This window comes from Pyrgilauda ruficollis, unplaced genomic scaffold (genome assembly GCF_017590135.1).
Source record: "Pyrgilauda ruficollis isolate IOZ18807 unplaced genomic scaffold, ASM1759013v1 scaffold336, whole genome shotgun sequence".
Lineage (NCBI taxonomy): Eukaryota > Metazoa > Chordata > Aves > Passeriformes > Passeridae > Pyrgilauda > Pyrgilauda ruficollis.
The window spans coordinates 1-107,469 of NW_024524778.1; the positions used below are offsets into that span (position 1 = coordinate 1).

The 107,469-nt window shown below is 36.7% G+C and overlaps 1 protein-coding gene across 4 annotated transcripts; it reads right to left on the reverse strand.

Moving 5' to 3' along the window:
- Positions 1 to 837: 837 nt before the first annotated feature.
- FER (FER tyrosine kinase) lies at positions 838 to 88,097 on the reverse strand. Of its 4 annotated transcripts, XM_041474727.1 has the most exons (13): positions 87,640 to 88,097; positions 75,357 to 75,465; positions 69,867 to 70,125; positions 65,932 to 66,105; positions 62,369 to 62,468; positions 47,418 to 47,601; positions 44,347 to 44,484; positions 43,387 to 43,506; positions 37,562 to 37,684; positions 34,034 to 34,223; positions 11,643 to 11,735; positions 5,058 to 5,196; positions 838 to 928 (listed from the first exon to the last, which is right to left on the reverse strand). In XM_041474727.1, the coding sequence occupies exons 3-13, from the start codon at positions 70,071 to 70,073 to the stop codon at positions 912 to 914; spliced, it is 1,485 nt and encodes a 494-aa protein (XP_041330661.1). In that variant the 5' UTR covers positions 70,074 to 70,125; positions 75,357 to 75,465; positions 87,640 to 88,097; the 3' UTR covers positions 838 to 911. The 4 variants fall into 4 exon arrangements, with proteins under 4 accessions (XP_041330661.1, XP_041330662.1, XP_041330665.1 ...); XM_041474728.1 differs by lacking the exons at positions 838 to 928; positions 5,058 to 5,196; positions 11,643 to 11,735 and adding an exon at positions 31,555 to 31,687 and having other exon boundaries at positions 87,640 to 88,096; XM_041474731.1 differs by lacking the exons at positions 838 to 928; positions 5,058 to 5,196; positions 11,643 to 11,735; ... (3 more) ...; positions 44,347 to 44,484; positions 47,418 to 47,601 and adding an exon at positions 56,907 to 57,002 and having other exon boundaries at positions 87,640 to 88,090.
- Positions 88,098 to 107,469: the final 19,372 nt, after the last annotated feature.

Below are 107,469 nucleotides of genomic sequence, written 5' to 3' on the forward strand. Positions count from 1 at the left end.
CACTCGCAATTTTTCATTTATAACATAACTAATGGTGAAATACAAATTGTCATACTTCCTAAAATTTTGTTGAACACAGGCTTGAAACAGTCTTGAAAAAACAAATATATCAAGAACAAAAGGCTTACCCATAGTTAAGATGCAAAGATACAAGTGGAGTTGGCTTATGAGTGAAATACCAACTAGATAGATACTAAGTGCGAAACTGCTGGAAGTAGTCAAGGAGACTCCTAAAACACTGATAGAGTTTAATACTTAGCCCTTTTTATTTCTATCCTGAAAGACTTTCTGCAGTAGCTTCCTGATGAAAAAGCGAATTTTTGCTTTATATTTTCATTGATGCTAGAATATCACTATCTTTTCTTGTGTCTAACTTATTTTTGCGATATAAAATAGGGACAAAATGCAGTTGTCATAAGTATTCCAAATTTCCCCAGACCTTCTCCATTATATAAAACAATTTTTTTACTTTATAGAAGGAACGGCAATGAACTACTACTTTGAATTACTTAGTAGGGAAATCCAAATGCGAAACCAAAAATAAAAGTATGGTGATACTTGGTAAGAAGTTGAATGCCATTCTTTCAAAATAGCAAAAATTCATGGTAAGAATCAGGATGGAGAGTTGTTTTAAGTGAATGTATTGCATAGAGGTGAGAAGTTTGAAACAGATCAGGAACAGAGTTCCAAAATTAACAAAAATGAAAAATCTTCTGAGAAGTTCCATAGAAGCTTATTTAAATTACAACAGAAACCCCCCAAAGTTATTGTCTGTTAAATAAAGGTTCTGGAACATATGCATTACCTTAACAACGGGATTGAGCAGAACAACACCGGACTTCTTTGTAATAACTTGCTTTGTTGTGTAATGATGTTCTATGAGCTGAGGAATAGTTGGAAACCCAGTTCCCTCAAAACGATATTGATTCTGTATGGAGGCAAAAGGAAAAACTTATTTCTCTATAAGCAATAGTTTGAACAAGAAACTGCCAAAGTGCTTGACCAAACTTTCTTCATTAGTAACAACTCAGAAAAAAATGCACACTTTCCTAGAGTTATTTTAGATTCCTTTTCTAACCTACTGAATAGCATTTCTACTAACTTAACTGGAATGATAGTTATGAAAATGATAAATTAATAAATGCAAAATTACTGCATCAGTCATTTAAGGCAATATGATAAAATAACTATTTAAACTCTTAATTTAAATATATAGGCCAGTTAAAATCAAAACTATTACAGAGTGAAATAAAAATACTGTAAACCAGAAAAAACAACACCAACTTCTTCTTTATTTCTAAAAATTATAGCAAGCAAACTAAAAAATCCAAATGATAAAATACCAAAAGTGGTAAAATAAACAGGAGGTACACAATACTATCCTAATCTCATCTCCTTTCATTTATTTTCTCCTAAAATTAGTAAATTCCTGGCATAGAGTATAGAATGCATGATTGGTCTTTAAAAGGAGTATCTATCAGGCATGTCTACACGAACTAGAGACAAAGGCAGGTGATAAACAGGCTTGAAAGAGAAGTTGGGCAGGACCGTGCAGGTGATTGTGAAACAGGAAAAAGTCTCCTGCTTTCATAAGTCTCAGCGTCTACAGACAGAGCTTTTCCCGCAAGGCAGTAGCTGCGATAAGCCGGCCTGACAACGCAACAATGAACAAGTACTGCAATTTTAAAAACTCAGAGCACAGATAGTGATTAAAGTTCATTTACACAAATGAGCAATGAACACCTCTACCACTGGCATGCCTTCTTTCTAGCTCGAAGGGCTGAATTCCTTGCACAGTGCAGTCTAAGTTCATTGTTTCCTAAAGGGTTAAAGCATTAACTTCCTGAAATGTGTCACTGCTGCTGGTAAAGACAGCAGGCTCTTGTCAACTGTTTTTAACATTCACAGATGTCTATCATAAAAATGTTACCATAGTCTGAACGTCTTGTTGTTTCTTAAATAGTGACTCAGCTTTGATTGACCACTAACACTAGTTCCCATCCCTGTCAAATAAGCTCCTTCATACTTCTGTCCTGATGATGCAAAAAACCTGCTGTACTAACAGTCTCCTCAGCACAACCACCACTACTGCTTATTATTTCCCCATTCCAGATCCAGCCACTGCCCATCTGCTGCTAGTGGAGACCTTTAGAGCAGCCAGTGTCCTTTTACTCTGTGTTTACACCCAATCTTGACCCTTACTAAGATCACTAGCAAACAAAAATTTTTAAATGGCACAGCCTCGAATAAGCAGAAGTGAAAACAATGGTAGCCTTGAATGACAGCAATGAATTTTGATGCTTAATTATTAATGAATTAATTTATTAATTTATCACACACATACTTGCATCAAGATTAGCCTTTAAATAATGGTAAAACCAGAGACAGAACACTTATATAACTAAAGGATTGTTGTTAAAATAGATGTCCTACTCTAACCTTCAGTACTTGATTCATAAGAAAGTATGGAAACCTGTCAATGATCCAAGAGTGTGGTTTGACCAATCAGAAACCCAATTCCACATTGTTCATACCAATGTAAACAAACAAACAAATCCTTTGTACTAAACTCTCCTTAAACTTGCCTACAGAAACGTCCATGAATGTTATGAATAAAAAGTTATCTATTTTTGTTTAAGGTTACAGAGCTAAAACCGGTTAGACCAATTGCTGTTAAATTAGCTTCATTGTTAAGAGTTCTTCTTTAATTGCCCGTCAATGGTTGGTGATTTAGCCATTGTCCTCCTGATGCTTGCCCGGGAGCAACACCTGGACATGGCAGCACCAGGAAAATAGGAGTGGCCTGAGACCACGTATGCAGATGAGAAATGCACTGCTCCAAACCTTCCCGTTTTCCAGGAAAACCCCTAAAAACAACGAACCAATATAGAATTAGGGGACCCTAGGTGATGTCTAAGGATGGGCACGTAGTCCAGTGCCTGCTTGGATCCTTTTTGCTTCTCACCCTGACCTCAAAGGATGTTCACTAAGGAGGGGACCCGAAGTAGTGGACCGAAAATCAGGAATCTGCGAATCTCCCGTGAGGACGCAGTCCCCAGCTCTGCCTGCAGACCAGCGGACAGAGCTGCATCACCCTCCTCCTCCATGCCACTCTTGGGGACAGCGGCGGCGTGGGCACAACCCGTCGATTTCTCCCCACCTGAGCTGAATCTCTTTAATAAAGGCATTAAAAAGGAGAAAGATCTCCTGCCCATTTATTTCAATGAATATATCCTTCACTACATGACCCTAACACTCTCAACACCTATTTTCTAGAGTTTAATAAGCTTTTTCCTCATTCTCAGAAAATTCATCCCATAGGAATGCATAGAGCAGATTAAACATCTTTAAGGAAAAAAAAAGGTGTTAGCTTTCATAATTGACAAGAAAATCTACTACAAATTAATCCCAAGAGCAGATGAACATAATGCTCTATTAGTAAATGTACAAGCAGGTAAATATCTCGACCTGACAATGCTGGGACTGTCCAGGCCATGCAACAGTATCAGTCTTACATTTCAAATTTAACTGCTAAATACAAAACTATGGAGAGAAAGATAGCTTCTTTTGTTTTGTTTTGCTTTGGAGGAAATTCTCCCCCCCACACACACAAAAGAAGAGTCAGCCTACAGGTAGGCCCTAAGCTAATAGTTGGAACTTGGACTTGAAAGTCAAACTTATCTTTTTCAAGATCTACTTGCACATATAATGATTTGCACAAAGTTATTTCAGCTAGACCACGTATACAATGTGCTTTTATTTCTTCAGGGTCAGATCAGAGTGCACCAAGAATATTGTAAGACTCTGGGTATGGGTAATTTTACTGCTTTTATTTTTTCATTTAGCAGTCTGACATATCAAAATAAAATAAACACTGACTGTGTGTTCACCTCTATGAAGAAAATTCTAGATGAGAACTAATAAACACTCTCCAGCGTGACAAGTGTCTATAATCATTAATCCTGGAAAAGCATGGCAACCTCTGTGAAGTCTGAAAAATATTACTTCTTCTCAAAAGAAAATAAACCAGGTACACAATATTGAGTTACCCCAGGCATGCTGCATCATCTGGGGATTCAGACAATGAAATTCCCTCAGTGTAATATCATATGCAATTAAATGTGTGAATTTTTCTGTACATGGGAAACTTTATTACAGGAGACTGAAAAGACAGCACTACTGAATCAAAACGGAGAATTATTTGCTGCAATTTCATGCTTTAAGAAAAATTTCTAGCAATGTTATGGGAACTGTCACATTCTGAATAAGTTTCAAATTCTGCAAGGTAAAAAGAAAATTTATTCAAGGTAAAAAGAAAATACATTAAAAAAAATCAAGCAAATCACTAAGAAGAGTAAAAAACCCCACACTGTATAAAGGTAGATAATAATTAATATATTATTCATTAAGTCATCAATTTTTCCTCAGAGCAAAAAGTGGGGGGGTCAATTCTGGTCCTTAGAAGCATACACACTGTGCAACATCCAAAAGTGTTTGTATTATACTGAACAAAACAATTACCACAGGACTAAAAAGAAAACAGGCATCGTCAGTGCAACAGGGACTTCAATTCCCATGTGTATAAAAACCAACACAGATTATTTTCTTCTGCATGGCTGTTTCAATTTTTCAGGAAGATGCAGTGGGATCTTTACAGTCTGAACTAGAAGTAGCCTAATTTGCACCAGCTATGAAAATGGGTAACCAAGTAATCAATAACCAAATGCAAATGCATAAATAAAGAGTAACAATTTCCAGATTTCAAAACATTTACAGAAATATTTTGGCTTTTCAGTATAAGACAAAAGATACTGAATAACCTGATACTTCATCCTTTTCCTTTGTTTCACAGAATGACCTTTACCCCTGATTCCAGAACTGATGGAAATATTTCTAACAGCTTTCATATTTGCACATAAAGGCTAAATCCATTTGATATAGTAAACTATGTAGATCCTAAATTGAATATTCAGTACTATATCAGAGACGTACATCAGCATATTGTATGATAAAGTGTCTCCGTTGTCCATCTGAAAACACAGAAAGGACATATTCACCAGGTTTCCCGTGGCTCTCTCGCACCAAGAAGTCTCCTTGCTGTTTTAACAGCTCCTGGGCTTCTATTCTTGGAATTGCACCATGATACCAGTCTTGCTCAGCCAACGGTTTCTCAGTGGTTGAGATTACATCAAAGAACTTGGGAAAAATATTGAAGAAAAATGTTACTATAATAGCACACTTTTAGAGTTCACTTGTACATTAAAACTATCACAAACAACAATAATTTCTGTTTTATGTATCAAAATTAGATATATACAAAGATACATACAAACAAGATCAAGGCTCTTACACTTCCACAAAAGCATACTGATCACTTTATTTTCTGTTTACCTGAAAAATCAATATATCAAAAGCAGAAGTTTAAGGAATCATCCATAAACCATGCAATATTTTTTATCTGGCTTGTTATTTTTTTGTAAGCCATAATGACCAACTCTTTCTCACACATTCTGACACGCTATTAACAACTGAAAATTAATCATTTCTCTATCCAGACAGAAACTTCTTAGACACAAAACCATAATACATTGACTCATACAAAGCACTTGAACTGGATAAACTGTTTTCACAGAATTTATCAATTGCATCCCAAATCAATTCATAATTATGAGCCTTTTTTCCTAGCATGTACCCTGTAGTGCAGAGTACACACCTGGGTGTAGTGCTCTCATGAACTCTATGATAAGGCACAAAGATTGCAAGGAATTGTTTTCACTACAGGGAATTGGCTGCAAATGAAAGCTACTAGCTGTAAGTGGAAGCTAATGAGTTTTAATCTATGATTTCACACATTAATTTTAACATGCCTCCATTATTTAAAAAAAACACTGAAGGAAACTTTATATTTTGTCAATGATCGCTTCAGATTTATTTGTTATGGGTAGGAAGGCAAGCCCTCATTTAAGCTGTATGTAATTCAAAAGCAATGCCGGAGCTCATAGAAATTCTAACAGGCAGAGTGGTAAAGCTCTGAACAACATGACACAGAGCACACCGTGAGTAGAACAGGCATGTGAATGTTCCCCAACCTCCGGAATTGCACCTAGGTAACAGCACAGAGATCTATGTCTCAGTGAAGGACAATCAAACAGATGCAAGCAAAGCGATACCATTCTGAATTAACGCTCTGCTATTGCTCTGCCCTGATAACAACCCAGGCTGAAGGCCGTCTGTACATTTAAGGTTCTTCTCAGAAGATACTTAGATTACAGTACCTCACCTAGTCCAAAAAACACTAGGAATGGTCTCAGACTCTGAGAGTGGAAATGAGCAGACTCACGAATGGGAATCTACACAGGAATTCTTGTTTCGAAATATCTGCAATTCTTTAGTGCTTGCATACATTTTTAGACGTTAAAAATATCATTGTTGGCTTCTGGTTGCCTAAGTTATACCTCAAAGGACCAGTTCAGTCCTTTGTCATGATCTTTAGTCAGGATCTTGATGGAAAACCGGGGAACATATTTAAGAACCTGACATACCCTTGCGTTCTCAGATATTAACAGACAAAGAGAGAATCATCATGGATGAAGCTCTCATCAAGGAGAATTTCAGACCTGAGATTTGAAACAAGCACTATAACAAATAAGCTGATCACTAGAAAGAGTGTGCTCTGTTACAGAGTCAGAGATAGGAAGTACTATGTAAGAAATAACTACAGCTTGAACAGAAATTGCGCAGAGATTTTAGAGGCAAAAGCTGTACTCCAAGGTTATGAGTTTAATAGCACAATGAGCTGCTAAAAAGCAGAAATAATGATTGGCCAAGAAGGTAGTCATAACTTTCAATTTCATCAACAGTTAAAAACATCCCAGGTGAAAACTGCTCACCACTGTTAAATGACATTACGACATTTTCTTTCACAAATTTCTAAAAGAAAGAGAAAAGCTTTCAAAATGTTAGACAATGTTATTTACTTAAACACTTATTTTAAGTAAATATTTTATGTATTTATTTATTTATTCAAAGATTCTGAGCTTGACTTGAAAGAAAACCTAGACCTCCGTTATGTTCAGAGCAGCAAACCCTTTGACAGGAGCCAATTCCTACTTGAGAGGGAATGCTTCTAAGGATAAAAGGACAGTACAGGATTACTAATCTACTTCATGGCCTTCATGAAAGAAAGTTTTAAAAAAACCAACCTGACATGCAATTTATTTTATAGCTTAAAAATGAAGCCACCAGATTATAACATCTGCTTATGTATAAACCGGGTGCAGGCTGAGGCATCATTCAGACAATCAGTATCAAATCCCAAAACAAAGCATCTTAAGAGCCTTTATGACAGAAAAAGAGTTTATGGAAGGAAAACAGAGCATTTTAGACATAGATAACAATGGTGTTGTCTATAACACTATAATAAATTTTCCCTCTCTTTGAAATTTGATCAAAGTATTACTTATTAATTCAGAAAGAAACAGTGGAAATTCCATGGAGTTTTCTCTGTTGATTGTCCTTCACTTTACCTTACCTTTACTTTTTATCATATCAAGATGGTTTTTCTGATGAAGCAATTGTTCTTGTCTTGAGTGTTACTAAAATCACATTATTTTTATGAACAAGTCTTCTGATTCCTACATATTTTCTCTGTGATATAATATCGACCCAAACTGGCTATAGAATAAAACATGGCTGAAAGCCCAGAAAAAAGAATACCAATGCAGGATACATGTATCTACTTTAATATTGATTTCAAGTCAGTTTACCACTATTAGTACTAATATTTCTACTACATTTTATAGTTAGAATTAGATGACAGATTAGTCTTTGAGGAAAACAGAGGAGGAAAAAAAAAAGCTACCTGCACAAAATGAAATGCCCACCTATTTTCTTTAAACTCTACTTAAATATCAGCCAGCAAGTTAATATGACAAGTTTATATTCTAGGCCTTAAGGTTTTACAATCTCATTTGGAGAAAGGATCTCTTGCTCACTTGTATGTACACTTACAGAAGCACCCAATGATTCAATAGTCTAAAGGAAGAAATATTGCTTCTAGGAGTTTTGTTAATTTTGCTGGAAGGTAACAATAATTAACCAAACTGTGCAGAAAGAAAGGAACTCACACTGCAAATTTCAACTCTCTCTCTCCCCAACTTTTCGGGTTTTTTTCCTACCTTTAAGATTTCCATTGCCCTTTAAGATTTCCATTTATTGTCATATTTCACTCAGATTATTGGGTTGTGCCGGGGGGGTTGGGGGGCGGTGTGTCCTTATATATTTTTTAAAAGTGTGAACTTTTTCTTCTACAAGGAGATGGCCTCATGTATTTCATCATGCTCCTCATGGATCTAGTACTGACCTCTTTACGTATATTGAGCCCCCTTCTATCTCCCTTTTTAACAATCTATTAAAACATATGTTCTCCTCCAAGAGTAAAAAGAAGCAGTCCTCAGCTGCTTCCCTTATTTCAAGAAAAAAACTGATCAAACAGCAGTGTGTTATTTCTAACTCAAAAAAATGTATAGTATTCCTGCACATGCACTAACAATTAAATAAAAATAATAATGGGGATTATATTTTATTACACTAATAGCATGTTCAATATTGTATTATTGTATATAATCTGAATTCAAATGTTCAGTAATGCCTTATTTTCCATCTTTAAGCAAAGAAAACATTTTTTCAAGGTATTTTTTCTCTCATAGTGTAAAAGAGTAGCACTGACACAAACGAGAATGTAAAGCAATAAATTTAAAGTTGATAATTTGAGACAATACCCTATGGAATATTCCATCTCTGTGTACCCAGCTCATTCCCACATGCTAATAGTACACCATCTGAAACGTCCATTAATTATCCTATAAATATCCTATTATCCTATAAAAAGTAAACAATAACATCCTATATCCTATTATCCTATAAACAGTAAAAAAAAAACCCTATAAACAATAGCAGATGTTTGTGTCAAGCTCAAATGTCTAATACCAAAAAAAATATGCAGCAGGGCAGAAGCTTGCATTCATGATGCAATTTGTTGCTCAGACTCTTCATTCAGATTATTCACAGCATTTCATGACTGGTACATGAAAGTTACCCCCACGGGTTTGTTTCCTCTCTTCATTTGATTAAACTTACATCTCTTGCTGTTATAGAAAACTGACTTGCATTTTGTCCCAAAAAACCTACCTGAATCCTTAGCCCTGTTTCTTTCTCTTCAAACTACACTTTTTTCCCTGTATTAGCTTCTCATTCTGAGAGCATATATAGAATTTCAGTGTCAACACACAAAAACTCCTGCCTATTTTTAGAATGGCACTGTTTCCCTATGACTTTTTCCAGATGACGTATAAAAAATTAGTCCTCTCAAATTTGTACAAACAAAATTCAATTTATCCCACCAATTAAAAATTTCTAAAGTTTTAATACATTCAAAAATTAAATACTTAGAAATACTTTAAAAACTTTAAATGCTTAAAACAAATAATGTGAAAACAGGTAGGTAAGATCACATTTTAGACTAGAATATATGAGAAGATCAGTACCGATCCTTTTCCAAATCTGCTTTGACATCCTTTTTGTACTGGTCTATTTAAAGAAATAGATATTTTTAAATGTATGTTAATATTACTTTATAACACACATTCAAGAACAATTTTTAATATTTTGTTGATGGATAATATGTTTTAAGTACCAATTTATATATTTAGCAATTAAACACGCTTATGTAGTTGTCAGCAGAAACAGCTGACCACATTTAATAGCTAAGTACTAATTTGTGAAGCAAATTTGAGCTGTATACATATGGTCAGCTTTTCTAACACAAACAAAATCACTAAATCAAAATACAAAGCAAAACTGAATATTGGCTAGAAATTTATATATTCTAATGCAGAAGTAATTTAGGTGTACTTCAAGCAACAGGTAATCAAGATTGCACTTGTTACTCAGATTTTACTTTCTGACTCAAATGAACCAATGCCTATCTTACTTCTTCCAAATATATTCCAAGGTTTCACCAATCATATCTACCACATATCTACAGCCAGATTTACATCAGCTTCCATGGAATGAAATCAGAGTGTGGCACACACTTTAATGGCACACACTTTAATTTTAAAATGACACTTTAAGCCAACTGAGATTTTGACATTGACTTTCCCTGATTTAATCTAAGCATTTTATTTCAATCTTCCTCTTGAGATTTTTTTTCTCTTCCAAATTTTCTCTGAAGCAGTTTCAGGTAGGTTTTTTCTGGGGTTTGTAGAAGCTTTTTGATTTATTTTGAAGTCATAAGTTTTATAATACATAGAAACAGATGAATGCTGTGTCTCACCTACATAAAGAACAGAGGTCACAGAAATACACATTTTAATCGGTTTTTAATATGAGATGCTGTCTTTTTACCACAACTAGAACTTTAATAAAATGAAGATCACAACAATGTGGAGATTTTGTTTAACGTTAAAGACATTTTAATATTTTAGCAAGGTTTTTCCGGTTACTTTTCAAATGCCATGCAACTTTCATGTTTTTCAGAGGAAAAGCCTTTCTACTCTAATTTTATCTCATTATCATATTTATTTTTCCATTCCATCATCACTATGTACAGTTGTCCTCTGTATACACATGTATCTTTACACATATGTAATTGTTATCACTTCCACCCATTCTGAATACTATCTAGCTTAAATATGGTGTGTCTATTAATGGGTCCTTGGATGCAATCCTGCAGCATAAAATAAAAGACCCATTGCTTCTGAAGTTTTCTCAAGAATCCTACTTTGAGCTTGTATTTTAGGTGACAAGATCACAATTAAAAGGCAATTTTAAACAATTTTTAAAACTTCACCCAACTTTCTCCCAGGGTTTTTTTTCTTTTGTTTGGTTTTTGAGTTGTTGTTTTGGTTTGATTTTAAGTTGGGAGGGTTATGGTGATCACATGTTCCACTTCAAGAAAAAGGCAGAAGGTTTTTAAATACAATCTGATGCATCCACAAGTAGATGCTCAAGGATTCTAACTAATCTTGCAAGCTTCCACATGAAACAAACAGAAGGAAATACAAAAGTAAAACAAGCAAGGACATTTGTCCAGCAATTACAAAATTTTAACAAAAGCTAACTATATCTCAGAGATACTCAACAACCATTTTTAGTGGGGTTTTAAGCAAGATTACTTAAAGTAAATTAAATAGTACCAGCAGTAGTAGCAATAGTAACAATACGCTTATACATTGAAGCTTTTTACAAAAAAAATATGGTAATACAATTATTGCAACAATTGCACAAATTTGTAAAACATGTGTGCACATCTAACCTAATACAGATTATTATCATATAGTGCATTTCAAGAAAATCAGCCTCGTTGGGAAGAATATTCTGAACAATACAGCACCACTCTGGGAGCAGCAAAGAACATACAAACTGAGTCTCCTAAGTGTGGCAAGTTGTTCTAACATAGCATTATATCATGATATTATTTTGCATGCTGATCAGTCAGAACAGTGTTTATATAGCATTATTTTAATGTAATTTTTGTCCATTCAGATGGAAATGCATGATGTTTCAAGGAAAAAGAAATCTTATTTAAGCTGAAAAAATCACAGAATATATAATAACATTACAGTATTGGTACTACTTACCGATGATGAACCCAACATGGATTTTGGAGACCTTATAATTCCAGCTATGGAATGACGTATAGTGTCAAATCTTGACACTTTATCCTTCTTGTCCTAGGAGAAAGGCCAGAATCTTTAGTGAAAAAAAGCAAATCAATAGGAACACTGATTTATTGGAGAATGTACAATATAGAATACTGAATTTCACGCAAATAAAAGATAGGGGTTGAACTGCTACTTATACAAGCCAGGAAGTGTCAAAATCAGCAGGATTAAACACAATTTAACCACTTACAAATTCTGTATTTCCTAAAATACTTTGTGCAAGTATTTGAACTATAAAGAAAACTGAAATTCTTTTATACTCCAAAAACAAGAGACAAAACTGCCAGTTCTCCTGAAATACCTGAAATTTTAAAGGGACAGTGATTTGAAAATATGTAATAAAACCCCCCACATAGCAAAAAACTCGATATATGTGCATTATCCTTACTTAAAATATTTTTAGGGTTTTTTCCCTTCATTAACAAGTCTTTCTCTAACAACAGACTACCTGAAAATATTAGGACCCATTGGTGCAAGTAATAAAAGTCATTTCTCTTCTGGCATTACTGTAAAACGTAAGTGCCACTGTCACTTCTGAGAAGCCACTGTCTGAATTTAAAATTCTGCAAGAATAGGGCTGTGACTGGAACACTGAAACAGCCTTTAAGCATCTCTAATTCAGCAGAAGCCAATATAAATTCCAAGGTCTCAAAAGCTGACTTAGTCCAAAGACTATATTTTTCTTCATCTCTTACTATCAGCTCTCAAATTAACAACAACCTTTTAAAAAAACCTATTTCCATATGGACAAACTGAGTTTATTCCTTGTAAATTACCTTCAGAAATAGCAAAGGTACCTTGAAGCAGAAAAATCTCACATAAACAACCTCATTCTAATTTGCTTTAGGTTAACTAAACTGTAAAAAAGTGATAATGAAGAGAGACTACAACTGTTTGCCAGTGTTACAAAGAAAAATTGCTTCCAAGTTCCCACCTTTGACAGAAGAAATCAAAGACCTCATAATGTAAGAAACGCAGCTTCAGTTTATTCCAGGACTTCCAAACAAGCAATAAATCAAATTTAGCAGTCTCTGAAAATTATTTCCAAATAGAGTTTATTTTGCAAGATACAGGTTAAATGCTCTCTTAGTAAAATAATGCTATTTATTTGGTAGCAGAAGTCTGCAATTTGCCTTAATTTGTACACTATTGAATAAAAGAGTGCAATAACCAGCCAAATTGTGAGAACTCTGACAGGGAGTGCATCTGTCACAGAAATACTCATTAACTATGTGCCCACTTACCCATCAATAACATTTTTATACATTTTATCAGACTTGAATATTGTCATATACTAAATAATTTTAGTAAAATAATTCTGTGCTGAAACCTGATTTTTATTCTTATGATGCTGCTGAATTAAGCTGCTTACACAAAAAAACCCCAAAAAAACCCTAACAAAAAATCAACCAACGAACAAAAAAAAAAAAAAAAAAAAAACCAAAAAAAAACCCAACAAGAAAAAAACAAACAAACCCAAACAAAAAACCTCATTAACAACTAAGACACAAAGTCTGCATTAGCTTGCATGATGGTTGTAGAACGAGCCACTCCACACATCTCTTCAGAAGCAAGCCATGAGATTTAATACCAATTAAATGTATACTTCTTAAGTGACAGGAGAAAACAAGTTACCAAAAGATGCACAAACTCCACTTCCCACAACCAAAACTCAAGAGCTCTCCTGCTAGTGGACACTAACAGCATGCTTATCTAGCAACAACATCAAACTACAAGTAAGGTTCTACATTCACCAATTTCTCATTAACAAAAAATATTAACAAGAAGGAGCTTTTTTGACTCAAAATATCAGACTCAACTTTGATAAGCACCACTGAATGACATACAGAGGCAAACTGTTGCATTAAATAGAGCAAGTATTCAAATGTGCATTAACTTTGGCTTTGTTCAAAATGTAGCACGTCCTGTTCCAACTGCAGCTCATTTATAAACATTATTTAGCACTTCCAAAGTTCTTTCCCCTGACATATTGAAACCAGTCTATATCTTACAGCAATGAAGATTCAGAATTTGCACAGCAGGCATAATCAAACATATGACAAAACACAACTGTAGCCAGTAGTGAGTTTATTTATTCCATTCAAGTATTTTTAGGGCAACGTAGATAAAACTAAAGAGCTGTAACAGCAGTCTTCTTCTGCCTTTTTTTGCCATTGCCCAGCAGTGTGCCTTAGAAGGAACTACTTCATCTTGCAGGAAACCTGTTTTTCACTCAGAGTATTATATAAATCAGTATAAAGGGATTTTTTAATGCACATTAAGTATATATTTTTTTCAAAACTAGTGTAAAACTGCAACACAGAACACCCCATCTACTTCTTTTTAAATGTATGTGTTTATGTACATATGTGAGTATTATCTTACTAGTTAAATCAGGGTGTTATTTTAAGCCTGATTTACAAAATAAAAGCAAATACACATCACAGCTATCTTTCAGTGATCTCTCCCCAGCCACATCAAATTTTGAACCTCTCAGTCAAGACACTCCCAATTCAACAAAGGACTTAGTAGCTGAAAGAATTATTTCAGAATATTAGGTAATTTAAAATTTCTGAAGGAACCTATCAGAGAGCAGAGGCACTATTGACTCAGAAAGTTCATTACAATTCTACACAGTGCTCATTCCAACAGACATCATGTCATCAAACAGAACAAACATGCCAAATACGTAGTCATGACAAAAGTTTCAAAGTTTTAAGACATGTGACTATCAGACTAACCTGAGCTAGACACTGCAAAGGTATTACGAATCTGCTTCAGGGAAGCTACAGAGAGCATTATGGAGTATTACACTTACTAACACACACAGTGCAGCTACTAAAGCATATTAGCTAATTCCGTTTTACTTCCACTCAAATTAATTAGTTTCAGAGACATCAAGAAAATGGTAACATGATACCTCACTTCTTATTTTATACAACACCAATTTCACTAGAAAGCAAACTAACCTGTAGATCACAGTATTTTATGCAGTAACTGAATTACTACAGAAAAAATTGTATTCTACAATTAAGAAGCTAGGTATGTATGCAAATACAAGCTGTCATTAGAAAACATTTTAACCTATTTCTTTTAAGTGTGTTTAAACACACCTGTGTCATGAGAACACATAATAAAAAAATTATGAAAACCGCATGTCTGTTATTTCCCTTTTTAGGACTAGCCATGCTTCTAACGACTTCTCAGAATGAATTTAAATTACCTATATCACAAACTAGATATAACAGGCAGAGGATATCATCAGGTTTAATAATGATAGGCTGTGGGAGCCATCCCACTCACACCACTGAGATGCCCAGAGCCTGGGGTAGGCAGGCAGGTCAGCAGGAGAACACCTGAAAGAACACCAGGGAATTTCAGCCACTCCAGACACAAGATCAGCTTCGTTGTGAGCCCACAGAAATGCCTCTACGCTGACAGCAGACAGCAGGAGAGTCCACAGGAAGAACTGGAGGTGTGCTCACACTTTCAGGGCTGTAACCTTACTGGTATCACTGAAGCATGGTGGGGCAGCTCCTATGGAGTGTCGGAACAAAAGGATGCAAGGCTGCTCAGTTTTCCTTCCTTCTTAAGTGGGGAAAAAATTACTTCAGCTTTTTTCAAGAGATGTCACAACAGAAGACAACCATTCTGACACTCTTAATTTCCCTTTCCATTCTTTCTCTTCTCACAAGTGACAGAAAGAAGAAATTAAGCATCAGAACCAAAAAACAAGCACAGGAGTCAGGTCAGCTGAAAACCATGAGTGAAGCGCCTGCTATTTTACTTGAGGATTTCCTCAATTGCATCTTTATATATATATATGGGCTTCTGTGTTTCCTATGTTCTCCTTGGAGGATCTTGTGCAGCGTGAGATCCTGTGTGTTTTAGTGGATTTTTCACTACAATTTATCTTCCATGGTCATGCCCTTTAACTCATGCATTCCCATGGACAGCAAGTCTCTCATTTGCCAAGCACACAGTCCTGTCACCAAGCACAATCACTGTAAATCTTAACAGTGTATGAGAAATAAAACAATATACCCAGCAGAGTGACACAATCAAAAAGACAGACCAGATGAGCCATAGTCACAACAGCATTTTCAAGGAACATAGGCAAGAAAAAGCAACAGGAAAAAAAGATTTTGCTTAAATTGAACTGTGTGATGTAAAACCCCAGAAAAGTTTTTTAGCTGTATAAATCCAGGACTAGGGCTGTATTTAGATGTTACTATAAAAGAAAAATAGTCTATACTCTTTTTAGAAAAGTAATGAAGTAAAGGGCTGGAGAGAGATCTAAGATAAAGATAAAATAGAATTAATGCTTCTGAGGGACAGGCAAATATTAACACTACCAATGAAAGGTGGAAGATTATCAGCAAGAGACAAAGGACAATGCAGCATATATTGAATATTCCTAAAACACTAGTCAGCCATGTATGTCCAGTGATATAAATAAGCTCATACTCTAATATTACTCCATTCAAAGAAAAAAATGCCTCATGAGTCAGATGTGAACTGTCCACATGGATACAGAAGTTGAATGTGGGCTTGTAAATTAAATCACAGAACCTTCACAGAAAACTTAGAGGAAATGTGATGATGACTCTACAAGTCAAAGAGAAAATGCTCTCAAAAAGAAAAAGGATTTCAATGAGAAGAACATAATCAGCGGTATCTAAAAGATGATAGTGATATCACTGCTTCTGTAATTTGGCTAGGGAACTGGTGCTCAGATATTTTGATGAAAACTCAGTAGGATACAAGGGCTCTAAGATAAATTTAGACAGGGAAATTCCAGCAGCTACTGCAAACGATATATTCAATGAACATACAGATGAAACAGGCATACAGACAGCATCTGCCAGAGTAATCAATACAGTTTTTGTAAAGTGAATGCTAGCTTCCTTTCTTGTTTGAAGATACACATTCCTTTATGAAAAAGGTGCTGAACAACATTAATCTCAGAGCTTTAAATTTAGACAATGGGCAGAACAAGGAATATTTCTGAAGTCTATCTAAGTATAGAGTGAGAATGAAGTTTTGTGATTTACAAGCAAAAACTCTTCAAAATAGAGAAAATAACTTTCTGAAAATGATCACTTCAGTAGTGGAGATTAGAAGTTATAGAGGAGTGGCCCCAAAAGCATGTCATAAACTTATACGGTGACATTAACTATGGCCTACCAATTCACGAGTGAATATACTAACCACAAAAATTTTCATACGTCTGTTTTACAGCTGTTAGCATTTACTGAAAGACACATAAATGCTGACATATTAAAACTTGAGCATACAGCAAAACATGGCCAATACCCCTAAAGCCTATCACTTGGTTTCAGAAATAAGACTAGTCTTGTTCCTCAAAACACTGTTCTCTGTTTTTTAATTTTTTCTTTTGGTCCCACTCATGACAGAACTAAGAATCTCAGAAAGACCACATGTAGAAAACCAGATAAAGAATTATGCCATCTTTACAAAAAAAACACAGAGTATTTTAAATTATTAACATGGCACTCACACACGGAAACAGCTGCTGGTTGGATATGAGATGATTACTTGAGTTGAGTAGATCATCTCTTTGAAGTCCCTTTCCAGGAATTATAATATGCATTTTCTTAGTTTACTATTGCAGATATCTAGAACTGTATAGAACCATGTAGATATAATACAGTTATTAAAAATTTAAATATTCAAAGCTAATTAAAAATATCTCAAGTACACAGTGAAACCAATTAAACAACATAGGTATTCAAAAAATCACTTTATGATAAGGCAGTATTTTCTGTTTTAAACACCTTCTAAAGCAGCAGAAATTATGCATAATTGATGTACACATATTATAAAACACTGCACTGGATGCAAATTAATGTTCCCTATCCTGAATTGCAGGGGGTAGCCTGAAAAACAAAACTTACTAGTGTGAAATTTGATAACTGTTATAATTTTTCAGACCAAAAGCATATCCTAGACTATGCCAGTGGAGTAATAACCTGTAAGAAAAAGAGAATGGCAATTCTTCAGAGCATGTCTTTGTCCTCTGAGGATCTGTAGCATAAGATCAGCCTTACTAGTTAAAATCTGATGTTTCTACATGCAACAGTCATGGAAGGATTTTCCTTCCATATTTTTTAACTGTTTTCTGAATCTACATAAGTTATTACAATGCCCCACTGTAGCAATCAGTTGCACAAATTAATTACACATTTTTGAAGAACATGTTTCTGTGCTTTTTTGATCATTTGCCGACTGTGATTATTTGATGAGCCCTACTTGCTTCTGCAAAGACAGAGAACAGTCATTCCTTATTCACTTCCCCCATGTATCCCCACACACCTTTATCACATTCCCTTCGTTGCACTTCTCAAGTCTGTAAATCCCAATCTACTTATTCACTAATTCTACAGAAGCTCCTCCACATATCTGAGCATTATTATTTCATTTTTCTGAATTCTCCTACATCAGTTTTCTAATTAAGGGAGCTGAAAATACAATTGGTTACATGAAGCCAAACTCTTCTGTGGTACATAGCAAAAGGACAGCTTGCATTAAGAAAAACCAGTTAGATACTGAAAAAAACCAAAAACCTCACAATGAGGACGACAGTGATTAAATACTGAAACAGGTTTCCCGGAGGGACTTCCATCATTGGAGCTGCTAGAACCTCAACATGCATAAGGCATCTTGCAGCTTGGTATAACATTAAAGATGGCTCTGCTCTGAGCAAGAAGCAGGACCAGATGGACCCCCTGATATCTTTTCCAATTTAAATTATTCTGCAGTTCTATGGCATTTGGGAAGCAGGTGCACATCAATTAATATAGTGATGTAATGTTTTTCTGATCTCTTCCTTCTTCTTTCCCTGAAAATTTCTGGCACGCTTTTTGGTTTTGATCACTTCTAATGACTTGATATCTTCAAGAACATTTAGACGTTATTTTGAGTGTTAACTCAGAAGTCATTAATGGTATATGTGAAATCAAGCAGTGCTACTACAAGCTGGTCTACAGGAATGCAGTAACACAATACTATGTTAATATCAGAAGTTTTAAAAAGTATGTTAGAAATAATATATACAATTTGTAAAAAGTTCAGGAATTTATTTAACTTACAATCAAAAACATTTGTTTTCTTTCAAAATAAAGTTTTTTTGTCTTACGATTACTTTTATGTATTTCATTCCTTATATTTCAGATTTTGAAGTTACAACAGAGGCTAGAAAGCAATTTTTTTTTTCCAGGAAAACAGCAGCAGGAAAATGTATTAAGCAAGAGACTGTGAAATATTTGGAAACAAAAACCTGAAAAATCTTTGACAGATTTTACCTAGGAAAGGTTTGGCTATCAGCAAACACTCTGTGTAAATAGATTAATTTTAAAAAAAGAATTATGAATACTACAATATGATTGATCCTTCGCTTTCTTGTTTGAATCCCTATCTATCACAACAGAATGTACAGTTAAGTTGTCTGCTCTGTTTTCTGTCTTAATTAAGACTTTCAGAAGGCTAATTTTTCAAGCTACATATGAAATGTCAGGGAAATGTCACCTTCATCTTTAAAATAATTAGTAAGTCTTCCAAACACACGAACATGTACTAAATGTCTTAACGAAACTTGAGCACCTCTTAATGGGGGTTAGCCATAATGTTTCCAGAAACACAGTACATTTTAGCTCTTATATACGCCTAACAGCACTTTTATTTTTAAAAAGATGACACTTGGATTTCACCAAATTATCATCAAGAATGTCAACAGTTCTCTAGAGAAAATTACTAAATGTACCTCAACACCTAAGCTGAGGCTCTGAGATCTTGTATAAAAACTGGTTTTGTGGAAGGAAAAAGTAGCCAGACAAGGTCTTTTGCAGTTCAGATAGGCCCCTGAAATTAAGTATTCATTCTCTGTTTAATGACTGTATCTCTACACCACTAAATCCCAAGACACTTCCATTCATTGATCACATAATGATGCCAAGTAAATGACACCTAATTTAAATAAAGACAATTCAACAAACCAATTAAGACTTATGAAAGTTTACGGACAAATTCAGAACAAATAAATACTTTTTAAAAATAAGTTTAAATGCTATTAGCTTATTTAACTTTGGAAATATATAACAGGGAAAATTAAGACCTCCATCCTTTAAAAAACTCAGGCTTGTCTGTATATTTTCAGATATTAACTGTTTCACTGATTTCAAGAGCAGCATTATTGATCAAGAATGCCATTATTAACTGAATGTATAAAAAATTATTAATTCTCAAAAAATCATTTTACTTGTTTCAAGTAATAAAAAAATATCAAATTTCAGTCTGTATGGCACTTGCTATATATGAAAGGGAACTACCTTTTCATGGCATGGTCCTTCTCTTCCTTGGTTGCCATTGCCATATTACAGTAACACATCTCCAAACATACTCACAAGTTCTTTCTTGATATAATTCTGTGTAAACTCATTAAGTTGCAATGGGAGAACATAAAACAGACTGCATTGAGTCCTCATAGTTGTACTGCAGTACCTAATGTCCACAAAAGCAAGAAAGCCAACACCTTAGATCCAGTGGCAGCTAATAATTCAAAAAAACCAATGGCATGAAAAAAAAAAAATGGTTGATGAACTGGCTGCTGGTGAAGGTCAGCATCTGCTAGGACAACATGCTCAACATTCAGGCTGTGCTGCTGCTGCTGCTTCAAGAAAACCTGGCCTCACAAGTCCAAAAGCAGTGAATAAATGTGCATCCACAAACCATTTCAATGTTCAAATTCTTAGGAGAATTTTTGAATCAAAGAGGCTAATTTTATTCTTTACTTTAATAATTTATTGCATACATCAGTTGAAATAGTTTCAGGTTTTTATGACCAGAATTCTCAGAAAAACAGAGAAATGTAGTAGTGCTTGATGCTGTCCCAGAGTTTTAATCAAGATCAACACTACAGTTGCCATTTGAAATGGTAAAGTCTTCAACTTGAAATATATTTCTGAACTGGTAATATGCATCTACGCATAAGAGGGGGTCTTGCCATCCCTCTTTCAAGTTAAAATAGAAAACACAAAACAAAACAAAACCAAACCTGAACTAGAATGAAAATTCTTGCTAAGGTAAAGAAAGGAAGAATGGAAGAAAGGAAGAAATTTATTTTTTCTACATAAACACCTGTTTTGCAGCATTTCTCCCATTTGGAAAACTGCATCTCTATTTACCTAGACTGTGATAAAACAGCAACCAAAAAATCAGTATCCCTCCACTAGAGATAGGAATTAGTGTAGGAAATAAATTTTATGTCCTGATGTTTTCAAATAGTCATTTACTCACAAAAAAGTATAAAGGTAGAGAGTGGTTTTTGGCACTTGTTAAAAAATTACAGTATTCTGCAATGACACTTCCTCAATGGAATGGTGAAGTTTTAGGTGTACAGTAGTTAGCTTCAGTTTTAATAAAGTTAACATCAAACTTTTCAAACTGGTAAATATTACTCAAGGACCAACAGAACCTTATTACAACTACTGGCCTAATAAAAAGAATTGGAGTCACCACTCTGTGGGCTGATAACAAAAAGCCACAAAGGAAGAAGATCTAAGCTACATTTCACAAGAGGCATGCAAAATTTTCCAGTGAAAGTGCCTGAAGAACTAAACTATGCATACAATTTTCAACACAATGAACTCAGCAGACCAAGCACAATGTCCAGGACATTTTTACACAAGGATCCAGACTGGTAAACATAAAGTCTTGCAAAAAAATATCAAAAATATCTCAACTCCTAATGCTCTCTGTAACAGTCTGCAGCTGAAGTGAGGAAGTGATGAAGATCACCCACAGCTACCAGAAGCATGTTGACAAATTCCTGAAGAGCAGTACATGCCAAAGAATGCCATCTGGAACTGGAAATTATCTTTACTATCCACAAACTTAAAATAACAGTAACAGGCTTGCCAGAAATCCATACAGACTTACACATTCTGCAGACTGAGAAGCACAAACCATTCTCCTTTTCTCATTACAATCTGTGTTAGTTATTTTAAAACTCTAAAACCCCCCAACAGAAAGCCAAGCCACATTTCAGCAGAGGACAAAACAAAAACAGTTCTCATTCTTTTATTCCAGATCTTCACAGGCAAAGCTTCTCTGGACTCACTGAGTAAAATGTCATCAGTATCTTGACAAAACGTCATCTCATACAGTAAATCTGTATAGCAGCTTGTAGGTGGGGGATTACAAATCAGCACAGAAGAAAATTACAGCTATGAGCTACAAGCAGGCAATTAATTTCTGCCATGGAGGTTAGCTAAAAGACACTCGAGTGAAGTACAGGGAATATAGAACTAAGGCAACATGTCAGTGAGAAGGACAGTTTGGGGAGTTTCTTCATAGAGATTCTGGGAAAAAAAACCAATCTGACCTCAACTCAAGCAAAGGTTACATGCAAAACATGGCTTTCTAAGGAGGACTGCATCTCTTTAGAGTTCAGCATTTTGTGTCCAAAGACATGGGAAGACAACTGAATCAACTACCTGGATGCTGTACCAACTGCATAAAGGGCAAACTAAATCTATGGTAGTAAGTACTCTGTGCATTACCAAATGAAGCAGCTGATGCTGCTTCCAACTGTGCCAACTGGAGGTTAGTCAGCCCAAAATATATCTAAATGCAGTATTTACAAACATAGCATGAACTGACTATGGCATTTGTTAGTGACTGCACTAACTACATTGGTCAGTTATTTTCATTAGAATGCACTACACTAACAGGAGGAATGAGAGTCTTTCCAGATCTCATTACATAGATTCAAACACTGATGGATTTGGCTGGTTTTCAGCCACATTTACACTCAGTAATACCTGCTAAAGATAAGTGCCTTATAAAGCTAGTGGTGGAGTCCAGATCTCAGGCATTAAGTCAAGAAAGTCTGGTTCCTGGAAGGGATTAGATGTATTGGAGTAGCTGAAACCTGAACAGCTGTTGCAGAAGCAGTGGATAAAAGTCAACGCGTAAAGAACAGAGAATAAGAACAGCATCCCTATACTGCATGACCTTGAAATCCATAAATCCTCCTGTGGTTCACAGGACAGCAAAAACTAAATATCCAATAGCTGCGGGATCCCAGGCTGCAGGTGGGGACCTGCAGCCCAACTTCAAGAGAAGTCCATGCCAACCGACAGAAAACACTATTCTCAACAAGGATGAGGTGGGGAAACCACCAAATTTTTCCCTAACTTTAAAGGAAGTTCTTACAGGTAGCAGAAAAATCCTGTCTCCCCAGCCAACCACCATGTCATTGTACCAGAGGGGCATTGTCTTTATGTTTGTCATCACATTGTTCTGACTGGTACAAAGTAATGTTTCTTCACTTCTGCCCTCTACACACTGGCATTTACTAATCAATATTCCTCTTATAATTCATTAACTGGCTCAAGCTGACTCACTGACTGGCTTTAATGAAACCACCCGGCAAATGAAACCACCTGGCAAATGCTGTGTCAAACACCAAAAAATAGCATTACGCGTGAAGTGATCAGGCAGGATATGAAGCCTTTTTCTTTTCCCAATAAACACTGTTACTAAATATGGACTGGTGATTGTAACCTGTTTGGAAAATCATACTGTGAGAGGATGCATTTGTTCTATCACAATACAACAAAGTTTCATGGAGTTAACCCTGAAGAGCTTCAGTCAAATGGGACATGACAGGTTCTTAGCCAGATCCACATTTACATTAAATGTGTTAAACAATAAAACCGAAAATTTCATAACTGGAAAGAGCTTGCAGTATGCCTAGATTCAAATCTGAAGTGATGAAGGTAAGAAATATCAGGTATTTCTGTCTGACAGCTGTTTGGAAGGGTAGTCAGAATGCAATGTTTACTTTTGGTTTTGACTGATACTGATTTGATGCACAAATCAGCCTGCATGTTAATAGATAAAATGACACACTAACTTTGTGACAGCTTGAACACAACTTGAGCACCATAACTGAGGTAGGCTTAATGAGTAATCTTTGCAGGGTGCCAAAACAACAAGTATCTGCCAATTTAAACAACAGAACAACAAAAATGCAAACCCTAAAAATTGGCAGTGTTCAAATTCAACTCCGAGTAAAGCCTATGGTCCACTGAACTCATGCACAGATCACAGCTACAAATCACAGACACAAGCAGACTATTTTGAAAATATAAATATCATCAATATAAACATGGAGGACAGAGTCAGTGTGTAAATCTCAGTAATTGTACCAACTAAAAGATTTCAACCCTATTCAAGCCAAGGTTCATAAATTTTATCTAGCATGATGAACCAAAATAAATAAGTCAGCACTTTTTCTACAGAAATGCAAAGACTTTGAGTTACTAGTTCAGTCAATAGAGTTTCTTTTTTAATTTCAATCATTACTTATTAAAAAGAGTCTGAACAACCAAGCAGTGTTCCCTCAAAGTTCGTAACCTATATTTATATGGCATGCTCAAGCTGTTTGTTGAATCAAAGACCAGTCTCCTCTGTTACAGAAGAAACTCTTTTTGTGCCACACCCCCTTCCCATAAAAAAAATCAATAATGCCTAGTTTATGCGTATAGCAATACATGATTCAATGCATCAACTTCTTAAAAGGTATGTTGAAGAAAATAACTGATTAAATACTTCAGTCATGTTGGTTGAAAACCCTGTTTTCCTCACTATTTTTATTATATCTTATAAAGCTACAAATTTCATTGTCACAGAGTTCCTGAAACACCAAGATCAAATTGTACATACAACTATCCACAAAACCAGTGTTAATTTACATGTTATATAAAAAAATCCCTATGTAGTGAACAGATCAAATGGACAAAAGCAGCAGCAGTCTGAAGCAGACCAAAACACAGGCATAGCTTTGCATATTACTACAGAACAGCCTAAGAAGAAAACAGCTGCATTTTTGTCAAAAAGCTACCTCATTTGCCCTTATAAAAATTACTCAAAAACAAATCATTCCTTCATTAGTGGTCCTTATGTAGTTGTCACATATTACTGTGGCCTGGAACTTGAATCATCACTAAATGAGCACAACCACATTATAACAGGATCCTATTAGGAAGGAAATGTTCACAATCCCCACTTACAGGTTTGTCTTTCCCCCACCCCCTAAAAAGAAAACATCATCTCCCCTTTGTGCTATAAGAGCCAACAAATTAACACAAGAAAACTGAATTTATATCAGCTGCACTGAACTTTGATTTTCCTTGAGGATGTGTGCTTCTCTTTCAGACTATCAAAATACAAACCTAGAAGGTTTTTAGTTTTTTTAAACGCAGAGTTACTTTTTCAACTTTTCTGGTTTTATAAACCAGAAGTTACCTTTTTTTTTTGTTTGTTTCATTGTTTTTAGCTCAGAAGTTACTTTTAAACTTTTTCATTTTTAAAACTCTCCAAATACATCTCCCCTCACTTAAAAGCCATACAAAAATCTGCACCGCCTTTCATTACAATCGCCTATGGCCAGCCCAGTCACATCAGCTCCCTCTGTATTGCAACATTCACTGTATTACACTGAATTCAGTACAATCACCATGTTCAACTGCCCTAAACAACAACTAGCACAGAGGACAAAAATTTCAGGTTAACATGATACAGAATTGTCAAGACTGTCAAGCATCTCGTTTTAGCCCTCCACACGCCAAACCAATATACTTGTGCTTCCATTTTATTTTCATTTTTATAACAGTCGCTAATTAAATGATACAGGTTTCCAGAGTGAGATAATTTCAGGTAGATATTGTGAAAGTCCTCATTGTTACAAAGTTCTAGCAAAACTAAGTAAATTTAATCTAAAGGGGGATGACAGAAGTTTGTATCACATATAAAGCTAAACATTAAGTGATTTTATTTCATCTTAGTATTCATAGCCAAGGTCTAGAAATAAAAACAAGTCATTCTGAGGCACATCAGAAACAAAAAATTGCAGATATAGCTCAGGATATATTACTTCTATATTGTATTTTTCTTATCATACCGTTTAGGCTTTGATTTAGCACTCAATTTACCACAGTGGCAACATGTGTTGATGAAGTCAGTCTCATGACAATGAGTCACAGTCTCACAGAAATACTGTCTCATGAAATTATACTAACAGCTGCTCTGTTTCCAGCCCTTCATTCTGGATGAGTCCTATACTTGTATGCTGTGGGTTTCTTCAATCCTATGTTTGGTCCTGTGTCCTGGACAGACTTTGGACCCACATGACAGTCTTGTTCTCAGCACTGTCCCTGACCTCTTTTCATTTTCTTCCTCATAGGACTCCTAGGCACACTCTGACCCTGACTAAATGCTCTGCTGCCTCTGGAGCTGCCAGTGTCTGGCTCTCCCACTCCATCCTGTATTTGGTTTCTTTCTTTTTTTCTCCCTAACTTTTACTATTTATACTCTTATGATTAATACTTATAATAATTACTTTTACTAATCTATACTCTAGCTTTTAGACACCATCAACTCTTGCTTTTCTCAGAAACCTGACAAAAAAAATCAGATTTAAAAAATCATTTTGCTTGCAGAAATATTTTGCAGTAACTTCCAGAAAACAACCTGCTTTTGGTCTATGAAATCCTATACTGCCCTAAAAGTAAAGACTTTAAATCATTTTCCAAGAATGACAAATTTCCATGCATCTTGGCTGTGACACTCCAAGCTTTCTCTATCATCCTCTAGGATGAGGACATCAGTTTCAGAAACTCTTGGATATCTGCTATTATCTTCATGCAAATGTCATTGACTTTCTCACATTACCCTAACACCAGCCAAACAGAAATTAGGTTTCTGATGACCTGTTTCTGTACCTCCCTGTAAAGCAATTGAGATAAGTATCATGGAATTTTTTTACAAGGTTGCAGTAACTACCACTATCTCACACGGAACTTTAATTTTCCCTACCATTAAAGACTATTTTGAACAAAGAACCTCAATGTCTGCTGGAAAGAGGGCTTCACCTGTTTGAATATTAATATCCACTGCTCTTTATGGCCTAGGAGTCACAGCTTCATGTCACAGGCAGATACATTAAGAAATCTAAAATCAGGCATTAGTGCTGATGTTCGGGCACTTGGATCCCAAACTGACCAGAAATGTTTTGCATCTATTTGACTGCTAGATGATAAAAGGTTTCTCAAGTCTGTAGCAGGCAAGAACTTCACCACATGGCAGAAAAAAAACCCAGAAGCTAAGCATAAAATCATACACTTCTATCTGCCAGAAAACTACCAGTGACACTACAGTAAAAACATAAATCCTAATTCCAATAATTACTTTACAGCAGATTTTAGGAGTTTTAGAAGCGTAATAATTTGCCTTTAAGGACTATGGTATTTTTAATCAGCCATTTAAAAAGGAAGAGAGAAAAGCAGAGACGTGATTTAAAGCAGCCAAATTCTATCACATTACTTCCTGTGCATTGCCTAGAGACTACGAGAAGTTAGCAATCACACTAATTCGGTCCCATCACTATGAAAAAGATGCAAGAAGGCAATGACGATGATTCTGGCAAAGAATGACTACTTTTCTCCCAGCAGAGAGAGAAACATACATATGCTGGATACTAGCACGTGATTTCTGTTTGAAAGGAAACTTCTGTGTGAAGCTTTCTTAATCCACAGAGAAGATTCACACTGCAATAACAAATCCCCAGTGAGTATGCAGTTCTGAACACCACTATTACGGTGAAGTCTACTTCCTCAAGGAAGAAATTAAAGCTCTTGAAATATTTTTGGCAGTTCAAGAGAGGTCTAGGTATCTCAAGTGCTTATAATTCTCCTTCATACAGAGAGGGTAAACTAATTCTGCCCTTCAAATATTCTAAAGAGTTCTGTTTCTGTGAATGATGCACCTCCTTCAATTCCTCAAAAATTTTGCTTATACTTCTAATTTCACTCTTCCCCAAGACCAACTTATTTCTCAACGCATTTTTGATAGATAATATGCTAACCTTAAGAAGTACTTAAGTTCTGAGCCTTAGTGTGTGAACTCAGTCCAGCCTTTTACTTCAGAAGTTTCTAGGCATGTTCAGTGGCAAGAGTCTTGACAGCTCCACTGACCTCTTATCCTGTAAATTCTGGACCAGAGTGTGGGACAAAGAATGACTGATTTTATCTGCCTACTATCTTACTATCTCCTTTTGTATTGTTCTTCCTCTGATATATGTCCATCAGGCAGTTGGGATTTACAGAAAGAAGAAACAGAAGCTAGAACATATTCACTAAGAGAGAAAGATGAATTGAAATCATCCTCTCCACACTTCTTAAAAGCATCTGGTATTTGGGGCACTTTTGATCCATATCAAATTCTGGTTGTAAGCCAGAAACACAGGCCCAAGCCAGCAAGCTTGGAAAGTGGCCATAAACAAAACTGAACTTCAGCTGTCCACCAAATAAAACTTTATTTCCAGGTCTTTAAAGAATAAATAGGCAAAAATTTCTACAGCAGGACTGCACTGGCAGCACTTCCTCAGCAGAGACTAAAATAAAAGAAAGGATAAGGATACCAATGCTGCACAGACTAACTCTGGCCCAGGGTCTATTGACAAGAAAGTTAAGATCTTGCAATAACATGGTGGAAGTGTACAAGATTCATAAATATATAAACTAAATTACTGTGAAGGGCTCTCCTACCATGCTTTAATACAATTTTAGTTTTATATATATGTAATGAGCCACAAATCAGTAGAGAATTACTTACATGGACAGATAAGGGAGATATTTGGTGATGCATTACACAGCATAAGAATGTGTCTATTCTTTTGAATCAGTAGGAAAAATGACAAATTTATCCCTACTGTTATGTGTTCTGCAGTTGCTGCAATGGCCTGTCACAGAAGGCAATCACTTCCTTGCATCTATTTCAAAATAAAGAACCTGCACAGTCTGACACAGCAGGGGAAAAGGAACCCCTAAGAGTGTGGTAGTTCTCTCAACAGATTATGTTGCAGGACTTTGTGATCCAACATCTAAAATGCATGCAATGAAGCATCTTTAATGAAATCGCAAACTCCTGCAAAGCCTTTCATATCTGTGTAACTGACAGTGAAAAAACCAAAACATACAAATTGATCAAATTTGTCAATTACTATTTTAGTGAGAGTTCTGAATACATTTTCTTCAAATCCAAACCTGCAGAACAAGACTCTGGCTATTGGTTTATTGATCATACTAATTAAAGCACCAGGTCTTGGATTCTAGAAAGCAAGGATGGAAAGATAAAACATTCACATTAGGTAAAATAATTTACAAACAAATAAAGTAGCACTTCAGCTACTTTATGTATTAGTATTTCATGTATTTAGTATTTTTTTCATGTATTTAGCATATTTTTCCTTCCGTAATGACTGAGATCTAATATTTTAATTACCACAACCTTCACTAAAAGCTGGATTATCTTATTTTTAAAGCAATCACTAAGGACAACATCTCTGAAGCCTTTTAAAAAGGAATAACAAACCACAGGAGTGATTAGATATGAGGTGAACTTCAGTATTTTTTTTCAAGTAATTATGCTAGAACAGATAAACCCATTTTCTGCTGTGTACAGTTTTAAGCCTGGAACTCTACTGGCACAAGGCATTACACCATCCCAATGCCTGTACCAGGGTGCTTCAGCTTGCTTCTGCCCTGGGTATCTCTCCCAAGTTCATGCTAACAGTTTTGGCGTATTCTGTCATAACTAGTCTTCTGGCACTGAGCTTCACCTGCTGACAAGTCTCTCAAGTGTTGCAGAGCTTGCACACCAAGTCTCAGTTTTGTCAACCAGCTCAAGGAAAATGCTGCAGTATGCAAAATAAATCTACATTAAACACTTCTACTGTGAGAACAGTATGTCATTTCAAACACATACTCTTAAAAGTCATGAGTTTATGCCTTCATAATTTTTTTTACCATGTATGGAAAAATGAAAAGACATACTAAAGTGACACAGAGATTTTACTATATGATTGTTAAACAAAATTAATTACTATTTTATATTAACTGAATCTATTGCCTGGTTTAAGAACTCCCTGAAGACTCCTTGTTCTGTAACAGTTTCCAAGGCAATACTGATGCTGCAAGTTTTAAGCTTTACTATGAAATGCCAATTATCATAACTGTATGTAATTACCTGAGTAAATGTTTAGCTAGTATGCAATATCCAGAAATTAATGATGTTTTTATTTCTAATCTAATCATCAGACACATAAAAATTTGTTGCTGTTGTTTTCTTCATTTGAATTACCATGGACTACTGCCATGCTTTGTTGATCATATTAACAGCAAAAATATACCTTATGTAACTCAAGACAAATGACAGGCCATACATCCACTGACTGAACACTTAAATGTGGAAAAGTTAGCTCAAGTAGCTTCGAGTTAAATTCTATGAAGAGATTTAATACATAACACTTTGGATACTGCTGCATTTTTGTCAAAATACATCTGTTTACAAGGAACAACCAGCTTGTTTTTTAGTACCTCCACAGTTTAAGTACAGAAGAAAATGTGAACTATAAATCTCCCATTAACAGAGTAAATGGCATAAAAACATAATTCTAAGTGGCTCAAAAACAAGACTTTAAACTTCTAGTACCATCAGCATTATAATTATCGGTCTTGCATGGATAAGTCAGTAGAAAAATATAACTGCTAGTAACAATAAAATGTTTCATTTTTCCATACACAATGACAAAACTGTTAAATGTAGTGTTCTGAAATTTTTGTTTCACTCCCTGTTATATCTTGATTGAAAAGAAGACAGTTGTTTGGCAATTTCCCTTTTTCCTTAAATGAGTCCATGACTACCAATACACAGCAAATATACTTCAAAAAAATATATTGACTAAAGCAAACCATATGGAAGACACAAACAAAATACGAAACTTCCTCCACTTAAGAGAGGCAAAAAAGAACAAGGAAACTAAGTAAAAACACTCACATAACATTACACTGTCTATAAAAACATATCTAACAGCATTTCAGAATTTCACTCCTTGTTAGTATTCTATTATACAGTTACCTAATGTAAGAGAAGACTGGGAGAAAGAAGAACATATCAAGAGCAGCCCTGCAGAGGAGGACTCCGGGCTGCTGGTAGACAAAAAGCTGAACATGAGCTGACACCGTGCACTTGCAGCCCAGACTGTCAACTACATCCCAGACTATACTCAAAGTACCAGAGCAGCAGGATGATGGAAGCAACTTGTTCCCTCTACTCTGCCCCATGAGATTCCATCTTGAAACTGCACCCAGGTCTAGGTGCAGTAGGGTCTTCAAGACAAGAAAGAGAATGGAACAAGCTCAGAGGAAAGCCACTAAACTGATCACAGAACTGGAGCACCTCTCCTATGACAACAGGCTGAGAGAGTTCAGCCTGGAGAAGGAAAGGAAGATCTCCAGGAAGATCTCACTGAAGCCCTTAAGTACTTAAAGGAAGCTCATAAGAAAGATGGAGGCTGACTCTTCACGCTGGCAGACAGTGATATAAGGGGAACCAGTCTTAGTCTAAAAGAGGAGAGGTTCCAGCATCTGAGCAGAGTCATACTCTGTTGGGAACACAGCTCTGGCACAAGCTGTAAGAGAGGAGACACCCCCAGTACTGGTCACCCCCAGTGACCACCCAACACCACCTTAATCCTCTCTCACTGCAGGGTGACAGCAGTGGTCCTTTCATGTGCAGAGACAACAGGCCTAACTGCTTCTGGCTCACTGGAGCAACCAGCTGAAGAAGAAGCTGTGTGAAAGAAAAATGCCCCAGAGTCTGCACTACCTCTCAGCACTTCTACTGTGCAGCCCAGGTGTAAGGGCTTATCCAACATCACAGGCATCAAACCATTTAATGATCACCTCAAATCCCTTCTCAGAAAGCAAGGACAATATCAGGACAATATCGTGCCATCAGGCACATTTAGCTCCGGTCTTTTTTCAAGTCCAAATCTGGTAGAATTCCTCACTGAAGTACAGGAGCTCCTTCAGGTCCTAAGAGAAAAAATAGCATGAGCAGCAGAATGAACAGGATCCAGTGCAGGCTACAGTAGATCATGACCATTTCCTTCTGGGGCAACTGATCCCAAGGTAGCCTCAGTACCAATGGCCTACATGTAAATGCTGTATCCTGTACATGTAAATGCTGAACTTGACTTAGATGTGGAAATAAGCACGCCTGCTTTCACAGTTAACCCTGTTTTCAGTCCCATTCAGTCTCCTGTACAAGACAAAGAGTGCATGTCCAAGAGTGGCTTAGTCCTTCTGGCAAGCTTTGCCTTGAAGAAGCAAGGAAAGTGATACTTCTGCACAATTTATTCTTCAAATGGAACTTAACACATCACATTTCATGACAGGTCTTCTCTGCAAGGTAACTTGAATAATCTGCGTTATTTTCATAAAAAGTGAAGGCACTCCGAACTCTCAGGTAACATAAACTAGAGCAAGTTACTTAAAGTACACAATCCATGTTAAAATTAATGTTAACATTATCTCTGGAATACAAATGCATATTTGATTTATTTTCTCAAGTTGCCTTAACAGTAAATTTTACTTACTGGTTTAAAAAATAAAACAACAAAACATTATCCTCTATTTCAGCTTGCACAACACCAACTTAGTGTGTTAAATATTTCTGCCTCCTTTTGTACCAACTTCCTGCTTCTGTTTTACCTCCTCCCTGAGAAGCTGATCAGACTGCCTCTCATCATTAGGCCCCTTTCTAATTGCTCTCGTGGTTTTTCTCTGCAACCTTGCATTGAGTTAAAGCAGCAAGATTTTGTAAAGTGGTGCATCCTGCTGTAGTGGAAGGTATTGAAAGAGATTGGAACTAGGCAGTCTTGGAAGTCCCTTCCAACCCAAACCATCTTATTGGGTCTATGTTCACCCTTCCCCTGCCCTCCTGCAGAGGCCACCATGCCCTGAGCACAGTACCAGCCACCCTGTGCCATCTGTCCTGGGGCACTGCAGGCCCATCAGAGGCTGCACTGGAAGTGATGAGCCCTCTCACCTTGAAGGTGAGACTGGAGGTGACACAGTGCTGGCAGTGATGGGGCTCTTGTGTCTCTGTCCTGCTGGCCCTGTGTAGGCCTGTGCTCAGCACACAGGCTTATTTTCTCCCACTCACTGAAACAGAGGTTTAGACACCAGAAAGCAGACTTCAGTAATCTTGAGCTGAAGGGGGAGAGTACCACTCGTATGATTAGACTCATCATCCCAACTAATATTAGCAGACACTAATCACTAGCACTACTGCAGGATATGGTATTAAATAACTAACAAGATAGCCTGCCCCAAAAAGATTCAAAGCCTCCTAATCTTTTGCAATCATTATCCTGATCCTTCTTTTCTCTTTCTTCATCTTTTTGTACTTTTTAAACTCCTTCTAGGTCACGACAAGCATACAAGCTTTGTAAAATAACTTTCTGTACCAAAGTAAATGACAACCATCTCATACTGCCTTGTAAATATTAAATAGCAGTGGAAGCAAGAGAATGCTGACAATCAAGTATAATTGTAGAATGGGAATCAAATGGCTCCACAAATAGAGAGAGGAAGAAAAACAGCTCCCCTCTCAGAAACAACTATTTAATTATCATTTCACAGAGCTACTGCCTCATGGGCCAAAAAGAATGTCAGGCTAAACCTCAACGAAAAGAAGTCGCAAATATCTCCTGCATGTCAAAACTAATCCACAAAGGCAAAAACTGTTTGTCCCTTTAGTAAATAGGCACTGTTTGTTTTCTTTTTTGTGGCCTACAAACTCTGCACATAGCTGCACACAACTGAGAAAACAAAGTCACACAAAATATTAGCAAAAGTACTTGTTTAAACTACATGAGGTCTCATCAGACCAAAAAAATTTCCTTTTAATTATTAAGATCACGTAAACATATAAAAATAAGTTGTAAAGAAACCAGTGTTCATTTCTGTTGGAGAAAAGAGTAATTACAGTACATAAAATTAGTTTCTCAATTACATAACACATGCAGCAATTCCAAGAGTTTTTGTTGTTAATTTTGTACCTACAACTGCTCAGTCACATTTACTAAATCTATGTAAGGGTTAAGGCTTTTCTTTATTAAACAGTGTAATGAAAATCTAAGCATCAAGTGTAGAGAAGACTAATCCAAGTCCCCACAGACAGATTGTTATGAGTTACTGCCACTTAAAAAGAAAAAATACCATGCAACTGAACTTCTTGTCCAAACAAGTGTCCAAAAATGCAAAGTGAAGTCCATTCACTTTAAATCACCTCAGTGAGTAGCTTGATACTCTGATCCCAGGTCTGAAGTACAATGGCAGGGCTACACAATTCAGTAAAACAGATGTAAAACTTACCATAGAAGTCACTGATCTGGCATCTTCTTCATAATTCACTACAGGTGGTGGCTCTTTCCCATCATTCTCTTGAACCTTTTGTTCCAGTAGTTCTTTCTGGGCTGCAAATTTTGCCTCAGAGCATCTTAATTGCTGAACTGTTTGCTTAAGCTCTTCAAGCGCTTGCTTTTGGCTCAGCAACAGTACAATACTGCAAAGAAAAATAAAAATTTAACAATGCACATGATTCAAAATAATCTATTTGCTTCATAAAATCTGAGGAGAAGAAAGCATGACAACTCCTCAACATAATAATTTATTCCAAGGTGAAGCAATTCTAGAAAATTTTCAAAGCAACAAGATAACAAAAGCAAGCACTCATTCTCTTCTCTCTATCACAAAAATAATGTATAATAAATATAGGTGGAACTCCTGTTTTCATCCGCATTTGACTGAATTTATAAACACCGGGATTTCCCCTCCCTTAGAGAATAAGTAAATTTTAGATAATGATTTGAAGTGATGAGAAATTCACTCCAATCCATGTAGTTGTTGCAGTAATAATCTGCAATATCAAACTCCCCTCACATCCAGTATAAATTCATATGGCATCACATAAGAGATATCTGTTTTTTCCTCTGCACTGTAAGTATTTCTGGACTGGGTTACAACTGTCTTATGAAGCTAAAACATTTATCTTTATGAGGAGCTAAAAGCAACTTTTCATCTTCTGCTTATTTTTATAGTTCTTCTCTGAATACCACTTATACTCATGAATACTTGAGACAGTCGTGATTAAATCATATTGAAAGACTCGTGTGTAGAGTATCTGCAGGTACCCACATGACTCTATCATCCCAAAGAACTATCAAAACCAGACTGGCAGAGGCTGAGTGAGAGACAGTATCACCCACAGTATAATATGGACACCCTTAAAAGCACTCAATCAGTGCTCAGTGACATGTGGTCTGCAGGAGATGCAGAGTTCTCACAGTCTACAAGCATAGATGGAGGAGGTAAATGGACCAGAACTAGAAGAATGAGGACAATATGAAGAAAAATCACAGTATTGGGTTACTCTGTATCTTCAGGATAATCCCTTGAAGACAAGCCCTCCTGCAAGCTCTACCCTTGAAGAAAAAAAGAAAGGCAAAAGTTGTTCATACAGGGATTGATCCTTCACAAACTGATGCTCAGTCAAATGAGTATTCAAACGGGTTTCAAATTAACAGGGGAACCACCTGTCATAAAATCCTCTTTGTCAGGAAAAAATACAAATTGTATTCATATAGGTGAGTATTATATCAAGTCAGTAATCAGCAAAACTCCTCACCATCAGCAAAATGATCATTAACTCAAAAAGGGTAAGTGTGAGGTATGCAGACACAATTCTCAAATCCGAAACTGAGATTTGGCATGAACTTGCACATATTTAAAAGCATCAGAGAAGCAAATGAACAACTACTGTGAAGTTATCCTGAAGACACTGGTTTTCTTCTGGTCTCCTTTATGAGAGAAAAAGGACATCACCATGTGAAAATAAGGAGTGAATACACACTGGTGAATACACACTGACTGGAGCAACATCCCCAAACACAGAATGGTTTCAACTGATCAGTACACAGCAATAACACGAGACATCCTGAAAAGTCACTCACAAGCTAGTCTCTTTCTGAACTGTGGCAAAATGGATTACAATCTGATTTGGTTTCCCAAATCCAATTTTCAGTGCTTGCCACTCCAGTCATGCATGAGGAATTAGAATCTATAAAATTATTTGCCTGTGGCTTGCATGAGTGCAAACTGCAAAGTTCTTGTTGCTAGTAATAGCTACAAACAATTTCACAGAGTGAGATCTTCTATGAAGGATCCCTGCAGATCAGAGCAACATATCACAAAGTGGTAAAAAGCTGAACTAAATCAAAACCCAAATATTCAATATGCTATCATGTTGTAAGGGCAGATGGTACACTTGACATATACATATATAAATAAAATACAATTAAAACATTTTCTGTGTTGAAGGTGCTATCATCATTTGAAGATGGAAAGGGACATTAATGTGGGGATAATAGTACCAAGACATTGCCATAAGGTATTACCTTATGCAGTCATTATTAAACCAAATGCAACAATTGGACAAGATATTCTGGGGACAGTAAACATCCTGAAACATCCTGATCACTCTACACTGCAGCTAAAAGGTGAAAAGGGAATTTATTGGAGGCAGGCCTGATCAATGACAAATCAGAACAAGGATGATTTCAGGGAAGCCTTCACTGTATAGCTAGACATCTAACCCAGATTCCCTGCTTTTAATAAGATACGCAGGTATTGGTGCAATTTGAATCGAAAACATCTCCTCAACACCACAAACATCTGCTAAAGGATCAGTCAGAGAAGCCTTCACACAGTAAGAAATACAGTGATGGTCTAAACTATTTTCAGGGAGTGAAACAATACTGAGAGGAAAAAAACAACACCCCATCAAACTCAGCTAATTCAAATATAGTTTATCCTTTAAGTATACAGCAAAGAAGACAGGTCAAGAAGCAAAAATTGGAAAATACACTGCGAGTGCATGTGAACTTCACCACAGAAAGGACACAAAATATCTATTTGAAACACTGACAACAGATACATAAAGTTTTGGATGAGAAATAAATACTATACAATGTTTCATGTGACAATGTTCCATCAACAAAGAGCATCAACACTTTTTCAGTAAATGAAGGATTACCTAAAGGACTTGCATTCCAATTCACTACTGGTACTGTAAACAAATATTTATGGCCATATTAATAAGATTAGGACTGACTGCAACAAGAATCAGAAAAATATTACTACAGACAAAAAGTTTCTTTATCTGTTGTACTTGTACTGACATCAGTTTAGAAGACTATGTGAATATTTTTTCTAATCAAAGGTAGAAGAAAAACCTAAAGATGTTGCTCAAGAATGATTCTTTATAATAATATTTTATTTATGGTGCACTAAAACATTCATTAATCTCTCACCTTTGGCATTTACTATGCAGTACTACAGGGTATGAGATTTACATACTTTACATTTACACTTCTGTAGACAAAATGCAAAGAATGAATGAATTAATTTAACCTGACAAGTTGCAAACATATTACTGTATAAGAAAGTCTTGCACATGACTCTGAAAGCCTTTCACAGAATTACACCTCCACAAGGAATTCTGCCAAACAGAGAGGCAACTGAACTCACTCATCTTCTTTGAGCAAGTTGAATTGAATTAATGAAAGGTCCAGCTCTTGAGCCAAAAGCTCTTGCCAAACCATAACAAGTGTATTAAACTTATGGAGCTGCTCAGTTCTTCAGTGAGTTGGGGTCTGCAGTGGGCAAGGTTTATTTTAGAGACAAGAAACTAACTTACCACTGTTTTTCACAGTAATTGCTAAACACAAAAGCAGAACAAGATTAGTGAAGGGTATTTCTTACTTAAGTTTTAGGAATTGCATTACAGACATTATATTTTTCCCCTGCAAACTACTGTATTTTTGAATTTAAGTTTCAACTTACTCAGATTTCTTTTCACATGTCTTAGATGACTCTTCTATTTTTTTCTCTAGTTCCAAAACAAGTTCCTCTTTGCTCAGAAGGGTTTGCTGTGTCTGCATCAGTTCTTCTATTACTGTTTTCAACCTGTAAACAGATTTCAGTAACCCAACCTGTGAATGCATAAACTGTATATATCTGGGAACACTGTCATCTTTTTCCTGAAGATGTAAAAGAGCATTATTTCTTAGATTATGTTACTCAGTGCTAAGTGTTAGTTCTTTTTTCGTGTGGCTGGACCTTTACATTGCTAATCTGAGTTGTTAGAGATTCTATGTGAGTCTCTGTATACGCACAAGGTTACAGAACGATCTCCTGCCTGCAGGTTCTCCTACAAGAAAATATTTTTCCAGAATATGCGATGAGCTCCATGAATTAATGCCTTCCTAATATATTGCTAATATATGAGATGCCTTAAGAAAGACAAAAGCCTTCTGACTCATAAAGCATGTGTTAAATAAATACACAGAATCAGTAGTTGGGTTGTATTTACTTATAGAAATAGCAAAAGTACAAATTATCACTTTCTGTTGTAACAGTGATTGGATCTTTCTTTACAATTATCCTTTTCAGGTTACAATCTTTGGTAATGGTTAATTCAAAGTAAAGTACAAAACCACTCAATACTAACAGAGAAGGGGTATTACACTTTAAAACCATTACTAACACTTCATAATTATCCTGGTAAATACTCTAATAACAAAAAAAAAAAATTCCATGAATGCACAAAACATTTGCATTCTAAACAATGCATGTAAATGGCTTACATAATGACAACTTCTAAAATATGTATCAATCAAGAAACTGTTACATCAGAACAATCTGCTAAAAAAAATAAGCATGTATATCTTGTTTCCTTTTTGTCATTTATCTACACATCTTTAACTATCTCACTTTATTTCCCCTGTATTTTCAAGACAAATTTCGATAAAATTACTGAAGTAAAAAGTGAAACACAAGAAAAACATATGTAGCAATACCACTGCACAGATCTACAGCCCAAAACCATTCCAGACCAGGGAGTGGTACACTCAACTCTCTAAATATCTAGGAGGCACATTCCACACATCCATATATACCAAACTGAGTTACTTGGTTCTAAACACTGAATCAGTCCTCTCCTCCCAATATATTTTATACAATGTTGATTATATATGATCTGTATTCAGTCATGCACTTTATTCTAGAAGACTAAAATCACTAAAAAAAGCCATAGAGTGAATGATGAAAATTTATTTCCCAAAAGACAGACCTTCTACATGTGTTTATTTGAGATAAGATAAATACTTAAAACATTTCTCTCAAAGTAACATCATCACAGCTCTGCTTTCCATATACATTTTTATTAGTTTTAGGCTGTCAAAATCTCTATGCTGAACTTCTCTATGTTTTCTTATACTGGGTCTCCAACTTACTACCAACTAACTTTTTTATTTTAATACCTTGCTAAAGAAAGTAATTTTTAAAAAATTAACTGCTTTTTGAACAGCTTTCTAAACAAAATTTTAATCAACATTGTATTTACTTAACAACTGATTTACAGGAAGCAGATGTTTTATATAATAATCCAGCATCAACAGTCAGGAAATTAAAACCAAACTGATAGGACTTCATCAGTTAAAGGAATGAGTATATACATGCAGATACAACATCTTTATTATTTCACGACTTCAAAAACATTAGATTTTATATTTTATATTGCAGCATCAGATTAAAATGTTAAGTTGATGTAGTTCTTCCTGAAACTTCTGAGATATTTCAGAGAGATTTTTATTTATCTTGGAAAAGAAAAAGAAGCTACCAGGTACACCAAAACCACTTGCCTCCTTGCACTCCACATTTATTCTTTGTTTAAACAATAACCTTCATTCAGATTGGCTATAGCTGGCAACTCTGCATCTGTCTTGTATCATCTTGGCCCTTTGTTTGTCAAAGGAATTTTCTTATGTTGTCATATTTGCCTTCTGGATACAATCACTTTACAAAAGGGTTTCTATGACTTAACAGTTAATCACTGTAACACTTTAAAAATCACACAATACCCCTACCTGGAAAGCTTCCTTTCATATTTCTTTAGTTTTAAGCTCTGTTCTGCTGCAACTATCAATTAAAATAAATGCTTCATCTTAGAAAACTTGTGTTTCAGAAGAATTGGATATTACTATGCTCACTGATCAACCTTTAGCTTACTCTGGTTGCCTCCTCTCAGCTTTTAATGCATGTCTCTTCAAAGCATAAACTCTTATTCTGACACACTTTTCAGAATTTCTCAGTATTATGCAGGGACCTCTATGAATATTTATCAGGAGACACTATAACTCATTCCTTAGAAAGGCTAGCTAGTCAACACTGACTTGTAACTACTTCCCTTTGTCAAAATTTTGTTCATAAGTTCATCTTAAAATGTAAAAAACAGTTTTCTCATCATGCTCCCTTAAAATATATGTTGTTAAAACCATTAAACAGTTATGTGTGCAAAGCTCGTTTTGCCATTGCACAGTCAATAAAACAGCTGATTCAACCAAATATTATTGATTATAAATCAATATAAGTCTTTGAATGTTTTAAATGCTTGCAAAATAAATCCACCATGTGCACTTATTCTGTTTGGTAGATATTGAAGGTAGTTCTCCTCTGCCAAAACATAATGCAGCATTTTAAAGCTCCAAGGCCATGATTTTAATACTGAAGATCAAAACTCAAATGTCTATTGTTTCATCAAGTACAGATCTGACTTTTTAGAAGTCATCAACTATGGATAAATGATGTAGTACACTTCTCTTGCTTGCAAATTTCTCATCATACACAGTTGACAGAAATACAGGCGGGGATTTTTTTTGGCTGCAGGGGCTTTAAGGCAAGACTGTAACAAGATAGCTGAAACACAGTTAACAAGAGATATGAGCAAAGACAGTTACCAGGAACTTTAACAAAAAATAAAGGGTTCTGACCTGCATTAGAAAGCAAGAGGACAAACAGGATAATAATAAACAGTTTTTACAGTACCAGGGGACAGTGGAGCTTCATAAACAATCTGCACTGCCTAATATGTTCATAATTATCCAAATAAAAGGACAGTTTGACAAGTGACACAGAATGCTGATCATATAATGTTATTTGAGGTAGGGGGAAGGCTGAATGTGAAGAACAAAAAAGGATTATTCTGGACCTTATGACATTCTATACCTGGGCTGTCATTTCAATACATATGGAAACAGGCAAACATGTAGTGGGAAAAATATAATCCAAAGCTTTATTTATGTAGAGAATAGAGCATAGGTCTAAAATGACCACTACCACTCAGAAATGAAATCTTGGAAATACAGTTGATGATTCCCTGAAAACACTTGCTTGATGACCTGCTCAGGTCAGAAAATCAAACTGAATGCTAAAACTAAAACAGAGTAAGAACACAGGAAACCTCGCAAGACCTCCCTCTAAACTGTGTATCTGGATTACCTGTGAAATTCTAGTCATTCATCTCAAAACCAATATAGCGAACTTGAAGGCATTCAAATATAGACAACCAGACGGATAAAGGATGACTAAGCTTTGTAAAAGGACAGATTAAAGCTAAAAGATCACTTTGAAAAAAGAGATGACAGAAGTTGAACAGAAATTTACATTATCATAGGCATAAAGGAATCGATTGCTCCTCTTCTCTTCTAAAACAAAAGCTTAAGAGCCATAAAATGAAAAAAGCACAGGTTCATGAAATACTAAGTTAATTTCTGGAATTCCTTGACCAAAAATTCTACAGACAACAGATACTTTTACACACTGAACCTGACTGAAAAAGATCACAGAAAAAAAGTACCTCCAAGGATATTATAAACTACCTCCACAGCCAGTAAAGACATTTATCTCAAAATATTTCAGAGGTAAAAATTATGGCAGGCTGAGGAAATAGCACTATATGATCATCCCAGTTTTGTTCTCCTCTCACGACTTCTTCTGTTGTCAAACATCGGAATGAATAAAGTTGAGTGTCTATCTTTGGTCTGACCTAATATGGTTTAACTGTTTTTCTCAGAACCCTAAATCTATACCAGAAAGTGAACACCTTAAAGACAGCAACACTTAAAAGGGCAACCTGACTTGTGTTCCAGAAATAATGCCACACCACAAAATTTCTCCAATCTGCAAAACCATTTCAAGTGGATGAATGGTTGGCAACAGAACAGTACGAAAACTGCACTGAAAATGTATATATGTAGGTAAATATACAGACACATATTTATAACAAAATTATATATTTCATCAGAAATATTTATTAGAAGAGCAAGATTTCATCTATTTTATTTAGATATGCTGCTGCCTTATTTCTAAACAGTTGGATACAAAAGGCAAGCCAAAGGCAGTATCTTTGAAAAATTTTAATATTCTATTGAAACGGGAGGCTCAGTATCTATATATTTCTTGCTACTGTGCTAAAGTATATCAAGATGCACAACATCTCAGGGTTTAGGCAGGAATAATCTCAATATAGCAATGATGCAGAATATACTAAAAAGAGAAGCATGTTTAAAGGAATTGGGGGGGCTTAATTATCATGGGATCCTTCTAAAGGTAAAGATGCTTCATGACTAAGTAGGAAGCTAATTCATATTAAAAAAATATTTCAATACTTATCAATGGAATACATTTACAAAAAGTAATCAAATTATACAGAAGAGAGGATGATTAAGAGCCTTAAAAAGGAATTAATAAAATCCAGAGTTTCTGTCATGTTGAGAAAACACAAGGATGAGAGTAACCTGCAGAAGACACTGCAATATGTTTACATTTGAAAATACTTCACACTGATTTTGGTTTTCAGAAAAACCTACACAAAATAAGGATCATAGTTTGATTAAGGAAGTGAAATTAAAGAAAACTAAATGCAAAAATTCCCACAATATGTCATTGATGTCTTAGTTGCATCAGTAACACTTTCTAAGGGGAAAATATTTCAAATAAGTCTCACATGAACTGAAATACAGTAGACACAGCAAAAACATCAACTAATGAAATTCTGAATTTCCCATTTTTAATGCATGATTAACAGCTGCAATCGCACAGGTGACCACTCGGACCATTTTATGTCGGAAGTTGAGGCCAGTAATACACAAAAAGAATACCCTCAGCAGTCAATTTGTTCCCCATAACAAACTATTAAAGGCGAACTTGGTAAAAGTAATGGAAATATTTAATTAGGCAATATATTAACAAAACACAGAGAGGTAGTTCATCACCCTGAATAGCTAAAAGCTCCGTGAAACACTACACAACAGCTACATCTGTGTTACTAAGTTAATGTACTCTAAAGGTTACAACAGTGAATAACAATCTCCTTTAGAAAACAGAAGCAAACACTTAAAAAACAAGATAAATAAATTTATTCATGAAAATTTTCTACACGGTGATTTAAATCACTGACCACATAACTCTACTCAGTAGTTTCATCAAAATATTTTGCTGTTTTTAATAGGTTAGTGAATGTGGAAACACTTTTGGGAAAATGAACCAGCACCTTCCCAAGGAGGACTCATCGTAGTTTTGGGGCATTTTATTAACTGGCAAGGGGAATTACATACTTTGAAAATAAGGGCAAGTTTTTGAGGAGACTAAGGAGAAGAATTTTGTGCAAAGAACAGTACAACCAGCATGGGAAAGAGTCTGTAGCCGGAAAATACTACACTTAGAAACTGGACCTTAAAAATGGAGACACAGCCATGCAAGGATCTAAGTGAGCATAGATATAATACAGAATAGCATTTCCAAAGGATGAAAGATTTATAGAGACTTACATGACTTGCAAACTTTCTGCTGTTAAATTATTCCACATGATCTCATTAGCTTGAAGGTTTTCATTTTCTTCTAGCAAAGACGTATCAAACTCTATTTCTTGTTCAACAACTTCTGAGGACCTAATTTAGTAAATAATTGTTATAATTTCAAAATCAACATGTATCTTTGAGTAGATCATAGAGCAAATCATTAGGTTTTGAAGTATTTCATTAACTAGATTACAGTTAAAATTATATATTAAATATAAGGATAGATAGCAATTGTATACATATTCTTTTTCCTGTTAAAAAAACATTCTAAAATCTCATGAGATAATAAAATGCACTATAGTTCTTTGAATCAAGTTCACAGAAAAATCAAGGTTCTCAAAGACCACCACTGTGAATGGGTGACTCTTACCTGCTTCCATCACAAACCAGCACATGACAACCACCAATTCACACATAACAATAATAAAAAGATAATGAAAGAAGTCTTACAGCTATTTCTTCATACAGTAAAACAGAGTAATAGTTCAACAAATGGGAAATACTCCTTTTAAGTAAGAACTTTCTTGCATTATCTGCATGCTCTGAAGTCTCAACCTGCAATAACTGCAGAGTACAAAGGTATCTAGAGTTGACTTTAAACTAGAACAAATTTAGCCCAGAATACAAATTGCATCCAAATAAACAGTAAACTGGCTCACATTGAGTCTAGTCTGTAATGTGTAGTTTACTGTCAGTATCAAAGTCCTGGCTCTTCTCAAGTGACTGGAAATTTTTTTTCTAGAATCAGCCAAACAGACTGTTCAGCCAGCTTTCTGTATGTGCAAAGTAAAACAGTTTTCAAATTAGGATGAAGTTGTACAAGAAACAAGGTAAAAGGAACCAAACAGAAACAAATTCCTCTGAGCACTTAAGCAGTTTCAGTTGAATGCAGGGTTTCCTCAAGAAGAAACATGAGATGAAAATGTTTACCTGTGAGTATCTATGAAGTCATTATACTCAGAGTTAGGGTCTATCTGTTCCACCGAAGTCTGGATCTCTTTATGGACATTCACAATCTCTTCTGTTACAAGACTGGTGATCTCACTATACTCATCCAAGATCCCTTTTCTAGAGAGGAAAAAAAAAATCTAGTGTATAATATGGCACTGAAGGCATAGATGGCATTGAAGATGCTTCAAATTTTCAGTCTGTTGCTTCTACAAAGTCTTGTTCCAACCAGCTAAAAAGGGAAAAATATGACAATATATTATCCAAAGAAGCAATGCATCACCTGAGGACTTTCCTCTACAGACTTAGGGTGGCTAGAGTCTCTCAAGACCATGCTCCTTCTGTTGATTTCAGTGCACCAACACACAGCATAGCTAAACTAAAAACAAGAGATTACAAGGAAAGGGAATGAATAGAGTTCAGTGATGATGCTCTTCTTCACACAGGACTTACACGCTTGTTATAACCTACACTGAAGCTGAGAAACAACCGCTCATGTTAAAATTTCAAAGGTTTTTTAAACCTCAACAAACCGAATCAGTAAAGGACTGAATCAGGAAAAAGGGCAGGATTGCTGGGAGCCTCATCAACTGCCAGACGCCCATCCTAAACATGGCTCCGCCTTTTATACCTCCCGGAGGTCGCATCAGCCAATCCTGGCCCCTCCCCAAGTCTGTCCATCAACTCCTATTCAACATCTATTGGTGGAGACTGCTTTCTTGTAACCTGACTGGAGGTCAGGTGTTGCCATGCTGCACCCCCTAGCAACAAGCTTTGCTCATTCCCGAAGGCCCCATACAAGGGGCACAAATACATGCCCTCCCTCCACCCGACCCTGAAAACCAAGGCTGTCCAATGGCAACAATAGAGGGAGGAAAAGGGGACTATAGGCAGAACAGAGGGTGTTGAAACAAACTACAATAACATAATGATACATCAACAAAACTTCTCTTAACATACACACAATGTTAATCTCTTAATTGTGAGAGCAAATCATCACATTACCCATTTATAACACTGAAGATTTTCATGATTCATGACAAAATATATTCTGGCATAAAGCAAAATTATTTATAGAAATGTGTGCATTTCCTTTCAACACTGGTCTTCCATTTTGTTCTAGCATTTTTTATGTATATTATTTGTCATTCAGACAAAAATAGGCATAAATCACAAGCAAGCATATATTTACAAGTGGAGAGAAAATTAACCAAGAAGTTGCTGTGAGAAAGCACAAGCCACCCAACCTTGTCTTTACCTGCTTCCAAGAGTGGGAAAAACCAAATGAAAAATGAATTGCAGAGGAAGAGGTGGTATTGTGACACTACTCTTATAATGGTATACAGTGACACATACTCGGAACACCCTTCTATTCTTCTTAACTTTTAGTTTTCCTTCATAATGTACCTTCATAATTATTTCTTATTTCATTTTTATCTCTGATGAATTTGCTAGTTTGCCAGGATCCAAAGCATGGTGGACATTCAAAAAAAACACTGATGAATTTTGGCTAGCCAAATATGCAGAGGAAAAAGTGCAAATCTATTTTTCCTGGATAAGATCTCAAGTTATGTGTGCTCTATAAAAAAGAATGGTGTGATAGGATTTTTTCAGTGCACTAGTTCTGAGCAGAAAACAGGCAAGAGAAGGCATTAAATCTTGTCTTTTCTGAGAATATCATGAGTGAAAAAGTTCCAAAAAAGTACTTCATGGAGTGTGATGAAAAGATAGCTAAACATCAAATATAGCAATGCGATACCTTAGAGAATCTATAACAATTACAATGACAAAAAAGAAGAAAAAAAATAATCAGCAATATTAATCTATACTTTATCAGGTTTAAAAAACTAATTCACCTGCAAAATTAGGATTATTGAGGAAGTTTTGCTTCACAGTGGTTGTCACACTAAGCTCTACACCTGAAATCAGTATCTCTGTATATTAGTTAGTATAAATTATTAGAATAGAATAATTTTCCAATACACATGGAACTCACAAAAAAGTCTATGTAGAGACAAAAGTATTTTTTACAGGTTTTTACTACAGGAAGAGCAAAGATAAGTTTCAATAAGCTCTTGTTCCATCATAAATTTCCTCAGTTAATTATTATAGCTCGTGATTCTAAATTCACCTGAATTAGAGCACACACATTTAGCTGTAGCCTTTTACTGTGATCTTACAAACAAAATTAAAAGGACCATACAGGGAGTACTACAAAGCTTTACTTTAATACCATTACCTGAACCAAAAAAATTAAAATGTTACTGCATAGAGAAGCTAATGAGGCCTGCACCATATAAAGTGTGGAATCCCCAACTCCCGCTCACTTCCTGTGCACTGAAATCAAGATGAATTCTGACTTCAGAATAGGCAAGAAAATGAACTAAAGAAGAGTGTTTCACATCTAAATTAAGAATACTTACAAAAAAAGGTAACCACCCCTTTTTCTAAACTAAGACAAAGAGAGGCAACATGGTGGTTACAAACCAGAAAGGAGGGCTGAAAGTCCTCAATACCCCTTCTCAGATGTCATCACTTTGACATACTCTGTAATGATGTAAGAATGATCTTTTAGGAAAGAGGTCATAGTATTTTTAAGGGAGACTCCTTAGAGTGAGATCAAGTTTACATAATCCTGTTAATCCTCCCACCCATACCATTAACTATGCATCTGATTGTGGCTCCTCCACAATCACTTTCAAGAGAGTTGGGCAGCTTAAACAAAATTTTTTGCTGGTGGAATTCATAATAATGACTACCAGAGAGGCAACAAACTTGCCTCTTATCTATAAGCTGAAGGAAAAATCATGAGCTCAAATATAAACACCGCAGTCAATCTGTAAGAATTTATAAGAAGATGGTGTCTTGTTTGTAGGCTGAAGTGAGCACTCACAACTACCATCTGCATCATTTGGATAGACTTTTTTCAACTGTTATCCTCTGATATATAAGTAATTAATCACAGTTTCTTATTTTCAACTATTCTTATAAATTAATTAGAATAGTACACATAGAAATTTCACAAGTTAGAAATATTTAAGAATATATCTTACAGGGCTTTAATCATTTCTTCTTGCATCTTCTGTAGTGAATCAAGTAACAGAGGAAGTGTAGTATCATAGTATTGGTGCTGATGTAATTGTGCTCCTTTCAGTGCCAATACATACTGGTTATGCAACATATGAAGTTTCATAGTGGCTTTTTCACAACGATCTTTGGCTTTCTCTGTCTCCTTTCCTGAGAGAAAACAAAACAAAAATGCACATGGTGATTTAAAAAGTACACAGGCCTATAGACGACACACCTGGTAAATTTATGTCAGCTTTGCCCCTTTTTCTACTGTAATTTTTAAGGTACTTCTCTGAGGAAGGTAAAATCCAACCACTTCCAGATAATGAGTATGATCAAATGTCTAGATTTTATAATTAATAAACTTTGTAAGAAAAATTTGTTTTCTTTGAGCAGAAACTTACGAATTCCTTATCTACAAGTATATAAAAACCACAAGTATAAAAATAATACAACTATCAACAAGAAAGAAATCTCAGATGCATTACTATCTAAAAGCTTTTCTTTTATTTGCAAAATCATATTTTTAGAAGAGAAAGAGATGTCCTCCTACATTAGATGCACTAAAAATAAATTATTATTTTGTATTTAAGCATTCCTGTTGCTACCTATAATCCTAATAAAGCAATGATGCAGTCAGTCTACATATGAGCAGCTGAACCCTCACACTGTTACTCCCACTCAGAACGGGCAGCTTCCCTCCTACACCTTAACATTTCCCTATCACATTGATATCCTGATCAGGATTGGCTCTACAGCCTCAGCTTTGCACCACTGAGACTGGAAATCCTCAAGTACAAGCTGACAGGACCAGCTGAGGGTTGAATTGAGAGCTACAAGGCACTTCATGAGGTCACCTATTCCATTCTTTGCCACAGTAACTGCACAGCTATGTGGGGTATGCTATCAACACTTTTTCCACCACAAATCCAAAACACAGCCCCACAACAGCTACTGTGAAGAAAATCAACTCTATTTCAGCCATAACTAGAACAGACATATAAGTCTTTAATGACATCCTAGCTGTCTTCATGTTATTTACCAAGTACCTCATTACTTTTTCAGGAACTAAAACCATTTAAAATTAATCTCATATCTGCAAATACCAAGTGTAGAGTCACAAGTACACAAGCACAAGTCACAAGTCACTACCTAAAGCAACTTCATTCAGACCACTGCATTTCTTATAAACTTGAAATAATTTATGCAAGTAAAAACACATCTACTACCCATCAAAAAGCAGTTGAGAAAAAATAAAATGTAAGCATTCACAGCTAAGTGGCAAAACAGTTGCTTGAAAGCAGACCTGGAAGAGCTGTGTCATATAAGGTATACATAAGGGACTGTGAACTGAAATCAATCAAAACAGAGCAACATTAAAGGCACACTAAAAAAAGTTGAGGGAAAACCAGTAACAAATCCTATTTCATATATATTGGAGTCAGCAACCTTGTCAGAAAAAGTAAACGACAGTCACCATATAAAAGGAGCTGGTACAAGAAAAGATTTTTTTTTTCCTTCTGCGATCACTACCTCAGACCTTCAGAGATTTCCAGGACAAAATATTACTTCATGAAAGAGTCAATGAATCTCTTTTTTCTAAGCTGTCAGAAAAAGAGGTTGTTGAGAACAAATGAAATGAGAACAAATTATGAGGACTGGATGGTGCTTAGCTTTGAAACTTCAGAGGTACTGGAGAAAGTTTTAGCTAAAATATTATGATTAGTTTATACAGGAGGAAGTAGGCACTCAATGGAGAGTCCCAGGAATATCAGCTGGACTCTGACAGATGACGTGATGTAGATGATGATGATGAAGACGGTGTCTGAAAGTAGCAATCAGGGAAACCAAATGCAAAGAACTGGAAAAAAAGCTGTTGTAGTTTGACACCAGCCAAATGCCAGGCACATACGAAAGCTGCTCGCCCACCCTCCCCTGCCACAGCTGGGCAGAGAGAAAATAATTTAATGAAGGGTTCATGAGTTGAGATAAGGAAGGGGAGAAAACACTCCAAGGGCAAAACAGACTCAACTTAAAAGTACAAGGTGAACTTATTACTAACAAAATCAGGGGAGGATAATGAGAAATCAAATAAACCCTTAAATACACCTTTTTACCTCCAACCCTACCATCCTTCCCACTGACAGCACAGAGAGAGAGGGCACGGGGGTTTGGTCAGTCCATCATCCAAGGATTTCTTCCGCTGCTCCAGGAGAGGAGCTGCTCCTTCCCCTGTGAGGCCGTGGGGTCCCTCCCACAGGAGACATGAATTTCTCCAGTGTGGGTCCACTCTCACAAACAGCAGCCATACCACACCTACTGCAGCATGAACTGCCCCCACGGGCAGACAGTCCTCCCAAAACTGCTGTGACTGTGACGTGGGTCACTCTTTCCACAGGGTGCATTCCTCCAAGGACAGGCTGCTCCAGCCTGGAAGCAAGGGCCCTCTCTCCACCTGGTCTCCCACTGGATCACAGCCTCCTCCAGGCATCCACCCGCTCCAGCATGGGCACCTCCCCCACGGCTGTGGGTGGATCTCTGCATTCCCTGTGCACCCATGGGCTGCAGGGGCACAGCTGCTTCACCATGGTCTTCACCACAGCCTGCAGAGGAATCTTGGCTCCAGTGCCTGGAGCACTTTCTCCCCCTCCTCTTCCACAGACCTTGGTGTCTCCATGCTGTTTTCCCTCCTCCTTTTCTCTGGGTAGAAAAAACTGTGTCCCCTTTGTTTTGATTTTCCTCTTAAATACGTTACCACAGAGGTGTCACCAACCTCTCTCACTGGCCCAGCTTTGTCCAGCAGCATATCCATCTTCAGAGCCATCAGGGATTGCCTCTGCTGGACATGGTGAAAGCTTCTGGCAGCTTCTCACAGAAGCCGCCTCTGTGGTCCCCCCACTGCCAAAAAACAGGCCATGCAAAACCAACACAGAAACATTGAGAGGTACTGATTATAACAACAGTAAATTATAGAGTGAATATTTAGAGAGGTATGCATGGGTAAAGAACTATTTCAGTTTAGTAATGCAATGCACACAGAAATGAGATCTTGGGGTCAGTACAGCAAGATTGATGGAAACATAAACTCAGTGTTCAGCAGCTGCTGAACACAATGTTATTTAGCGAAGGAGCAGACTGGGTTGTTGTGCTACTGATTAAATCCACTTAAAAGTAAGCAATTTGTTGACCTCAAGGAGAATAGATCTGGCATGCAAAAGGTTTAGAAAAGGGCATTACCATCAGAAAGGTAGGAAACAAGACAAACACAGAAAGAATTACTACACTGAAAGATCCTGAAGCACTAGGAGTCTAAGAAGGAACATGTAAGAAGAGACACAGTTAACAGATCTGCACAACCTCTTTCAATGTAAAAACTGTACATTATATGGCATTATATGGAAAGAGTAAAAACAAAGACCTTCTTCAATGAGCATGCAGCTAACCTATGTATTCTTTTGGTAAAAGTTATCATAAGCAAAAAAAAAAAGCTTACGTGGTTTAACAGTGAAGGGACAAGTGTATGAAAAAAAAAAAAGGAAAAAAAAATCCTGAACAGCTACTAAAAACTAGGACTGCACTTCTGACTCAGGAACTCCCTAGGTAACAAATTACCAGGAAGCCAAAGCACGTTTGTATCAGTTTGTACTCTCCTATGGCTCTCTAGACACTTGCTACTTCACACCACTGTCAGCTACATTTCAAGCACAGATTAATAAAAATCACTTTAAAAGGACATTGTGTCTTTCATTTAATTGAAAACAATCCAACTGCTGACCTAATTTTGTACATGGAAGGTACAGATTTCTTACACTACCTGAGTTACTCTGTACAACAAAGACAAAGCATGTCTCCAGAACTGTCACCAGAGAAGAATTTTCACGTAGGTATGAATGAAACAATCCACTTTAAACATTTCTGCAGAACTGTTTTGGAGAGATAACATTCACAAGTCTATCTTAAACTTTAGCCAGATATAGCAGGTTTTGTCTTTGGCAAACCATCTCACCTCATGTTTCATGAGGAGACCAATTTTTTTTATTTTCCCCCCAAAAAAAGCCCACACTATTTATTTCTAAATGAAATGTACACAATTTATAAGGGGACAAATAATCCAACACATCAGAATAATATCCCAGAAGTTAAATACCCCAATATGCATGTCTGACATGAGCACAACAGCATAACAGGATGGTGTAAAATCCTATATTCCCATCTACCTTAGGAACTGAATTCCTCCTTATATACATTATTCCTGACCAGAAAAGCTCAACTAATTTCAGAGTATCATACAGAGTATTATACAGACTTTTTTCTAAATGCAGTAGGCTACAGAGTCAATCTGGTCATCTTCGGAATAAAACTTATATATATTACTTATATATATTATGGTATTTGTAAAACTTATAAATACCGTAAGATCTTTCTGGAGAAGGAAAGGTATGCGGAGCATGAGTAAATACTGGAAGGGGACTGAAGAGAGTTTGGAAGGGAAGGGAAAGGTCATGTACAGTTACAGGATGAAGACTGGATGAAAAAGGAGAGGCCAAAGCTGTTGGAAGCCAAGGCGGAAATGTTTTGCTTGCCAGTCCATAGTGAGACACAGTGTTGAAGAGTCAGGCAAGGTGGCAGTAGAGGCAAAAATGCTGCATTATTTCTTGGGTTATTCTGTGTTTGGCTATTCCTACTCAAGCATGCCCTAGATCAAATAATCTAAAATTATCTCCATATGTCATATAGTTTAAGAGCTACAAGTTGTCTACACATGTGTTTAAAATACAATCCTTATCAGTTTTCAGCTTATGAAATATTAGCACATCTGAAGTCATACCATGTACCATCAGTACGGGCTTGTGACCTGTGAACTGCAACAAACCACCTTCAACAGCTAAACTAAACTGAAAATTTACACTAAAATTATCAAATCCCCATAACTCGCAATTTAGTAATACTGTATCTCTTTCAGAAACCTCATTAGCATCTAAACTAACTGATTTTCCCATCTGTTTTAAGGACTACACATTATTCCTCAGCTGAACACCTCAACTAATTGTGACATAAATCAAATTATCATATTCACTCAACTTTAAAATAGAGCCTTGGATCTATATTTAATTCAGGGAACAAAGTTACAGTATTATTTTCATATTGTAATTTATTTTTTATAGTAGCAAAATGCAGTGAAGCAGCATACACAGTTGTTCTACATGTCAATTAGCACAGAGGAAAACATCCAATTTTCTTTATCTCTACAATGAATTTCATAAATAAATATAATTATAATTCTACTGCCATCAGCTGTTGACAAAACTGTTTAATGTTAATAGAAACTGATGGGTATACAATATGTCGCACCATAAACTGTACTGTGAAGCTTGCAAAATTCAATTATGAAAGTTTTATATTTACAAAGAAAAGGCTGGCATTCTTTTTCACTCATTCTGGAGTCTAATGTTTCAATTTCTAATAGAAACTCATTTAAGATTTTACTGCCTACAGTACAACACAGCCATCTAGGAAAAGAATGTTTTGGTCTATTTTCAATTAAAAGGCAGATTTGCTAATACAAAGTTCTTGCAATCATAATTATTAGATTCTTGTGGCCTAATAATCACCTAGAATAGGAGAAAAAATACTGGATGGGACAATAAACTGAGAAAAACTTCAGCTCATAATGTTCACTTCATCTTCAATGTACAGTGCAAATGCCTCAGGGAAGCTGACCTTAAGGAAATAAACACTGCAGATAGAGGAAGTTTTCACACATATTTTGGCTTTAAAAGAAATAATTATGCCAGTGGGCTTAGGTTCTTCCCCTCTTTCCCAGCTTTTCCAACTCCTTCCAGCCAGACCTTCAGCCATTCCAAAGTGGTGATGACAGAATATTCATAAAAGACACAACAGAGATCATTATAAAGGCTTAGCTCACAACAGACAAATTAAATTTCTAGATTTATAGCTCCTGGTATTGAAACGTGACCTTTGGCTTCAGCACACAATGAATGCCATCCCATGTAGATACACCAATGACACAACATTACACAAGGCTAGTTTTTGACAATTTATTTTTAAAAGGAGCCAATGACACATGTGATGTCACAATATATGGTTACATTCCTCCAACAGAAACACAGTGAGAAACCTTAAATATGCTAAAACTGTAGAAACAGGCAAACAAAATTAAAAACAGAAGGACAAGGTGAGTATATACACGAATAACAAGAAGGAAGAAAGTCTTTATACATAAATAAAACTGTAGCTAACAATCCACAGAAACTGAGGACTAACACATATGCCAGGAACATAACAGTCTCTTGTAGTACAGGGACTAAAAAAAGCAAATCCATCCAAATTTCTGGGTATAGGTAAGTACAGGGAAGAGCAGCAGAGGCAATGTAGTAAGAAATGAGAGCAGCAATGACACTGCCAAGGGAAACCTTGGACAGTACCAGAAGTGACTACAGAGCTCTAGGGGCAGACATGAAAAGCACAAGGGACCAGGCTGTGTCCTCTTTAATCCTGCCAGTGAAGGGAAAGGGTGCAAGGAGAGTACTGACAATACAGGCTGGTAAGTAGCTGCAGAACCAGTGTCAGCCACACAGGTCTGGATTCTACAACCATGGGACCCTTTTTGCAGACCACCATCTGCTTGAAAGACAGGAAGCCCCTTCCTAAGCAAGATAAAAGTATTTTTGTCAGTAAGATTACTGACCTCCTTAGGAGGGCTTTAAACTAGGAACTACACAGGACGGACAGGGTGACCCACAGTCCTGAGGAAGGAGACTGCTAAGGAAAGGGCATGGTAAGATGGGAAGAGATCAATCACAAAGAAAACAAAACAGGAGGTGCAGATGGGCAAGAAGGTTCTTGCAAAGCACCAATGTGAGAAGTCCCACAAATCCTTTCCAGGACCTCGACATGCTGGGACGATATGCCTGTGTCTACCTGCATGCAGTGCGGGTGATAAATGCAGTGAGTTGGGTGTCTGTGTGCAGCTGTAGGGCCAGGATGTTGTCAGGATCACAGAGGCAGGACTGGAGCTATGCAATGAAGAGTTCAGACTCCTGGGGAAAAGCAATCCAGGAAGTCAAGGAGAGAGTTGCCCTTTACATGAGAGAGCAGCTGGAGTCCATAGAGCACTGCCTCAGGATGTACGAGGAGTGACAGAGGAGTGACCTTGTGGGTTAGGATTGAGGAGGGAACAGGTGAGGTCCCACAGAACACTAAGCAGCTTGGCTCCAGAGTTGCTGCAATTTTCTGGATTAAAATCTCACTAAGTATCACAGTATTTGATTTCAGAAAAATTTTTAAACGGAAAAAGAGGGAAGAATCAGAGCTTTTGCTATTTTTATTTTGTATTTTTTTTTTAAGGAAGTAACAATTCTCCCCTGAATAATGGGAATTCTCCCCCAGATGAATGGAAATCTTGAGCATGTAATAATTTTTAAGACAGAAAAAACTTTTCTTCTTAAGTTTGATTTAGAAACTTTTATTTTTGTAAACATCGGCATTAAACTATAAAGCTGTCAATGCATATAGTGATCTACAATGCATTTCCCATTGTTTATGACTGCAGTTTTTCAATAATTTTCCAGAACTGCATTTCTTTCCATCTACACATTTTTTTCAGCATTTTCAACAACATAGATAATTTCTGAGTATTTTGCTGTCTTTACAGCAAAGTGATTTTATCAATATCAAAACTCCAATACAGTCACTTCCTTATTTATTTCAACTTTGGAGATACACCTTTTCACAGAGCATTATTTAATTGTGCCTGGAAAAGAACACTCCATTACGTCATTTGCTTACACTATGGCAGTGAACACACTGTAAAGAATGTGAACACACATTCTTTACACTCATGAATGAGATGGCCATGGCTTTCAAATAGCTCTTTTTCTAGAAATATATATATTTTTAATACAATAAGGTATTTTTACATTAGAATCATAAAACTTGACTCAGCTGCTCCACAGACTGAAACTGGAACAAATACTAGTGAGACATGGTCTTGATCTCAATTGAATTTTAGTATGGACTAAGCACTTAAATTACAGTAAGTAATTAAAAAGCCTAGATATGATGGGGAGAAAAAAAAGACTACTTTTATACATCAAACCAATGTAACCATGTATATTTATGCTAATTGATTCCCAATACTGTACAGTACACAATTTACAGTTAGTTCTTGAGAAAAAAATCATTGCACCCTGCTTTTGGAGGCAACCTTCTAACTTCGCCAGTCCTATTTCCTCATAGTTTGTTCAACTTCCTAGATTTTCATGGTGCAATAGGAAAGACACAGGTTGTAGAACTTGCTCTGTAACTGATTACTCCTATATTACCCACTTAACTGATTTCAGGTCCTTCCTGACCCAAATTATCTCCTTAAATTCCGTATTTCATACTATAAAGCTAGAAACATCTAAATACCATAGGTGATTATGAAAATTACCTCTTCATACAACAGTTCTTACTGATCCAAAACAACCCACCAGTGACATGACTTTTGAATCATTTGGACTCCCATACTGAGCATGGCTTCACTCCCTAAGGCTAGGCTAGGATATTCCAGTTGGAAGGGATGTACAAGAATCATGATGTTAAACTGCCTAATCAATTCAGGGCTAGCAAAAAACTAAAGCATGTTTTGGAGGGCATTGTCCAAATGTCTGCTAAACAATGACAGCCTTGGGGCATCATCCACCTCTCTGGGAAGCCTGTTCCAATGTTCAAACACTCTCTCAATGAGCAAGTATTTCCTAATGTCAAGTCTTAACATCCCCTGGCATGGCTGTGAGCCCTTCCCATGTATCCTGTCACTGGATCCCAGGGAGAAGAGATCAGCACCTCCCTCTCCACTTCCCCTCCCCAGGAAGCTGCAGAGAGCAGTGAGGTCATCCCTCAGCCTCCTTTTCTCCAAAATGGACAAACCCAGACCTCCCAGCTGCCCCTCACTGGACAGCCTTTCCAGCCCTTCCACCAGTTCCACCACCCTCCTCTGGGTGCATCCCAGTGCCTTCACATCCGTCCTAAAGTGTGAGGCCCAGAACTGCTCTCAGGGCTCCAGGTGAGGCCTCACCAACACTAAATACAGAAGACAATCCCCTGTGTTGACTCTCTGGTTGTGCTGTATTTGATGCACCCCAGATGACACCTGTCATTCTGCTGACAGATGTGGAGCCTGCCATTCACCAGCACCCCAGGTGCTCTCCAGCCACTCCACTCCCAATTTAAACTTTTAAATATTCCTATCTACAAAGCAATTTTTATGCAAACTGCTGCCATTAAACTAGGACAGCTTTGACTGTTAGTTCTGTCTCTGGAAACATGCTCAGAAGTTTATTGAGCAGCCTTATTATCACTCTGCAAACCAAGAGATGCAGACACAGTGGTCTCAATTAACACAGGTGTTAATAGACCAAAATCACAAAGACAGACAGAAACAAGATAGGATCTTTACCTTCAATCTCAAAGGTCCTTTCCCTTTTATGTCTTGCAAGATTGTCATATTAATGTGTTTCTTCAACAAGTAAAATCACTTACTCCTTTCTCCACTCAACCAGTTTCTGAGAAGAGAATAGGTTTCTCCCAATTATTACTTAACAAAATAATGATTGAAAATAATAAATAATTTTCTAATGGGGAAAAAAAAACCCCAACACTATTTGTGTATATTTAAAGAGTTCATATTTACAGAATACCACATAAACTTCTGAGTTAAGAATTAGTTCACCAAAGCTATCAGCCTAATTTTAAGTAACATAGCATAAAAACAGTAAAAAGAATGTTCTAGCTTTTCAACTGCTGTCAGATATTGTCAGGGTGAGCTATTAAGCACCTCTAGCCAATTCTCTGTCCTGTGCCTGCTGGTCTGCAAGGACAGCACATCCTGGGGCTGCATGCCTGTGTTAAGAGGAAATAGTATGTGCAAGCTTGTCTCACACTCCCTAAGAAGTCACCACAATCTCTTTGCACTCCCTGGGGTTTCCTGCTCTAGAAGCTTTATTTTACACAGAAGAAACAACCCTACCCCTTCCAAACAAAAGCACTGGTAGTATGTATGTGTTGAAATACTTGCAGTGGAACACTAATTTTAAATCTATGCAGGCTGCTGGCCTCTCTGAGTAAGACAGACCAGTTCAGCCAGTGTTACTTGTTTTGTCTTAGCAATATGAGAGCCTCAGTCAAAACTAAGCTTAAAAAAATCTTACTAGGAGTTTCCCTCATTGCAGCAACAACTCCAGGAAATGTAACTGTATAATAACAATTTTAAAGGCATCTCAGAATGAATGCACCATCCACCTAGTAAGTATTTTCTGACCACTTGACTATTACAAAGAATAGAAGGACAATAATTTGATTTAATGAAAGCTTTTTTAACAGCTCCCTTATTTATCACAGATGTGAGTTTATGCTGCTGTGAAACTTCAGTATGTACCATAGAAGTCACATCAATTCTGAAGTATTAAATCACCTGAGTTGCAGGGAAAACATTCTTACAACAGAAGCAATGTGGTATGATGTGGTAGGTGTACATTTAGTATTTCTAAGCTCCTCTAAATCACAATGGTGTCAGGGAACACAAGCCTAGAGAAATCTGGTGAAATATTCTTTATGCTGCTGTAGCAGCATAAAATGAAATTATGACATTAAATACTTAGAATCCATGTATTTTTCCTTTACTATTTATTTCAGATCCACTGTGTCACATAAGAGCACTGCAAAATATTTTTTACATTCAACCAGTAAAGAACCAGGAATAAGACTACAATAAACACCTGTAATTAATGTATTTACACAAAAAACTGTAATTTTTTCTAAAGAGTCTGTTGTATTAAAACTCAGTATGAACCTCCCAAAGCTGGCTCTGCTCCAACTTGCAATATTTACTGATATATGAGCAATCCTTTCACACTTCAACACATAACACCAAAATTAGCTACCAAAATAGATGCTAAACTTTATTGATGCATTTCAACTTTTTTTAAAACGTGTAATGGACTGAATAAATGATTGTTTAATGTTATCATTATTTCCTTATTTATATAGCAGTAAGTAATGCTTAATCAAAAGGTTCAAGGATGAAAATATTTGAAACCCCCCCAGACACACTGAACTATACTTAGAGATGCACAATCCTACAGAAACAAAAATAATTGTGCAAACACCAAACTTAAGTGGAAGCAGTTACTGGTCCAACCAAATGAGATTTAAAATGTAATGAAATATCACACTTGATACTTACAGTTGTCCTACAGTCTTCATTTTGTATTCTTAACACATTATTCATTAAATTATTTCAGAAGATTTGTGACTTCTTTAGCGAAACCATGGTTTTTCCATCTGGCACAAATTTTGGCTTGATGTGTTTTTCTACAGCAGCAACATCAACATGCCACATTCTAATCACCTTATTACTCAGCATCACTGATTAGCACAGCCCTGTAAACTTAAGACTCATATACACTCTGACACTGTTACTTTGGACTGCTGTTGGAAGATGTTTACACTGTTTTTTGTTAGTATCACACATAGAGATACTAACACATTCACAGGGCTGTCCATTTCATTACAGAGAAATAATATAAAAAGCTTTTGTCTTATATTTTGTTCCAAAGACTCCTGCATGCCCTATGACTCCAATGCCCCAGTTCTGCAAAGGAACATGCTCTGCATTCCCACTACACATACCTTGTGGAGTTTTTATAAACAAAACTTTCTAATCCAGAAGAGACTATTGCATCCAATCTGTCCATAGAGTCCCAAAAACTGAAGCATGCCTCATTAAAGAGGCACTGGACTAGTTCAGCTTGCTGCCTTCATCATCTCTCTCCCTGTTATCTCTTACCATACATTAAAAAACACAAGAATGAATGTCTGGGGAGAAAAGGACAGAAAATTATCATGCAAATGACTAACATCAACCAGACTGCCTGACCCCTGGAGCGTCCATGTGCAAGAAAAACCAACCAGACTGCATTTGTGATTCCTATGGTAACCACTGGTCCAGAAAGGAGCAGCTATGCATGACTTACTGGGGTAAGGGCTAGAACAAACAAAATAAATCAGTCATTTCTGACTGAGCCATCAGGCAGACACACTGGTGGCCATAACAAGGCAGTGCAACCCAGCCCAAGGTGGAAGTGGCAGCCAAGTCTCAGTGGCTCTCCTCCTGCAACACAACTGTCCCATTGCTTCCCTTGATGCACAAGAAGAAGCATTGCTAGCAGAGGGTTCCACAGAACAGCTTCTGGGACACAATCTCAGACACTTTCACCTTCTTCCAAATCTGGACAGCACAAAGTCTTCCATAATGAAGCTCCTATATTCTTTCAGAAACCAGTTCCCTTTTCCCCACTAAAAAACTAACAAAAAATTCCCACCACATGCTTTACACATTGTTCAAACACTAACAAAACCTGTAACTAACCAGTATCATTATTCAGTCCTTAACACTTGCTAATCTTTCCAATAGCCCTCCTAGTGTTTTCACCAAAAAATGAAAACACCTGTAACTCTGTTAGGGTGTCATTGAATCAAAGTGACTACTTCACTGGTGCAAAGTAGCACACACAGAAATTTAAGTTTACCTGAGACTACTTCCTGATTCCAGAAAATCATAAAATCACTTTTCACTGTACAAACTTTGCTAGCCTTCACCCTTATCAGTTAACATCCTCTACCATGTGTGTTTAGTCCAGAGCTTAGTATCACTTTTAATAACTCAAACAGAAAACTGGGAAGCAATTGTCTTCACAAGCTGAAGAACCAATTGTACCTCTTTCACTAGTAGCTCTAATAAACCTACTCTCTCACCAGAAAGCGGCTTTGCTATTCTAAAACAAAGCAGAAAAAGTTACTACATTTCAAAATCACTACTCTTGTAAAACAGAGACATTTGTCAGACTACTTTGTGTGATTTTCATTCTTTTCCTAGGGACCAGCTCATACAGGTGCTGCAAGACATTACATGCAACCCCCAGGGTAAAGCTAAAATTGTATGTCCTAAAAGACAGTTTTCCCCTTTGGCTCCAGAGAGGCAAAGCCAGTCACTGTCTTACAGACTTGTACAGCCCTTACAGAGGAACAGGCTCTGTTTGAAACAACATTTTACATAAATGAACCTGGATGGGCTGTTTTAGCACATTACTTGCAAGAGCGGGTGTCAAAAGATTTTCATTTTTTTGTTTAACAAAATGGTTTTCAGCTTATTTTCAATAGTTGGTTATGCCCTCCCACTGTTCTGGTAAGCATTGTTTCTTCTTTTGTTTTCAATAATTCTTGAAATCCTGAAAAACTGAAACAGTTTGTACGTTAACAAAAGTAATATATCTTAATAGCACATAATCTGAATAAGCTAAGCTTACTGAATAAAGAATACCCTGGAATAAAGAAGCATTGTAATTTTAAGACTTCCCTAACTTTTCACTTCACCAGCAAACCAGTTTGACAACTTAAAAGCTCAGAAATACCAAGACTTAGAAAAATTCAAGTGACTCAACCTGCAGCTGTTAAACAACCGTAGTAGTTCATCAAATGCACAAGTATTTGTAAACAGGAACAGGGTGTGGGATGCAGCAGGAGAGAAACAAATCTGCAACTTTTGGGAGAAAAACATTTTTATGGGCATCTGTTTATCAAAGCAAGATTCTAGTAGAAATGAAATTAAGTATGAATTATAATACAACAAACATTATATAAAAGCCTGAAAGAGAAGGTTAATGAAAACCACAGGAGATAAGTGTCTTAAAACAATTTATGTGTGCTGTCTATCTGAAGAAAGATTAATTCAGTTAATGAAAACCACATCAAAGCATCACAGCTGCTGACAGACAAAACATTCCTTTATTCCAATGGGAAAGTTTGGTGCTTCAGGAATAGAGAATGACCAGATTAGTAACAGGAAGAGAGGACAAAACAGGCTAAAAATAACATACTAAGATCCAACCATCCTATTATATTTTCCATGATACATACTACATATTCCAATGTTAAGTAGTTACTTGAGAATAAACCAAGTAATCAAATTAAGTTACATACAGAAAACATGGAACTGAATTAAATTAACATCAAAGTATACATTTTTATTTTAAGTGTTTATGAACTTCAGTAAAAGAAAAAGAACAGTAAAAGCTCAACAGTGCTAAGCATAACGTTTTATCCCCTGCTGTTTTGTCCAAATTTGAGACAAATTTGCAAAGAAACAATCTCTCCTCACAATCTCAATGTCTCCTGAGAGCTACTATAATTATACTACAACAGAATCAAGAACATTAACTGTCATTTAGACTCTCATACAAAACCTTAAAGATGTATCTTGGAATTACACTTATGTACTGCCATTCAATACATACGGCCACTCAATTTTCACTAAAGAAGAAAAGAAAATCTAAGAAGGACACATAAGAACAATTATTAGCATGATATTTCAATACATAATAGAACAAAGGCTCTCTTTTATCTCATCATTCAAGCACAATTCAAAAGTAATAAAAATCCATGCAGATTGAACACATCACTCCCTAAAAAAAAATCTCAGTGTGCAAATTTTCCCCTTTTAGATGAGGTTGACAAAGGTTTGATGTGTAATCTGATGCTGATGCCACTGTAGCAACAATAATAATTCACAGGCAAGTAGGATGCAGCTACAACGCAGGTGAGACCAGAGTCCATCTGAGCAATTTTAGATTTCAAAAAGTGAAGGAATAATACAAAAACTCAAAAGAATCACCATTTATATTTTATGAATTTTTAAGAGGTTATACCAAGTATACATTATGACAATCAGCCTGGCTACTTAAAACAAGAAGTTAGTTTTTTATATTGCAACCAAGCAGCTCAAAATAAAAAAATAATTACCTTGTTTCATTGTAAGAGTTTGAGCAGGTTTGAAAAAGGCACTAATAAACATGCAAAATGAAGTCAATCATACCTTTAGCCACAGCTTCTTTATACTTTTCTTTGGCAGAATTTACTTCTTTTATTAGTTGCCTGTAGCTAGATTTAAGTTTCTCTAGTTCTGTCTTTGTGACCTTTAAGAAAAGAGAAATATAAAAAGTATTAAAAAGACTTATTCTCAACACATTAAAAACCACAGCATTAGTAAAACAGAATTAACAGAATTTATTATTGAAAATAAGGACGCTACCCTTTCCACTGGCTTGAGAAAATCTTAATAGGATGGTGCAAATTACATGGTGCAAATTACATGGTGAGAAATCAAAATCAATAAATGCACGGAATTAAGTAAGGAGCCTAAGACACCCATTCACATAAATGTAATTAAAAATGTATTTGGAAAATCCAGCTAATCATCAATAATATTCCATTCCAATTACAAGGCATGCTTAATATATGCTTAAAATATGCTTAACAAATCATACTGGCTTAAAATCTCCTATGCACAGGAAAGAGTTTCTTTTGCACCTAAAAACAAGCAAATTTTTTAGATATTGCATTTCATAAAAATTACTAAGGAACAGCAACTTGCCATGAAATAATCTATCAATGGTAAAACTTAAACCCTTAAAAAGGAAAACCAAACCAATAACCAAAAAACCCAAACAAAAACCCAACTACAGAAGCAACCACCAAATAAGAAACCTCTACCATGTACCTGAGCACTGAACATAACATTTTTGGTCACAAAGTTAAAATAAAGTTTTCTCTTCTATCCCCAGCATTCATTCAGTGTATGCCAAAACTAGTGCACTGTTCAGAAATAATCTCAAATCATGAACTTGCACACAAAATGCAGTAACAAACCAGCCATCACAATACCAAAAAAACCTACCATATACTGTAAGAAAACCAAAAAATTCCAACAAAAAACAAAAAAAAAAAACAAAAAAAAAAAAAAAAAAAAAAAAAAAAAAAAAAAAAAAAAAAAAAAAAAAAAAAAAAAAAAAAAAAAAAAAAAACAACACACAAAAAAAAAAATCCAACAGAATAACAGAGTTCAATTGGAAAATCATGGAAGAGAAATTAAATACTTTTAATGGAAATGCTCCTCTCAGTGAATGTGCAGAAAAAGAAGTTCATTCTACTGAAAAATTGTTCCTCTTGCAGCTGGCAGGAAGAAGGCTGAAGTTCACAATTTTCCGTTTTTTTCAGGAGGCAAGGCCCAGATAACACTACTTTCACCAACATCTGAAAACTTAATTAAATTCCCTAAAACTCCAGCAAAATGCTGCCTAAAGCTTCTATTTTTGGGCCAACTGTGCCATATTTAATTTGAAGGCAGAACCTTGTCTCCACATAAATCACATATACTCATCTCATATTTCTAAACTCTGTAAATTATACACATCTGCTGTTATTATACACCAATAGAGGCAATATAGGAGAAACAACTTCGTAACAATTTGTATTTAAAGACATCATCACAAATGGAGAAAAAGATGCAATTAAGAAGTAGTGAATTAAGACCTAAATAATAAGAACAGCTTCTCTTACAGAAAACTGAAAAATAAAACAGGGCACTAGCATCAGGAAACCTTTATAGTACCTACATTATGATTCTTAGATTGTGTTTTTCCAACAGATAAAACCAACACCAAGAGCATGTCTGTTCCCAAAGAATGCTGAAGGAATTAAGATGGTCAAGGATTACTTTAAACTCCATTTTTATTGCAAAAGATCTTACCCACCTAATTATAACAGTACTCTATTTTTTCCCCTCAAATTTCATGAAGAAAGAAAATGATTCAACATCTTAATGGAAACTGGAATAAATCTACAAGATACAAATCCATTACATTTGTGCAAAAGCCATGTTATTTACTGTTCTTTAGAATCCTCTCCATAAGATTCCTCATTGTAGAGGTGTCTAGAATAAGGAAGAATGACATACATGCATTTCATCTAAACACATCTTTATGCCATCTTATACTAAAATAGGAGCTGCACAGACACTGACGTTCACGAACTTTGCATACTGTCCTGAGATATAATTGGCATCTTACCTCTGTGCATAACAAAATCAGAAATAATACCACAGAACACAACAAGTCTTTTGAATTTCAGGGAATCATTCTTAAAGTGCTACAGGTACACAAAACCTTGAACAATGTCAGCTAACTATAGGAGAACCATATTCAAATACCTCTTTGCAAATGCAGGAAGGGGAAAAAAGGCAAACAACCCCAAAAAACCTCTAACCAATCAACAATGCAAGCTTAATCAGCAGGATACAAAATACTTTTATGGCTATGCAGCCCATAATAAAATAAAGTTAATATGGTTTGTAATAATCATTCGGCAAGTGCTCAGTAGGCATTATGTTTTTTTGGAAAAATCTTATTTTAAAAGACATTTTTATTAGATGTTCTATTAGAGTTTGGCCTATTAACAGAAAACAAAACATTGCATAGTCTCTTTTCAAAGTATACCTGAGTTTACAGCAGTCTTACTCCATTCAGCCTCTCTTTCTTATCTTTTTCTCTTTCTGCAATTCTTCTATTATTTTTAACACATGCTACCAGTTTTTCCTCTTCTTCCATTCTGACTTTTTTGAGGTGCACCAATTCATATGTAGCAGCAAGTGATTATTTTACTTGAAGTTTTATCAAATAATGACAGTCAACTGACCATGAATCAAAAAAGACATCCCCATAGTCCCTCCTTGAGGAAGATGTCAAGATTCCAGCATATTATGGAAGCAATCTTATTAGAGCCAATGTGTTTAACTTAAAATAGTCTTAGTTTAAATACAGAATAGCTCCAAGTTCTTCTCAGAACCGGCCCAAGAATCTTTTACTCATCAATTCGTGACAGTGTTACTGCTCTACTCAGATGTTACATTTTAATTACATTACTTCATATCCCCAATTCTCTGCTGGAAGAAAGAAGAAACAGCACTTCTCCTCCTCTCAGTAGACCTTTCAGACTATTGCTCTGATTTTTGACACCTGTAGCTAAATTTCCCCCAGAGCATCTGAAAGGGTGATTTCTGTCAGCTTTACTGACAAGATACAGCACTTTGAACACAAGCAGGATATCAGATATGTCATGGAAAACACCCCGAAGAGTTTCACCTGCAGTCTCAATGTTCGGTTTCGGTTTACACCTGCTTTATATTTTAGAATAGGGACTAGAACTCTGTCCCCTCCCAAAAGAGTCTGGACTGCCAAGAGCACTCATTAAGAACAGTTTACAGTGCCCTGGTCCCATGAATGTCTAGAGTGGAATTAGAACAGGAAAAGAGATGGAATACAGAAGTGTCACACAATTCATTATCCTCTACTAGAACAACATTTCCAGTTCAATCTGTCCACGGAAATTCATATGGAAGAAACTTTTCCATCTTTGCCTTATCAGCTAGCAGGAAAGAAAATCTGTGTAGAAAATTATTAAAATTTAAACTAAGCATTCAACACACCACCCACTACGCTTTTACCACAGCATGAACAAAACCCAAAAAAAGCCACTCTTAATTTAGTATTTTTAAACATAGAGAATTATAATCAATTTATCAAGCACAGATGAATAAAATACCTTGTACATCTCCGCTTCAATTTGTTGATGAACACCTACAAAACTCTTCTTAACTTGCTGCTTATCTTTGATCATCATTGTAAGCCTATGCAAGGGCCCAGAATTAAGATCCTCTGCATGTGTCTTCATTATTTTGCTCAGCTGTTCTGTTTGCTGTACTACGAGCAACCAAGACTATAAAAAAGAACAGAAAAGCACTTATTTATTTCAGCTCAATAATAACCAAACAATTAATAAGAGCTGTGGGAAAAGATGCATCATTGTTTAAAAAAATTCAGTAAAATAACTAATTCTAAGCTCACCCAAATGCATTTGAGATCCTCCTGCAACAGCAAAATCATGCCTCCATCTCACTCATAAAATCATAAAAAAGCACCAGAGACAAAAATACAATATTAAATATTCACCCTTCAGCACTGTCCTAGTATTTCAGTATACCAAAGAAAGCACTGCAGCCTTTTTTTTTAGATATATTCCCAACACCCTGAGAACTATGTTCCTACATCCTTTGTCCTCCAGTTTCGCCCCACAGTTGCTCTGCCTAAGCTGACTTCCACCTTTGTCTGAATACCTGACAGCAATATGTACCTGAGGGGTCGTGGTTTAAGAGGACACCATTACATCAGCTGCCTCACACAGCAGCATCAGTCAGGCCACCAGTACCAAAGCACAGACACAACACCAATCTGTCACTGGAACCCAGCATCCTTCTGTACCCTTGCTTTAATAGCTTCCTTGGACATTCTGTCAGTTTTCAGGAGAGCTTAATGTGCTGTGTTCGGCTTTGAATACGGATATACATCTACAGATATCAGAGACACAAAAGTGAAATTAAACTTCGGTTCAAATAAAACCTTGGTCATCCTCAAGACTGCTGTCACACATTGGATTCCTTAAAGATAATTCCCTGACAATGACTGCTGTGATATAGCTAAGACGTTAGTGTGGCTACATGCCACAGAATTGCAAGGTTTTGAAGGCAGCTAGCATATGAGTTCTATTGGCACTTATTGTGGCTCTTACTAAAACAGAAATTAATCAGAGATAAAAACTTCAGAAAATAATTTGTTTCTTAGCTTTTAGGTTTCTTTATATAGCGTACACAAACATATATACCTAATGTTTCCATCTCTACATGACAATGTTGCAACAGAAACTCGATTATAGAGAGCAAAACAAAAGACAATTGACTCCCCTATATACTGAACTTTCTTTAATATTTCTTCCAGCTTGTAAATATTGGCACAGATTGGCACAGAGATATCTGGACTGCTTAAAGTGTCATGTTATAAAATGTCAAGGCCTAAAGCTTTCCTGCTGTGGCTGAAGACCATTTCAGAAGCCATACTGCAAAGCTGCATAGGATAAGACAGCACTGAACACTTGTGTGAGAAGAGCAGGTCTTTGTGGTTACAGAGGAGTTTAGAAAAGTGCTCTCAGAGGTGAAAATGTAGTCAGAATCATCTATTTTCCATAAGGCTGATTTATTACTGATGAAACAACTAGTGTTTGAATCCTGAAAAATCACACCAAAAACATTTTTCAACAGTACAGGTATTCCAAAAATGCTTAGTTTACAAGTCACCAAATGAGCTTAAATAAGCCAGAAACATAGCAATTACTTTCCTTTCTATTAAAAAAAAAAAATTGCATATTTCCCTGTTCTTCACATCACTCTTTCCATCAGGAAAAGGGAAAAGCAATGTTTCCATAGGGAAATAGCAGTAAATAGCAGTAAAGCAGGATTTCTGTGCTTTGTATTATTATATTTTATTATTTTAAATTAGGAGAAGATGAAGTGAAAATGCTTCAATAACAGAGACTTATATGAGATAAAAAAGCTGGGTGGGAACAGCGGAAAAGGTAAAGCATATCCTTCCGCAAAAAAATGACCACAGTCCAACAAATGCAATAAAATACATTATTGTTTGTTTTAACACTATTTTTCAGACATATACACACACAAAAGAGCAGTCTGGAAGCTCTTAAAAACACCTCGTTTCTAGCATTACCAGTTGCTGCTACCATGCCTTCCAGTAAGTTTGTTGTCTCCACATGAAAAAAAAAAGAAGACAGATTTTCCCAAACACCATTTCTCTCTAAGTGCTCACTCTTACTGCACACTTAGAGATCATATTAAACCAAAACAAACAACCACAACAACAAAATCAACCAAACAAAACCCATTAAAAATTAAACACCTTGCTATTGGGTTTTAATGCCACAAAATGCCAAATAATACCACAATAACAAAAACAGGTATTTTAGATATTAGAAGATGTAAGAAACTAGACTCATTTTCCATAATATTTGCATCATTCTTTGGTTCTGTAAAATGTCAGGAAGAGAGAAAAAAGTATCACAAAACATTAAAATAAATTAGAATGAGATTAGTAAATAACCAATAATTCAGGTTTTTTAACTGTCAAAACCAGTAACATAACGTGTCACTACACATACAAAATCCAAGGTGTCAGTGAAATTATAAGGCAAGCCCATATAAAAAACCTGCCAGTCCATATGACTATTTTTGCTGTTAAAACATAGAAAACAGAGGAAATGTAGAAATCAGAGATGCAACTTAGTGAAAAATTACACCTCCTTAAGAGAAGGGAATGAAAATGACGCCGAAGGACAACTTGAGTGCCTCTGTTCAAAACAAGATTTCAAAATGTGACATGCACACCTCTCTTCACGCCAAGAAGAACATGGCTTAAGTCAGATCTCCAGATTTGTTCAATTTATCTGCCCACAAGAAGTGCTCGTGTTATTAACATGAACTGTCCTGGACTGCGATACCTATGTGAAGGTGAATGGTTGTTTAAACCTTGTAACGCTAAATACTCTGAAAATGAAAAAAATGAAATGAAAAAAAAAAAATGAAAAAATGAAAAAAAAAAAAAAGGCAGTATTTCAATTTGCAAGGCTAGAATTATTGTGAGGGAGGGAAGCAACAACAGAACGTGTTATATATAAACACTGCACAGTGCTGAAGCAGCCCAGCTATAGCAGCAAAGCCTGCAAGTCACACACAGCCAATCTAACCCTGTATACATCCATCCTGCTGCACAAGGAGCAGTCCTGTTCCTAATGCTACACCACAACCACTGTCCAAGCAGCCATCCCATAAGCCCACAACATAAAAACTGCTTTGTCTGAAATTTAACCTGACCCAGAAAGGGTGTTTTCCTGCAGAGAGAAAATGAGGATTCATGCCAGACTGAATGCACTGTGTAACCACTGCTACAGAACAAGGGCCAAGAACTGAATAAGCCATCAAAACAGAATATTCTTCTCTTGTCAGCAGAGAATCCAGGTCCAGAGTAAAACTTTCGAACAGGTGATAAGGGAAGTTTGCTTCATTATTACATTTACTTGGACTTGCTCTAAATCTAAAAACCAGTAATTTGGAGAAAACAGAGCCTTACCTTTTTAAAAAGTCAACACAGTTATTTTAAACAGAATACAAAATAAACACACAATTACGAGAAACATCCTGAATTAATGTTTTGTTCTTACAGCACATGCTGCAGTGTGAATAACAGCTGGAATGCTAGGCTTTGACTTGGTTTCCTGGCATTTTTCTATTTCTGTCATAAATTCTATATAACATAAACAATAGCTCCTATCTTAAAAGAAAAGCTTACTATAGCATATTTGATTTTCAAAGCACTAAACAAAGAAGCAGGCTCAACCCATTTATGTAAAATACTGAGTTTCAAAAATCGGGATTGATTCTCATTCAGTTAATTTTTTCAAAGGAAGACTAAAGCACAACTTCTGCATATTTCACTGAGAAACTAAAATAATCCATTTTAAATACTTTGGCAACATTAACTCTCAAGAAACTGAATGGATAGGAATCCAACTCAAACCAAAAAAACAAAAGTAAACCCAAAACTCAAGGAAATTCCAAATTCAAACTTCAGACTTACCTTGGACACATTGCTGATATAATCCAATTGACAAGCGCTCTCTTTATCTACTTGGTTACAAAGATTCTGTAAAGTGGACGCATATTCTTTATCACTTTTTACTCTCATTACCATAAATTTCTTCACTGTTTCCAGCAGTCGTAGTTCCCAGTCTTGCAGTTTTAGTAAAGCATCATGAGAATACTTCAGGTCACCTCCAAACCCCATTTTTTAAGGCACTGTATACCAGACAGGGGAAAATACAGGCTCTTCACCACATCTGAAAGGAGAACAAGAATGATGAGACAATTATCAAAAGAAAAAACTTCTGGTGAGACAAAGATTGGTGTCTAAGCCCTGCACTTACCTAATCATAAGATTAATCACATACATTAACCTCTTCAGTATAAACTGAAAGGAGGCTCAGAGCACTGCTTTGAACAACAAACTCTGACTGGAAAAGATTTCAGCCTTAGAATTCCAGTTTCCATTTCTGCAAAAACATTCCTCCCTAACTTAAAGTACATTATGAAAGAAAACATAACAGCATCTAAGACAAACACTTAAGACCAATCTACATATTTAACCAAATAAGCACAGCTAACAGTATCTCCAGACAAGCTGCCAGCTGCACTTTTGTACTCCTGGTGACCTGAAACATTTGTTTCTCATGTTTACTCTCCTAACAGCACAGAAAAATCCATGTAAAACACCAGTTCTCAGGCACTGCATCCGTGGGAAGTTGATAACTATTTAGAAGCTAGTTTGCTCCTAAACCTTGTGTTAACAGGCCATTAAATCTGCAGATTCAGCCACCCAAAAACCAGAAAATATCCCTAAGTAGGTTTCGCATCCAACCATACACTGGTTCCTTGGGTGAGAGTTCTTTAGTTCCCACCATTTTACCCTAGGACAGTCCAGTCTTATTGTACTAAATTGATGTAAAGCAAGATTGATAAACAGATAAGGTGTCCTGCCTTATGAAATTCTGTAGCAGAACCAAAGGTGAAGACACATTGCTAGAGTTAGCTCTGAAATATGTTCATCTCATGCTGATAAACACACAGCTGCATTGTGGAAGAGCTGAAACCACACAAAGAAGTAATTCCTACACACTCTTGCACACGGTTTTGTAATGTGGGCTGAACCCTCTTTTCTATGTACACACCAACCACCTCTGTTCCTATACTAATCAGCTTCAACTAGGTAAGACAAACTTACATAAACTGCAACCCTTATCTCTGGACTGCAGTGCAGCCTCAGCCTGTACTCTGCCTATTCGCTAATTTCTGCACTACAGCAAAGTCTTGGTTCTTTTTAACACAGAAATACCAATTTCTTCACAGGCTTTACACATTAAAACTTAAATTAGCAGTGTTCTACAAACATTAACAAATTTATCTTCCTAGCAATCCATTGAGGGAAGTAGGACTAATATTCTTATTTTACATTAAGAAATGAGAGACATAAACTAACGTCAACATTGTGGCAGCTCATACCGGTATGTACAAGGCTTAAAGACAGACTTTTCAGAGTGCCTAGCATTTTTAGCATGCTAGGTATTCAGAAAAAAACATATGTTACTGGCTTCAGTTACTGCACAAAATTTCTGAAGATTTTGCAAATCAGAACCTCAAGCAACCTCTGAAATAAGTCTCAAGTACTATGTGTTTATTCTTAGAACACAAACCATGCTACTAAACAAAACAAAGATCCAATAAAGAAAAACAGAACAAGTGCCACATTACTACGTATCTACACAATACAGACTAAGTCAAAGCTGTATGAATAACCTTAAACCTGTAAGCTTTTATAAGCTCCTTAATTTGAAGCTGTATATTTTGGTCAGAATACTTCTTGATGGCCAGGAATTCAGCCATACACAGCACCAGTAAATAGTTTATGTTGGCTGCATTTATGAATTATGTCATTATTAGCAGCATTATGAAAATACCTCCACAGTTAAAATTGAGGAACACTCTTGCAGAACCACAAACATTTTAGCAACATGAACCAAAGGAAAAAAATCTTAAAGTCCCTGTTTATTAACATGACTAAAGTTGCAGTAGTGAATTTTCAATGCCCTTTAGATCTAAATCCATTTTTATAACTTTTCACCTTTCTCCTACCTCATTTTAGCACATAACCTAACTCTCCTAGCCAACAGCTATGAGAAAAGATAGCATCCTTGTTTTCTTACATCAGATTTAGGAAAGATGGGAACTGAGTTTCACAGTGATGTTCAACCTTGTATTATGAGCAAAGTAATGGCTTGCTTGCTTTTTCCCTAGCCTCTGTTTTTTACTGAGAGACAGTATGGCAAGGGAAGGAGGAAATATTCTCAGCATATGATATTTTAGTCTGCTTCTAGTGACTTACAAAGGAGATATAGGATTACAAAAATCAACAGAACAAAAGACCAAACAATATCTCACTCCAGCCTGCTAAGTTGCTCTTCATGAAGCAGTAATCAGATTTTTTCTAATTCCACCATTAGATGTCTGAATACATAGGCAAAAATTGTACACACACTGGACTCCAGGCTTTGTTTTAATTATTCCTTTCTCTGTGACAGAAGCAGCACAGCATAAAACTGTTTTGCAAAAGTGGTAAAATTTTGATTTGCTAAAACTAACAAGCAAAAAGACTGAGAACTGATGATTCCCAAGTGGGTAAGCCAGCTGCCATGTGACTTCCGTGTAAATTGAGAAAATGTTCAACCAAGACATCCAGCCAAATTCAAGCGCTTTATTGTGGAGGCACAGAAATGGTGAAGAAGTATTCAAGACCTAAGCCAGTTGACTAATCTTGAATTTTGATAATCTAAAAACCAATTCTGTCACTTAAAACCACTTCTGATTTTTTAATGTTTTTTAATATTTTTTAAAAACTGAAAACAATACAGATCACACAGCCATTAATTTGAAGTCAGAACTGTAAGATTTACCAAACACATGAACACACAAGTCTGATTTTCAAATACTGTTAAAAAACACAAGCATATTTTGGAAGTCCAGTGTTCAAAAATACAGTATCTGGCACCAACACAGACAGGTATTTTTCCAAGTTTGCTGTCTCCCTCATCAGTGACCACAGATGAGATGACAGCTGCCCTACAGGGTCAGACCAATACAAGAGAATAGTTCAGTCAGAAGGGACCTACAGTGATCACCCACACAGAGTAATGCATTTAGATCAGCCCTGTGTCTCCAACCATGGCACCAGAAGACGTTTAAGAACAGCAGACTAGCAGGGTTGCTATTTGTGGTGTGGTTCTCCTTGTGCTTCCCTACCTTCACATCTACTGGATTATGGAATATTAATATTCACATATTTTTTGACTTTATCATACAACATTAAAATACTCACACTGAAAGATGGAGATTCCCAGACAGATTTTGCAATCCCACACCACTGGCAAAATTGAGAAATCAGCAAAACCAGCAAAATCTGAACCCAGAAAAGATTTAATATGGAACTGGTATGAGAGATAAGGAGTTTGAGACACAAGCATACTTTCTTCTCTAATGTTCAAAAGATGCAAATACAGTGTGAAAGCTATTCTAGGGGGACAAAAAAATTCTCAAAAATCCATGGGAGAGTATTTTATCTTAACGGAAAAACCAGAGATGGCAGAATGTTTTAAAACAAGCTAGACAAAGAAGTGATAACAACAAACAAGATATGCTAAATCATACAGAAAAAAAAACCTTCAGGAATTGCTTTACTCTTAATGTGAAGAGATTTCTTCTGCTTCTGGTAGATGCCCATGAGGTTTATCTCTTTTTCCACATGTGAACAAAGCTTGCATAATTTGACATGCCAGTGACGTTTCAAACAGAATTGTACCATGTCTTGTAAAAGCAATAAAATACCAGTACCACCAAATAAGACAAATGAGCTTTAGCTATTTTTTTATATTTTGAAATAGAAGATACATATATAATATCTTACAAGATATGTAATAGAATATCCTATATTATCTATTATGGACATAGATACAGATGGCTAAAAAAATTACTGTATATGCAGTACATGTAAATTAGCCAAAAAATATTTGTTAAACTTAGGAGTAAAACACGTCTCACAGTCAATTCTAAGAAAGTAGGACTTACTTTCTTCATAGTGTTATGCTCAAAACAGCAAACTAATCATTCACAGGAAGTGCACATTGAATGTACATTTAATAATATAGTGTGAATGAGCAATCACATGTCAAACTGTTCTAAATTTAAGCAGAGTTACCAAAGACAATTTAAAATTTCTCTCAACCACCAACACAGTGGTGCCGTCAGAATCCAAACAAATCAATGTTAATTTTTTTCAGCCTAAAAGTGAGAAACTTCAAGGAAGTTGCTAGTCACATAATCCTTCCATACTGTAACACTCCCCTCAGGAAATAAAGCCAGTATTCCAGTTAGTCATGCTGCTGGATTCCAGCAGCAACTCTGAAGAAAGTAGTTTCCATAACCAATGTACATTTAAAGATTGCCATCTGTCTGTGACACATGAATGTGGCCATGCTGTGTCAGACCAACGATCCTGTGTCTGACAGTGCCAGAAATCAAATGAGCAAGGAAGAACAGAGCATGTACAATGCAACACTTTCACAAGGTGCTCTGCTACACTTGTAACAACTGGTGTCTTCTGCTACATATTGCCATCAATTATATCCAAGGTTATGAGTTTATAAACTTAAAATAATGATGGATCTACACACATCAGTTGGAACTTGTGGTTTCACAGTACCAGTGACAAGGGAGGCAACTAATAAACCACAAACCCAGAAAGCACACCTGGCCCCCAGTTAAATTCAGAATAGAGAAGCACATCACAGATCTGGATTCTCCCACTCTTCATATGCTGACCATGAATTTAGATTGTTCCTAAATCTGCATGGGCTCCAAATCATAGAGAATACAAAACGTCTTTTATTCTGCAAACACTTTCTACAAACATTAAAAATATCTCAAAACCAGAAAAGAAAGACGATTTGTATTCAGGAGACAAATCCTTAAAATCACGGCTTCTACACTGAACTAAAAGCATTTTTAAAATAGATTATCAATTTGTTAGCAGTCCTTCTCAATCTCTCAATGTGAGGCTTACAGTAGTTATATTCCATTAAAATAATGAAATAAATTATTCTTAGCACTCCATCCACACGCTAAACAAAAATTAGACATCAAACAATTGACATTTCTGTTAGTGTAGGATCTATTCCCGGAATGCACAAGACCATGAAATACAAAACACATGCACTATCTACCATTTGTTTACACTAATCTCATATTCATAAGATCATCTTTGTATGCATCGATACGATGTATACAACATAAACTAGTAAAACTAATCCTTCTGCAGAGCTTTTGTCAACAATAAACATCTCAAGGGGTAATAAAAGTTTGTCTAATTATTTCAAAGCTGATTTGAAATACTGGTCCACACAAAGCAAAGCAGGCAGCTAATTTTCAGGAAGTCTTTTCTGCAAAGCATAACTTGCCCACATACCTTAAAAGTTTTCTTTCAGAAATGTCCTTTAGTACAGTTTCCTATGTCAGCAGCTACTTCCTTTGATTTTCACCTACTGAAATATACTTTTTTTTCTTTTCTGCGGACTCTGTGAAAGAAAAACATATCAAACTTCTTTTAACTATCTCACCATTTTCAAATACATTGCAAAACTCAAACTTAGGTAAGTTGCTCTGCATTTTCAGATTACAGAAGCCAGCTTTTTTTTTAAAAAAAAATAGACAGTTCAACTAAAAGAAAAGAGCAGATTTCTCAAATGACTGCTAGCAGTAGTATGCGATCACTTCATACACATAATTTTGAGTGAAGAAATAATTTTGCCTCTACACATGTAAGAGAAGATTTTTCTTTAAGTTCTTGGAATTTCTTACGGCAAGTGTACTGTAGCTGAAAAATTAGACAATTTTATTTATTTATGAACCTTGCCCTTGGTAAAATGAAAGCAGAAACCTATTAAGGAAAATGACAGCATGGAAGACCCAAGTTTGTTATATGAAAGACTAAGTTAGTAGCGGTATTTTCATAAAAGTGGAAGAAAACAACTGGCAAAAAGAGAAAGGAACACTCAAGACACTTAAATTTCTATCTGGCTCTAACTAATCTAATATCTAGAAAAGTAGGAGGTCAGGAAGTTAGGATGACTAGCAGGACCAAAACTTCAATTTGTAACTCTGGACCACAATTTAGGTAAAGCAAACTGACAAAAAAGGGTTTTGAGCGTTTATATTAAGAAAAAAATATATTTGATTTAAAAAATGGTAAGGAACAAGCTTTGCACACAGCTTACAAGTGCAAGGTATACTGTATAATCTCTACACGTGGAGCCATGATAAGCATTCACTCACAATCTCACACCACAATGTCCAACTTCAAATGAGACATTCCATAACAGTTTAGCAATGCCCTCATAGGAAAAAAACACATAAAGCAAAACTGAAAGAAAGACACAGTGTGTAGGGGTGAAGAAAGCAAAACTATTTTCAAAATTTCCATTATTTAAAACAAAGCATTGATCACAGACACATTCACAAAATCTTCCGAAGAAACAGTCTTAGTTCACATTCAAGCAGGCACTATTTAGTATTCCTTTCTGGTTACTTAGTGACATTTGAGAAACAAAGAACTGTCTAATATAAATACAAAACTTCTATTCTCCATGACCAAAAATAGAAAAGACTAATTGATGCTAAGATTCAGGCACTAAAAAGGAACAGCAGCTATGCAAGCAGATACAAAAGGAAAAAAAAAACACAGGAGGTTACAAGCATTATAAAATTAATCACATTTCTAAGAAACAGATATAAAATCATCTGTTTCAAAGTTGCAAAGCCCAAGGGTAAGTCTCCACTAGCAAAAAAGTACAAGCAAGAGCAAAACATTAGAGTAAATTCGGCTCATCTTACTAACACAAATGCAAACTGGGTGGAAGCACCAGACTGCCACTGGACAGGAACGTAAATCCTAATCCCCATTCAAATGGGACTCGTGAAAGTGGAACAAACATCACCACCAGCACCGGGGCACATTTAAGTTTCATGCAGATGTTAAGAACTGCATGTGGAAAAATGAAGCCCACAAAAAATTCCATTTATCAAATGAAACAACAGACTGGAGCCACTTCAACACAAAAAAGTTCTATCTTCTGCTCCCTGAACACGAACAACAACACACCTTTTTTTCTCTTTTTAAACAGCTACACTATCACATATTTTAGAGTGCAGATTGTGTTTGTCAATAAGAAAACTAAATGCAAACCCAAGTTTTCTTTAGAATTCCAGTTACTATTAACTTTTTTACCTATGTGCATTTTTTCATCTGCACACAGGTCATTAGTAGAACTTAAAGCTGGTAATGCAAGTCCAATACAGGTCTACTTGATAGGCATAGACTAACTAGTACATGGAAGCATAAAAAAAAGCTTTCCAGCGAATTGCACAGCCATCTGTCAGAGAGCAATAAAATCTCAAAAAATTTCCACTGTTATTTCTGAGCTCAAATGAAGCAGAATCTGATACTTAACAAACATCTTGCTACCTCAATGCAATAATTCACTAGCTAATGAAGGTATAAAAGACAAATTCAGAAGATAAAGACAGAACAGAAAACTTAGATGACCTGTTGTTTTCTGAAATTACTAACAAGACAATTAAGGCAAATCCCCAAATCAGATCCTCTTCAGATTTAGGATATGTAAGGCATTTTCTAAAAATGAAGCATCTGAGAGGCAATTAAAAATATCATATTAATAGTATGAATTCACCAGAGTCAGATGCTACTGAGCCAAACCACTGAAGCATCAGATATCAAATTTCCACAATATGAATTCTGCAAAAACTTAGGCTTAAGGTGAGCCAAGCAAAGAAGAATCAAGAGCAGAAAAAAAATCAAATTTTCTTCAGATGGGACAAGGTAATCAGAAGCACAACACAGTCTGACTCTGATACTGCACAAGGTGGTTAAAACCATGCCTAAGAACCTGTAGACTAGAATAATTCAAAAGAAAAAAAGAACAATGCAGCTTTTACAGAGCAAAATCACGTTTCACAACTTTAAGAGTTTTATGAAGGCATCAAGGATCCTGTGGGAAAATGTGTTGGAAGTAGAAAGTTTCTGCTGATGTCTTTGATAGGAAGCTACCAGAGAACAGAAGACCTTGCAGGGTAAGAATTAAGAGACAAAGATTGACAGGGGAGAGAGCTCAGAAGCCTCTCCATAATCTGTGCCAGGACTTGGGCTGCTCTTCAGAATGGTTACCTGCCTATACATCATTACAGAAGCATCTGTGCTTTATACAAAATTATTATGATTCAACAAAACCAAACATATCATTACAAAACTTGCAAAACCTCAGAACACTGAGCAAGCACAGAAAACAGCAGATGAAGTCACATGTCAATAAATGCAACATAATACACTGGTAGGAGTTATTTAATAACAGTACCAGAAAAACCTGTAGTAGTCTCTGAGCAGACATCTTCAAAAGCATTTGTTCAGTGCTTTCAAGTAGTCAGGTTAGAAACCATCCAGAATATTAAACTATTTTTTAATGAAGGGAAAGGAAAATATAACATGTCCTTATGCTACTGATACATTAGTGGTATTCTTGTATGTTCAAGTTCTTCTAGCTAAAGAAAAACATAAAGCACAAAAAAAAATATAGAAAATACTGATCATAGCATGGAGCAGCTTACACACAGAAAAAAGATAATTTTTAGCTCACAAAAAAGGTAAGAATGACAGGTGTAAGACCAAAGTACACCGAAAGAAAAAATTATCATAGCACAAAGCGTTATGCTGTGTCAAATGAGTCAAGTATTTTCCAGAACTTGAGAACATCAAATGAAATTTTTTAGAAGTTGCTCTTATGTCCTTCTTTGCCCAGTAAATAATTAAATTAAGATAATTCAGTTCCTAAAGATATTTGTGAGACCATGAAACAAAGAAATACAAAATTATTATAAAAATTCATTTAAAAAATCAGATCTGTAAAACAGCAAGAGTTCCATCTTAAGATGTCTCTAAACTGTAAAAGCAGAACAGGAACTATTACTCTACATTTATGTCAACAGCCCCTTCTTATCTGACAGTAGCAAGTACTGAGCTTTTGGATTTTACTTGGTTATGCAGTAACATCCTCAGACAGTGCCCTCTCACTTTCCCATTCCTGCACCTGTAGGAAGACCACATTTTTTTTAGCAGTTCCTGTAGCTGGGATGTTATTAAAAATAAACGCAAATAAGAAGCAGTGGGCTTCATCAAAAAACAGGATTTATACTTTGCAGCAGTCCAAAAAAAAAAAAAAAAGCAAAACAGATAGAAGCCCAAAAACATAGCTCACAGATTCTCTGCCTAGAATCACAAGACACAATTCTAATTTTTCAATCTTTCTAAACCACTACTATCCTCTAAACACCCTGCAACTGGTCTCATTCTCATATAAGACGTCAGAAGTTAAAACAGTGGGGTACTGTAGAACCAACCAACTCTGACAAGAACAGAGAAATTAGTTCAAATTACTTTCAAGCTCCTTGCCTGTGTGCTTACCCTCTAACAACTTGATAATATATCCTTATTTGTTCATTATCCAAAAAATTCATGTTCTTTTTCCACATAACTTCATCTTCCCCCCACCACACATCCATTCTGTCCAGCCTACAGACAGCCAGTGAGCTTTCATACTCACTGTCCCCTGCTTTGCTCCAGATGACATTTCCCATTTTCCAAGACTATTCAAAACAGTAATCTCATTCTCCTCCCCACCTTCAGCTGTTTCCTACTTCCCATGGCCTGGTAACTTTCTCAGCATGTTCTTTATCATCTCAGGCCTTCTGTGAAAGAATGGGCAAAGGGCAGAGCAGACATCTGGTAGCAAACCATGCAGTCAGTGCTTTTTAGGTGCAGTTACTCAACCAGTTTTGTTTCCAACCGACAGAAATTTCTACCTTACAGTCACAGCTAAATAGCAAGACTGAATCTCATCAGGCAGACAAACAAGAAGGTGAAGGCAGATACAGGTTAAGAAGGAAAGAGCTAGTCCAGCTGACACAAGTCACATCCTGTCACTAATGCTTCAAGACCCTTCTCTTGTCTTGTTAACTCTGAAAAAGTGACAAAATCAGCCACACTCCCTTCTTTTGGTTCCAAAGGTAAACATGCCTAGTTTCCCGTTACCTTCCATGTGTTACAAGAAAAAAAAAAGCTTTCCTTCCTCTATTTTTCCAAGAATTACACTTTCATTTAATTCAGCTTCAGGACACAAAGAAAGGCAGAGAAAAACATGGCCTCAATACAGAATTCCTGACTGAGAAATTTTTACTGACCTCTCAACTTTGCAGTGTTGCAACATGAATCTCCACACTAGATCCTAAAAGAAAAATTGATTGAGCAGGATAAGGCTGCTAAAGGTGACTGTCACAGGGCAGGTACTGTGCATCTCCAGCCCTGTTAATCAATTCTACCAGCTAAAGAGAAAGACTGTTCCAGAATTAAAAAAAAATACATAATTTTAAAATGTCCAAAAATTGTCCACAAATTGAAAACAGAATAAAAAATACATCAGTGACTCAAGCTCATTTAAAGTGTGTATTATATAGTGTATTAAAGAAACTTCTGAGCAAAAAAGGGAAGAAAATTAAACTGCTGCATTTTCAAGGGATTTCTTGTCTTAGATGACTAGTGAAGGTAGAAACAACTTCTAAAGTCAATTGAAAAAATCAACAGTGAAATGAAAAAGCACCTGTAGTAACCATCTCAACTGAAGAGTTATTCTAAGCATCGTTAACTTATTTCTCTGCTGATTTCTCTCAGATATTTACATTTCAATTAGCTACTGAGTTCTTCAGTCTGAAGGTAGGAAGCAATCTTCCGTATTTGAAATAATACCCCAAACCTCCGAAAGAAGCATTTCACATCTTGATATCCATCTGTCTCAAGATGAATACATAGCAAGTCAGAACTAACACATACCTAAAATTCACATGCAAACCCTCAGTCCCAAGGCTGCCTATTGTAAGCATTTCTTCAGGGGAACAGGATTGAAGAATACTCCTGCTGGGGATCTCTCATCATCACAAAGCTACACCCAAGACTCCTCCTGAAGACTTCAGGTGCTAAAATTCACTGGCTGCTACCATTCCACATTAAAAATCCAGAGTACTACAAGAAGCTTCTCCCCGTAGCACTGTCTTAGCTCTCAAGATTTAAGAACAGCCACAGAAAAAGATAAATCCACAGGATGTGAAGTACTTTAGAAAGTCTAGAGACACTTGATTTCTTCCTATGGCCCAATACCAGCCAGAATGTCTCACTTCAGACAAAACAATTAGATAAGTCTGCCATTACTCTGTAATATATGACAATAGTGGTCTCCTCAGGAGAAAAAAATCTAGTTCCAAGTATTTATTGCTCTTTGGAAAGAGCAATCAGGATGCTTCTTCCTCTTTCCTCCTTCATTAAACTAATTACATCCTTCTGGTTCATTAAATCCTCTACTTAGTTAACTCACTGTTCATTCAGTCTTCTCGAGGTCACTTATTTCCTTGGCATCACTGTACCACATTAAATGTAGCTTGATCACACAGTATTTTGTACAGAAAATACTAGCCATTAGGCCCACAGGTCCATGAGATGGTTCTGTCTCTTCCTAACTAGCGATATTCCAGGCTGTTGTACTGCAGGAAATATAACATATCGTGTGGTTCAGTAAAAGGTGTTGCCTGAAGCCTTTGTCTGCTGTTCCTGAACTGGTGTCTCCATATCCTAAAAGATACCGTGATAACTCCCTGTGTTAAACGGGATACAGTTACTCTCACCAGAAATGCAGAAACCTACCTATTCTTTTCTGAATTCCAGTAAGTTCTGTTTGGGTATCATCAGCCATCCTAGCTATAAAGAAGACTCCTTCTGAAGGATACTACTCTCATTTGAAAATGTATGAGCTTTAATTAATGGATGCTATTATAAACAGATAAAAGTGGTAGAAGCTTAATCTTCCAGGTGTCTGGACAAGTGGTCCTGAAGTGCACATGCATGATTGAATTCCTCACATGGAAATTTATTTGCATACATAAGATTCAGCCTATCTGATCTTTATTGCACTAGATCATTATTTCATATCCAGTCTTTCCTTCTGCCACTCAAAACTGTTCTTTCCAGAGATTATACCAGGCAGCAAATATTTCAGTTAAAAGGACAATATTCCTCATAACATAGTATCATTCAGAAACAAGTTAGAGATGACAATAATATTGTACTGTAGACAAGGGTTATTTAGCTCCCTCAGAATTCCTGCCTTACTGTACTCTGAGATAGCTAAATGGAATTTGACTGCATCTCTAAACCTGAAATCCCAACTTTATCTGATACAAGTTCTGTAGAGGGACACAAGCCACGCTGTTGTAATGGCCAAATGTTGACAACCATCTGCTTAATCAGAGCTTTGGAAATGGCAGCTCCCTCCCCACCAAAAGCAGACTGACCATACCCACACTGCTAACCCCTACATCCCCACTTAGGCTCCCCAAGCCTGGATGGGGTGACTTTGGTGATGAAATACTAGAGCACAAGGAACCACTGTGTCGCAGCCCACTGGACTGATTTTTTTGCACAGGGTATACACTGCATGCTTCCTGGAAAAAAAAAAAGCCTTGGGACACAAGGTATACAAGGACAGGATACCTCCTGAAGACTGTTCTGCAAAGGGCACAAATCTGCTGCAATGAGTTTCCATATTGTGTCTGAAGCAGGGGCTGGAGTAAACTCCCATCAGTTGTGGGCTGGCTTCCTTTCAGAGGGTGCCACCTGGCTCCAGAGAAGGAGAGATAGAAAGCATGCAGCATGGAAAACTAAAAGACCATGAAGGAACACAAGGACTGACTCGAACTTAGATTTTGACTTCAGTAAGCAAGGCATGTAATTACCTTCTCTCAATTAAAAAATAATCATTTAGATAAATTAGATTATCTGGATGCCAATTAAATTTATTAAAATAGTAGCTCCAAATTTACTTAACACATTGATGAGAGATCTTGTGCTCCAATTTCAACATTCACCTAATCCAAAAGGCAGAAATGGTATTATACAGCTTTCCTCTATCTTTGTTACAGACCCTTTAGAACAGTTTGCTTTTTCAGATGCACACTTCAACTGACAACATTTTTTTCTATATTTGGCAAATTCCTTTTATCTGATGAACTTCAGTTTATCAACCATATCATGGAAAAGTTGGGAGGTAACACAGCATTCCCAGCATTGACATACAACAAATATACCTAAAATAAAGAAGGATGTGTTTTTCTGATTCCATGTTTTTTATTTTTTAATCAGTAAAAAGCTGGTGTAAAGTATGATTTTTCTTAACATTGCAATTCTCACATTTTTAAAATGCTTACGCAGTCACTCTTTTGGACTTAACCACTTCGCCTGACTGTAACCCTTATCTGTACTTCCTGAAACTTAGAGTACAAATGCTGTGGCTTATTATTTTATACTCATGAACATCTGAAAGCAGAAGCCACAACTAGGAAGTCAGATGATATCTGAAAGACACATGAAATATAGAAAGGAAGCTTTAGCATAATTCTAAAAAGCTGTACTTGATGAAACATAATAGTAATACACTGCAGTGATCATAACAAATTTATACAATGTAACAGCAGATAAACAAGCTTTATGTATTCAAAAAATCAGGATTTATCCTATGATGCTACTCCTACTCGTTTATACGTTTACCAAAGGTGAATTTTGTGATTTACAAGTGTAGCAGCTAACAACCCCGACCAGCTCAGCCATTATTAATAGGTTATTTGCCTGAGTATTAAAACACCAAATAATCAATAAAATAATTCCTGTCTTATTTAATAACCATTAAATCTATGTCCTTTCCAGCTCTCTATTGCAAGAGAAAAAACAACTTAAAACTGCCACTTTCAATTCAAACAGCAAACATTGCAAATGTGATGACACACAATGTAAGCTACAATATGATGTCAATGTATGGAGTAAGATTTTCCAAACTTTCTAAAGCAAAAAGCTAGGCATAAACAGAACTGACAAAAAGCAGCAAAGCTGACAAACCATGTACAAAATTAAGAGATTCCCAAAATGAGGATGCAAACCCAAATTCCACCCTCTTTGGAATATGCACTATGTAATTGTATAATTACTTTCACAGTGCTTTTATCCAGAAATGCCCAGCCTATTTATTAGAGAGGATGGAGTGCTCTGAGTATGATTCAGCACTCTGTCAAAGGGGCTCATCTTCATGACTCTTATCAGGCTCATTGCTATAATTGTGTGGCTCCCATTTAATAAATAGGCAATTTCAAGGAACAAATGCCTCATGATTAATGCACTTTAACACTGCTCTGGATTTAACTTCTGCTTCTGGCAAAGAGTGCTTATGTAATATCCAACAATTCACAAACTTTTCACAGGTTGCCACTACTTACAAGATAACTGGTTTTTCATTAAGACTTAATTATGGTAATTTAGTTTTACGCTTAAGCGTAATTTCTAAATGTCTCAGCTCCTCATGTTGAAATAAATCACTTACTGAGTCACAGTATGAAAAAAATAGTTGTGAGATTCTTAAGATCAAGTAATGACAATTGCAAGACAGCTACCTGTCTTCAGACCAAGATTTGAATGCCATATTGAAAAATGCCAAATAAGTGAGAACCATTAAGTACTTATTCATTAAGTATTTTCTTTCTAGCTCATACTAAGAGGGTTGAAAGTGGACTACAGTATTTTGCAGGCAGTATTGTACAGCATACCTAAAGAACAGATTAACAGTATACACATGATTTTTCTATTTCCCCCTCAACAGCTGACAGCATGTGTTTGTCTTAATAGAGAGCTACAGAAAGCTCTCACTGTATGCAATTAGTGCTGTTACTCCACACTCACCCTGTCAACAACCTAAAGGAATTATCTGGTCCAAGCAATAACTGTGCCCTCAGCAGAAAATAAGAGCAGCCATATTAGAAATCCTAACAAAATACCCTTTTTGCTCAAGGTGCAAGCCCACAACATCAACAACATTTTAAAGAGCCAACTAGTATGCTCCAAAGATCAGTAATTCTGTCAAACCCATACATGGCGACAGAAATCAGACACTGAACTGCAGCAAAGTTATGAGTACAGAGAGTTGTCTCTACGAACTGCTATGGCACACATCTGAGTGTTGTAAGCAGGTTAGTAAGAAACCCAGATATGAAGAAGAAAGTTTGAAATTACATGTGGTTAAAGCACCTGGCATTTTCTCTCAAGTGTAGAAAGCAGCAATGCAAAGGAAGCTGGTTAGTATAGAACAAACAACAATCTGAAATCCAAAGCAGAATGATATGAAGTACAGTTCACTCACGCAGATTAAAAACAGCATTAAGCCCTAAATTATTGGGAATTTATTTTTATTATCATCAGGGAAACACACAGGAATTTAAAAATTCCCTATTATTTCAGACTCCTTACACCGAACTGAACTTTGCACTTAAACTTGCAGCAGAAAATAGGAAAGGATTACAGTAATGGTCACAAATATGATTTCATGCCACAAGCTGAAAGCAATCAAAGCCTTCCATCCAGTGAAGCCGTCCCACAAGAAAAAAAATTATAATCCCAAACACAAAAATAAAAGCCATTTTAGAAGGACTCTTGCTGGGTTTTAAGAATCCTTACCAGAACTTCCTATGTACTGTATGAGACCATACACATAGCTCTTAAAATGAGAGATGACTATCTTCTCTCAAACCCTGGAAACAAAGCTATGTTGTTTGATTCACTGATTCATTACTGTGAAAAAGTTTCAAAAATAAACCTTTGTCAAGAAATGCTACATTTACATGACACAAATGTTAAACAGCAGAAACTTTCTGCATATTTTCATGCTCCAAATTTTAAATCCCTTAATCTCTAATAGAATGGTGAATACTCAACAATTCCAAGACTATCTCTACTGTAGAATAAAGCTCTCCACTAGGTTTTTGAAATCCATTTTCACAAGGCAAATATAGCACCAATATTATTAGGCCAGGACTAAGTGGACAGTTTTATCTTAGAATAGGAGCATATATGCAGTTTACTTCCTACTGGAATGCATTTAGGCTTTCTTCTCTTACTGCTTTGCTTCTCCTCCCCATGAGCAGGCAAAAAAGACTCTTTTCCTAGAGCTACTTCCCACACACTGCAAAAAAAACTCTTCCTTGTGAAGTGATGACCTCATGCTCCCAGCCCATCTCCTTGTATGGAGCAATTCCGGACTTGCTGCCAGCTCTCTGCCTTCAGCCTGACATGGCAAACGTATCTTCCTTCACCCTGCTGCTTCCCAACTCAGGGAACACCAAGGACAGGCAGCAAGTGGGAGGTCAGACCGGGCAGGGAGAGGGGATTTCCCATGGACAAAGAACAGGCCACCAGATGCCTGACCCGCTCTCCACGGCAGGAAGAACGACACTGAACTCTGAACATTTTAAGTATGGAAATACATCCCACGTTACCTAAATGCAGTGCACCTCCTGTAGCCAAACCTTTCTTCCCTTTTTTGCTCTTAGTTAAATACCTCTAATCTAGTGAAGCAAATGTCACTTCTCTCTTAACTAAGGCCCATCTCACCTTCGCATCACTAAAGTTCTTTGATACCGAAATTGGCCTGACATCCTGTGTACACACTGATACATTTTTTTATCTTTTTTGCTAGTTAATCTTTAAGCTCTATCAAACAACTCCAGAGGAACTGAAAATTTCTATTCTCTACTCTGTCCATTGTCTTCTCTAGCCTGTCTTGCTTTCAAGTGTCAGAATTATTTCTACATCATCACTTTATACACTGGCAATCCAAATACCAACTGACAAAGAACAAAGGACTCAGTTGTGACTTGAAGTTACAGTTGTAGAAAATCAGGAAATCTGATGGATAACTGAGCTTTTGCTCAGCTAGTAAGTGACATTGTACATACAAGACTTAATCTGCTCCCTCAAAGAAATACCTCCAAAGCCCAAGTTTACTAGGGTTAACATTCCACACATGTATATTTTAAAGTTGTAACTGTACTGACAATTTCTGTCAACATATTACAAGGAATTTATAAGATGAGGGAACATACACTGGTCTCACCAACAATAATCATTAACTCAACCTACAATGTGTCCATCATTTGCAATTTGCTTTGACTGTGAGCAGATGATGTGTGACTGTCCTAACCCCCTGAGATTCTCAAAGACTACCACTTACATAAAATAAACTGCAGAAGCAATTTCCTTGTTAGGTATTATTAGCAAGTAAAATTAACTTATTTTAATAAAGTTATTTTAATACCAAATAAGATTTTTGGCCAGTTTCAGTTTGTCCAGCTTCATGCATCACCCATTTTTTTTCACACTGCAACTTCCTCAAGCATCTGCAGTACAACAGAGCAAACCACCAAAGCCAGTTTGAGCAGGTCTGTTTCAAAGCAGGGAAAAGTTATTTCACCTACATGAAAAGCAGTGATGCTCTCCTGCAAAGAGAAAATGAGCTGGCTTGTTTTAAAGGTCTTACAAAACCCCCGGTGTTCACACAGGATGTGTCATTTCAGTCATGTAAAGTCCAACCAAAGAGAAACATACTCCAACAAGAAAAGGGATGTTTAATGCCCTTCTGTGTAATCCACTCGAACACCAAACATGAGTATTCAGTACACGTGCAAATACCAAGATCTCAAACACACAATGCACTAGAACGAACACGAAAAGCGCCAGGGCAGCGACAATGACAAGGCCTCACCATGCAGGCTCCAACACTAACGCACAAGTTCACGCAGGCAGCCGCTGTGCTGTACAGAACTGTCAGGCGGCACCAAAGAGGAAGAGAACTCAAAACCCCAAACCGACTCCCCGGGGCTGTTGCATTTATTGGGAAGCAGGGATGGCCACACATCGTAGCTCCTGGCGGTGCCCGGCGCGTCCCCCCGTTACTCCCAGCACTTCCAGCCCGGCCGGAGCAGGGGAGGGGAACGGAAACGCCCGGCACCGCCGGACAGGGGCCGGACCGGGGCCGGACCGGGGCCAGACCGGGGCCGAGCCCGCCCTCTCCCTCCCCCTGCCCGGACCTCGGCGGCGGACCAGGGGAAGGGGCGGGATCCGCGCCCGCCGCGCTGCCCCTGCCCCGCCGGGGCGGAGTCGCCGCCGGGCGAGCGGCGCCTCTGACACCTCCCCGCGGGACGCCACCTGAACGCGACCGGATGCGGCCGCCGCCGCCCCGGCGCAGCGAAACGCGAGTGGCGCTGGTGCCCGTCTCGCCTGCCCCGCCCGCAGGTAGAGCCGGCGCGGGGCCCGCCAGCGTCCCCGTGCCGGCCGGGGGTCCGGGGGGTCCCTGGCCGGGACGGGGCGGGCGCGGCGCCGCAACTTTCCCCGCCCCACCCCGCGCCGCGACATCCTTGGGGACACCCGGTGAGACAGCCATGGGGACACCCCTGGGGACACCCCCGAGGGTCCCTGCTGCCCGCGCCGCCGGCAGGGAGGGAGGCGTTCGAAGCTCAGCGGTGCAAGATGAGGAGAGTAACTCCTGCGCAGCGCGGCTGCCCGGACAGGTGGACGAGGAGTCCCTGTGATTTGATGCTTCAGCAGCTCAGCCGAAGGCAGCAAGCAGTGAAAAAAGAAAGGGGGTGAAAAAGAGAATTGGGAGTAGAAGGAAAAAAAGGGGGAAATAAAAGGGGAAAAAATTGAAAAGGGGGAGGGGGAAGAAAAAGAACACAGAAGGGAAAAGAAGGGTGGGTAATGGAAATAAAAAAAAAGGCAAAAATAAGAGAAAAAATGGCAGGAAAAAAGAAAGGAAAAAAGTGGCAGGAAAAAGAAGGGAATAAAAGAAAAAAGGAGGAAAGAAAAACTAGAAGGAAAAATGAAGAGCAAAAAGAACAGAAAGAAAAAGGAAGGTGGGGGGAAAAAAAGAAAAGCAAAAAAAAGAGGGAGAAAAAAAAATCCAGTTAAAAAAAGGGGGAAAAACCCTTGATAGGTTTCAGGGAAACCCATGAATATTAAAGATTTTTATATAGTCTTTTATAATAGATTATGCTCAAAGCAAATGAAAAAAATCAATTTAATGAAGTAGCAATAACAAAATCTGATTGCACAGTCTATTTCACAGATACTGAAGACCCCCTTAACAGTTTAGATTAAACTTACAGAGAAGTATCCTTTTTTTTTTTTTCTTTTTCTTTTTTTTTTTTTTTTTTTTCTGAGAGGTCGGTAGAGATTGGTATTCAGGACCCTAAAAACTGAGATGTGAACAGAGCAGTCATATTTCAGTTCATGGCTTCTTTTTAGACCAAATTGTTTAAAGAACACTAATGAAACTTTGGTGTGTGCAGTTTTCTGTCTCTGTTTAAGCCATTCACAAGTTTTCTTCCCAAACAGCTCATAAAAATATTTTCCTTTATTTACCTGTTTATCAAATAAGAAAAAATTACATTCCTTTGTATGTCATCTCTATGCACCTTGAGGCAAATTGAGACCTATTTGCAATAATGAACAAATTTGCATGGTACTGAAGGAAAAAAAAAAGCTATTTAGTTGTAGAAAATGGGGGTTTAAGATGTAATTTACATTTGTAGATTTCCAGCTGTGTTAGATGTGGGATAAATATCTTACTTGCTAATACTGAATTTGCTGTAAGTCATCAGTTAGAGTGTTTTATGACAAATGCTGGTGCAAACAACATGAGCCAGTCTTGGTTCAGCTATATTCAAACACAGACTATTTTATTGGGCAGGTATCTTATCAGTCTTATGTGCCTGCGGATGTTGCATGATTTTTATCTACAGTTCAGTAGTTTACCTGGTCTTGAGACCCTTCAGCTTTGTGAAAACTGGTAGGCAGTGGTATGAAGGTAAAAAAACCTATCCTCATTTGCTTTCTGATTAGAAATTTTTAAACTTTATCGAAGAATCTATTTGATTTTTGAGGAAGAAAGGATTCTGTGTGCTTTTTTATGTAACAGGGTTGGCTCTTTTCCCCTGAAGCTTTCATATATTTTTAAAAGAAGGATGAAAAATATATGTTCCTGTACTGTAGTCACTGCAGTGTAGTGTAGGCATATGCAAAATATTTTGAAAATCAATTTAATAATTATATATATAAAGTGCAGTTATTAATTGAATACAAAAAGCTTTAGAAGTTTATCACCACTTGCAATTAAAATCCAATTAGCAAGTTTATTTGTAAAAGGATCCTTGCTCTCCCAGTCTTCCAGTTCTGTACATATTCATTCACTCAGCCCAGTACATATTTCCTTTGCCCTTTTCCTCTGAAGCCTGACCCAGGGCCAACTGCCTAAGTACAAAATTGGAGAGGCTGCTTCCTGCAAGTATCCAGAAGAGACAAAAAGGATCAGGGAAGTGGATGTGTTCTTGCCTCAACACATCCTGTCTGTACTTTCTTCCAGCCTCTCCCCTTTGCTCCTGTAGCAGGATGCTCTGCCTAAGTGGGGGAACAGCTCAAACTTGACCCTATTTGCAAAAATTATCTGTAGTGGATGGGGAAGGGGCCTCATACTGTGTTTTGTGTTGAAGAATCAGCCTGAATCATCAGTCCCAAAGTGAAACATTCTGAGGATGTGAAGAACATTTCCTGACACAAACTGGCACTGGTGAGGATGTGCCAGGTGAAGTTGCTATTAGAGGCACCATGAAGTCATAGCACTGATAACTTATTTCAAGCTGCTGAGGTGATGCTGCAGGCCCAGATACATCTGACTGTGAATCACGTTGTATCACAAAAGCCCAGCCCCTCTTTTTAATTGCAGGGAATTCTAACACACCACATCTCAGAGCAACTGTGGATATTCCACCCTTGAATGGGGATGCCCCTCAAGGCCACTCCTCAAGACTGAGCAGAAGAGATTTGCCCTCAGTTGTTGGTATGGGTAACATCAATCTCTGCTTAATAATTGTTTTGCTGGCTTTAATATTATTCCTTCAGTATTCAATAAATTGTGCATTATACTAGTAGTTATAACTATTTTCACTGTGTAGTAACAAATTCTGATTAAGATCCCTTAGTCTAAGCATTTTTATCATCAATTAAAATGAATAATTCTTCTATATTGGCTTGCTATCCTTAACTCTGCAGGATAAAGCTGTACTAAGGTTCAATTGTGCCTATAAAAATCTTCAGACATAAACTTTTGACCAAGTCTGGGACTGGGTTTGGATCCAGCCACACCTAGTTTCCTCTCTGAGAAGAACATTCAAAAGCGAGAACCCTTTTGAACCTCATGATGCATCAGGAGGGTTTCCCTCATAAACCGTGTTGAAACTTTCCATTCTGTCCTCAGCAGCTCCTAATGTTAACTCCTGCACATTATATCTTTATGCTAGACCAGAGGTGATCAGCATCAGTACTTAAAACCTGCTGGTTTGGACAACTGTGGCATTGAAGCATTATTTCAGACCTTACTGCAAAACTGCCTCCCAAGAAACTTGGCAGAACCTGGACACATGCCAGGTTCCATGGTGCAGCTCCTCAACAACTACAAGGCAGATTACTTCATGGCCCAACCGCCTACAACAATAGCAGCTGTCTGGTAAAAATACCTGAAGAAATGAGTTCAGTATCTTGGGTCATTCTTTACCTGTCACATTACTCATTTTCTGTAAGCTCATGCTTTAGTTTCTTCTGGCTTTCCAGCTCCTAGAGAATTGTCAATCTATCATAATCTATCCACCCACCATTGTGACCCTAGAAATAACAGGGATTTGCTTCTTAAACAGTAAAACCCTTGTCCTATTTAGGTAAGCTATAGGTTTCAAGAATTCTTTTCCCTTTGTTCTTTTGTTTGCTCCAACTCCTCCGGTACACTGCAAGTCTGTAATTCAGTCAGGATATTTTCATAATTTTAATACTTCTTTTCTACCTTTTATCTAATTTCTTTGTTTATGGTTCATTGCCTAAAATTCTTGGATGTGACATGCAAGTTATCAGTTGTTCTATACTGCTGATGCTGATGTTGAAAAACCTCAAAGTTATTCTTAGGAGACATACTGTAGCATTATATTCCTTCAAGAATAATGACGGTAAGCTAAATTACATACCTGGAAGGGAAATATAAATGTAGGAAATAGAGAGATGGAAAGTTCCTCATTATCACTCCATCATAGTGCTGAGGTAAAATGAGAGTCATTGCAAAATTCAAGATTAAATAAAGCTCCTGGATATACTAAAGAATTCTATTATATACAAGTCAGCAATACAGAAATATTAATATAGATATATACTCAGAAGTAAAGACTGTAAAGAGATGTCTGTGAAAGATAATAAATTTTCAAAGAAAACCCAACAAAAACATTAGCTCAGGCTTTTAACCTGCAATATGTTTCCTTGATCCCCAACAAAGGCATATTAATTCCTTCCTGTTGAATTAGATTTGCTGCAGTGCAGTGCCTTGATGAGTTAGGCATGAATGAGTGTCTTTTTTCTGAACTACTGAACATCTTTAAAAAAAATTGTAATTTACAATTTCTTTTCCCATTTTCTGTCACTGTCATTGTAAGGGAATACCAAGAAACCTTTAAATGACTATACAAAATGTGTATTAAAGCAGCAGAGCTTTTGTGTCAGAAAGAGAACAATGTTACTACCACTCTTTCAAAAATTATTCTGGTTCTTCTATTGCATATCCAGATAGTAACGTCATAAAACTGAGGCATGTTAAAGCAATGAAGCAAAAAGCATGTGAATACAGAGCTAAGCAAACAGCTGAACTCTCTTTTCCCGTGTGCCGTAGGTGTTCTACTTATACAAAGCACTCCCTGCCTCAGTATTTCTATCTGTAAATAACAACATCAATACTTTCCTTGCAGGATGTTAGAAGGTGTAGATTGTTAATATTTACAATGCATTTTCAAATTTTTGTGTGGAAAAGGTGAAAAAAATGCAAATAATAGTAAGCAGAGTAAGGATATTATAGTTACTCTATCACTGATTATAGAAGTCTTATTTTCATATTCTTTTTAGAGATTTTCATTATTACTTGCTATTTTTCTCCTCTCTACCCTTCTTTTTCTCCCACCCCCATTTTGTACTCCATATTTTGAATTTCAATGTCTGTTGCTATGGCAACACCACAATCTGACGAGTGATGCCTTCAGACCCTTTTCAAATCTGTGCTGTGCTATTTAAAACTACATTTTGTGTTTAAGGGACCTGGAGGTCTCCTTAGAGTAACCTGACAGGATTTTCCCAGCTCTAAGCTATAGTGCAGATACACATTGCTAAATCCTAATACTTGCCAGTGCTTTTCCATCCCAATTCACATTAATTTGACTATTTTCTTCTCTATGGTGGCTAAATAAATGATGGTGGAATTAACAGAAGTAAGCATACTTTTATTTATTTCCATACTTACATATATGTACATATATGTGTATATACATTTACAAATAAGCAGGCTCAATGTGCACATACACAATTTGTTTTTCATCTGTGTAAACTGTAATCTGCCACAGAACTTCTCAGAGAAGTCAAAGGAACCAGTAAGTTCAGTTTAATTTTATAATGAATTAAAACTCAGAAGACAAAAGGAAAGATTCCCAGTGGTGTGAGGAAATTCAATGTTTTCTTTCTTAAAAGCTACTACTGATCCTTGCTAATGCCTGCATATAAAGAGCAAGTGTGCACTGGAGTATCCATTCATAATCCAAAGCTAAAGACACACATTCAAATTTCTGATTTTACCTTCAAACACCTGATTTCCTAAAACTGTTTAAAGTCCTGATAAATGTACTGCCATTACCATTAATTAGAGTCATAAGCTTCAGCCTAATAGATGGTCAAAGATACATTATTCAAGTACTGGAACACACAGAAATCAAACAGGGGGTTTGAATAACATCCTGCACCACTGTGATGAGGGAGGAGACCTATAGATAAGTTCCTGAGCATTTAGATCAATTAAAAAATTAATTACAGAGTTCATGCAATGTTATTACAATGATCCCACATTCCTGATATGACAAGCCTAAGTTAAAGTTTATAAACTTTAAAGTTTTATCCAAGTTTTATCCTGGAATAAAGTTTTATCCAAGTTTTATCCTGTGCATCAGGTGGCATTACAGACTGACACACTGATTTAATTTTTCTACCTCTAGCTGTGTGAAGCAGCATTGTTAATATGTTATTATGCTCCTGACTAATTAAAAAAAAAAAAAAACAAAAAAACACAAAAGCCAAACAACCAAACCAACAAAACCAGAGCTCATTACTACTCTTAAGCTAAAGGAACAATAATTTCTCAGCTAAATGTCTCTCCTTGAAAATCATGGGATTTATGTCTTGCTACTTACTTATTCCAACTGGAAAATAGGGTAAATGTTTAACATTCAGAAGCCACCTTAAAAGATTTCAATGGTGTTACAGCAAATTCATTTTCCCGCTGCAATGAAGCAGGCCAGCTGTATGTCAATGTACAGGTAAAAGCCCACTGAGCTTTCTGTTGGTATTTTATTTCAGACTGCAGTTCATGATTTTAAATCTTTGCATACAATACCTGAAGTCAGCATTGATTCCTCTGCCACCCTTCCACCTTAGAGGTATTTCCCTCCTCAGCCTTCAGCATTTTCCTCACTTCTGCTCCTGGAAATGCACCAGAAGTTTATGCACCTGCTCTGCAAAAGATGTAAAGGAGATGACCTGGCTTTTAAAAAAATTGTCATTTTAAAGTGTACATGATTTCATTGTGTAAGTCTTATTACGATTTTTCAAACGAAGTGTGTTTGCTATCTGCCGAACGCCACAGCCATAAAGGTGTTGGGCTGGCACAACTCAGCCACACAGTGAAGAGTCATGGAAGTAGGATGAGTGTGGCAATTCCTCAGGCTACTATTGTATTGTCACTAAAGCATGCCTTTCCTGAAGCAAGAGGGTTGAATTGCCTCTTTGAATTTGCTATCATTCTGACCCCTCCAAACCTGGGATAAGAAATTTTTCTACTCTGACAAGACAGAATTGTAATGCTCATGCTAAGCTACTTTATATGATTAAATAAATAGTGGCCTTCACTGGGAATACATTTGTATAAAACAATTTTCCGTGTACTAAGAAAACCCACCTTAAGGACAAATTCCAACTTAAAGTATTCCTGCATCTCACAGACAGTGTGCATTCCTCTTTCCATGCTGCAATATGCTACTACCCTAGGTTGTGCTTACACAGCTTTTGGTAGGATTACATTGTGAAGAAAACTGATAAAAGTAAATAAAATCCTGCAGCAAACAATAAAAAACCCTTTAAAACAGAACTTGTTAATCCATGGCCTAGAAGCTCAGCCTTTGCCTTGAGACAGCAGAACAGGTTGATGATTTAATGATTCTGGATAGATTATATCTACTACAGTAAAAAAAAAGGAGTCTTTCTAAAATGTAAGCAGCACCAGAAGATAAAGGTAGACTTTATTAGCGTTAAAATCCCTAAGAAGGCAGACATGAAACAGCGTTTATAAGATTGCATATTTCTTAAGTTGTTCCTTTAAGGCAAAAATTTTTATAGGGTGAAGCGTTTATATAAATTTGTCTCCACAGCACCATGGCTGATTAAGTGACTTGGCAACTCTATAGGAAAGTGATGGAGGTGTTTTCTACAGCCAGTGTACAAAGAGATGTAGCTCTTCCTCTAAACCTCTCCCTAGATGTGACAAAAAAAGTTGCATGGATTTGATTTGTGAAATTGGATTACTCTACTGTTATTTTTACCTTTCTCTGGTGCCAAGGGTAATTTCAATATTAAATCTTGTTAAAATATTTTTCTCACTTCCTCATTTTCTTACTTGGGAGTTTTTTTCTGAGTGGGGTATAAGTTGCCCCATATTTTATAATTTTGGCTACGCTACCTAGATAGACCTCAAGGAAAAAGCCAATGTATTATTGTTGTCCTGATGTCAGAAACATGTTATTAAAATCCTATGTCTTTTTGTAATAGAACTGTCCTGTCCAGTCATATTTTTTCAGTATCTATTAGAAAGAGAGTACCTGGAGGGACACCATGTCATTGCAAACTATGGAGCTGAAAAATTTAGGAAGAGACAACAGTAGAGCTCCAAGGCAAAAAAATATCAATTTTGCCATTATTTACTTTGAAGCTTTTATGGAGAGACACAGGGATTTCTTTAGAAGTTCTCTAAAGTGGAATTTCTGCTTATCAGAAACTGCTTTAGATTCCTGGAGCTCAGTTGCCTAGGATACTTTACACAGCATTGCTCTTTTTGAAGCAGAGTGTATTTCACAGCTAAAATTGTCTTTTAAGTGTTACTCAGCACAGCAATAATAACTGGTTACAAAGAGCTATCTAACATACAGTTTTTGACTTTCAGAGTCCATCCCAAACTGCTTCTGACTATGTAAGAGGTCATATATCTTGCCTGGAAAGACCAGCTAGTCAGGTCTGTGAATAAGCATACATGCGTTAACAAACAGATTCTCTCAGAAAGTGGGTTAGGGGAAAATATTTTTTAAAAAATATTTTAAAATAAGACAGAGAGAATGCAGACCAACAGTGTTCCCAGATTTTAATACAAGCTCGACTGCTAGCTGCTACTGGTAAAATTATGGCCAGCTGACTAGATTCTAGCCCTGGAAATTAAGCTGGTGCTTGCTGGTGTATCCAATATGTTGTGCCACTAGACATATAATGAGTATTTAGTAGATTATATCATATTTATACAGTTTAGGCCTGTCAGGCCTACACCATGTTTTAAAGATGGGTGAGTACACACACAGTGTTCCACGGACCTCTGGCAAGTGAATCACTCTGAAACCAGCAGTAGGATTTGCAAACAAGGGTTTTATGCAACAGCGTCCATTATTCCACACAGCAGGAAGCCTTTCCTGGGAGGTGCTGATACCCTGCCCATTGAAGCCAGCCTGTATCAGCACTGACAGAGTGGGAGCACATCCAAAGGCCAGCACTATGGATTCCGCAGTTTGCAGCAATATGCGCAATATGCAACAAATGAAAAATAGGCACATATCTACCTTCCAGCTCTGAATATCTGTAGGTGAAGCTGTAAAAAATGGATTACTAGGCTTTTACTTTTTTTTGCCCTTGTCTAATCACCTGCAGTAAATCAGTTGTGCCCTCTAGAATCCATAACAGAATAAAACAAGCTCTGACTTGATTCTGTTTCATTATTTAAATAAAAAAGTCAACAAAATGTATTTTAAATTAAACATTTATCAAAATAGTTTGCTTTGTTTCATAGATGATGACAGAGCATCTCTACTTTTTTAATATTGTATGTAATTGTGAAGCATGTGTCTTGTAAAACATGGGATTTTCCTTGCTCAGTAGATATTCTAGGATCATGTTTATACAATATTAGTTGAAACTGCTCTTAAATTGTTGATGGAAGTGCACAGAATATAATATCTGTAGCTCATCAGCATTCCTCACTTTCAATATCAAATTACAGAAATTTCTTGGCTAGTTTATATTAGATATTGGTTTCTGCTTAGTTAAAAAATAATGTTTTTCAACTGTAGGAAATTCTGTTTTGATCTGATTTATTATACTTCTAGCTGATGAGAGAAGTACCTTTAAAGACGCATTCTCTGTGCTTCAGCTGAGTGTCTTCTTGTATTATTTATAAATGCAACAACATGTCTAACCTTGAAAGAAGTGTATGTAGCAAGACTGGTTTTGCTGCATTAATCCAAGATTTCCGTTGGCACCTTTGCTATGGATTATTCAAATAAACATCTTTAACTATCCATGTCTCACATAATTTTTCTCCATTCAAGCAAGACATGTCAAGAGTTGTTACCTTGAACTGTATGTAGTATCAAGGATATCTGTGAACTCCACACGTGTTTGTCACCATGTGACAATGCCTTGTTTCCAGTCGCCTATGTCTAAACATTTGAGCTGTGAGTGCAGAAAACCAGCCAACTGAAAATGTTATCACAACGAGGTGCCAGAGCACAGGAGAGGACCAGGATCTCCCCGGCCCAGGGAGACAAGGGGAACCCATCTCTCTCAGGACAGGAATCTCACAGCAATCAATCTCAGCACTCCAGGGAGGGAGCAGGGCAGTGCTCAGTGTAGATGGGCTAAAAGTAAGAGCAACCTCAAGTCCAGGGCATCTCACAGATTTGAGGAGAGGCCAGGTCCAAGATCAAGCCAGGAAATTACCATACAGATCAGCATGTGAGCAGGTGTGGCTGAAGAGGGGCGCTCCTTGAATGTCACCCTGTGCCCATGGGAGAAGGTAGCAGTGTATCACCTGGGTGAGGGTCCCACATGAGGCTGAGCACAGCTGCAGAGGTCAACTTGTGCCCCATCAGAAGACGGCCAAGAAGGGATTTTTGGGTGATGTGGCTACCCTCTTGGTGGCCTTCTGCTTCACTTGCTCCTCTGGTTTGTCGATGTTTTTTTCACTGTATGTCCAAAACTGGAGGCGGGAGTACTCTAAATGTGGTCTAACAAGAGCTGCATGAAGCAGGATAATCACTTCCCTTAACCTGTGCTCATGTTATTATGATATCCCCACTCAGGCTAGGATGCTATAGGGCACAGAGCTGAATCACTTAAATTGCTGTACACCAGGACCTTCATCTCCCTCCCAGCAGTGCTGGTCTCCAGTTTGTCTGATTATCGTTGCATCCATAACATCCTACTCTAGGTATAAAAGTATTGTAGAGGAAAATGTTCAAAGCCTTACCAGGATCACAACATAGCCAGTGAGGAAACGTGCAAGTGCAAAGGTAAAAAGTAGTTTAAAAATATAAAGGTTAAGGCAAATCAGAGTTGGTAACTTTGTTATGCAGCCCTTATGTTGTGTTTGCCTATAAGTAGATATTCTAAGAACAACAAACTTAATATTTCATTGAATCAAAGAATCATAGAATGGTTTGTGTTGGAAGAGACCATTAAAGGTCATGTAATGCAACATCCTGAAATAAGCAGCAACATCAAAAAATCAGGCTGCTCAGAGCAACATCCTGCCTGATCTTCAATAATGGGTCATCTATAGCTTCCCTAAGGAACCAGTTCCAGTGTTTCACCACCATCACCACAAAAAATATCTTCCTTATCGAGCCTGAATCTACCCTCTTATAGTTTAAATCATCACTGTGCTATTACTATAGGCCCTGTTAAATACTCTCTCCTTATTTTTCTTATACAGCCCATTTAAGTATTGAAATGCCACATAAAGGTCTCCCCCAGAGCCTTCTCCTCTCCAGGCTAAACAGTTCTGACTCTGATAATTTTTGTGGCTTCCCATGGACTCTCTCCAGCAGCTCCATGCCCTTGCTGTGCTGGGAGCCCAGGGCTGGAGGTAGCTCTGCAGGTAGGGTCTCACCAGAGCGGGACAGAGGGGCAGAATCCCCTCCCTCCCCTGCTGCCCACGGGGCTCTGGGTGCAGCCCAGGACACACTTGGCTCTCTGGGCTGGGAGTGCTCATGGCTGGCTCATGTCCAGCTCTCACCCACAGCACCCCCAAGCCCTTCTGGGCAGGGCTGCTCTCCATCTGTTCATGCCCAGCCTGGGCTGGCACCAGGGATTGCCCTGACCCAGGAGTAGCACCAGCATTTGGCCTTGTAAAACCTCAGGAGATTCCCATGGGCCACAGCTTCAGCTTCTCCAGGTCCTTCTGGATGGCATCCTGTCCCTCAGGAGCATCAACTGAACCACTCAACTTGGTGTCATCTGCAAACTTGCTGAGTGTGCATTCAATACCATTGGTTATGCCATTGATGAAGGTATTAGAAACTATTTGCCTCAGCACTGGCTCCTTGTCTTGGGGTGTATTTTATATGTACTTGATGTGTACCTGATGTGTCAAGTGTAATGAGCTCAGACATAGGTCTTCATGTGCAATTAAATAAAATTCATCTGAGTTCATTAAGTCCTTCTCTTCCCTACAATTCTGGTTTTTATGAAACACAGAAGTAACTTTCTGACTTTGACTTTAAGCAGTAAATGCTGAATGTATTTTTTCTGCTTTTTAAAAACAATAGCAGTATTTAAAAATGCTCCTCACATTCATCTTCAAGTGCCGTATGAATAGTCCAGTTTCAAAACTGAATATGGCCATCTGTCACAGTTTAGCATGACAGAGAATCTGGTATAACTTTGAAGTAAGCTATGGAATCATATCCATCCTTAAATCTAAATTCTCTTGATAGCTTTGAAAGCAGCTATAGTCAAATTCAGAAATAAATAATTTCTTCCTTTCATTGCTTGGCACAAGTAAGCTTCTGAAGATTACGAATGTCGAGTCTCACCAGTGGGCAAACTGAAATGTTTGTTCAGTATTGTTAAAGCCTGTAGCTTTTCTTCAGAAGGCCTGCAAGGTTTGTAGCATATTCATTTGGGGTTTATGTTAACTTCATTATACTATTTCTGGAAGAAACTTGTAGACAGCTGAAAATTATTGAAAATTATTATCTGATGAACTGGATTAATAAAAAACCAGGCTCATAAACGTTTGTCCTAATTATAACTTGACAAATTGAGAGTGAGTATAGATTTAATGGGCAACAAGATTATGTAATTGTAAAGTGGTCACCAACTTGGGCAACTATCAAATTCCAATTGTTCATCTCCAAAATTACTTATCTTTATTTAATTGGTAGTCATTCTTCTAATTTTCTTATAAAATAACCTGCTCTTTACATGAGAAAAAGAAAGGTGAAATTTAGCTTAGAATCCACCTCTTATTTCAGAAGGATAAATGTCCACATTCCACCTGTGTATTAAATTTTTAAACTTTCTTCTCAGGCTCCTGGATGATAGCTATGAATTCTGACACAAATCTCTTACTAAGACTGCATAAATCATGCAATGCTTTTTAAAATACTTTTAAGATTGGAATGCCAACTAATAAATTCTCCAAAATTTATGGAGCACTGAAAGTTATTATATTGTTATAGCAATGCTATAAAAACAAGCAGTCTTCTGTTCCTGGCTTGCAGTAATAGCAATGCAGTCCAGATCTGTGTGTGAAGTAATTTCTGATAAGCCACAAAAGCTCCTTTCAAAGCTATTAGATCCAAAGCCTGCTAAACTCTTTGGATATGCCTATCCTAGTATATTTCCTGGCATATTTTTTGCTATTGCTTAGCATTGCCTAGAATTATCCTTGAGCATGATTTGGGAGTCAGAATTCATCAGGCCCCTCCACCTCTGACAGGTAGCTTGCTTGCAGCTCCTCTCTTGGAGACCTGTCTAGAGACTTGACTAGAAGACCTGCAGTCTTTTTGTGCCAGTTGGCCTCCATTATCACAAATATTTTCCTGGTACCTTTATTTACTGGTGCTTCTGAGCAGGTTGAGAGGACCTGCAGTTTTCCTCAGTGCTGTTTCAGGGTGCTCTCACATGTACAGGACAAGAGAAAGAGTTTTTCTAAAATGGACACCTCTTTGTGCATGCTTAAGTGACCTAAAAATTACCCGTTGTCAGATGACTTCAGAGTAGCATCAAATTATTTCCCAGCTACTGATTCCCTAAATCCCAATCTGCAAGTCCCATAAGATTTGCCTACATTGCCCTCTATCATTATTTCCTGACACTGCAGAAAAGGAAGAATATGAGAGCATGTCAGCATCACTCAGATAGCAGAAATCCTCCTGACCAGTGCTGACTTCATACATTAAATATTGTAGAAAATATTAGTCATGCACCAGCTGTGGTATGCTCAGGGTCTCTGTTGTGCTACAATCTCTCTACTGAGGGCACGCAATACTGATTGTGATCACAGAGTTGATTATAAGCTGTTTCGCTTGAACAAAAGTGTTTATCCTCTATCCCTCTTTTATTAAGGAGTCCTCTGGGCCACAGTCCCAATGGACAGCTCCAACAGCACGACACAAAAACTCTTTATTCACGGCCGTATACTGGGACTGGTGAAAGGTGTCATAACACTAAGAGTTAAGGGCTAAATGTGCTAAGGGCACATTTAAGCTTTCTTTGTACAATCAGATTAACCAGGATCATCTTAACAGATGCAACTCAAGAAGTTTTGGCGTGTTACACCTGGGGAATGAAGCCTGTAGTTATGAATGATTTAGTCCTTCGTTGTATATGTCTCATTTTAAACAAAAACTGTTTGCCTACACATAGCAGTAATGATGGGAGGAGAGGAGAGGAGAGGAGAGGAGAGGAGAGGAGAGGAGAGGAGAAATACAGAATTAACATCAATTTATTCAAAACTGTAAACACTATCTGCTTTAAACAAGCACTCCAAATTGGAATCTGGTTAATGTGAGTTTTAATAATGGATCTCTTGAAAGAGTGTCACAAATCCTTTAGTGACAGTAAGACAAAATTATTGTACCAAATTGTAAAAATTTTATCTTTGAACTGTATCTTACTTTAAATGTTGCACTACAGCTTATGGCCATAAGTATATTATTTCACACTCATTTTATCCCTTTTACTTCTGAAGATAGGAAGAACCAGCCTTGTTTTTCACAAGGTAAGTTTAGTAAAGAATATTACATTCTGATTAAATTTTGCTTAAGAAGGATAATATTTTAAGTGAAATTGGAAAGGTAAAGAACAAAAAATAATTACTAAATGTCAATTATACAAGAACAATTTTCTACTGTGATTTATTTTCTGTTTGGCTGTGCATATTGATGGCATAACATACCCAGAGCTGTGCTGTTGTTTTTTGCTGATGTAACCTTTCTGTGCACTGACATATCAACACCTATTGTTCTATGGAATCTTTTTTCTGCTTAATTTTCAACTGTATTGATTTTTTTTTTTTTTTACCTTTTGCTTTACTTTACTCAAGCTTGATATTTCTACTAAATGACTACTGACTTTTTTTGCTTGCCTTCTAATTCTGATGTTGTTGGTTCAGCACCTTACTATAACTAACAGTATTTTATGATACCTAGAAGATTTTCAGATTTCATGACACTCACAGTCTTCATAGACTTTTTTTTTTTTTTAATAAAAGCACTTTTCAACTATAGTTAACCGAAAGTATTCTAGTATTGTAGATGTGTGTTTTCAAAATTTGGATTTATCTGATTGATACAGTCAAGACAGTATACCTCATGTTACACTCCAGAAATAAAATTATATTTTTTTTTCCTTGGCTAGCACCTGTGATCTGACAAATTTAGAGAGCTGCTGTTGTTGATCTCCATGGAGGGATGCATGCTAATCCCACTGGAATAAAAATATAATCTGTGTGCTGCTTCCCAGAACCATCATATGAATGAGACATGTATCTTATTACGGCTTTATAAGCATTAGAAATATCCGGAAGAAAATTTGCTGAGGGACTTATTACCTAAGATCTGCTTCACCAGTGTACAGAGCTTCATCTTGTAACTTTCTGTACAAGAATTTCCCATACAGGAATTCTGTCCCTGTCTGTTTGTTTTGACCTGCCACGCGGATGTTATGGAGTGACAGTAAATTCTGGCTGTTATGCCTGTTTGGCACTTGTTTCCTCTCTTAAGGTCAGCCAGGCTGCTTTGTCAGTTTGGCTGAGTAATGCAGACTCTACAGGCTGAGACGCAACAACTTAGATGACTTCTGTTTGTGGCAGCTCCTCACTGGTTGCTAAAAAGGGCTGGACACAAGCTCATCGAGGCTTATAAATTTGGGGTGTGTTTCAATATTCCTAGTATAGGTGTTCTTGGCAAGAGTTACTTTTGATTAAAAATGTAACACAGCAGGAGGGAAAAATTGGTTCAGTACTTAGTAAATTGCTTGTTTCTGAAACGTGAATTCTCAGGTTTCAAGGGAACACATTGTTTCAGCAAAACAAGGACCTCTTATTATTTAGAAAAGCTAATGCTTTTTTTTAATGGATGTGAAAGAAAGTTGGGAATTCTTCATCATTAAGGTTTAGGTGAGCAATTTAATACCTAATAGTCCAATATTTCGTCTTGAAGCCTGTCCTGCATCTCCTCACAACAGCATTTTGTTTGTCAGATTGGCATGATGATAAAATTACCAACAGTAATGTCAGATGCAGGTGTAAGAGATATTTACAGAATATCTTTTTACATGTTCCCTTCATTGTTTTCTAAATACCAGAATATACAGAACTATTAAAGTAAGTACAGCAGGTATAACTAATGCAGCTTGTGACCTAAAATCTGCAGCCATTTGCATGGCATTACATTACATATTAGAGTTTCACCTCAGGTCTCTTAAACCTCCTTTTTCCCTCTGCTCAAAGTGCAAATTCAGATCTGAATAGTTGTTACAGAATTAGATTGAAAAGGATTTTGCCTTTCATTACAAGTGACCATGAGAGATTTCAGAAGTACTCGGGGATGCTGAAATTCCTTTGCTATGCCTGGCAACTTCTTGAAGCTTCTTAGCAAACATCTGCCAGGGGATGAATTTTCCATCTACCTCTCTAAAGCATTCAAATTTACCTGGGGCAGAGTATTTCTAAAATTTATTGGAAATCTAAAATCTATTGTCAGGGCAATAAAATATGAGAACTTCCCACTCTATTAAGGTAATTGGTGCCTGGATCACAAAATGACATGCTATATATTGTCACATGTGTCTTCTTAGACACATCTGTTTGTACTTGACTGGCATGATGAGTTCAGAGAATTCATCATTTGGTTCCACAGAGAATCTTTCTTCTCTCAGTTTTTATGATTATGGCTGGTCTTATGCCTGTCTCATTCTAGCCTTGCTTCTGGAAAGATGCCCAGTGATTCAGATAAAGTTAATACAGCATCCTATATTAGGAATACTGCTTGATTTCTTTCAAAAATGGAGCATTTATCCAGTAAAATGTGACAGACTTACTTAACTTCACCATTATCTGTATTTCTATAACATAAAATCTTACCGTTTTAACCTCTAATTTTTTTCTGCACAGGTTACAGTTATATTTGATGTTTCACTAGTCCTATCAATGTAGGAAAAACATAAAAATGTAAAAGCACTAAACCCAGCAATCACTGGATGCCAACCACAGGAGTGTTCATTATATGTACTAAGTAACTGCTCATACACATGGACTCCAAGTAGTTTTGAAAGGAGATAAATTGAATCCCTGTTCTGTACTGTCACTTTAAATTTTTTTTCTAACTTTTCTAACTTAACCTTTAAACCCATATTCAAACAGAAAGAAACCTAAAAGACTTAAATTCATAAATTAAAACACACTTTATCTGTATCAGTCTTGATTTACTTTATAGCTTGTGAATTCTCCTTCATTTTAAAATTAAGTTGTTTATGGAAGTACAAGACTACTACAGAAGTACTTTTATCTAAAAAAATGGTATTTTAAACTTTTTTGCCCTTCCTTTCTCTTTTATATCTATCAAAAATTATGGAATATTAAGATTGTTCAGCATTGTCTGGGAACAGTGACATCTCATGTTTACATTTCTGTAAAAACCAACCAAACAAACACACAACAAAAACAAAAACAAACCCCTGGTATTCTGAGGAGGAATTCTAAAAATTTAGGAAAAAAGTATTTTAAATTACTTACCCATCTCTGCTGGTTTTGTAGAGATGATAGCTTTTCCCCTTTTTAAATAATTTTTTAATAAGAAAGAGATTACTTCTTTCTAAAAATCCAATGTTCCCTATGTGTAAGGATCATTAGTCTATGTTTGATTAAAAGTTTTCTGTGAAGCAAGGGGATATGGGCTACTGGGACACCATGAAACATGCAGAGTTTCCTGATTGACTTATTAAGGAAAGATACTGCAATCAAGGCAATGAAGAACAATCAGACAATCAGAGCACTGCCAACAGAATTAGAAAGGTGACTTTCTGAAGGCAAAACCAAATTGTCAATGTGAATTTTAAATCTAGTTTCTATACTTACAGATGCCAAGAGCAGCCTTTTTTTTTCTTTTGTTTAACTTTGGAGATTTAAATTTAAAAAGAAACTTATGTAGTTAGGGATAACTTATTCTTAGGTAGGATTAATGTTTTCCAGATAATTCAGCCAGCAAATTTTGGGTTTCATTCATATAACAGGTATCAGACTGGCACAATTAAGTTTTCTTCAGATTCTTTTAACAGCATTCATTTTACTTGACACTGTTACATTAAAATTCATCTGTCTCTGGTAGGATCCTACCGTTTTAAAAGAAGGTATTAAGCTGAGTTGGGAGAAGGAGGAGAAATACTACCTCAAATCTATTGAATTAGGAGCTCAGCTGTAACATTAGACAAACCTATGGCTGCTGTCATGTTTAGTGAAAGGATTTAAGGGAGATAGAGATCTTTTAGGCTTTCTACATATTAAACACAAAAACTATTCTGGAAAAAAATTACCATTTATTTATAGCCAAAAGCTCAACTCTTGGAATTCCCAGGCTTTGGATTGTCCACCAACCTCTATTTTCCTATCTCCTGGCATGCACTATAAGCCTGTTTTCAATTAACTGATCACATACATCCCGGTCCTCACCTGAATTCCTGCTTCCTTTGGTGCACAATACACAGATAATGCTCCCTGAATGAGGAACTATTTATAATTTTGTTTCTTTGTTATTGTTCAGTGTATGGTCCCATGTAACATTTTAAAGTTCTTCTTTGAAGGCAGAATTTTTAATTTTCTCGTGGGCTTTTCCATGGTGCTCATCACTACAGTGTCTGAGTTGCTTTACAAATCTTAATGAATTTATCTTCACAGCACTTCTGTGCACTGAAGAGGAATTATTATTCTAATTTGGCAGAGAGAGAACTGAGACAGCATAAATTAGAAAATATCCACTATTTTTGGCAGTCATTTTGAGATGCTTACAAGCTGATTTTTCAGATGGTTTAGATACAGGATATGTTTTAGTTTAGACATTGTACTGGATACATTCAGTGCCTGTTGCCTGTGTTGCAGGTATAGATACCTAATGTTTTGAGATCACAAGTAGGGCTTGGAGTTACAACAAAGAGGAATACACTTGCCAAAAGTACTATTATAGTATAGATCCATGAGAGAATGAGGGATACACTTACTGAGGGCACCGTTTCATTTCCCTGAATTTTCAGACCATCCCCTTTTTTCATCAGGTTTCTGCTACGTCTTCTAACTTCTGCAAAATTAATGGAAGGATTATACAGCATCCTATGCTGTATAATTCTGATTTGTCCCTAGAGCAAGACTATTCAGACAGCACTGGATGGGGAGCAAACCTTGTGTAAAATAAATTATAATGCAAAGACACAAAAGGGATTTATTAAGTTTGTATAGAAAACATCAATAATGCTTTGTGTTTTTGCATGTGATCTTGCATGTTTTTTAAAATGCCCAAGCAACAAAACAAAGCTGTGGACTATATGTCACCGTACAGATACCCACCTGGATCATACTGGGTCTTTATGCAGCTCTGAGCTGAGCTGCAGCATAGCATCTTCAAAAACGGAGTGGTAGAAAGACAATTTGTGAAGGATTTGCTGATAGTCTAGGAACTCTGAGACTTGGGAATTCATAGTTTAAATCTAATTTCTAAAGAAGATTGTGTCACTGTGAGTTCACACCCCTTTTGCAAATTTAGTCCTTTCTAGTCCTTTCCCTCCAGTCTATGACAGATCCAGTTTTGTTCCTTTATTGCCAGTTTGAGTCCTTTCTTCCCCTAGATGCCCCTTTCTCCCCTGTCTCCGTCTCTCTGGGTGC

Excerpts from the sequence above, each read along its gene's own strand:
- FER (XM_041474727.1), bottom strand. The coding sequence starts at position 70,073 with ATGGGGTTTGGAGGTGACCTGAAGTATTCTCATGATGCTTTACTAAAA. Across the intron at positions 11,736-34,033 it reads CCAGATCAGTGACTTCTATG|GACAAGAAGGATAAAGTGTC; the intron begins GTAAGTTTTACA and ends CCTTTCTCCTAG. Across the intron at positions 5,197-11,642 it reads CCATGTTGGGTTCATCATCG|TTCTTTGATGTAATCTCAAC; the intron begins GTAAGTAGTACC and ends ATTTTTCCCAAG.